Below are 116,364 nucleotides of genomic sequence, written 5' to 3'. Positions count from 1 at the left end.
TGTTGACATGAAATGACCACCCGACACCAATGATGTCGTCTGCTATGTGCGTCATGTCTTTCTCACGCTCTTCTGCCCTGCGGGGAATATCCTGCAGCGGCATATGAGTCAAAAGATATTCCGTAGCAGACGACAGGACCAATGGTGTCGTCTGCTATACTTCGGCTTCAACTCCCGATATCTCGGCGTCGTGCGAATGTTAAGACGCGGCAGAACTTCAGTCGGATCAGCAGTTTTTGTGTGTGTGTGTGTTTTTTTTTTTTAACTTTTCCTTCCACTAGAATATTCCGCGGGGATGTCCCTCGTTTGAATACACGGTTATAGTTAGGGTCTGAAGTTTTCAAGTTTTACCCGATTCTTCCCCGAATTTACTCCCCGAATCGCACATTTAGTGATTCGGGTAAAACCCGATTTCCACCCGATCCGGGGTCCTTTTGTCACGCACGCGGCGCGGAACCACGGCGCACGACTGCGGTAGTGAAAGAGAGGGAGGGATTACCGAAAGGTGACACCGCAGCCGTGAGGGCGAAACCAGGGCTGGGCACTATTATAATACTTTGTATTATAATAGTATTACTGTAATACATTTTTGTATTAGTATTACGTATTATAATACAGATTTTAAAAATGTATTTGTATTAGTATTATAATACGCAGAAACGCATATTACAAGTATTATAATACCCCAGTAATACTTCTCGGATTTTGATGTGTTCGTTCACCCCGAATGCGCTATCAGCATGGTGATAATCCGGTCAGGTGGGTCAGCACACCACACGTTTTTGGTCGTCATCTCTTTGAACACCTATTCTTTCGCGAATTAGTCAGTGTACACTCTCTGGTCATAAAACTCCCCAGGAAGAAAGGAACAATCGGAAGTGTTTCTAGCTCTGTGTCCAAGGTTAATGTACGCACCAGGACAGAGTTCTACTTCTGGTACAAGGGGAATCTTCGCCCCCCCCTCCCACGCTGGGAGGGGGGGGGGCAGCTCAGGAGGGACAGTTGCCCTCAACCCTGGCTAGGCTTAGAAGGGACATGTCTTAGACGTCTTGTGGCATATTCAATATGCCACAAGACGTTCTTTGCTTCGAACATACAGGAGAGCACTCGAAGCAGGGGCGGATCCAGACCCTCGGTTTGAGGAGGGGGGGCGGTGTCTTTGTCGGGCGCGTATTAGGGGAGGGGAGAGAGGGAAATCCAGTGTATAAACTGACTGTTTCCCCCCTCACAGGATCCACCACTGACTCAAAGATTGAATTTTTGAGAAAATGTGATTAAAGCCAAATAATCAGTAATGCATCTATTGTTTCATACAACAGGCACTGTAAATCGTGAAATCAATGTTGTGTACGCCCTGGGCTTTTCAAAAAGTTATGTATTCCTTTATTACCATAATGTATTATAATACAGTATTAGTATTATGTATTATAATACACATTTTCGAAAAGTATTTGTATTAGTATTATAATACGTGTTTTTGTGGAGTATTATGTATTAGTATTATAATACGAAAAAATAGTATTACTGCCCATCCCTGGGCGAAACGCATGGAACGCACTTTCCCCAGCGTCAAACCGTCGCGTTTACTCTGTGGCCTTGTACGCGCGGCGAAGGAACGCCCGCGGTCGACCACCCGAAACGCATGGGACGCGGACAGAGCGAGTGACGCGCGCCAATGTTGCCACTTTCGTCGACCACAAGCGTTCGCGCGCTAATATCAGTAGTCGACAGATTCCAGCGTAAAGTCGCTGGAATTGGGTTTTCTGAAGTCACACGCACGCCGAGCGCGCGCGCGTCGAGAAATCGTCGGGAAAAAGCCGCGGCACGCGTGGCTTCCACCGCTTGTGTCGCACCCGTACGGGATGGCTGTACCGCCCAGCGCCAAGCAACTTAGTAGCAACTGAGATATAGTTCTGAAAAAATTAATATAAATAAAATAAAAGAAGGAGTAAAGAGCCAAAGTAAGCAGAACTGCCGATGAATCGCCGCTCCTTTCTCCTACTTCGACGCGGAAACGAAAACGAAAGCGCTTCTCACGTGAAGACTTGTAACAGCGTCACGTTAAGAGAAGTAGTACTTTGGTAGTAGTGCAGGTTTGCAACACCATGTAGATTTGAATTACCATTCCACTCAATGCCGGCTTGAATAGACGAGTTCAGAAAATCCCAGAGTGCCTAGCGCCGCTTTGAACTGTGGCAGTTTACTAATACGAAAGAAACGGGTGGCCTCCTAACTGTTCCGATTTCTCCCCTACCGGTCCATTGTCCACGACGTGTCAAGGTCAGCGAAAGCGAAATGTGAAGGATTATTCTTCGTTTCCTCGCTCAGCAAGCGCCCAGGATGCAATGCGTGCGCAAAGAACACAGGGATTTTCTCAACTCGCCATAGACCTTTTAACACAGTCCTCATTTTGTCACAGACAGTGTTATTACCTAGTTTAAAAGCTGTTTTCTTTTTACATTTGTGATTTGTACTATAACAAGCCTGATAAACCCGATTTTTACCTGTATCATAATATATTACCAGAAATTTTACACCCGAATTGGATGCTGATGTTTTCCACCCGATTTTTACCCCCCGAATTTGGCAAAAAAAATATGTCCCGAAAACTTCAGACCCTGGTTATAGTGCCATGGATTAATTCAGATGGCATCCAGATTAAATTAAATAGCACCGGGATTATTTCAGATGGCACCCGGATTAAACTGAATGGCACTTAAAATGGACGGGGAAACCTGTAGAACAGGATTATCTCCGAGAAGGACCTTACCTGCCGGCTTTTCCGTCTTATTTTGGCGGGAAGGGGGGGGGGGGGGAGGGTCCTGGATACGGGTTGCGATAACGAAAACGCCAATCATGCTAGTCATTGTAATTCATGTAGTTGACATTCATACGTGTGGATTTCACAGCTTCCTTTCATATCGTTTTTGTTGCATACTCCAGATCCACTAAAATTCGCTATTTATGCAAGCGATAATGGTAGCGAGATTGAGCGAAAGAACGCGAGACAAAGTGCCAGGAGTAGAAATAGGCAAACGTGCAATTCAGCAGTAGACAATATCCTACTTTCTTATGTACAGCTCCCATCCTTTCTGTAAGAGACTCTACCCCACTGTGTAGCTCCCTTGTGTCAGAGCCGACCATTGTTACAGTGCAAGCACCTGCCACAGGAGGAATTAAGGGGCACTGGGACGACTTGCCACATTTCAACTGTTCATAAGAGTTGAGCTTGGTAGTGCACCTGACCAGTACAGCTCTCTGGTGCTCACTGCCATTAAGTCAGTTGGTTCTCTTTCGTTATTTTCGATGAACTTAAGAAACAAAAATATCTTAAGCCTCTTCTTATTTCTATGTTACATATATGTTATTTATTCCAAGTGATGTGGCAGTATAAAATAATCAATTATGCAATTTTTTTAGAGCATGCAAGAGAAAACACACAACACAAGCATTAGCAAGAAAAATTTCATTTACATTGGAACATTGTTCTTTTAAAGTAACAGTTTAAAAATTTCAACAGTTAAAACATACATAAATATAACAAATGTATGTACAAGCTCTTCCAGCAAGATAGTCCGAAAGTGGTCAGCTAAAAGGCGGCAAATGCTGTATAAAAAATATGCTACACTGTACCCTTACTCAACCTGAATATTCTTATATCTGTCTTCATTGAGAAAGTTGGGTTCCTGCAAATACCCTCATGATTATGTGGAATGTACGTCAAGATCTCCAACACAGAGTGAGATAGTTAGAATGAAACCTACATAGATTTCACTCTTTGTTCTAGCATATCTAACTGCTTGGCAATATCTTCTGGCAGATCTGTTCCAAGTTGTTCATCGAAGTACTTCCGAATATCTTGGCATTCCTGGAGCCAGAAATCTTTGTTGATGTTAAAAAGTTCCTTCATGTTCACTTCTTCAAGTCCTTGCAGATTTAGAGCACCGTGTGATGGAATTAGACCAACTGGAGATTCCTTAAAGAAAGAGAAAAATCATCAGACTGCTAGACTAATTTTGTACTATCGTGGAAGTGTCGAATGATTTGCAATGGTTTGGATGCGTGTCACCAAGGCTGTTAACCAAATACAAATATAGTTTTGACCATTTATAGTCATACTGTTAGGTGTGCCCAGACTCAGGCTTTTACATTATGGTGTTCATCCACAAGCCAGCCTGCCTCTACGCCATTTTGTCAGGCACTGGTGTATTTCTTCATCGGAGTGGCCCCCTGCTAGATATCAGGGAGAGATCGAATAAGGAACAGGTGACCGGCTATTCTCTCCATCTCCTAGTATGTGAGTACGCTTCTGTTTGTTGCTAGTGTGTAGCTGCAATAGAGAAATGCGACAACCCGGTGTTCCATAAAGTTTTGTCCCAAGCTGTACCTGAGTTGCTATTCTGCAGGAATGAGTATTTGCACCCCTGAAAGAACAGGGCCTTTTTGCGTCACGATAAACTCCATTATGGACAGGACGAAGACTAGCGCGAATTAAGGAAATCAATCTGTTATGTAGGGATAACCTGGGATAGGCATGTGGTGTATGCATAGAATAGATGGAAACAGTTAACAGCAGCTGGGCCCAAGGGGTCCAACAAACTTAGGAAGGACAGTGCGTGGCTATTGATTCCCACACATTGAACTGTAACTCCCATGAGACCTGCAGGATTTGCCATCACCGCCATTCCCATACGAGCATTAAAAAAAAAGCAGATGGCTCTTTTCTAGCACAAAGCATTTCTTTTCTACTGTAAAAATGGTGCATGTTACTTTGGCACAATCATTCGAGCAAGGATTTCTCCGCTTGATATACCACTGTGTGTCATTTTGGCATGGTTATAGTTGCGCTAGGTAATGTTAATACATGTTACTTCGAACTCAAGTATATCGCACCTGGCATTTTGGGAAGTTATTTCGGGTATGTGTTATTTTGGTCCACAACCAGAATTGCCAAACCTGTAAAATCTATGCATTGTAGTGTTCCATATAGGCTCCCCACACATTGTAGTCATAACCATTTGGGTAACCAGCCTGGCATAACCAAAACTTACACATTTTCCATGGAGAAGTTATCCTGAGGTATTGAGTGGAACAGAAAAGTTGCAAATATCGGCAGTGGTGGTAATGATGATGATGTCAGCTCATGCTACTTATCTTCAAACTGTCTTTTTAGTTATGTGCAACACCTAATGGTGCTACCTCACAGAACATTGTTATACAACTCTCTGACAGAGAGAGGACATTGTGTATTGCTTATAGCCATTTAGATTGAATGATTTCTGCAATTGAAGCCCAGTTCGCATCTCGGCAAAGAAATTCATTTGGGATTCCATCAGAACTAGAGCTTTCATGCCTATATTTACGTAATAACAGATCTTATCTGTAAGAGAATATCTAGAAAACAATTATAAAATGTAAACAAATCTAAATAAAAGAATAAAAGATCTCGATAAAATCATTCTACACATTCTATTTGAAAACGTATTAGCTGCAGCAGGTAAGGTGTTTCACCTAGCCTATGTACAAAAATTCGAGGTACGTCACAGCAATCTCATAAGTATAGGGGTAAGGTGCAAAATGATGTCACACTGATGTACTGCTCGCGACACGGTTTTCTGAAATTAGCGTCTCGCTGTTTATCCTACCCTAAATCTCCAGGTGTTATAAGACCATTCATTTTGAGTAATAAACATGTGCAGCATGTAGCCTACCTTCAAATACAATATTGACACAACATTTCGAAGGGCAACCAACAAAGCGCGGACTGCGGACACACTGATCGGTGATTTCAGACAACCGTGTCGCGAGCAGTACATCAGTAGGTGCCCATGTATCCTTTTGGGTTTCTGACAAATTTTATGATCAGTTGTCTACAGCAAAAGTGGTGACAGAGCAACCAAAAAGTTCCAAATTAATCTTTACATAATTCCAGATTTTGCACCTCCAGATAAAAAAAAAAAAAAAAAAAGAGAAAGCACATTGTGCACAGTTGCAGACCTCATTGAGGACCTCGTAAGGCTTCATTAAAAAAGAGCACCAACCTGTGCAGTGTTCGGCTCGCCATCAACACGTCGGCATATCCAGTCTATGACACGGCTGTTCTCACCAAAGCCTGGCCAGAGGAACTTTCCATTGGAGCCCTTGCGGAACCAGTTGACATGAAAGATCTTGGGCAGCTTAAGGCCTGGCTTACTGCCAAAGCTCAGCCAGTGCTTTTGGTACTGTGTGAAGTTGTAGCCAAAAAAGGGCCGCATTGCAAATGGATCGTGCATGATGACTTTCCCTGAGGTGAGAGAATGACAACATGAGTACTTCAAGGAATTTGGAAATGTCACTTGTATATATTAAAAGTAGGGATGGGCCAACCGAATCTGCGAATCCTAGGCGGGGATTTTAGACTCGGGAATCCGAATCCCAGTGTCCAAAATGGCGAATAGAATATTTTGTATCCACCGACCACGTTTGGCTGTTTCTTTCTAAAATTGGCGCCTCCGGAGTCCGCTGAAAGCCTGATGGGCCGGCGGGCCCCTGGGCGCGCCAAAATCACAGCATAAAGCTCAGACATTACAAGTTTAAAAATAACATGGTTTTGCTTTGATTGATTCTTGGTTTTATGGAAAGAATTCAGACTCAAGAGTTTATGTATTTCCTGTAGTCGATGAAAAACATGTTAAATAAATTACATTTAAGAAGTATATGGGTATGCGTTCTCCTGAAAGTGAACTATTATTTAATTTGTTTTTCATTACACAAAGATATCAAATTCTGCTTCAAAACACTTTTCAGTAGCACTTTTTTTTTTCAGTAGCACCAGGAAGGATTCGTAAGGTTCGAGATTCGGATTCGGAAAATCCTGGATTCGTCCCATCTCTGATTAAAAGCATCTTCTTACCCTTATGTTCAGCGGCAGCTGTAGCTTCCGATCGCATGGTTGATCCGAGAAACACCCCATGTTCCCAGTTGAAAGCTTCATACACTAATGGGACGCCTGAAAAGAGAAAAAAACAGGCATTGACTATGTTGCAGCAATAGTGGACCTACTGTTAGTGCTTCATGTCCTCCATTGATATAGTATGAGTATATGTACCTCAGTCCTGTGCTGATAATCAGGGTTGTTTTAGTTATAACAAGGTGAATTCAAGAGGGGGAAATGACTAATTTTTGCGAAGAAATGTTGAGCTGAAGTAGCTTACAAAATTATTGAAAATATGGTGGAAGAACGCAGCAAGGGACACGGACGACAAACATGGACAGTGTTTGTCGTCCTTGTCCCTTGTTGCGTTCTTCATGTTGCATGTTCAGTCCCAACCAATATGCTCTACACCTTCTTGCACTATTGAAAATATGGGTCAAGACACTGAGGTCAGAACTTGAAAGCATGAACACATTCTTAAAGTATTGAAATCTGAAGTGTACCTGCTGGTCTCCTGCCACCAAAAAGTATTGCTGATATGGGCACACCCTTAGGGTCTTCCCACGCTGCATCAATAATGGGGCACTGCCGAGCTGGTGTACAGAATCGCGAGTTGGGGTGTGCAGCAGGTTTTCCTGAATCCTTAGTCCAGTTTTCATCACCCAACCAGGACCTGATTTTTACACCTTGAGGGGGATGTTCCATGCCTTCCCACCAAAAGCCACCATCACTTGTTTCTGCTACATTGGTAAAGATGGTGTTTTCTTCAACGGTCTTCATGGCATTTGGGTTTGTTGCATACGATGTACCTGCAGGAGAGAAAAAAAGAGACATATATATATCATGCAACATCTCACACATCCCTTATTTTACCAAACTATCAATATAGTGCAACAATAAACAGTGCAAATGTATTAACAATCTGACCATCCCTTGCAAAAGTATTAGCCTATTTTTGTGGATGACTTAAAACCAAAGTTTATAGACAAAAAAGGTTTGCTATCCCAGCATTTCTTCATGCATAGCACCAATGTGGTGCAGATTCAAGTTTTTATGAGCCCGTTGAGTCGATATAGATATGCAGATACACATCTAGAAGACATGCATAGATCTCACTAAGGCTCTTAGCAGATATGGTAAATATTTCAAACCACTATCAATCCTGCACAATATGTAGCCTGCAGATATGTGTAAGTAGGAGCCAGTAGCAGGACCAGAATCTTTTCTTTTCGAGAGAAGGTGCCAAATGGGAATGAATCATTCTTTGTGAAACCAATGACAACAACAACTCAGAACAACAAAATAAGGTGACCATCCTCCTGTCCTCCGATTGTACCACTGATATTAGCAATTACAGTAATATTAATTGTTGCTATTCAAAGTAATAAAATAGGCAGGAGGAAGTACGCCGAGAGGGAAAACGGTTTGTGGCTTCTCTGTTATGCCTCAAATTAAAAGTACTTAGCAGGTCCAAAGCATTTTTCTTTCTTTTTTTTTTGTTTGTTAATAACACTGAACAGTATTTTAAACCATCCTTATATCACTTGGCATCACTCCTTGTGTGAGCTGCTCAGAGGAAGAGCATAGAAACTTGCCCAAGTTAAGGGTTTGACTATATGACTCATTCACATGGCCTTCTTGTATCTAAGTTTCCTGTGTGAAAACCTCACCTGGGGCAACTCCAAAAAAGCCATATTCTGGATTGATGGCCCGAAGAACTCCATCTTCATCAAACTTCATCCAGGCAATGTCATCGCCCACACATTCAGCTTTGTACCCTGGTAATGTCGGCGTAATCATGGCCAGGTTGGTTTTGCCACAAGCACTTGGAAACGCTGCAGCTATGTACTTCTTTTCGCCCTTAGGGTTGGTAATGCCCAATATCTAGACAAAAAAATGTTCGATGTGTTGCTTACTACTAGATAACAATCTTCAATACAAGAGTTACCTAAAATTACACTTATGACTATGCTGCATGTACAATTTCACCGAGATTCTTGTAAACAATTTTTGTTCATGACATGCAATATCTTACATTGCTGTTGTATCATATTTTAGCCACTCTGAAACTATTAATCACATTACAGTCCGATGACCTTGCAAGGTTGCACCCATTAAAGAATCATGCTTCCATGCATCTCGCCTTGCAACAGAGTAGTGTGACAGGGGATAACATATTTAGTTTAATGATTTTCAATGTAATTAGGCTTCAGGAAATGGTATCGGTTTACAGGCTATTGACAGAAACCGCAGCCTAGTATCAATGTAGGGAAAAGCGGGGCAAAGCGGAAAAATTCTTTCTCCGGCTTGTTGGTGGCATCATCATCACCCCATGCGGAATGTTCATCGAGCAGGACTAGGTGCGTGTGGACTAAATTTCATGTCGGTGCATGGAGGTGTTGGATAGTAAGTAAATAACATTTTTCACTGCTGTCACTAAAATTGTGCCAACTGAATCCACGAATCCTCGAATCTTAGGCAGGGATTAGAGATTCGGGAATCCGAATCCCAGTGCCCAAAATGGTGAATCTTTCGAATCCACCAACTACGTTTGCTTATTTCTTTTTCAAATTGGTGCCTCCGGAGTCCGCGAAAGCCTCGTTGACCGAGGGTTGTTTTCTTGTTTGTTTGTTTACATTGCTCTGGACTGAAAGAGTTCAGGCAGGAACTGTTACATTACAAGTGTAAGAGTAACATCGTTTTGCTCTTGATTGTTGCTTAGGTTTATGGAAATACTGTATAAGTAGTAATTTTTGCGAGGACCTATTTTTCGCAAAATTCCCGAACGCCCTTTTTTTCACGAATTTAAAGTCCCGCGAAATATTCGAACCAATGACAGAAAAATATGTGAACGAAATATGTAAGAAATTTGACCCAGAACGCTGAAGCAAATTATGTACACGGGGTTTCTTTCGCTATTACACTGCAATGCCTCGCAAAGAGTTCAGTTCGCCGTTGCAACTGTAGACAGTAGTCCCGCCTTCACGTACGAATCCGCACAGATGTAGGCGTCCAGTGATTCCAGTTCTTGTAAGTTGTAATCCTGGATCATCCAGCAAGCGTGTATGCACTCTGCCACGCGTATAGGCCTTTGTAAAAGTTGTCGCATCACTACCGAGTGCCAATCGCAACCACTCGATGCGATGACAAGAATGGCGGGAGACATGGCAATTTAGCAATGGCACAAGCCGAGTAGGGCCCCCTAATCGCAGCCCTTTCAGTCAGAAGTGCTCAAAAGGAAGACAAATTGAATGAGTTACCCAGTCGTGATACCTTTTATTAGCTTCTTCCAAGAAGTTCAAGGTGGATGGCCCCTAAGATACAGGGTGGACGCAGCGCGGTACCGCGAATAATTGCCTGATCCTGGCTTTTCACAAATTTGCGAATTATTGAGCCCGCGAATTTAACCACTTATACAGTAATTCAGTCTCGAGAATTTATGTATTTCTTGTAGTCGATGAACAACATGTTAAATAAATTACGTTTAAGAATAACTATATGGGTATATTTTCTCCTGAAAGTGAACTATTATTTAATTTGTTTTTCATTAAACAAAGGTATCATATTCTCCTTCAGAACACTTTTCAGTAGAAGTTTTTTTTTTTTTCCTGGCTTTTTCAACTCTTTTTAAAGAAAGGATTCAAAAGATACGAGATTCATAAGATTCGTGGATTCATAGAACCTTCCTTGGATTCGGATTCGATTTCAGAAAATTCTGGATTCGTCCCATCTCTACTCATAAGAATTCTTGAACGTTAGTATAACCACTTTGCCACACCTTCCACTACATTGCCATCAGATCACAACTCTGCCTCTCTGTCTCCACTCCTTGTATCGCTGTGCTGTGGGAGGGATAAGGGAAGAGTCCCGTGACACGTCTCCCCTACCCAAAATTCAGAGCTACACAAGACAAGCTTTCAGCATTAAGCTCTATTAAATGACCAATACACAATGTCAAGCTTGACTCACCAGCATGTGTTCAGCTAACCAGCCTTCCCTTCGTGCAAGAATAGAGCCTAATCGCAGAGCGAAGCATTTTTTCCCCAGGAGAGAATTGCCACCATAGCCACTACCAAAGGAGCAAATCTCATTGTTGTCAGGAATGTGTGAAATGATTGTCTTTTCAGGATTGCACGGCCAGCTGTTTATTGGAGGAGCTGAAAAAATTGAGAGATCATGTACGAGGGGCGTTCATTATTACTAATAAGACATTCAAATTACCAAAACATAAAAGAAAGCAAGAATGTAGAAGACCTTCCCAGGAATCAGATTTCATCTAGTGCATCACACTTTCTGATTTCCAAATCTACCACTCCTGCAAATACTTAGAGCCCACCAGCTATTTTGCCCATTACTGAAAAGCTTGAGGAGTGCCGAGGGGCCATTCCACATGAAGAAGCTGAGGAAGCTGAGCACGCTTTTATTGCAGCACACTTGTGATCACTGAACGCTCCCACATTTTTCAAAGGGAGAGGAGCTAATCCTGCTAGAAAACTTTCTTCCTTGCTTCTTTAGATGTTCATTCCCTTTCCTCTGGAAAAACTTCAGGGCGTGAATCATAAAACAAGCAAAGGTTGCCGTTAGACCGTGGGTTTATTGACAATTAAGTAAGTACATCGCACTGACTATCCATCATGAGGTTCGAGCTAGGTTTGATCAACATGGCTCATTCTACACGCAGTCATCTTCTCGATGCTCATATTGGTGGGTCTATCCGAACCCCTAACAGTTGCGCTGGCTATCAGTGGGCCCCTTTGGCACAGCTCAAGCTGGTAATTTTCAACAGCGGGAAAACATGGCTTGTGACTCTGAATTTGGGGCCATGTCAACATTTTAGTCAATAAAAAAGTTAATCCTCAAAATTATAACTGATTTACATCAACCTGGTAGCAGAAATAAGGTTTAGGGCATTCCGTGAAAAGAAGTCCTAGTCAAATGGGTGTGGCAAATAATGCAAAAAAAGAAAGAAAAGGGCCAAAATTTTTATGCTACATAACTTCCCTGTTCCTATGTATGAAGAAAGTGTCTGTCATTCTCCATCACCATATCTCCTTACTTTTCATTGGTAGCGGCTGCCCAACAGAGTGAAGGCACTTGATGAAATCCCCCTGCCCGAGTGCCTCGAGTACATCTTGCCCCATGCGCGTCATGATGCGCATGCTGGCCACCACATAGGGAGAGTCTGTCAGCTGTATGCCAATTTTGCTCAGAGGGGAGCCCAGCGGGCCCATGCTGAATGGAATCACATACATAGTACGACCTGGAAAACAATATCAGAATGAACAGCGGCCAGGAGTTCAAGAAAAGAGGAATAAGTGTGGGGTGTAATCTCGGAGCAGATCTCCTTTAGAATGTATCTCTCCACTTCTGGTATCACTCGTACTGAAGTGACAAAAAAGGGTAAATATGCAGGGCGTCCCAGAAAACGTGTAATTGAATTATAATAAGAAAACTGTGTTACCTGGAATCATGCGGTCAACGGCATTTGTTCTTACTAGCTTTTTGCCACCTCCTGATGTGTGAATATCATGTAATATAAATTTAATTATGTAAATTTTTGCAAACTGAATTCTGAAATTTGCCAAGTAAAGGTCGCTTTTTACCCCACCAATGTGAAGAGCGTGCCAAATTTACTCAAATTCATGATAATTGACAGGATTATTGAAGAGCTATCCCATCGGAAAATATAGCTGAACATCATGCTTTTCGGGGCACCCAGAGCATAGTGCGCGACAACTTTTTGAGCACAACCATTGTCAGTCCGACGAAAGGAGGTTGCAAACACAGCCCACAGCGGGATAACAAAGAGATAACACAGGCATGGCTTATCGTATCCAGCTTCCGCTGGGATCATGCCTTCCCTTTCCCAATTTAGGAACTGTCACTTTTTCAACTATCCCTCTGTGGGCTGGGCTTGCAACCTCCTTTCGTCTCACTTAATTGTGCTCAAAAAGTCATTGCTCGCTACGCTCGGGGTGCTTTGAAAAGCATGATCTTCAGCTATTTTTAGCGATGAGATAGCTTCTCAATATCCCTGTCAATTATCATGAATTTGGGTAAATTCGGCATGCTGTTCACATTGATAGGGTCAAAAATTGACCGTTACCTGGCAAATTTGTGAGTTCAGTTTGCAAAAATTTACATAGTAAAACCACGGCCCCTCGACCGCTCCTCACGAAGTGGAGAGAGCAATCGAGGGGCCGTGGTAAAACTTGTGTTACATGACATCCATATCAGGAAGTGGCGAAAACCTAGTAACAACAAATGCCATTGACCACATGATTCTAGGTGGTGTAGTTTTATATATATATATAATTCAATAAAACATTTATTGGGACATCCCGTATAATCATAGGAATTTTTAAAAGGGAAGGAACTGGGCAAAAATGCCAATCCAGTCCTTGAGAGGCATTGAGAGCTACATGAGTCTCATATATCTCTAAGGGAGAAATCCACTGCCTGGAGCTGGGTGCCTCACCATTCATACATCCTGGAAACCTCTTGTCAAATTCCTTTTGCAGGTCCTGAGGTGATATCCAGTTGCCTAGGGTGCCTGTGACACCTTCTTTTGGTGTGGGTACTGTGTCCTCCTTGCGTTCTGTACTTATGAAAGTGCGACTTTCCACTCTAGCAACATCTGCTGGATCTGTTCGTGCCAAATAACTGCATGGAAAGGTCATTTATACATGTAAGTCTGCTGATCATTGCTTGTTTGTGTTACAAGTGCTTACCAGTTGCGGTACTTCGGCAAACGTACGATGCTCCCGGACTTGAGCATAAGGTCAATTAAGTGCTTGTTCTCCGAGTCACTGCCATCGCAGATGTGTACAGAACTAGGCTGGCACAGTTTTACTTTGTTTTCCACATATGCACGTACATGCTGTGGCAACTGGTCAAACCCACGTTGATGACAAACAAAGGACGTACTCAATGCCCTCGTGAGCTTACACTGCTGTTGTTTCAGCTGACATTGGACACTCCTCAGGGTCCTAAAAAGAAATATTGCTTCACTGCAGTGCTAGACAACAACAAATATCCTAGGAAATCTCGTAATCTATTTTTATCACAGTATATCATGCAGTCCTACAACCCAAAATGCAAGAGGCCATTCATACTTTTATTCATACGGCAGCACCAGCCGCTGGCTATTTCGTGGATTCCAGTTTTTGCTAGTGATAATGTGTTGGTGACTGTCGCAACAGCTATGATTAAGTTCCAGTATTGTGTTCTGTTTATGTGTCTTCGCCCATCGCTCAGGCTTGCCTATCATGGAATCATAAAGATGCCCTTTTCATTTTCTTGGTGGAGGCACAAAACAGGTTTAACTGTGCACAGAATAAGTAAAACAATTATGTGGCTTAGTCTGTGTTACTTGGAGCCTCACTGATTCTTTAAAGCATCAAGTTACTATCTCAAGTAAAACGTACCTACTAATTTGCACACAAACTACACACATTCAGTGGGTTTATCCCAATGGTGATAAGTCAGCAAGCACCAAAACAGAATGTAAAGAACACAACAAACAATGCTGCCTATTACCACAGCATGACAGTGGTTCTGCAAGAAACGACTACTTGATGGTGGTTCCGGAAATGGTAGGGGGATATTTCTACCAAATGTCATCAAAGCACAGTTTTTACTATTTTCCTCAATATTGTCCCAATAGTGTCTCTATATTGAGAAATACCAGCTGGACAGCTGCAGCAACATATACTGAAATACAGATAAATATAAGCTCTACCTGTCTGTCCATCTTTCTCACCCTCGCATTTAAGGGCAGGAGAGAAAGTACATGCAATAATAAATTTGCAGTTAATCAGCCCGTATTTGCTCTGCTCCATTTACCCCGTTGTATTGCAAAATACATTCCTTACTATTTTGGTAATAGCTAAAAAATGCAAAATAAAAATGCTAAATAAAAAATAAAAAACAGAAACATGCACAATAAAAAATGCAAAATTGAAAAGAAAAGAAAGCAAGACATGGCGGCTCGCTCTTCTTCTCGCCCTTCTTTCGGGTAATTTTGCATTGCAACCATGCTGCCCTTATGAGCAGAAGCTTGGAAAAGGGTGAAAAGGCCGGTGTCGTTATATTTAAAGTCCGCGCGCCAAGGCTCGCGCAAGAGCTCGTGGCGAATCACGGGCATTTTTTTATTTTTTTTTAATTCCGTGTTAGCGCCGCGAAGCAACTGTGGCTATGAGCGGCGTACAGACGTGGACAGATGGAGAGAATGGGGGACAGGGGGGTTAGTATGCGTCCTGTGCCGACTTCAGGGGGAACTGTGCCGACATTCGCCTGGAAAGTCTTCGGAAAACCTCATACAGCACAGCCGGTGCCAGCAGAGCCGGTGTTCGAACCCGCGTCACCTCCCGGTCTCGGCGTGGAAAGTGATCATCCTGACCACTATGCCACGGGAGCTAGTACGGGCGAAGTGGGGATAACGACAAGTTGAAGACCGGGCTCCCAGGTACAGCTCGGGACAAAATTTTACGGAACACGGCACTGGCCTGTGTCTTCATCGGAGCGGACCGGCTATTCTATCCATCTATCAGTGTGCGTGCGCGTTCCTGACTCCTGTGTTCCGTAAGCTTTTGTCCGAAGCTGTACACTGCCTCCTCGCATTGCTTTTTCTCGGAAATCGGAACGCGGCTGGCAATATGCGCTCCTCGAGACGACGGTTTTCGCAACTTTTTTCGGGCTATTACCATTATAATAGTGAAACTACAAATTTATGTAACATAATGGGGTAAATCCGGCATGCGCTTTCTATATGTCAAAAAAAAAAGAAAAAAAAAGGAAGACGTGAGGTTGACTTGGCAATTTTCCTAGTTCAATTGAGAAAATTCAATTTCTCGCGAATCAAATTTGATAAAAGTGCTCAGAAGTCGTGGCAAAATCTCCCCCGAGATAAACAGCGTTGACCCCATAATGTTTAGACAAGTAGATTTTTTTAAATACGATTTTTCTTTATCACGTTGCGTGAAACATCCTGTATAAAAAAAGAAGAAAAAAAAGAAACCGAGTGGCCCGAAATATATCGGGTCAACATTATCAATTTTGAGGAGGCTTTTGTACCCCTTCTTTATTAAAATCTAATTCGAAGGAATTATATTTTTCATAGCGAACTTCGAAAATTTTGAAATTAAATTGTTACTAAATTACATATTAAATGAGATCGTTTCTTGCAACAGGAAGCACGTGCCGAATTTGCACCACCATATCATCACATGTGATCTTTATGGCAATGATAATAGCTACTAAAAGAATTTAGAAAAAAAAAAACACGTGAAATCCATCGCTTCTGGATGGACAATTACTCAGACGCATTCAGTTCTCCGTCAGACTACTTGAAAAAGTTACATGAGACATTGCATCTGTGCATTTCCTTCTAACAGACACTAAGATAACGACACCAACACGCTACCGTTATCTCTAACAGCAGCGTGAAGAAAAGTGAACAAGCGAGGACTTTCTCGCATTGCTGCTTCAAGTAGTCTGGTGTAGAGTGCTTCCACGCAATCTTGCATCATCAGACACAGGATTTTTTTTTTTTTTTCAGTTTTCTTCTTTCCCTCACACCAGAGGGCTTATTCTGGGGTCATAGAGAGCAAAAAGCGTTATGTTGCTCTAGGAAGGAAACTCTTAAAACTCAGTGCAATTCTCGCAATTAAACTGCGTTCAGATGAGTTTCAGCACGTGACAAAAGTTTCTTGCAGACAAGCATAGTTGAAACCCAAGTTCTTCGAATGAATTAATTCGAATAAATTTTCGAATAAGTGAATAAATGAAAACAAAGTCATTATTTTGCTCAGAAAATCCCAGGGCTGTTCCTTGTGCACTATGCGCATTTTCAAGCGTCGCACGCAACACTGGGCGGCTCACTGCCATCGGATTCACCCTGGTCATCGGTGGAACTGACAATGTTAATGATATCTTAATCGTTAATCGAGGCTCAGGTGCCATCATTCCGGTCAATGTTGACATACTTCAAAATTGTGGTGTCGGTCACAGCTGTCCAACTCCAGAGAACGCAGCTCTGCATGACCAATGAAGAAATGGCTAGGAAGCAAGCGAGCTGGTGAAGGTGATGCATAATGTAAAAACCCCGAGACTAGGGAACACGAAGGGACAGACACAACACGACTTCGTGTTGTGTCTGTCCCTTCGTGTTCCCTAGTCTCGGGGTTTTTACATTATGCTGCATGAACAGTTTTTATCACTCAGTGAAATAATTTGCAGTGCACTGGATGGTACAGTGCAATATGTGCGGCACATGGGTACAATCATGGGTGTACTGATAGGGGAGCATTGTCCTCTCCCTGGATCTTCGAGGTCACTTGTGGAAATTGTCCTATATGCTCACAGGTCGTCATGATTTATGCTCAGATATCATGTCAACCTTACCCGTAAGATCCGCTGCACATAAGAGGTTTCAATTTTTTTCTTATCTAGTGTCGATTGGTTGAACGCTTTGCTCCCTCCCCCTTGGAAAAAAGTCCTGGGAACGCCCATGGGTACAATGGAAAAGGGGGAAATTCCTCAAGGTTGTCGTCCCTCCTTGACAAAATGTATGTCGCAAATAATCTAACTCAACACGGGGTAAGCCAAGCGTGTGTTCTCATCGTCGGTGGAAATGGAATTCGGCCACAAGTAAGGCACCAGATGTTACCGGCAACCTTCCATACGACGGACTTGTACAGTGGGAAGCCTGTCTAATTGGAACACTACTAACGAGCCGAGGGGAAAAGAAAGGAGGACAATAGAGCCCTCCGTTGGTGTATAGCATCGCGGTTCACACCGCTTGTATGGCCTCGTGTTTGTGTCGTGCGACTTCACTCTTCAGCCTCAACGATTATTAGTGATACCGCACGTATGAACAGCGTTAAAAGTACACAGGTGAACCGTAGCTTTGTGGCAAGCTGCAGAATCGGAGGATCCTGAATCAAGCCCCGCTCTAAACACCGAAAAGATTTTTCGTGCATCGAGGGGCCCACGGACATGCACGAAGCGCACGCTGGAAACCGGTACTGCGAGGCCTAGAACGTATCCCACATAAAAAAAGCAATAGGTAACTATACTTCGGGACAAGTCAACTTCTGAAGGGCAACTCCGCCCGCAAACCTAAATATGTCTGTGATTGACACAGAGAGTCAATGCTCGCGTGCTTCAAGCTATTGCTTGTCACTGACTAGGGGCACGATCTTCAGGATCTGAATCAGTTTCCCCGTCTACCTGGCCAGTGGTTTATCCAGAATCCTAAGCACAGGAGGGGAGGGGGTGCAAAAAATTCGGGGGACGGTCGTTAGTACAGTTACATCATAACACAGTAACGTATCATTACTGATGTGTCTAAAGATGAAACAGCAAGTGCTCCCACCCCCATTTAGGGGGGTGTAGGAGGGAGGTCCGGATAGATCACTGTTACCTGGCGTCTGCTATGTTGTCGTATGCCCCACTCTCAATGTGCGGACTACATCCCAGGCAGGGATATACCTGTGTGACTGTAGCTTTTACGGTGTCTCATAGTATTCGTGAAACAAGGGGAAGGGTGCAGGCTAGCTGGTGTAGATCCGTGAAGACCGAGAGACACAGAGGCAGAAGACGACACAAGCAAGTACTTGCGTGTGTCGTCTTCTGTGTCCGTGTCTCTCGGTCTTCTTCATCTCACAGTATAGTTCAGATCTGGATCTCACAGTATGGTTCATCTTCTGCATATCCAATGCAAGCGGCTGCTTTCACGTCTGGTTCGGTATAAAAAAAGGCAAATCTTCCTCAGAATGCAACCAAGTACGGAACCGTCAGCCTACCAGGTCCGCGTCTCTTGACGAGTCGTGGACCCTGCCAGACGCTTTCGACTCGAAGCGCAGTAAGAACCGAACTCACCCCGCGCTGGAACAAACGCTTTGTCCAGCATGCGACCAAGGAGGTGTAGTGCCATTGGACCTGATGAAGACTTGCGCGGGCCCTGAAGACGCCATTATTTCTTATCCTCACGGAACAACTAAGGCCTGCTCACACATTGAAGTTCAGCACTCGCTCAATGGCGATGCATAACGTCCGGACGGTTTATATAACGCAACCCTCTCTCCCTCATCTTCCTGCTTTCAAAAACAAACGACGAGGATAATCTGAGAAGGTAGTCGTGTCGAAACCTGGTGAATTTTATCACTAATGACGTGATCATGCCACTCGAGTGGCGTGTTTATCGCTACCCTCTTCCTTGCATAACGCATGAAGGATCCAAAGTGTCGCACGACACCATATCTCCTGGTACTCAACACCTTGGTGTCCGGGAAAGGGTGTCACCTACGTGTGGTGGTGATGATTATTGGCATTTTTGTGTTTTGTGCCTATTAGCAAATTAGGCCATAATGCATCCATACGGTGTTAATGGTAACAAACAAAGCAGATAGATTAAAACGCAAACTGAGTGATACAGTAAAGGACAGTTGCGTAAGAACTCAAATCGCAAGGCAGTTACATAACAAATATATAAAAAAGTTTGAAATTCTACCAGAGGATAAAATGGGGTCATCACCTAGCAATACTGGTATATGATATTGGTGAAACTCGAATGATAATAATTCGTGGCTTTACGTCGGGAGACAACTGTGATCGAAACTCATGAAAGTGACGACGGCGATCGGGTTCATATGAGAGACAAGTGATGAGGATGTGTAGGACAGAGAGGCGCACCTTGCAGCGTGTACAAAATGAAAAAGAAAAAGGAGTACATCAATGTGGAGTAATTGCAGCCTCTAGTACCCTAGACTGCAATTACTCTCCATTTTAGTCCCCTAACCCCGAAATGTACTCCTCAGGACTGCAAATAGTCACTGAACTTCGCAAATGGTCTTCCGAATGCAATAGTCTACGTAAATATATGCTGTTCGCGAATTTGATGGAATAAGGATATATAACTTAGCAATTTTCCATCCGCGCAGAGGAAGAAATAGTTGGCGGTTCTTTTGGGCGAAATTGTGCCCTATGCATGTTGCAAGAATTTATATCACTCGACATACCATTGTTGGTTTAATGCGAAATATTTTCATTCGTGTACACGAATTATGCACCTAGAACTGTTAGAACAGAGCGTGAAATGCAGTCCCCACTCAGTGAGATTCATTTAGTCCAGTGCATTTATTCCTAAAGGGACTAATTTTTGTGGCAATGCATTTAGCCCCAAACGGAATAAAATTACCCCCCCCCCCCCTTAGAGTGTGGTTCCTCTGCGCGAAGTAAGAAACTATGTCAGATGCGTACGAGGCCCGTCCCGGTAAAACAAAAATTAAACATACAATAAGACTGTATCGCCTTCAAAGGTAAGTCCCATGTGGGACTGAACACACAGTGATTCCAGCGAAGATGCCGTTCTTGTCGCAGTTGACTTCCTTCTTCCATCTTCCGTTTTCAATGGTGCCAAACTGGTGCGCTTTGAGGTGCTTTTTTATTTTGGGTAAAAAAGTCGCATGACGCCAAGTCAGGGCTCTGGGGTAGGTAGGGAAGTTTTTCCGTGCCAAAAATTCTGTCACATCCAATGACGCGTGACTCGGCGCATTGTCGTTGTGGAGGACCAACGTAGTGGCAATGCCAGGGCACACTCCCAAAACCGTTCTTAAACGCACGAGGACCTGTAGATACCTCATCGGAAAGTAGCCTGGCATTTAAACGTCGTCCACGATCCAGAGCAGCTTTGACAACGGCCACATTTTCATCAGTTCTCGACTTTGAAGGAAGGCCGCATGGAACGCTGTTCATCTTCAACGACTTCCCTTCCACCTTTGAAGGCCTTGTGCCATCTGGAAACTTCGGTTGACGACAAAGCAGCTTCCCCATACGCTGTTTTCAACATTTCTAACGTTTCTGAAGGTTTTTTCAAAGTTTCACGCAGAAACGCTGCACTTTTCGTGTGTGACGAGGCTGAAAAACAAGAGTGCGCTTCTGTAACATAACGCACAGACCGTTCGGAAGGCTCGGGCTCAACTGAGGAGTATACTTTGAGGTCCCTCTCGTCTACCTCGACCCCCACTTTCCTCAAGCAGCTCTCCTTGTGAGGGTAAAAAAAAATTCTCATTTCCGTTTTCAGACAGACCTCATATGCCAAACCTGGGATACGGACCTTTCGGTACGGACATTTCGGTACACGGACCCCTCGGTACACTGACGTTTCGGTACACGGACGTTTCGGTACAAGGAAATTTCGGTACACGGCCATACCGCTGGAATATGGTCTTCGGCTTATTGGTTATGACAACGTGTTTTGTTCTCAATACAGATTTTTTTATTAAAAATGTATGAGCTACAGACGTTCTGTTTTCACTTCTAACATCTCTGGGACGGCAGATATTCTTTGCCAGCTATTGTCACCCAAACGGCATATCTGGGACTCTTATAGATTTTTAATTAAAAAACTTTGTATAAGGAAGGGCATTACAAGGTTTTGCACGTACGAAAACATCAGTTCGTTGTCCGTGCGTTGTTCACTGTAAATTAAAATTACCATGACCTTTCTTTCTTCTTTCTTTTTTTAACGGCTTTCAACGAAAATACGTTTGCTGAAACGTCCGGCAACCTCTTCATTTCCTTTTTTACGAACATAACATTTTTGACGACCTACATTAACAACGGGCATCTGGGATGTCTTCTGTAAAAGAGAGTAGGACAAAATAAGCCAGATAAAAATGCCCGCCTGCTATACCGGGGGCACTTTTTTCCGGGAACGTTTTCTCCGGGGTCATTCTTTCCTACGCCCTTCTGGTTGCCACCCGTAAGGCACTGCAGAAAGGCTAATTTGCGATCATTGCAGCATGCAGATACAGGCAATTTTAGGGGAACATCTATGTCACCGTCACCACATTTACTACCATTCTTGAGCCCTTATGTGTCCTGCAGAGGGAGACCCATCAAAAGGTCAAAACACGAAAGGCCAAAAGTTTAAACGGCCAACAGACGAAGGGCCGAAAAATCAAAACACCGACCTATCTGAAGGCCGAAGAGACATTGTTCAATTTTTTCGCACAAGATTTCAACATAATGTCCGTCCAAGCGCGTGTAAACTGTAAACATTCTTTTTGAACTAACCATATAAGGAAAATTTAACCTAACTTTAGCCTTGAATTTTGACTTTCGGTTTGTTCGGGGATTCGATTTTTCGGCCTTATGGCTGCCACTCCCTGCAGAAGCAATGCCTGGAAATTATACTTTTCGCGGCGATCATCTAAAGACATGTATCGTGCATGGGACGCTTCGAGTATTTCCCTTGGATGACATACTGAAACAACGCATTGCATGATTAATGCATAGTCTAGGTACTCGCAATTTTAGGTACTCGAAAAAAAAAAAAAAAAGAAACAGCCATCGTTTTATGACTAAGAAGCCGAAGACCACCTTCCAGCGGTGTGGCCGTGTACCGAAATGTCCATTTACCGAAAGGTCCGTGTACCGAAAGGTCCGTGTACCGAAAGGTCCTGTACCGAAATGTAACCGAACCTTCGTGTATGTGACTTTTAAATTTTCGCATAGGAGTCCCTATACTACTTTTCATCAGTCGTAGTTTATTCCTTGTTTCTGTATTCCAAAGGTCCACCATTTCTGATTGGTTGTCCTCCTCAGGGCCAATCTGAGGTCCCGAGTAGAAATACCAAAGGGTGTTGTATCCACGATCCACTTAACGTGGTTATATCCTTGAGGAGTGCGCAGTTGCAGCCGCGGTGTCTGCGAGTTTGTTGCCGGGTGTCCCCACATAGCTGGGTGCCCAGCAAAAGGGTAATCAAAGAGTTTTGTTTATTATTCTGTTCGTTGAGGATTGTGCCCTCAGCATAAGAAGATTCTTTGGTTTTCGTAAGTTACAGATAGCAGACAGTGGAGGGAATCAGTGTAAACGGCGAAGACTTTATGTGGTGTGTAGTATGTAATTAAGCGCCAAGATTACTCCCTTGATTCCAGCACTGAAGATCAATAGGATATTTGCTAAACGATGTACATGGCAAGCTTGAGAAAGTCGCCTGCTTCAGGGGCCGAAGAAACGGGCCATTGTCGATGAAGCGTATACCTTGGTAACAAACAAACTGAAGACAAGGGGCCGTCGCACAGATTCACACATACAGAAAACAGAACGGTAATGCTAACGGAAATTGTGAGCGTGTAACAGAAACGGACACGTACGCCGCCTTCCTCCATTACCAGAAACTGATCGACTGCGTGGTATTTAATTCGGGTAACTGCTATTACTGACGTGTGTTCTTTTCCTTTTTCTAAGGACCTCTATCCCCTGTAATGTATTCTTTGAATACCACGCCATACAAAAAGAAAGCATAACATGATATCTCGCTGTCCCAGTCTCCATCAATCTGACGCAAACAAGAGATGTCTCCATGAGCAGCACGAGGAGGAGCGTCAACGCAACGACCCTTTCCTTTGACCTTGGCATCACTGTTTTGGTCGTGTTTGTCTGTGGATGCGCCCCTGGAAGGAGGTCTCGTTGCGCACATGTAGAGTTGAGCAGCGTACAGGATGCAGATACCGCATCTGGAGATTTTCAATCGCGGAAGGTGCACTATTTCACCGAAGCCAAATTACTCGCGTGGTGTACGCGCACGCTTTTTGTACTAAAGCAGCGCTTAGGGCAGGAACTACGGAGCTGAAAAGGGTGTCCACTCGCAACCCCATCAGAGAAAACGCAAAGGAAACGAAATTCAAAAGGTCCTTCTGTCTGCACCCAGACTGAGGCTTTTGTTGTCCACATCTACGCCATGCTGTTCAAATGCTGGTATCAGAAACGGAAACCGAAATGCGGGAGTGAAGAAAATGGGAGCGAGAATACGTACAAGGGAGACACTGCGCATGAAACGCAAGACCCAATTGAGAAACGCAAGTGCGTCCTGAAAAGATATACTATCAGATTGTGCGTAGTTCCAATAAGGACATTGTGGCGATACTCCAGAAACGCCACGATGCTGTAAATACTGTAATGGGCGTACGATTCCCCCGGCGATAGGCTAGGTCCGCATTCAACTATTCTGCGACCCGATATCCTTTGCCCACCAAATAAAAAAAAAGCTTCCCTATAAAAAAAAAGAAAGAAAGAAAAAAGGATTAGCAATCAGACAAGGATTTTCAAGCACACTATTGCATTCAAGCTCCTGAACACCGACATATTCGTACGTGAAGAATACCACAAATTTGTCGAACGCGTTTCTCATTTTTTCAATACGTCATTCGGGAAGGCAGACTGTCCTGCCGCCCTCCATGATGAAGTCAATCATGCTGCCCGCGACTGGATCTGGCCACTGTCTCCAGTGTTCCAAGCCATCGGAAAGCGCTGAATTGCGCAGCACTGCACAGCAAGCTCGCAGAACGTCGTTCATAAAAGCACTGTTTGATTAACAGCCCATTGTACACACCAAGCTAAATTGCGTACATCTACGCTAGAACGATTACCCGTGCACAAGCTAAGGTGAAAAATACTGTCACAGCCAACACAGCAACATACGCCCGGACGTTCCCGTCAGCTGCATATGTGCATTACTAGATAAAATGCGAATCACATTCACACCCACAGCATGGATGTTCGAATGGATCAGAAATCTCACATTTGCAAGGCTGGAGTGAAAAGCAGAAAATCTTTACTGAGACGTCCATAGGAAATGGCTCCTCGTAGTACATTACATACGGAAGTGCGCAAACTTCTTTGGGACGACAGTAACATTGTCTGAGTTTGAGGGAAACGAAAACACGGGACAAGGAGGACACACAAGACTCACAAGAAGACTCACAAGAAGTTTGCGTACTTCCGTATGTAATGTACTACGAGGAACCGTTTCCGTTTTGATATTTTCTATATGTTGTGTTTCTTCCTTGTCTCGGGTTCCGTCCTTTTCGCAGCAATGTTACCGTAGTCAAGCCAACACCAGCTATAGCCTGCCTACTTCTGTTGTGTTTATTCTTTAGGACGTTCAATGAAACGGAAACAAGATTACTTTTATGAAAAACAACCTACTGATTAGCAATGCGTTGGCCGATGCAAAGAACCAAAAAGTAAGATAAATGACAGCCAGTTCTTCAGCAGAATTATCCGTGCGAATGACACGAGTATTGCAAACAAAGTTAACGAACCTAGACGAACTTTAGAAATAAGACTCACATAGCTGCTATCACTGGAATCTGGTTGAGCGATCAATCAGAAAATGAAATACGAACGCCACCCCCATCGCGCAAGATGAAGCGCAAAGTCCTCAATCCAGAAGTGGACCCAAGCAGCACAATGTACTGAAAGTCGGGTGCAATAGGGGTGGACGGGTAGGTGGAAGGCATTGAACAGACTCCTGAAACTAAAGTTCATTGATAAGGCACATACCGTCCACCCCTATTGCACTCGACTTTCAGTACATTGTGCTGCTTTGGGAGATGCGGCTGTTGTAAACGAGAGAACATCCGGGGAAAATGTTATGTGTTCTGATACACGATCATGCGTGTAAACTATACAGAGAGAGAGAGAATTCCAAAAATGTCAATTCTACTGTTGGCTGGCCCCTTTTGTTACTACTTTTTGCGCCTTCCTCCAGTGTGCGCAGTATAGGGCATTATTGAATCTCACGTTTAGATTTCTAAGTTTTTACAAAAAGAAACAAGCAAAAATTCTGCTACTCGTGAGAACCTAACCAAAACCCAATCAACCCCCCCCCCCCCTTCTCTTGGGATGACTGACCTAGCAATAGAGCGCCGATGAACCTTTGGTGAGGCTCACGAACTGGTGGGGCGAAGGGTAAAAGTAGGGCAACGGGGAGGTGGCAGAGGGAGGTCAGTATTGGTTGAAACTTGGCCTAACTGCTGGGTTCTAGGCTATCTTATCTAAGGCTATTCCCCAGGTTGTAAGAATTTTTGAGTCATGAAAGACGGTGACGATACATTTGTCCCGAGGAACGTGGAGATTTTGTCGTACTCCGTCTGCGACATTTATAGAGCTACCTCACTGGCCTTTCTTCGATCATACCCCCCACCCCCATATAGTTACTTCCCACACCGGCGCCTCCTCTGTCTCCTTCTTGTGACTGCCATCTTGTGATTGTGATTTCCATCTCTGAAAGTTACTTCCTAGCATAAATTTACGCGTATTTAGTCATGAAAGGGACCATTGGTTATGGCAAGGCAATGAATACCCAATGCGTTCCCAGAAGGCCTGAAGTTATTCCCCCCTTTTTTTTTCTTTTTTTTTGTACAGTAGTTGAGTCTATTTCCGGTAAAATTTTCGAATTGGGCAATATAAAGTAGCGATGTTTCTATTATATTGGTTTCTGGAAGCACTAGTAACAATGACAACTCATTCTATAGTGGAGCCCCATGCTTTGATCTCTATGGTATCGTCCCACCCATTAGCAACAAAGAAGAAAGACTTACTGCGCAGTTACTTTATCTGAAAGATATCGGGTATCTTGCATTCCTTCCTTCTGACGCACTGACACTGCCTGACACTGCCAAATAAACTGATAGTGCTGTGCAGATAGGAAAAATAGGTTGTTGCTTACGTCTGCATGAAAATATTTTCTCTTTTCCATTTCATAGTCTGTTTCTATGTCTCCATCACTGCAATCAGCCCGTTCATCTTGTCTTGAATGGGTTTTAGAATGAGCAGAGTTGACATTATTTTATCGGACTGTTCCTGGGCGCCCATACCTCTGCAGGCTATCCCCAACGTTTGTATGGTTGAGCAGAAGAGCATGTTACATTCCCGCACTCAGCACAACTCTTATCGACTGAGGTTATTGCGTATTTTGTTGCCTACTCGCATAAGTTCAAACAGAATCTCCACCAACTCGTATACCATAAAAGGATGTACAAAGGCATGATTGAAAAACAGGAGCACGCTTCACTTGGTAACATAATTTATAACAAGTTCAGTGCAGAGGACGAGACAGGAAGACGACATAGCACTAACTCTCTACAAAAACTATGCGTTTTTATTTAAATATGAATATCTCTGGGTATGCTGTCGTCACGAAAGTTTCTAACGACGATAAAGTCCAATTCCTAGGTACTCTTATTCACATTAAAAAGAAAATTCTTGGGAAATCAGTGCTGTGTCGTGTGGTCGTCCTTGTGTCTCGTCCTTCGTCTTATCTAAATCGTCCGTTGCACATAAATTTTACAGTTTTGATTACGAATTTGAACCAACAAGCCCAAGCCATCACTCTTGACTCTGGTAACAGCGTGGCGAACTCCACTGGTCATTGCACAAGGGTCGTTCAAGGTTGACCGATACTTTCGCTCGAGAAAAATCAGTGAGCAAATGTAAGCGAATAAAACTCTCGGAGGACAAACTGCAATACTTCTCGGGTCAGCGGCAGGTGCAGCACCGGCAGCTATCATGGCGGCGAGCAGTGTGTATGTAGCTGAGAACGCCAAACCAGCTGAGATTTTGCAAAGACTACAGGCACAGTATGGAGAACAAACGATGTCCAAGGAAAGAGAGTACGAATGATGCAGACAGTTTGGCGAAGGACGTACGGGATATGGTGGCGAATGAACCACATGGGACACGTTCGTCCGACTGCAGTCACGTCAGTGAACATCGCAGGCGTTGAGCGAGCCATCCTCGAGAACCGGCCAGTAACAGTTCGGGACATTGCAGTCCAGCGTAATATTAGTGTTGGCAGTGTGGAGACAATCATTCATGAGCACTTACTGTTCCGCAAAGTTTGTGCAAGATGGGTTCCCCGACACCTCACTTGTGACCAGAAGGGAGCGCGCATGGCAGTCTCTGAGCAGCTACTGAACGTGTTTCAGTCCGAGGGGGACCAATTTTTGCAATTAATCGTCACATGTGATGAAACGTGCATGCATCATTTCACCCCAGAGACAAAAAGCAGCAGCATGGAATGGCACTATAAGCCCCCCCCCCCCCGCCAAAGAAATGCAAAATGCAGCCATCCGCTGCATCCATGTGGACTTTTTCAAGGGGTCACGATTAATACCCAGTACTATTACACGCTGATAAAGGGTGGCGTGATAAAGCAATGGCCTGGGATGTTGTCCAGAAGGCTTCTTCGTGACAATGCCTGGCCTCACACAGCGAATTTGACAGTAGCAACTCTGGCCGAAATGCGCTGGGAGGTTTTGCACCATGCTCCTTACATCCCAGATTTAGCCCCAAGCGATTATCATTTGGAGGAAAGATGTTCCACACAGATGAAGCCCTCCAGAAAGATGTCCTGCAGTGGCTACGACAGCACCCCACTTCTTTACGCCAAAGGCATCAAAGACTTGCCGCAGCGATGGCAGCGGTGTCTAGATGCGCACGGTGAATACTTTAAAAAACTGACGTAGTTTGATGCTTTCCGAATTATCCATCGTATATTTAAAGAAATAAAAGTGTCGGTTAACCTTGAACGGCCCTTGTAGTACAGAAAATCTTCCACTGGCTTGAGTGTGCGTGTTACACTGGTCCTCAGCTCGTTCGCTCTTTGTTCGTTTCTACACTCAACCCACACCGGTAAACTACACTGTGCTGCACGAAAAAGGAGAGCGGAATTTGCCAAATATCTTTGGTGTCATTTCAACGGTAAGCACGTTCTCGAAAAGCATTTCCAAGTACGACCCGTAAAAAAAGCACATTTTCCCTCGATGCTCTCGCGTGCACTATACAGTGCGTGCATGTTGTAAATGTCACGACTGTTTTGAGTCAAGTTGTAGACGAACTCTGAAACATGAAAAGAGCCTGGAACACTTTCATGCGCTTATATCCGCTATGTATTTATTCTATAGACCATAGGTGACAAATGACAACTTTATTGGATTGTATTCGATCGTAGTTTCCACCTTTTTTATGTGAGCTCTTTTACGAGTTCTACGCTGTGCAAGTAGGTAAGCTGCCTCCCCGTTTTCCCTCTTCCGCCTGTTGCCCGTAGAGCAACCTCATTGGTCCCTCTCCCAAATAAGTGGGCAAAAATGTTGCCCGGGTGAAGCGCACGGGGTTTCTCCTGCGGGCCCATGCCGGCCAACGAATAACCCTTTATTGCTGCCTTGTGAGTGGACAGACACTCGGTCACGTGGTTTCCCTAAACTATTGTATACATTAGAAAGGGTGCAAACTCGAGAGCAAATCTCCAGAGACACCTTTTTCGGGCCAGACTCGAGGAAAGCACCACACAGACTTCCCTACTTGCACGAATGCGATATCGGGAAGAAAGCCCTCAGTTGCATAGTGTCAGACTGATCACCTGAGCATCAAGAGGCATAACGATACGCCTGACCATATTTGAAAATTGAGCGTGACGGACATGTCATGGGACCATACGTGCGAAATCACACTCCAATAGCATGATGAAAGCAATTCCCAGTAAATCCCATCATGTCCAATAGCACAGTTTGAGCAACGGTGTAAGATAAGAGGTGATGACACCCCGCCAGCGGAGCGTCCAGATAATGTTCGCTTTCCAGGCCCCCTCGCCTGATCGCCACCTCTCGGCGCGCAGTAGGACTGACAGGACCGCCAAAGGTTACATATGCCTTTCCCGGCGTTGCAAGCGAATGTCTTCTGCTCTTGGCCTCGGCAGCTATGCGCACCGTGCAGCTATGCAGCTGTGCGCATGTGCGGCAGCTTGCGCACCGTCAGATGGCGATCAGGCAAGGAGGCCTGGAAAGCGAACATTATCTCTTTCCATAACTTAAAAACCCGAGACTAGGGGACAAAAAACGACAAACACAGACAAGGTCTCAACAAGGTCTTTTTGTCCCCTAGTCTCGGGTTTTTAAGTTATGAATCTATACCACCAGCTCGCTTGCTACCTCTCTATCCTCTCATTATCTGGACACCGCCTTCGTATGGCGAGACAAGAGAGTGCCGTGGTTTGAGCACAACGAATCCCCAGCCGGAAGGAGATGCTACCCGACGGAAATGCGCCTAGCAACGTCCAGCGAATCTCCCGGGCACAATCAAGGTCGGCCTTCGTCTGGGAGCGCTCTTATCTCTGAAGGGCGGAGATAAGGGCCATAGATTTTGGCTCGTTGCTGCTATCGGGCACTCCTTTCGAAACGCCCTGTCGTGGCGCGAAGTGAGTTACGTCATATGCTTGGTGATGCCCTTACTGCGATCATGACGACGTTCACATCGTGAGCCAAAGCATGCAGTGACGTCACTGGCATTGAAGAATGACGTGTCCCGTGTCTCTCGGTTATTCGTTCCTTCATCATCATGCACCAGTTAGTCTGCGCCCTATCTCTTTTATCGACGCGTGAAGAGCCTGGAAGCCCCCGGATTCTTAGCATTCTTTCTCAACCAGAATGATAATCAGCTGTTGGTTGAATATTGTATACTGAATATTGTTGCCGTGGCACCTGCGCACTGCAGTCATGTAAGGAAAAAGAAAGAAAGAAGGAATCCAGTCCTTGACGCATTGTGGATTATTTTGAAGGAGCGCGCTCCCGGTGTTCAGAAAGTAAAGTAGCGTGTAAAGTAAAGTAAAGTGGCGCACGAACAATGTGCAATGACAAGATGGCAAATGTACATAAATATAAATCCATTTGAACCCGCCGGAATACAATTTTACATTCCTAAACTCATGCTGATCAACTTTATATCAGATCAGATGTGCTGGTTCTTGTGGTGGGGATCAGTTTGGTGCAAAAAGGCCGTAGTTCTAATCTCTTCAGATTGGAAACGATACTCTTGTCAATAGTTTCTAGAAGACTGCTTTAGCTCTTTCTGTAGACTGACCCTCACGGAAGATAACCGGGTAATCTGAAAAGACCCGCACGTCCGGGAACATCAGATACTCCAGATTTCCCCTCTTTCGGAAGTTTCAGAGCCACAAAATCACTTTGCTGTTATGCGGATGGTTTAGACAAAACGCGCCATTCTCTGATGTGTTAGGGCTGGCTCTTTTGATTTGCTTTTCAGCCATTGAGCTCGAGGTCACAACCATTCCTTCAAGTTGAAGTAGATTGTCATCGATATTGTGGAAAGCTTAGAATACCGGCAGAACATTTCAAGAGAACTTACAGTATGTATGTTATGTACCCCAGAGATGCCCATGAAGCAAAGTCCTTACCGTGCTTCAATCGTAAGAACTGCTACAGAGGCGGTGTAGCACGATTCACCCGCTCTCATGTCGCCTGCGCTAATTCCGAAAAAAAAAAAAAAGAAGAAGAAGAAACCGAATAGGGTAGCTGAAAGTAGTAAGCAGGTCCTAACCTATCCCCAGTGCGGCTATTTCTTCGCGCCTGCATCAGCTCCAACCTAAATCCAACCTAACCTAAAAAAAAAAGGGTGGAAGGAAGGGGGTTCACCTTCCAAATGGTCATTCTCCTGTCATAATTCACTGTCATAATTCTACTGTCACTCCACTAAGGCGGGGGAAACAGGATGGGTAAATTGGGAGCGGTGAAAATGAACCAGTTGTCTTCTGCCGAGGGAATCGCCACGAGCGAATTGAAATCGAGAGAAACCGCGCACCACTCCACAAGGGCTATGCACATTATTCAGATGTCTCTTTTTTGCAGCTGTTCCAGATGGCAGCTTTCGCGGGACACTGATCCGTCCGATGTGGTTCCCTGACGAGATAACTATGATCATGAGCGAGGGTGGTATTATGGGGAGAGTGCTCAAAAGAAGTAGAAAAGACGGTGAATGAACTGTGTTTTTTTTTGTTTTTTTTTTTCTGCCGTGTTAGCACCGCGAAGCAACGGTGGCTATGAGCGGCGTACAGATGTGGACAGGTGGAGAGGGGACAGCAGGAAGGGGTGGGGGACAAGGGGGGTTGGCACGCGTCCTGGGCAGACTTCTGGGGGAACTGTGCCGACATTCGTCTGGAAAGTCTTCGGAAGACCTCAGTGATAGGCAAGCCTGAGCGGCCTATAGAGTTTATGATGGAGTTTATCCACCAGCTAGCCTGCATCTACGCCATTCTATCGAAAACCTCAGACAGCACAGTCGGTGGTAGCAGTAGCGTAGCCAGAAAAAATATTTCGGGAGGGGTTCTATGGGAACCTTACATGGGGGAGGAGGATTTCACCCTCGTTTCCCTTTCCCAAAAGCGCAAACTCTCTACCAAAGGTACGGTTTCTGGGAGGGTTTGAACCCTCCAGACCCCCTACCCTGGCTACGCCACTGGGTGGTAGGATTTCTCCGTCTATGAACCGCACTCTACTTGTAAATAGCTCGGTCACGCGAATATCTGCGAGTCCAACTGGAAAAACGTCCAACTTCCGTAGGTGGTCAAGTGTTCCATTACGTCCAAACTGCGTGATTCTAGAGAAGTAGGAATGTTTTGTTTCTGGGTCAGGCAATATAATAGCATGAACATTAAGTGATAATGTTGGTGGCATATTTATGCAAGTTGAAAATGTGCAAGATTTATGCTTGAAATAAACGACATTGTTTTGTGTAATTCCATCAATTGTTAAAAATGCTAGGATGTACACACAACACCCTGATTTGCAGAATTAGTTGTGTCAACAGTGGTCTACTGAACTGCGAACAAATGCAGGTACATGACAATGGTATTATCAAGTTAATTGGTATGCATATTTTCTCAGCAGTATTCGTCAAAGGTCCGTAAAATCAAGTACATACTTAGGTACACTTCTAACTAATGCTAGTTCCTTCAAACCAGGTACTGGGTACCTTATTAGTGGGGCTAATCATACCCTCAACTATACTAAGCAAAATTTCATTCTGTGCTCCCTTACAGCCTGCATGACTTAACATTAGTTGATCAGCTACAAAGTGCACAATGTTGAGGCACTCATTCAATTGTGTCCACATTGTAAACATACTAGAAAGATTATTATTGTGGCTATTATGAAGGGTGGAAAAATGAGTGCATCCCTCAGTCACAAAAGTTAGGCTTTGCACAGACATCCCGAAACTGTGTGCACATAAGCAAACAAGTGTCAGTGATGTCTACTGCATATTTCCCTCGAGATATTTGTGAATAAAAGTGATTTGAAAAGCATCCTCTAGCTCAATACGAAAATGGTTCCCAGCAGCCTTGAACCAGCTGCAGTAACGTCACTTTGGCAATAGTTAGTAGAGACTTTAACCACTGTTCATCTTTCAAAGGACATCCATTTGGGTCCATGCTGTCGTGTAGGAATGCAGTGCTTCTTTTCCTCGAAAATTTGAAGTGCAATTTTGCCAACTTGTATATCGATGGGCCCCACTTTTGACTTAGACAGATCACTTCACTACTCCTTAATAATACCTCGTGCTATTTATGTTTGAAAACACATTTCTTCCTTGGCAGTTCCAAGAAAATGTTGGTTGACTTCATGCCTCAACAATGAAAATCATGAAATAAAAACTCATAAGGACTGAGAGAACCATCACTGGCAGAACTGAATGTGATACAAGCAGTACAGTATCCAAAATCAGCAATCATATTGCTATGCATTTCTGTGTTGTATTGGCACTTAATAGGTTCCAAGACCAATACGTGAATTTGAAGGCATCGTCACGAGTCAGGTGAAGAGTTCCAGTATTTTTTTACCATGTTTTCACAACGGTGCTTAGGCTGAGCATTTTTTTTTGCCAATAGCATACCTGGAAACTAGATGTGCCCTTCCCCACTGGCATTGTGAGTTATACTTCATTTTCAGTTTAGCTATACACACACACTAGTCTTTGTAGTCTATACTGACATTTCTTATTCACGACCTTCACTCTTAGGCATTAAAATGACCAGAAGAATTCTTTAAAGGACATTCATACAAGTAAAGTGTGCTGGGGAACATGTTTGGATTCCCAAAGGAGTGAAATACGTAGGTTCTTGCAACTTTGGATCCCTTGGGATGTGCTTTGTAGGCAAGTCATTGTTGCCTAGCCTCCTTCTACTGCTACATTGTTGATTGTTATTCACTGAGAACTGCTGTCATTGCCAGCCTTTTTCTTTTGCGAGTGACACATCAACGCACATGCCTTATACAAATTATTCATTCACTCAGACACTGGCGATAGTGACAAAAATTGTGCGCGCACATGTGGAGAAATGCGGCACAATGTGGGTCTCTTGCCCAATTTCCGACCAGTCATGCGTAAGTTACAAAAAAAAAAAAGAAGTCACTACAGTTACGGTTAGCCTGCAAAAATAGCAACTGAGTAACTAGTAAAAAATTAACTCTAAAGAGATTTTGTTTTAGCACGTATACTGTCTGATCATAGTTATACTGTGTTATAAACACAGGGAGTATTTGGGCTGGTTGGTACATGTTTCAATTAAAAAGAATTAAAAAACCCCAGTGCTGGGTAGGACAAGGACAGAGAATAAAAGTGCCGGTCCTTGTCAGTTTTATTCTCTGTCCTTGTCCTACCCGGCACTGGAGGTTTTTAATTCTTTTTAATAAACAGAGGATTTCCGATCGGCCAGTCTAAGGCCATCCTGGCTGTGTATGAGATGACAAAATTCATGGAATGCCTGAAAGACGAAAGTCACTGAAAAGGTTAGCCAACTGTAGGACTCGAACCCACATTCTGGATTACCGGTAATCCAGAAGATGTGGGTTCGAGTCCTACAGCTGGCTAATGTTTTCAGGGACTTCCTTCTTTCATTGTTCTTAGGCACTTGAGGCTTTCTGTGTTGTTGTCCCTTATTCTGTGTTCCAGCCTCAGAACATCAATTGCCATCATGGAATGCCTGGTTGGGAAAAAAGGCAGGGTGTTTGAATCGTCGACAAAATGATGCTAGAGATCTGATGTGTGAAAAATATTGCAACACCCGAGTAACTTAGTTACATTTTGCAGTTACTTTAGCCAAAAGCGGTAACTAGTAACAGCTACAAATTACTTTTATAGAAAAGTAACTAGTTACAGTTACAAGTTTTTTGTAACTTGGTCACTACCCAAGACTGTTTCCGACATTTAGTCATCCCTTTGCAGTAACTTTCCTTATCTATTTGTGCTCTGTACATTTTATGATGCTACTTAGCAAATGTCCCTTTGTGGTTTTACCACTGGCTTGAATGTCTGCCTCAGAGGATAGTCACCTCTAACTCACATGGAAACACAGGGTCACTGCATAATGTACAGAATATGCAATGACTCTAGGAAACAGACCATAGCCATCCAGCACTGGTAATAATGCGAGCGATACAAAGTGGGGATTGATTGGATACTTGTCATGACAGCTTTTTAAGTAAAAGTATTTTCTCATATATGTCTGAGCAATACAATGTAGTGCAAGTGCATGACAGAGGATGGGCACTTAGTCATTAATCTAATTGGTGTTATGAATTGCACTGACAATTGCCAACATTGCACTGACAATCCTTTGCACTTGCAGTACATCATGTGGGACCTTTATGAAGGGGAGAAGCAGACAGTTATTGCCTGGATGGCACTAAATAGCTTGAGATAAGAGAAATGAGATGTCAATGAGACAATAACCTTCATCTAACTGCACCATGCTGGACTTACAGCATGAACTTACGACACTGTGCTATTGTCGATTTAGCTATTCCTCCGCTTTAAGAAATTTATCGCACAAATAACATAGTACGTGTACTGTAAGCTGAGTTCCGACCGACCCAAAGACACTAAGGATGGCAGGGTGGCTCCTAACAGGGTCAAACTCAGCAGTCAGTTATCTTGTGACATGGTACAAACTGATAAGACGAATGTGCCCCACAAACCTGTAAAGACCATGCGCTACAGTCATTTTAAAGAACCTCCTAGGGCATAATGCAACCATTGCGGCAGCACATATCATTAGAAGTAGCCTTGTCAGACAAAACCTCCAATTTTTGTTTGGCATATTATTAGTACTGTAAGCGCTAGAGATCAGTGCTGTGTCTTGTGCTGTCTTTTTAAGTGTTGCCCTGCACTGGAGTTTTTAGCGATTTTAATTGCTTACAACATTGTCTGATACCAACCACAAATTTCCTGATCAATGGAACGACCTAAATCAAAATTGCTTCATATACACGGTGAATAAATGTGTGCCACGCATGTTTTCTCTTCTACATGCATTGTGGTATGGAGACATAGAAGTCCAAAGTAGATCGTGCGGATATTTGTGAACATGCGATGGATAACATATTACAATGGTAGGGTCAACGCGTAGCACACTAGACAGCCTTATAATTGATGCACTGCCACCCGGAAGGCCATCCACATTCCAGAACCCCCCTCCCCGTCTGACCATCACACAAATCGTCATGCGATAAAATGAACCCGCTTATGTAACGTTCAAGGTCATCACCACGAAGACGATGATCGGGAGACGAAGTGACATCTAAACCATTAGTGCTTCGAGACAATGTGTTCTGTCGTTTTTGTGCAACGTGGACATGACAGATAGCACAACTGAAAAACAGGTGTTCGTCTGCTAGAGGAATTTGAGGTCTTCCCATCCGTTCAGATGACACCAACGCGAGCTGACGACTCCTACGGTAGGATGCGAAGGATTCGTGAAACCGACTTACCGTGGTAGTAACGTGATGATTTTCATGGCTACCGTGTGTCCAACGTCAACCCCTTGACCAGTCACGTGCGAAGTGCCGGTTACTGATACTATGTGCGAGTCGCATAGAAAGGGGCGGGCTTCGCACAAAAGCACCTAGCGGTAGGGATCGCGCTTGGCTTTTTCCACCCTTCCTTCCACTGCTTCCACTACGTCTTTCCGTTTGCCTTGCGATAAGCTGCTACAGCCGGTTCACAACTGGCTAGAAGCTGGTATGGGCGTTTTGTATTTCGCTTCTTGCATCGACACCTTGCATACGAATACATCTCCACATCTCGTCACGCATTTGCGAGGTTAGAGCCTTAGAGGTTGGCGGCATGGGCATGGAGGTTCACGGCAGCCGCACGGAAGGACATGCGGTGGACGCACAAGGGGCATGAGTGAAGAAAATTCGGAGTGGGCAAACGTTTCGATGCCTTTTTACACTATGCTTCGTTATCAAGCATTTTTTGACACTGGTAATGCCATTTGCTTTTTATTCTGTGCGTCCCATTGCTACCAACACAGATAATGTGAAATAAATTCCTGTTGTGTAAGCTTCTACATATGGCCACATACTCTTTTTAACCTAAAAAGATGTTTTAATGTGAGATGCCCGTGCGGCCAAACAGTTCCACGCTCTACTGCTCCACTCGTGCTAGAGACATTTTCCCAGCACTCCCGCCCTTGCCGAATACCTGCCAAACATCCTGAAAAGTCAACAGATACGGGTTTCAGCCCTCAGTGCGGAATTCCAACACCTCCAAAATGAAACTGCCGCGGAAATACCTGTCGTGGTCAATCTCACAATTATCACAGAATTGCCACAGACAATGGGATCGTAGCTTGCTTTGTGGCCCCTTAATGTACAGCCACTACATGCTAAAGAGCACCTGAACCAGGGGCGGATCTAGAGGGGGGGGCACGATGTCCTGACCCCTCCTCAATTTCTGTCGTCACATAGTGTTTAATTGACCTAGATCGTCTATCTACCATGCTGGCCAAGGCTGGACCCCGCACACAGCCTTGCAAGCAAAACCTTACAAGTATGAGTTACTGTTGCCTTATTTTATTGTGTTCCTTTTCTTCGTATTAGGTGAAGGTGTGGCATCCACAAGTCATCAGGGTTGTAAGTGTAGCTTGACTACATGCTTTAGAGCCCCCGACAAATCTTTCAGAGTTAATATGTACACCAACCTTGTTTTAGGCAATAAAATGTGCTCCAGCACTACAACTTAAAAAAAACCAAAAAAACAGCAAGGTTTTTGTTTTTGAATTCTTCCAAATTCCATCGTGAGATCAGATTCACTTAAACTGTGTGATTATCTGATGCTATTGAGTAGGGTGGTCGGCTACAAAAGGTTGGGAGGAAGACTAGTGCGACACAGGAATGATGGCACACGACTCGAAGCAGTAGCAGTCAATAGTCCGGAGGAAGCCTGGAATATAATGATGAAGTGCAAGCAGTCCAGAAATCTGGAGAAAGTGATGGCGACAATGTTCTGTTGTTCGTAGCCTCCAGCCTACCCGAGGATCTCATCATTCTGGCGTGGAGCTGTGCACATTCCCACAGCCTCGATGCACATAGCGCGCTGACACATGCACACACCCTGTTTCTTGATGCCCAACTCAACTTTTGTGCATCTGAAAACAAGATGATGTCATACAATGTGGTAGATATGCAATTTTATCCAACAGTTGAATAGAGCTGACACTTTGAAGGACCATCTGACAACGTGAACAACCTATTTTTCGTATATAGAGTGAGAGTGCTGTTGCAAACTGCCGGATTCCTCAACACCCTGGACCATAGTAGAGGCAGACAGATTCCAAGGGGACAGGTTCAACGGAGAAAGTGTATTTCAGGATTCTGTCCAAAAGGGATCTAAGTCAGCGGGCCAATGTGTCTGCTTAAGTAGCTACAGAGCCTGGGAGCAAAGTCGCAGTCTTGGGGTGGTTCTTGCGAAGTGGCCGCTCTTCCTTTTTATGAGGTGAAAATAGGCAGCTCAGTTTGACAATCATGGCTTCCTGATGCATGGCGAGTTGGCCAAAATGATGAGTTGTTACAAGCAAATTCAAGGATGCCCCATGGGTAGCCCAATGTCCGTGACCATTGCTAGTTTGGTGACAGAATATGTGGAAGATAAGGCTGTGATGGAGGTAGGGATGGTAGTGAGTATTTATCTGTGTGGATGACACATTTGTGATTAGGTGGGATTACACTAGCACTATTTCTGACATTCTTAACAATACTCATCATAGTGTGAAGGCTCGCTGCCGACATGTGGGTTCACGCTGAGAGAAAGTACATGGAACACAAAAGTAGACAAAACACATTTAATCTGTAGGTGCTGATAAGGTAGCTCTGGTGATGTCCATTGTCTGTGCTTGGCAATCTGAGCTGATCGGGGTCTCACTTAGTTCTGGCTGTGTCGTCCTTTGTGCGTCGCTCTCCAGCTGCAGTGCCACCCTCTTGCACAGGACCTCCGCTCTCACCAGTTCCTGAGCTGTGGCTCCACTGCCCCAGTTCCCTCTCAAGGCACATTGTGCAAATGCGGGCAGGTTCCACAAAGATAAGAATTCGGGCAACATAGGAAATAGAGCCATAAAACATTTGTGCCACACATTGCCGCTGCTTGTAACTTTTTGGACCCTCACACCAGCATTCAATGCACTTGTGAAGAAAAGTCTCAAAGGAGGATTTCATTTTCTGGTCAAGAAAGACTCATATGGTGCCATAACAATGTCAGTCTATAAAAACACGTGTGGCACTGGTCAGGTATTGCAATATTGCGGGACATTTTTTACAGCCCAAATGAGCATTAAATATCCCTTATGGTCCAGACACTTCAGTAAGAGATATAGGAACATTAAACGATAGCCTGTGAAAAAGATAGTACCCCATTGCTTGGAGGATACCTATCGCCGAATGCAGGACACATTGAAGAAACCTGCATAATGCTCCTACATAAAAAAGTTAAGGGGTCGACTTTGTTACCGACATTTGGCACCTTCCAATCGCATCATACGCAGAATACATTCACGTACGTTCACAGCTCTGTGATGAGGCATTTGACACACAGGCAGGCATTGACAAGAGAGTGTTCACCGGAGACAAAGCATGCTGTAGAGACTCAATTTATCTGGAGAAGAAAGGAGGGGTGGGTGGTACAGACTAGGAAGAAGACAGGAAGACGTTCAACAAGATGACTAGGGCTAGAGGAAGTTAGGAGGTGTTTCGGGGTCTATCAGACGTACACTAGCTCCGCTGGATGTAAAAATGTCTTTCAAACTTCAGGTTACACTATGGCACTTATGTCACCATAAAGATAAAAGCAGATTTAGGTCATTCCATGCCAAACCTCCCAGAGGTGACACTCGACCCTCGTTGATTTTGTTGTAAAAATTCATACGAATTTATTACTTGGAGAAGACCTCTAAAACAAAGGTGTTAGCTGCCATCACAAAATAGTTGTTCCTAAGTGTCCGTTTAAAGTTACGGGGGTTAGTCGCGGAGAGCCAGGCTTCAAAAATTCTTTTCTCTGCTATAAAAAAATATACTTTTTTAAAACTTGCTCCTTGTGCTCCTGGCTTGTGCTCCTTGTGCTCCCAAAGAATTGGGCATGATACTTTCTTCCAGCTTTCACTGTGCTGCTTTCTGCGTTCCACCATTTTTGTTATTTACGGTTAAAGTTGCCGTATTTTCATCAGAGTCGTATCTTCGCGTGTTTTTTTTCTCCCATCATTTTGTTTAGCCTCTCAACGAAACTTTTTTGGCCTGTAGTACTCATTCGCATCTCAACGTTCAAAAAATAGTTTTGTCTCTTTACTTATAGCGATGTAGCCCAGAAAAAAATGCGAAACTTTGCTTCTCTAAGCATTTTTCGCACTGCCTTCAGGACACACATGGTGAGTAGCCAGAATATTTGCGACCATAAGATAGGAAGACGAACACTTCTTCCTTACCGCGGCATGAAACCAGTTGCGGTATCTCCATAATTTTAGCAGCGACATGCGTAGACCGCAGGGGTGGTCAGTGGCTAACCCCGTAACTTTAAACAGACACTTAGGGACAACTATTTTGCAATGGCAGCTAAAACCTTTGTTTTAGTGGTTTTCTCCAAGTAATAAATTCGTAGGAATTTTTATGACAAAATCGGCGAGGGTCGAGCGTGACCTCTGGGACGTTTGGCATGGAATGACCCATTTAGTTAATTACGATGCAGTAATCTATAAAGCATCTTGTCTGGTCTGCCCTGCAATATACATACAGTGAAACCAGCAGAACAAAAACAAGAATGACAGATCACAGAAGAGACATTAGAAAAACTGCAGAGAAAAACAGAACTTTGTGAATGCCATACTAATATAAGCCTCAGCATAGGCGCACACAAAACAGTACTGTGCATAGGTGTTATGCAGTACATATAGTGCTTCCTTGTACATGTAAGAACAGCTTTTTGCCACAGGCTGTCTCAAAAATATTAAACCTCTCCCTACCAGCTAGTTTTGAGGAAACATCACTTCTGTCCATGGTTGTAAGAGTTTCAAAATTCTTGCCTTTTCATACTCTTATTGTAGACCTTTCTTTAAGATAACTAACACATTTTCAAATGTGCACAGAGTATTCCAGGAGCAGACAAATCTTGTGCATCAAGTAAGGCAACACTTAGTATATAATAAGAAAAATGTACAACATACACGTTTATTTACTGCGTGATCGTGTTTAAAAATACATGTGGCTTTCTGTAATTCTGTCTGGCGCACCCACACGGTAGAAAATATTCCACCTCGAAAGTTCTCCCCATTAGGAGCTCACGAAAATCACAGACATGCTCAGAGTAAAACACTGACTGTGTCCTTTGATGCAGCTCACAGTGGTAATCGTATCTGCTAGTCAACCCTGGCCCTGCGGCTTCGTGAGCGTGGAGTTGCTTGGACGTCCGTAGCACCATTGTTGGCTATCAGCAACTCCCGAACAAACTTGAAACGGGACAGGAACAGTTTCCATACAATGTACCATCCTGAAATAAGCATCACCACACAGTTTTATGAATGTCAAGAAATATTTTGGAATGATATAACACTGAATGCAATTAACAGCCACACACAAACAGATGACACGTGATAAAAATGCACTTTAATCGAGTACTTGTGGGAAATGTTGGGAACTTGTTAGTGTCCCTAGGACTGGGTTTTGGTACTTGTTTTCAAATGGTAAATATTCAGATATCTTCAAATCTTTCAAATTCACATTGCCTCTTTTCTGTAGGTTCTATCGTCCCTATAGCTTCATGGAATGCCACAGTATTACTTCTTAAAGAATGCCATCCTGTATGCATCTTATGCGATAGCATTTATGAGCGAACTCTCCAAGTTTTCGTGAGACAGGGTATGAAGCAGCATAATCCCTACACTCATTGGCTGCTGGGAGATCACATGTTCAAGATCAGCTACAAAACCGCTGAGAGAGAGGGTGCACTTTCAGATGTCACACCGTGGTTGCAACCATGCCACAGTAAAAAAAAATGGTGCAGCGAGCCAGTATAATCATATAGGGCCCTTAACGTGCAGAGCCTCAATGCACATATTTATCGCCATAGCGACTGACCCGGAACACAACATGGCCATGATTGTCATGGGAGACTTCAATACCCCAGAACAACTGGTTCGCGGACTTTATGAAGGAAGTCTTTGATTTGCATCTAGCCAGTGATGCTAAAATTCCCACGTGTACGGAAAGTGTTATAGATTGTATCTTCGTCAAGGGCATAGACAAGCTACTGGTTGCCAAGCATGTCAGCTACTTCAGTCTCCACAGGCCTCTGCTGTCCATCGTCAGAGAATGCCTGCGATGAGCCTATAAATGCAATCGTCTGCACAGCAATTTCTGCCTTAATATTTTTTAAAGTATATTGTAGGTGACATGTTGTACATAACATCTTGGTGCAGCTTTCCTGTAAAAAATTCAGAATACAACCTGTCAATATTGGTTGGGTATGCAAAATTGGAACTCTCCCATATTAGTTAGTGTTGCCCTATTGCATGCTGATTCATGTTCTGTATTTTCATTTGGCAACTTTGTATTTTGGTCCAGAGCTGCTGACTGCTTTCTGACAGTCTGTTGAATCTTCGTGGATTCTATATAAATGAGAGAACTGATGTTCTGAGGCTGGAACAACGTAGAAGGGACAATCACATACAAGGCCTCAAGATGCCTAAGAAATTAACGATGAAAGATGAAAGTCACTGAAAAGGTTAGCCAGCTGTAGGACTCGAACCCACATCTTCTGGATTGCCGGTCCAGGGCTCTACCAACTGAGCCAAGCTAACATGCCTTCTCAGCGACTTCCAGGGTGCGTCATCTGAAGGGACAAACCAGTCACTCTCTCTCGCTCATCCTCCTTCATTGTATATAAATTTCTTCTTCATTCTATATAAACGCATGGATTCCTGAAGCAAAAGCACTCCCTGCTTAGTTACATTTTACGCAGTACTCTGATACATTTGCAGTTCATTTCCCCTATATTGTCAGGAGGCTCGCTATGAAACTATGGTTTACTGTGTATGATATTCAAGGTGCTGTCCTCTAAAATGCAAAGCCATATGTCTTGGGGATCATGAGTGATACTCAGGGTATTCCGACAGTAGTAGTTGGTGGCAAATTGTAAATATAGTCACTTACCCAGAACCACAGCACTCTGCTTATCAGTAATTTAATCTACATATCTAAGCTATAATCAAATCTAATTTGCTTAACTTCCTTGCTAACTAACTTCCCCTGCTTGAAGTGGAAAACATTGGGTTTCAAGTTCCTACTTGGCTAGGCAAGCGGGAAAGAAATGTAAAGATATTTTACTGTGGTATGTCCTGACACACTCAGAGTGCACACAGTTTCATTCTCTGTCTTTGATAATGCAACAGTATGAACCACCTCAACCCAACAAAAATGATCACTAATGAAAAAAGAGAGAGAGAGAAAGGGCTGCATAGCCTACAAAGCTGTGACGGGAGCTACAACAGCCCAGACACTATTCAACCCACATTCATCCCAGACACTACGAGACGTAGCGAAGTTTTTCAGTTCTTTACGGCTGTTCGGAGCACATGAGTCTTAAAAAATAGGAAGTAGTGTACAGCTGAGTTATAATCTGAAGGGACTGCCTTATAATCCTTTAGTATCTCATGGCAACTGTGACTAAACCTCACAAAAAATCGTTCGTCTTCCCTACAAGCAAACCACTTCCAACCAAACTTACCTACTCCTACAAGTACAAGAAGAAGTAGAAGCGATATCACAAGGGATAACATTCCTAGAAGGATATCTAACATCACGAAAGTAAAATTTCCGCTAACAAGTATTTGGCACGGATGGGGCCATGCTTGTGCCGTTAGCCAGGCCAGGCTCGTAAGTCAAACATATAGCCAAAGCCAATGGCGGGCTCCGTCCGTTAGGGCATAGCCTCCTATATTTGAGAATGCCTGAAAGATGAAAGTCACTGAAAAGGTTAGCCAGCTGTAGGGATCGAACCCACATCTTCTGGATTGCCGGTCCAGGACATCAGTTTATCTCCTGAGAATGCCTGTTCAACGGCGCCGAGATCAAAGAGCACCGCCCGTCCAATCCGTTTAGGTTCAGGTTCAGGTTCGCCTAATCCCTTTTACAACAGGGCAGACATCCATAAAAAGAGTCACAGGCGAGTCTCCAAGCTCTCATAAGAGGAGCGAGGAATTTGAGTCAATGCTGGTGGGTTCGTCTTGCGGAGGCGCCACTTGATGGCTCTGGCTTCGGATGGCCGTCCGCTGTGTTTGGCCGGTTTCGGTTTCGAGACGGTGTCTGCCGGCTGTCTCGTGGAGCGCCCTTGATTTTATTTTGGAGGCCTTTTCCCACTTGAGGAGGACTTTCTTCGTGTCGTTGATCTGGGGTTGGGAGCTGGGTGATGCCTCGAAGCCCAACATGATGGCGATAGGGACTGGTGTCTTGGGCACTCCGTCTTCGCGTAGGGCCGGGCAAGTTTGCAGGATGTGCTGTATGTCCTCTTCTTCTCCGGTGTTACATAGGGTACATGCTGGGTTTGCGTTTCCAAAGAGTTCGCAGAGTCGCTTTTGTGTTGGGAGGGAGCCTGTACGGGCTTGAAACAAGAGGCCACTTGCTTTTCCGGCGCCCACCGCAAGGGGCGCTGCCTCCCTAGGATACTGCGCTGCGATTGCCATGCTTTTCTATGAGCGATGTTGCATCGCGAAACTAATTCTATGTGGCATATTTTCGACATTTTAATACTACAACACGAACTAGGGCTTACGATAATTAGTTGAGAAGTTGATATTAGAAAAAAAATAAGCGCTAGGTTATTTTCGAGGGTGTTTAGTGATGAAAGGCGCAAACGTCGGAGCCGCAAAAAATATCCATTTTCCGGCAGTAAGACGTTTCACGTCGAATTGTAGCTGACGTTATGAAGCAGGGGAGATTATGTGAAAATGTTGTATTGTGACTAGGGAGTGAAAAGGGCTGATGACGACAGATTTTAGTATGGATGCCCCGAGATCTGAGCGAGCTTATGCACAGATCATCATAGAGCAGCGGTGTAGCTTATATACGCACAGGATGTGCGACGCAAAAATGACAGTAAAAATATAAGCAAACAAAATACAGACAAATTATTTATTCGGTTATATATATTCGGGTTATACTCCGCCCCGCTTGTTATCGCATTTCTTCATAGTTTTAGTGCCTTCGGTGAGAGGGGCTTGGAGGCGAAAAAGTTTGCCATGTCATTCTTGTCAGTTACTCCGAGAGCAAAATTTGCGAACAGTGTGCGGAAAAACTTGGTAAGCAACGCTTCCAGAAGCTGTCGGTTATGTCAAGGAACAGAGCATTTTAATACTTCCCGCTCATTTAATATATTTCAGTATGCTCCAGGTTTTCAGGTTCCTCCTCTTTGCTAGCATCACTTGAATGTAGATTTTCAAGCAATGTATTTGTTTTCCAATATATTACCTTCCTCGTAATGCTTTCTATGCCGGAAGCATTTAAAATAAAAATGAATAAATAATCTCATGGTGGTGGAAAGCAAAAAGTACAAGAATACAATAAAGCCGTTTGCAATGCTGCCAATGCATGCTCACGTATGTGTGCTTTATGTGTGCCTCGTGGCCGGGAACGCATAGCCGCGAAAGCTTGGCCACGAACAGGTGCGCTATCGTTCGTATCGCACATCCTCTGGCAGAGAAGCGCATTTGCATGTTGAAGCCGTTGAAGTACTTGCGTTGAAAGAAGTACTTGCTTTAAGAGATTTAAAATGATTTAGCCAAATAGTCCCGGGGGATGAGCAACCGCGGTATTTTGATCACCCGCTTCTCCTTTTTCTTTCTTTTTTTTTGTCCGGCGCACAATAAGTGCACCTTGACGTAGCGGAAGATCCTGGTACAAGAGGGCACGACAGCAAGCAGCCTGCTTCTTTGTAACGATCAGCTTTATTATGTTTCTTGAAAGAAAGAAAGAAAGAAATCAAAGCGCGGAGTTAACACCATTTCGTAATTCCTGAAGTAGTTCGTTACAATAATGGGTACACATGTACGCATGCAACAGCAGCTGTCAAACCTGTAGGCCACGTACTTGCGCATACAGTTCAAAGCAAGACGCAACTGCAATTTTACATAATGTGATGAAAAATACACATATGACCGACAGCTTTGGGTTCTCCACTTTTCAATGAGGTTTTTTGCGCAGCTCAGAATCAATATCCCGAGCAGTCGAATTTCTTAAAAAAATACCTGATTTAATATTAATAGATTTCCCAATCATCCATCCCAGTATAGTGGCAGTCGTCAACGCATATTACTACTAATTGCGCGAGCGCTCCATAGCATTTGCATTGAGGAGAACCCTAGGATGCGAGCGCCCCAAGCGGCGCGGTGCAGAGGAGGATAGGGGAGGAGGTTGAACGGGCGCTTCGAGGCGAATGAGCAGGCCTCTTTCCGTTTACAAACAAAAGACGCCATTGTTGTGTGGGCAACCACACGAACGCGACTCCTGATTGCCGTATGTAATTGCAGATTGATTCAGGTGTTGTCGAATGGTAATTTCTAGCAAACTGTGTCACGTTATTCTCATTGTCCCTGACTCTCTGTTAATTTGTTTTGCCCACACCGGCCTTGTGACGTCACCCGCGGAAACTGGTACATCATCGGGAGACTCCACTGATCTCTATATATAAAGGCTGGATCGCGCATGAGAGAGGGGCTCGTGGGGGAGAGGCGTGCCTTCGGGCCGCCATGTTGGTGGGCCCTAAAGTGCTGTGTGTGCCCATAGAAAACAATGGGAGGCAACAGAGATTGTGAGTATTTATTGCGCTGCTAGCATTGATCGTTGTTTGTCATCACACAATTTTGTAAGGTGCCAGTATACTGATGTATCCTAACAGTGTTTCACAGGTGTCCTGCCGTTCGATTCTTAATTACATTATGTTTTGCATTCCGAAACTAGACCGTCACTGCAGTGCAGCGCTGGGGATTGTACTACAGCACGTTTCCCAGCCAATATTTCAATAAGAAACGACGTGAGATTAACAACAACCATGTATATAATATCCCGTACTGCGTTCTGGACAAAAATTGTTCCATAAAGAACGGCCCGGGAAAAGATATACTCGCATGGCAGAAAGAGATCGTTCTGTAGAGTCACAGCCGTTGTTTTAGCCGTGTATGCGTTTAGTATGATTTATGTCAAGCATCGCCTTAGAAAGAGTCTTTTAGTAAACGACAGCGGTGCTTTGCCTCGCAAATATGGACACACCGAAGCAGCCCAAATAATTACTTCACGCAATATTAGATCACACTCGTTAGGACAGTTAATCAGGTAGTGATGTAAGCTTAATCAATTAAGTTACTTAGAAAGTGGTAACACCTCCTCGAGACACAGGACTTATCTCTTTTTGAAGTACAGCCCTTCTATGTTTGTTTGCTTCTTCCTTTATTTGTTCTGATTATTTGCAGGCGCGGTTGTGCCAAACTGAATGTCCTTCTCCAGCACTCACATGCTTTTGTTGAATACAACTGCAGTGTGAGAAAAGCTGCTTGGGGACGGGGTCCTGCTATCCAGTGCTGACTTTGTCATGCTTGTTATGTGGAGCATGTTCCAAAAAATGCAGCTCCACGTATGGTCTTCAAATTGCAACAGGACTATTTGGAGCTTGAAACAGTTGTGACTTTGTCATTTTGGCCCTCGTGTACCCAGTGTGTGAAACGCAAACAAAGAAGTCTAACACGATATGCTTTTGTAATGAAGGTCACTGATGATGAGTAAAGAGAATATACGAGTTCTAGTTTATTCAATATTTTATATCATTCATTATATTCCGCACCAACAAGCTAACTATTAATAATAAAAAAGCTGAATTCATTCTCTTCCATAGCCCTCAGAGGAAACTACCGCTGCTGCCAACTTTAACGCTAAATGGTAGCTCTCTTTTACCTACTGGCAAGGTAACGTTCCTGGGAGTAATGTTAGATACCCATTTAAAGTTCACAGCACACATCTCAAACATATGTCAGCGTGCGGCTTACGGCCTTCATGCGTTATCCAAGGTCAAATATTTTTTTCCACTCCATACACTTGTGTCATTATATTACGCTTTCATACATTCCCACCTCTCTTACTGCATCACATCATGGGGATCCACATATATCTCTCATCTCATACACTTGTGTCATTATATTACGCTTTCATACATTCCCACCTCTCTTACTGCATCACATCATGGGGATCCACATATATCTCTCATCTCTAAACCGCTTACAAAGAAGAGCTATTCGCATCATTACATTCACTCCCGCAGTATGCAGCAGTCGCCACCTCTTCATATCACTGCGTATTTTGCCACTCATGCAGCTGTTTCATTTCTGCGTTCTACTGCTTCTGTACAAGCATTTGTCAGGTGTCTTCAACAATCAGTGTCTTGCAGTAGTCGTTCCATCTAGATCACCTTGTAATTTTCTCCTGCCACGCACAACAACCAACTACGGGAAGCAAACATTCACCTTCGTTGCTGCCAAACTATGGAACGCCTTGCCCGATAACCTAAAGTCAGTACGTTCGTTCCAACGTTTTCGGATCATCTTACGGAACCATTTCATGAATTAGTTACTCATATTCATACACATTCTTTTCATGCACGCTTTTTCAACTATTTGTCTTCTTTCACCCATGGGCTTTTTCGCCTACGCTGTTCACCTTCATAAACGTCACATTTTTGCTCAATCTCAGTTGTTTTTATTTCTTATATTTATTTAATTTGTTTGTTCTTTTATTTTTGTGCGTATTGTGCTTTGTCCCATACTGTGACAGTACATCGTTATATTGGATACCTTGTTCTGATGTTGTCGCCACATACATGATATTCAGATTGTTTCCGGGAGGCCCCACCTCTAGCTATGCTACGGGGCCCCCACTGTGTACTATGTATTGCAAATACTACTAACAAAATTGAAATGGAATTGAAATTATTCAATATTTTATGTCAAGTTTATACAACATCGAGTTTATTCAAGTTCAAGATTTATTTCTTGCACTTATGCGTTTCAGGATACAATGAACGTGCAGGGAGGTCGCAAAAGACTACATTTATTGTTTTGTGACCTTGCTACAATGGCAATATATATTTTAGGAATGACAATGGTCTGGTACGCTCTCTAAATTTGTAGCACTCAATTTTAGGTTGGAATGAGCAATGCATAGCAATTTCCCTCCTGATATTTTCTCATATATGCTGAATTTTAAATTTAGTGTGATCGAATATGTGATAATATAATAATAATATATAAGAATATAATATGTGATAAATGAATGTGATCAGCAGTAGATGTAAACAACATGAGTAGCCAGAGAAGTGCATTTTCAATAAATAATTTTCTTCTTATAGCGTATATGTACATGCCTATTAACTGAAACAATTATCACAGTTCCCTGACAAGTTTTAATTTCTGAGAGTGTACTGTAGAGGCTCTACAACAGTTCATACAAGGTATTATATACTGTGAATGCCTTTAAAAATCCCATGTGACACATATGCCTTTACTTTCTGGAGGTGCTGTGGTAGTCAAAGTTTGTGGGCATTACGCAGGTTCTGCACCCATTTCTTGAGTATGTCGAGGCAACCGTGAAGTAACCTGCATTGATGATGATTATTCCAATTTTTATGGTGCATCGACAACAAAGGAAATAATACATCAGAACATTGGTTTGGGTGTAACCAGTTAAAAATGAATATGTTGTTTAATAAATGCATTGGACAAATGTTAAAACATCAGTTTAAAACATGGTTTACAATCCCTGTATCTTCTAAAAATTCAAAAGATTAAAAACTATTCCAAAAAGAATATGGGGAACCCTTCTAAAAAGAATTATAATCTCTAATTATTATATTGCTGGGTGAAGGAGCCTAAAGTGTAAGGTGTGTTTCTGATGTGAACATGCAAGAAAATATGCAAAACTGAGAGAGGCTAACCACAGTGCGTGCACTGAGGTTGTTCCTTCCTGTAAAGTAGAAACCAGTGGATGAGGAACGTGATACTTACCTGTACACCCAGCCGTATCACACTGCACAGATTATTCACTGGGTAGCCCTCATGACGAAACCTGTATTGAGAAACCACTTTTGCCTTAAAAACTGCTACAAATAGCGCGACACGCTACAAATTATTACTATCGTAACAAGCTGACGATACAGCTCAGACACAAAGGCGTTATTCAAGTCGCGCCACACCACCGTTACGTAGGATTCTTTGTCACAAATCAAACCAAGGCACAAAACAATACCAATACATGAAAAAAGGTGACAATCTTGGTCTCATTATGACGTAATACCGAACTTGTGCGCGAAGGTAATTCAAAGAAATGAATGTGGCACTTGCTTCCGCAGAGAACACGGTTTACCATGCTAGCAATGCATGCAAAAAAGCGCTCGAGTGCTCGCACATATATTAATGACAACACTACCTGTGTAGTGTAACGTGTTCTTTCAAGCATATTATGCACTCAAACTGTATTTGCCGCCGGGTATAATGCAAGTGTGCTCGATTGAACGTCGGAAGAGCGATCAAGCAACCTGCATCCAGTGCTCGTTTTGGGCAAAAAAACACTTCATAATGGGCAACTAAATATACAGAATGGACGCCTATTTATTCCTCGATGAAGAGTGACTCACCTGTATAAATTTAGGCCCTGTAACCTTGCCAGTACGGTTGGTACGACCGTAATTGCAAGAAGTTGCCATGATCGCTGCGGCGACTGTTGTGGGTACAGTAAGATGGCGGCCGGTTTCTTCACGCTCGCGCTCCCTATCCGCGATCCAGCCTTTTACAATCGAGATCAGTGGGAGACTCTTTTCGGCTGTAGTTCGAGTCACACAGGCTCCGCCTCATGGCGTCCGTCATATATAGGTTCAGGTTCAGGTTGTGCTTCGTCCCCTTTGAAGCGGGACAGTTTCCTAAGGAAACACAAGCACACAGAAAATAAAGAGTCACTGGTGAGCACTTAGAAGTCTCAAGGCGTTCGTTGTCTGGCTGTCCCAGTTTGCCAGGTGGCGCTTCGACGCTTCCAGTCTAGAGGTGTGCGCCGCCGCCGCCGATGTTGAAAAATCGGCGCGGCTGCGTAATGTGCCCATTTTGATCCACTTTCTATAAACGAATATCTCCCATACCTAATATTTTGTTTGTTTTTCTTTCATCTTAGGTTCCAGGCTTCATTTGTGGTGTTTTTAGCAGTGACAATTTCATTTCCTAATATGCTGTTTATGCTTTAGAGTTTCTTTTCATAGTCTACCCTGGAGGCACACAACTCCATCGTATCGCTTCGTAGCTTCGTATCGCTTGCTCCATCCTTCGTACTATGGCATTGACTATGGTCGCTATGGTAATCGTACACACATTGATCCGCTTTTCCACGATTCGTATGCAGTTCACACAACGCTATTCTACCGCTACTTCTGTTTGTGCGACGCGCAGTTGTCAGATAAACTGCTGCAGCGCAGCGCCTATTCCATAATGGCACACCGGAAAAATAGTCATTTCTCAGCACAGGTCCCTGTGAAGCCGGCCCTGGTCACGCAATGCCCCTTAGCAACATGTCACCAACCAACATTATTTGAACCACCACCACCTGACAGTGTTGTGTACGGAAAGGTGATATCAGCCTGTTCTAAACGGACAGAAGTTGATGGCTTTGCAGTGACTTTTCCAGACCCCTTCCTACACGCCAGGGCTTGGTTGTGGTTTAAAGTGACATTATTTCTCAGACTATAAGGCGGGACATCCAGAGCGCGTTGAGGCACATGTTGAGTGGCGGGTCCTGTCACTCAATAGACTATACTTTTCACTTTTACATACTACCTAGCATTCACAGAAGTTCTTTTCACTACAATGTATTTGCTTCAGTGTTTCTTCACACCTGCAGATACGAAGGGGAACTCCTGCCCAAAATTATTCGTTGGACTTGCACTTCCATTTCACAACGATCATTGATGTTGTGATGAATGATGGCTCACCTTTATTCTAAGACCAAGGCATCTCCATGGGCAAAACGTGCGCAGATGGACTTCGACAAAGTTTTCACTATCAAAATGGTTCATTTCCATTGGCTGAATCTACCAAAGACGTGAGCATCGATGGAAGCCGGAAGGCAGTGTTGAGGGACAGTGAGGCCTCCGGTCACCGTAGTTTTTGGTGAGCACTTCAATGCAAACAATTGAATTCCACACTTCCTTTTGTTGCATGAACTACAACAGAACTCTCAAACCTGTTTTTGTACCTCTTGCAAAGGGTTGGGTCAGTAACAGCCAAAATATAAAACACTGAAGCTTTCCTTCAATGAGTAAAAGCTTCCATTCAGTAGACTGCATTTCGTCAGGTACCTACCTACCTGACGAAATGCAGTCCACTGAATGAAAGCTTGTAACCATTAAAAGCCCTATCGAAATTGCTTGGTCCCTGGCCTAAACCAGCCCAGCAACGCTCTGCGCTCAAAGCTGTTCTGGACACCATCGGACTTTGATCGTTATGGTGAAGGGGCTCGTTATTTTATTCCCAGCATCCCCACCAGCAATGGGGGTAGAGTATCGCCTGTGGCAATGACCCTCCCCACTCTCCAAAGTCAAATATAAAGATGTTGCTTCAGTGTTTTATATTTTTGTTGTTACTGTTGAATGTTATGTCAACATTCTATTGTCAACAAAGAAGATGAGTCACTGACGCTCGCATGACAGACATTGCGTTCATTCTAGCTCCTTTGAACGGAATAAACACCATCGTCATCCCTCTGTCCTCTCTCATCTTCAACAGTTACCTCTTGCAACAAAGATCCTACCCCAAATGCACTTTCACAGGTCATTGACAGGATTTCAGTACTGACAGTTTTTGCAAAAAGTTTCCAAAGTGTTCCACCTCTACAAGCCGAGACATTTTAACATGCTTGACACAATGCAGATTTTTTTTTTTTTTAGGACATGAACATCAGATTTTCTAAACCATTTGAAAGAATCAAAACTGCTGTTTTTTTCATACTTTGTGGATTTGGCAAGCAGACATCCTCCACATGAAAAATGATTTGCTACACTTCTATTCCACAGAGGAACATGGGGTATTTGAAATCTAAATAAACCACTTGCACATTCTTGCATATCAAATTAGACAAGAAAGTTACTCAATGTGTTGCAAGTTCTCCAATTCACAACCATGTTTTTATAACAACTGCCAATCCGTATTTGCTTACTGGATTGACAATGCACTCTCACCTTTGGTAGTACATTTGGGAAAGGGAAATGTAACTTCACATGCAGAGGAGGATTTCACCAAACTCTAGAAATATTTTTCTGGCTACATTACTGGCATTCAACACACAGAACACTAAGTGAAGAGAGACAAAGCACCTGAAATTTAATGTACAGAAAGATGAAAATCACACACATTTAATACACAACCAGTCGATTATACATTAGATAGCATCAGCACATACAAAATGAACTACTTAATACACAGAAATCTCACGCAATAATCAGATAGCATCAGCATGTACAAAATACACATCACTGAAACACTCCCAATGAACTATTCAATATCAGAAAGAAATCCTTGCACATTATTTAACCATAACATAGTGCATGTGAAGGCACACACAGCGTCGAGGGTGTAATTTAAAAATTGCTTTTCAAATAACCAGGCGGATCCAACCTGACCATTTGAAATAACCGAACCGAATAATGGCTTCACTGCAGCAAAGTCCACCCGGCAAATGACATTCAACCACGGCAGTTTAGTAGAGTTAAAAACAGACCAACATTTGCGTACGTACGCTCATGCACATACACGCACATGCTACACACACAGACACGTGCCTGTTGCAATACCATACCAGAATCTTTGCGACTGATTGATTGAATAAATTTGTACTGGCTAAAAGTAACGATTCATTTGTTTCCTCGACTTTAATTTGGTGGGGGTCCTGGTTTGGTATGTACAACGTGCGCACGTGACATGCACACACATTCAAAACATCCACGCAACATGCAAAATGGTCGACTGTCATTTGCACGGTGCGAGCCATGTCGCAGTGAAGCTTAAAGGGAACGCAAAAGATGCGTCATGGACGTTTAGAGCAGGATTACGTCCAAGGCATGCGGTTGCCGCCATTGGGGGGATGAAAGTGCGTCCTGAGCCGACTTTATGGGAACTGCACCCACATTCGTCTCTGTCTGCGAGGAAAACCCAGGAAAACCAGCAGAAGGTGCAGCCGGTACAGAGCAATGCCCCATACCTCCCAGCTCCGCTGGTCAAGTTTGTTCATGATACAAAACAATTGCATACTTGTCACACACACTATAAACCTAAACCACACAACAATATAACAATATGTTGTCCATAGTGTGCTAAGCAGTTGCAGCGTTACGTCCTGTGGGATGACATGTAGCTGTTGACTGAAGGTGCTTGAAGCACAAAGACAATATCCACGAGTACATGTTCACTTGAGGTTGACACTTCGATGTTGTACCGTTGATGGAGTCCGGTAGTCCCCGCGCTCCTGGCTCTTCGGAAAGACCTGCACTGGTAACAAAAAGTAGTCAATGTAGGTGTGGTTGCTTATGAGGTGCTTAAATGGACCACCACAGGGCCCAGAAATGTGTGATAATTCAACGTGACTATTTGCCGAAAATTATTTGCTTCAACCTCGCATCACATTAGAATTCCACTCAGTGCAATACCGCAATAAACTACCGTGTACCGAACAAGTACCGCGCAGGCATTTTGAATGACAGTGCATCCTTACAGGGTGCCGGTAAGCAGGCTTCCGCTGTTGACACCTGTGACACGCGGCAGAGCTCCCTCCGCGTATCGTTTGGTTTGAGGGGTACCGGCAGCGTCGAGCCGCACCGTGACCAGCGCAAACAGGGAAGAAAAAAAAAAACAAGTGTTTTCGAAAACCAGCCTCTTCGATGTGAAGCAGCCGGGGGCATTCACTTCATGTTGCTTGACAATTTTTGAAACTTCAGTGATTTATTTTGTGGAGGTCGAATCTTTTGTACTCAGTCACAAGTATGAAATGAATCGGTGGGCAATTAGAGTTATTCGAAATTTCCAACATGAAATTAACATCTGATGCTAATCAAATGCTATTCACAACCTAGTTTCAGTATTCAAAATTTTCGAATATTTTTCCAATAGTTCTGAAGCGAGATATCGCTATAGCAATTCTGCAAGTCGGCTTCGTCTTATTACACCCAAGCGTTAGGTGAAGCCCACTTCACATTACCGCCCTTGTTCTTTTGGTGTGCGGCTCCATTCTGCAAGTCGGCTTGATCTCATTACTCGAGCGTAACGTGAAGCCCGCATTACACTGTTAACGATTTTCTGGCATGAGGTACAACACTGTACTCTTGACACTGCAGGTTCCAGTAAATGTACTCCCAACTTTCGGAGTTATGTTCAGCAGGAGATGGAAATATGTGCAAGTTTCTAAAAGCACAGTAATGATAGAAATGAGGAGATTCACACAAAGCAGGCCGCATGGAACATGACTCTCTCAACGTAGTTCATCCCACTAATGCACTTCTCTTACAGTATGTTATGCTGGATGTTTGGAGCAGAACAGCACTTACTACTCTACTAGGCTCTACTATGTATCTGTGACAACTGCGAATAAAAACGAGCCTTTTATAGCAGGAGAACATCAAACAGGCGTTATCAGTTTTTGAGTTTTCCTCAGACACTTTAAGGCAGTTGCCGGGACCGATCCCTGTGAAGTCTGCCCAGGACACACCACGTGAGCCTATAGTTATAAAGGCATCACTCACGTCTCACTGTCTCCTTTGGCTGCACTCCCACAGATACACTTCGATTTGCCCCCGTGGGAAGTCCGAGCTAGTCGCCCCTGTGTCCAAAGCTTCCAAAGGCCAGTTAAGCGAAGCAGGGAAGATGCTAGATGTGCTTGATATGGCTCCAGTTGTATTTGCTTCTGAAATAGAAAAAGGTCAGAAACAGCGAAACAAAGCATTTTAAAATGCCTGGCCTTTAAGAATGCTCATTAATCTATGAACTGTGAAGTGGCAGCCATAAAATTATCCTCAATGGTCAGTTCAGTCCGTTCATTCCCAGTGTCCAGTTCGTTCTGTCAGTGCCCTTTGCTTTTCAGGCTCGAGAAAATGATGCCCATTTCATCTACACACCAGCTATCTCGCCTTGTTTTATGTTGGTCGACATTCATTGTTGTTCACCATTGTTCATCACCAAGTGATTAATTCTGGTGGAAATTATGCAGAGCGGTCTGTCCTGCCTCAATAAGCCTCCCATTTCTGTGTCCTTGCCACAATACTGCTCTTGATGGGCAACTAATTGCATGAGAGTTCAACCTATCCTAAAGATGCAGCAATCATTTTCTTCCATGGAGCATTTTCTTCCAGAAGCCTCAGAGGCGTTTCAGTATAGAATCTTGGCTGCCTTCTAATCTTACGAAAGAAAAGAAAAAATATCACCACATCTGTTGATGATAGAGAACCAACGGCTGCACTCCATAGTCAGGTATCTTCCGAGATCATGGGCTGCTGGAACCACCACTCTGGAAAATGAAAAAGAAAAACCAAAAAGGAACACCACACCCATATCTAGCCTACTTAACATTATATATTACAAAAATGATTTTTTTAAAAAGTCAGTTTCTTCTTCCTCTGGTCCAAAGTTCTTGCTGTTGTTGAATATATCTCAATGAGTAAAAGCTCCGACTTGTTGATATTATGAGGCAGAAGTGCTATCGTGAGCATCATATCTCGTTTGTTCCCTTGGTCTCTTGCTTCTTCTAGCTACTCTGATCTCAATAAACAGTTCCTCCGATCTCTGTGTGTCCTTGTCACAATATTGCTCTTGATGGGCAACTAATTGCATGAGGGTTCAACCTATCCTAAAGGTGCAGCAATCATTTTCTTCCATGGAGCATTTTCTTCCAGAAGCCTCAGAGGCGTTTCAGTATAGAATCTTGGCTGCCTTCTAATCTTACGAAAGAAAAGAAAAGGAAAAATATCACCACATCTGTTCATGATAGAGAACCAACGGCTGCACTCCATAGTCAGGTATCTTCCGAGATCATGGGCTGCTGGAACCACCACTCTGGAAAACGAAAAAGAAAAACCAAAAAGGAACACCACACCCATATCTAACCTACTTATCATTATCAATTATAATTTTTTTTTAAAGCAAGTTTCTTCTGGTCCCAAATACTTCCTGTGGTTGAATATATCTCTCAAATAAAATCTCTGAATTGTTGCCATTGTGAGGCACAAGATGTGCTATCATCATTATCTCGTTCGTCCATTGCTCTCGCTTCTAGCTCTAGAGCCTGAATAAACAGTTCCTCCAATTCCTGTGTCCTTGACACATTATTCTCGACGGGCAACCAATTGCATGGGAGACAGTTCCAGCGAAACATAGCGGATAAATTAAAACATAATATGGGGAAATATATGGTGAGAACCTGAAAAATACAAGCAGAACGATTAGTGTACCACATCGAAACAATGTGGAAATGCTGAAAAGGAGGAAGAGGTTAGTACAGCAGCCGCAAATTAATCCAGCCAAGCTATAGCGATAAGCCGACTCGCACGCGCGCCGTCAATCCTTCGCCGAGGACGATTCGATATATATAGTTGCAAAAAAAATTATATACATTATATATATATTATTATATATATATTATTAATTATATTATATTATTATATATATATTATTAATTATATTATATTATATATATATTATTAATTATATTATATTATTATATATATATTATTAATTATATTATATTATATATATATTATATTATATATTGAATCCCGCCCAGCAATACATAAGACGAGTAAAGAGACACAGACACACTTTTTTTTCCAAACATCACACATTAAAACACACTTCAATTTTTATTTCTATTCAATCGCTATGTTCGCACTGAAAGAGAACGTACGCGAGCTAAGCCTAACACGGGCGGGCATCTATGCCGAGCAGTCCAACTCCACCGCCTAACACACACACATGTTTGGAGAGGATCTAGGCTCGACCGCATACGAAGATACAGTTAAACATAAATGAGATATATGTGTGCATATGTGTGTGGCGATCAGCAGCTATACGGAGGGATCATCCACGGCCAGAGACTCGTCCCGAAGGTACGAACCCAAGACACGAGCACAGCAGATGTGCTCACTCGCGCTGGTGTGGACTCTCTCACCGATAACCACTAATCGAGACCGAGCTAGCGGGTTCCAGCGGCGGGAGGTCCGTGCTTCCATCCAGCGCCGCCACGTCCGCGGCGAAATGTCCCACGGCGGTACAACTTACTGTTGCGTTTCCCAGTGGCCGATTGGCCAGTGTTCCTCGAAGGATATAGTGTACGAGTGGAATCGTGTTTATATTAATTAATTACATTACTAATTGTCACACTACGAAGTCAAAGCAACACTTCGCAAATTTTTTTTGCTATAGTATAAACTAATAATTTCCACTCATAACCATCTCCTTCCATTGTCTCGCTTTTCCTGTCATTCCCCTATCATTTATGACACCTACACACGCAACACACTCAGAAAAACCCAGGGACGAAATCTTACTCACTATAACGACAACCATCTTTACTCCCTACGTACTCCCGAACAGAAGACACCTCAGGACCGCCACCGCCACGGCTGTCATTAATACAATCATAAAAGCTAACCGGTCGCAGTGCGCACCCGTCCGCTTTCCCGTCTACCTAAGTAATCCATACCCTGCCCTAAACGGCTGCCAGAAATATGCGCCCGTCCCAGTGTTTCGCGCCTACACCTACCCAGACCAGCGGACAGGCCGGTATAACGGTGGCGACCCTTCCATTCCCACGTATTCCCCATGGTAGTCGTAGCCTAGTGTCCGACATACTTACCGACGAGAGACGACCGCGAAGGTGCCTCTGTCGGGGTACCACGCGGTGCGAGCTATCGTAGCTATATTTAGGGGTCCACAACATCATTACACAAGCACTATATGAATTCGCGTACATGACACTCGTAATTCCCAAAGTATATATATGTGTGACTCCCCTCACTGTCGCCGCGAGCCGTGCCCTTCTTCGTCTTTGCAGACAAACTAATGGTAAAGCTAAAAGCTGCACCTAACCTTATTATATACGGCTGTATGTATATCTTCGTGGACAGCCTCTCACCCAACCCGTATACCCCAGAGACCAGTGCGTCATTTTCAGACTTATCATAGCTGAGCGAGACAGAGCTGACCATGTGATGAGCCTCGCACATGGCCATGAACGTTTTTTTAATTTATGATAAAAACGAGTAATCGGTAAATATTACATTTTATGCTAGTATTACTGGTATAGAAATAGACCCAGAAATGAGTTTCACTTATGGCGTATTTATTTAGGTGTGAGTGAATCCAGAAAGAACGCCATGTGCCAGGCTCACGTTTTCATCACTGTACCCCAGGTGCTCCTATTCTAATCCTCATACAACTTAACGCGATAGAGTATGGTATTCTTACAGCTAAACCTCACTAGCCTATCTGACATTGCTCAGTGGTGCTGTTCGAGATTCAAAAGCAGAAGGTTCCGACACAGGCTAACGACCAGAATGGGAGGACATTACGTGGAGAAAGATAGGGATATCCCGATAAGAGAGAACCGAAGTCAAACCAAAGAACGCAGAAGGTCGGAGGACGTTTCTTATCAGCGGACGCGCCACGCAACTGGTAACCAATAACCAACCTGAACATGCATTGCACAAGATTCGACCACTGATAATGGACCCTTGATACGCACAACTTTAGGGAACGTCCAGCTTATGAGGGAATGTCCAACTCATTCATGGACGACCACATGCGATGCGCAAACCTAACCACAAAGACGGACAGAGGACACAGTGTCGGAACCGATACCAAATATCAATATCGTGAAGGGATTTAATCCAACGGAAAACATCCGAGCTAAGCCTAGCACATGCCCAAATGAACGACATCCACTGAAATGGATCATATTCTAGTGGCGGAGAACCTCTTTACAGCAACCACTGAGACAATATCCTGTACCTATGCCTTTCGCGACATACACAGTGCACTACAGATACCGCACTGCAATTCGTTACCTGTCGATCCTAGCTGAGCTTGCACCTAACCAGCTACGGCTGCACGCGATATCCTGACACTACTCGTGTCCTATATACACTTCAACTGCTGTGGCATTAACAGTTAAATTGTAACGATATACAGCTCTTCGTGGCTTGTCTCCTTTCAGCTCTCCTCCAGGCTTTTCCGATCGAGTCCTTCCGCTCCTCCATCCGCTGGCTGCTCTCTTCCAGTCGCGTGCCCGACCTATCATTAACTATTGCACGCAGCAGTTGGGCTACGTTAATTTTAATATATTGGTTATCTATATAAGCGCTAGTGACGAGCAGGAAGTTTCTTCATCCCTGGATTCCGGCAGTGCAGCACACTATAGGACTATGTCTAGGCTAAGAGAGTAAGCTAATACCCTTGCACACTAAGCCTGAGCTATGCTGCGGAGAGAACTACTCTAAACACTACGTTCTATAAAAAGGAAGGACAGAGCAAGAGGAATCACTACTGTGCATTTCAGGGAAGATACTGGTTTTTATCTGGATTTTTGAGATTTTATGAAATTGCGTGGGAAGATACGAGACAGTAAAAATGAGAAATCAGACGCATGTCCAGTGATCCATTTAATTTAAAAAATCATCGTATTCGTATACGGAATGTCTTAAAATATTTATATATAATCACCAGATTACATTATCTGATTTTAATTACTTATGTTAAACGGAGGAAAGCTCCTAAAATGCACAGTAAGCACAGAACACCGTATATAGCTACAAAATCCCTGAAGCTAAAAGCTAATGAATAGCACCTGAGGCACAGCGAGCGAAGAACCCTGCTCGGAACACAACATCCGCTCCAAGAAGAGGCCTTCACTATCCCGATCACACAGCAATCCTGACCAGCGAAGAACACAGAGCCCAATGCACACATTACATATAATTCTTGAGGTTAAAAAAAATACAATTTTGCGAACAAGGAGACCAGGCGCACTGAACAATCTCGCACCAGACCGAAGCTGTATCCCAACCCGCGCGCACAGAATCCCCAAGTTCCCCACAAGGGCCACGGCTTTCCCCCTTTCCCTCATAAAGACTCCTGTAACTTCGCACAAAAGACATACTAAAAGCTGACATACACTCTATCGTGGGTACGAGATAGTCAGAAACGCCTGTCGGACTCTGCGTCTCCACTAATGCCACAGCTAAGAGTAAGAAAAGGGTATTTTACCCATCACATACCGATCTTCTATGCGTTGCTCGAGGCGCCACAAAAACCACACACATCTTCACCTACCCTACGTTACACTTTCATCACGGTATCAACGTTAAATCTATAGAAGTCTTCTGCATGTTCTGATGGCAAGTTGTGCTAAAAAAAAAAAAAAAAAGTAGGTAGTTATGTGCCTAAAATCTAGGCACTGCCCTGAAAAGAGAAAGAATGTTACACCATTGGAAAACAATACATGTAGACAATGCGAGAGCCTCCACCTCCATTTTTGGATCAAGTGTGAGGCGAAATGGAAAAAAAAAAAAGCCCGCCAAAAGTAATTTCAGAATTCGAGCTACAAATTTGGTTGAAATTTCCATTCTAATATGACACAAATATAAATGAATAATAAATGAAATAAATTACAAATAAAACAGCAGCTAACATTAAAAAGAAAAAAGAAAAACTCACGGTAAACTCAGATCGACCCCATACTGTACAAAGCAGACGAACACCAAATGTGCGTCCAATCATGGGCGCTCGTCATCAGAACCTCACCATCCAACCAGGAGGAAGCCCGCGAAAAGCATTTGGTCACGCGATAAATCGACGCCATGACAGTACAAACGCATTTGTCCGAATTAAAAAAAAAAAAACGAGAACAAAATGCATAGTAACAACTACAAACGACCAGTGGCACCAGGAATTCGAACCGAAAGAGATTAACTCCACCGAATTACAACAGCGAGCACCGTCGCAAAGAGGTGCCGGACATTGAGCACCAGGTCGTCTGCCATGGAACGCGTTCACATAAAGTTAGTCAGGACAACTGGAAATACGCGAAGACGGAAACGGCCAGCAGCACTCCCAAAACTTACACCTCATGACGACGTTAAAATTAGTTTAAGACCAAACAATAAAAAGTAATTCGTACCGTGGTTGCTGATAAGTGATAACGCACCCGATGATGCTGTTAACGTCCTCACGTAACAGCGACCAGAGGCAAACTGAAGGGAGATAACGGGCGCCTTGGGGATCCAAACACTAGCGCCCCTTGCGGAAAGGTAAATTTTTCGGTTAAAAAAACGTAAACTAACAAACTAATATTGTCCGTACCACCAACAATGTACAACTAATAAACAAAGAAGAAAAACTATAACGTTGCAATAATGATCCATTCAGTATTTACGAAGTCGTCTGCTAAAACTACTGGAGTGATTGACATCGCCGCCAAAAAAATAATAAAGAAAAAATATGGCCGAAATTTGATTTCACTGCCACCCCAATTGAAAACAAATATTTGGCTGGCTAGAACGCTGAGTGGTTAACGAGGGCTGTTCCACTTGACGCCCCGAACATTATATAAAGTTGAAATGACACAATTTATCTGAAATAAGACGATATAATAGTCGCGGAAGCGATAAAAAGCAATAACCCTAACGCGATCAGGCGACGGGTCGCATGGTGTTAAGTTCGTCGGCACGATTTCACTTGAAAGTTTTTGGACAAGAAGAGATGTTCAAAGTTGCCCTGGATTATCAAGCTAATCAGATCAAAATATGTTCGATCTTTATCCGATTATTCTAGCGTTTACTATCCACATTTCTTGCCTAGCGCCTGCCGTATCTGCGTCGAAGTAGAGATGGGAGTAAATTGAAATCCACTGTCCATGTTCTCGACATGTCTCAAAGGCAATCGAAAAGATGCTTCGAATGTCCCTCAATAGTCTATCGCATGCTATATGTCACAAAAAACTTCGAAGGATGGCAAAAGCGATTCAGGTTTTAGTATCTCAGCACAGTGCGGCTCGCTTAGCAGGCAGACGATGTTGTCGATCGAAAGCATGAAAACAGTTCGAACGCTGTGTATAGCGTTGTCGTAAGCAAAGGATCGCCTCAATTAAGCAGTTTCACGTGAATGTACGTTCAATTATAGGTGGCATGCACGCAGAGTCTGCGTAGCATACGAACCTCCAAAAACATCACTCGCTGCTATGAGTAAAGGACATTTGGATTCTCAGCTTCTGAAACAACCGGACGATTTATAAATTTAAGGAGTGAGAGGTACACATATGAGTCGGGCTCCATCTGGGGAACACAGAGAAATACATGCAGCCTCACAACAAGCATAGCCAGTTGAAATTACGATGAAATAACGATGAATCAACCAATACGATTAGTTTAATTACTATGTTCACGGATATCAACCACATTATACTCACCTGAAGTTCTTGAGATGTGGACTCTCGCGTCGTTATGTGTGGCAGAGTTGAGTCCTTTGATGAATTTCAAATACGTACAGGAGACGAACTTTGGTATGACCAAGACACACATTTATTCGAAAACATATCATGCGAAATATGGGGTAGCAAGAAAGGCAACGTAATATTTCTACCAGCGAACTGCTTGCCGAGCTGTTGAACTTTAATGCTAAATTCTACAACACATCTGACAAGCTCATCACACCGTAATCGGGCAATAAGTATACAAATCGACCTGCAAGAGTCATATCTCGCTACCATAAGCGTACTGGAGTAGCCGGCCCAATGTAGAGTTGGGCCAACATCTCCATATTTTTCTCTTTTATACCAACCAACCAACCAACCAGCATCACATGTGTACTCCAACCAGGGTAGAGATTTGTAGGGATAACCATCTCAACTTCAGCCCCTTACTGCTAAACAACAACTTTATTTTGAGAGCAGAGAAGGTACCTCTCCAATCCAATTTAAGTGATACATCTACACAACCGAACGTTGCACTCTGGCTCATTAGGTTACATCATTCACTGTACACATGAAGTGTTACTCCTCCAGGACCTAGGTAACCGCAGTAACACTGCAAATGAAGCCTTCCAATGTCGAGCGCGACCAACCTTGCAGAGGGAATGTTATCCATAAGACGCACACACTGCAGCAACCACTGTCGATCAGCTGTTCAAGACGACACACACGCCTTCAGCAAGATATCGTCCACCATTCGGCACCGATGAACTAGACGGTGACATGAACTAGACGTATTACATGATGCACATTGCACACTTCTTCAAGAACAACATGAGAAGCAAAGGGTACGAAAGAATCAAAGGCGAACGAAAGTGGAAACATCAGCCATGTGCGATGCGAAATTGCGTTCTTCGAACAAAGAGATCACGTGAACAAGGAATATAGGGGAATTTCGGATTTTTGAGCACGGTATAGGGAAATCTAAGAGAGAGGGTGTATACTTGCCCGCGGGCCCACGCGATAGATGGAGTGACTTACGCGTAACAGAGGAGATTTGTTTGTTTTCTGACACCGAAAGGGCTTTGAGGGAGAAGACGGAAGGTTTGCGTTGATTTCGTTTTCGTGCCGAATGCGCTAGGTACATACATGAGGGCGAATGAGGGTGTGTTCCCACCCAAATTCGGGCACGATGAAATAAAACTGCGCAATAACTGACCATGAGCTAATTAAGTATGCTTTTGCACATATCGCTTGGCGGTTCCAAATTAGGACCGGCGATCCAGCGGTGCTCAATGGTACCAGGGACTTTAGCAGTACCTTCATCTCAGCTAGAGTGTTGGAATTCGTCAGGTGTGTGTGACTCCAGATGATGATGGTGGTGGCAGATTTAAAAGAAGGGGGGGGGGGGGCGTATCTGCTGCATGTTTGGGCATTTGGGGCTTTTCTGACAGGTATATGTACCAGGTGTTTCAGTTAAATCCTCGGGTTAAATAATTCGCGAACGGGTGCACCAATCGACGAACTTTGTTTTTTACAAGTATCTGTCTGATATCACCTACAAGCTGCGCACAGTGTGAATGAGTGGGAGGCGCTCATTATTTAAATAAAAATTCAAATGAGTTTCATGAAAAAACATAACTTCTAAAGTAGGGCGCTGTCGGCATTAAAATGGGTACTACCCTTTTTGGGACTTTCAGTGGACACCTTTTAGAGGAAAATCAGCCACCGAAGCGGGTCATTTGTTGCTGTAATTAATTGGTTTCGGTTTACATATTTTGTCGCGGCTGGTCGCGGTGAAGCGCAAAAGGACGCTCTTCCACTCCCTTATCCACCAACAAATTACGTCCTTTTGCGCTTCACCGCGATCAGCCGCGACAAAATATGTAAACCGAAATCAATTAATTACAGCAATAAATGACCCGCTTCGGTGGCTGATTTTCCTCTAAAAGGTGTCCACTGAAAGTCCCAAAAGGGGTAGTACCCATTTTAATGCCGACAGCGCCCTACTTTAGAAGTTATGTTTTTTCATGAAACTCATTTGAATTTTTATTTCAATAATGAGCGCCTCCCACTCATTCACACGGTGCGCAGCTTGTATAGGTGGTATCGGACAGATACTTGTAAAAACGAAAGTTCGTCGATTGGTGCACCCGTTCGCGAATTATTTTAAATGAAACTTTTAACTCCCCTTTAACCGGGGATTTAACTGAAATACGCGGTATAGGGGTAGGGGAGGTTGTAAGGTTTTCGGAAAAAATCCCTGGCTGTGACTTATCGGGGTTTGGCTTTTACGGGCAGGCGTTTTGGCCCTTTTCGTCATGTATTTTGGGGAAGCTTTGTAAAATCTTTACGGGGAAGGGGTTGCTAGAAAAATCCCCGAAGAATACATTACTCCTCCCTCAACGAGGTTTCTTTCTTTTTTTCTTTTTTTTTTTCAGCTGATCACTTCAAGCTTTTCAGCAGCCCGTCATTTCGAACCTCGAAGTATAGCAGCAGTACAGTGTATTAGTTTTTGTGTGTGTGTCACTTGCTCGTCTGTTTCCATCAAGGATTTAAAAAATCAGTTTTTTTTGTTTTGATGAATAAAAATGAGGTCGATAGATCGTGCACTTACTGCAGTACCTTAGTACCTTTATACCTTACACACTATATAGTACCGACTACCGAACGTGCCATCGCCTCTCTCAAGATTTTTTTTTTACGTATTTTTTCAACTGCGGATTTTTATGTTAACGATTATGATTTTCGATTGTGATTTTAGGTTTTTTTCTAGGGTGTGGTTTTGTACTAAGGATTTGGGGATCCGTCGCTGTTAACGTTCCGTTATTTCTCCCTTTCCTGTTTCCTCCTTGTCCTTGGAGAACGGCACGGTACGTTCGTGTTGACACGACGGGAAGCCATGCATTTCTTCCTTTAATTGAAATAGGTTTCGACGCTTTGTTCCAAGTTATGCGAGATAAACTGTATGATACAATAGCTGTGTTCAAAACCCAGTGCTCGTGCGTGTGTTTGTGCACGTGCGTGGTTGCGTGTTTGTCTGTGCACGCGCGTGTGTGTGTGCACGTGTGTGTGTGCGTGTGTGAGAGAGAGAGGCGTAAATGGGACGGATTTTCAAAACATTTCCAACAACCTTCCACACTGCTGTAAAATATTCCTGTCATGCGTGACAGCATGCTTGCAGTGAAGTTCTTTTTTCTAGAGTGTGTTCTGAGCACATTCTCTCATGTCGATCCACGTACCAACCAAAGTGGTCCTAATATGTAGACCATTTCAGATTCTAAAAACAGAACCCAGTGATTTATCGACAACCCCACTACACCCCCCAAATGTTCAGTGACACCCCCTAACTTTTTCAGCTATGTACCTCCTACAGGGGGTGCCCTTGAGATTTCAGCTTTAGACACATGTCGGTAATGATATGTTAAGGTGTAATGACGTAACTATAATAATGACCCCCCCCCCCCTAATTTTTTCTAACACCCCTCCGTGCTTGGGATTCTGGATAAACCACTGACAGAACCTCACCGCATATACCACACTCTACACCAACCTCTGATTTGAGGAGAGATTTTTCCTCAACTGCCACTTTTTAATTGAGGAGAGCACAGGGATTACGCTTTTTTTTGTGTGTGTGTGTGTGTGTGTCAATTAACAAAAAGTCTGTAACTGTCACAAAAAAGGCGTACGCCTTTCATCATCCAATAGGATGTCTGTAGCGGCAGATGTATCACCTATATCGTGCCTCGGCGAGCAGCTGCAGCAGCGAAAGGTGGGGCGTATCGACCCAGAGGGTCGACCCTGTCGGAGAGTTATGTTTACAAAGTGCGGCGCGGCTCCTTCGCTGCTCCCCCACGGAGCAGACATGTTTGAGGATAAAGGCGAGAATTTTTATTGGTCGAAAGCCAGCCAATTGCAGCGCTGCAGGCGGGTAGAGCGGAAAGGGAGTTCCTCAGCCTCTTTTATTGATGGCTTTTTTTCACTGCTTCTGACTTGTTCCTCCCTGACGACGACTTTTTATTCAGGGGCCGCGATATGGTTTTTGTTGTTTTGTTGTTGTTGGGTTTTGTTGTTTTGTTATACACTTTCATCTTTCATGGTTTTTGTGTTTGTTCAAAGAAAGCATGTCAGTGCCGGTGTATCTTATTCTGGCTATATAGATATAGTCAAGCACTGAAAGAAATTTATAATAATGTACGGGGGAAATCAAGATGAAGTACGGAGTGTGCGATGAAGATAAAACGAATAAAAAGTGTGTTTGGGAGCCTTGGAGGAATGGGATCACCCGTTCCATTCCAATTCCATTCCGAGAAGTGAAGATTTATGATAATTCAATTCCTTTCAGTTCCTCGGAATGAAAAGGTATGGTCAATTCCCACTCCTGGAATGGCTTGGCAACCCCATTCCATTCCTTTAATTCCACCAATAAAAGAATTAGGACCGGTAAGCGTACTAGCTAGCCCAGCAGTGCTGTAGAGGAGAATACACAGCGCGGAAAAAGCACAAAGACAAGGTTGTATTTCGCCCTCCTCCTCCTCCTCTTCATTGGCATAATCATTACATGAGTTTTCCACTAAAGCAACTGGTGCAAGTGATGTGGGGTTGCGGGCCTCACACTAGTGAAGCCAAAATCTCCATTTTATTTTTTCTTAAAACCAAACCATCGCCCCTGACCGTGTGGCACCCACCCACACCATTCCATTCCAATTCCATTCCGCCTGCGAAAAAATACCCTAATTCCATTTCCATTCCATTCCCAGGACAGTTTCCGCCATTCCATTGCAATTCCATTCCGGGCTCTGATAAATCTGGAATGATTCCGGAATCATTCCAACCCCGGAGTGGCAACTCCGCAACCCTGCATGGAGGACGCTAAAATTGTACGTAAAACTTGGCACTTGATCCGGTGCCGCGTAGAACATATCGTGAGGGGAAAAAAAAAAAAAAAAAGAAAGAAGAGAAATAAACGGAAATGCCACGCTCAGGCGGACAACATCTCGACTATATCGCAGTGCGGGATTGCGAGTCCTGGGCCGACTTCACAGGCCGCCCGCATTATAGAACCTGGTTGTATATGACGACATGTGTGACGGTACGTTGAAGTTGAGTGCAGGGCTCGCTGTAGTTTCATAGCAGAAGAAACTTTCTTACTGTATTTATTTTCCCGCTTTTTCACAATTTCGAGGCATACCACACGTTGTTGGAGTTATACTTCCGGTATGCTTCACAGAATGATTTTAAGCGCGTCACACATGGCACGACAGCTCTGGATAGTGGTGGAATTATGTATTTGCGATCTAGAGGGGAAACCAGCATAGCGAAGTGTGTCGAATAGTGGGTTTATTGTGGCGCCCCCGCAGTCGTGTGCGGAATGAAAAAAGTAAAACATGACAGCATCAGCTACGTGATTTTTTACGTCAACTGAAAAGCGACGATCCTGCATGGAAACATTTGTCCCAAAGCGTATTCCAAAAACCACGTGCAAAAACGAAACTCTTATATGCCCGATCTAGAGGGGAAAACAACATGGCGAAATGTGTCGAATAGTGGGTTTATTGTGGCGCCCCCGCAGTCGTGTATACGGAATGAAGAAAGTAAAACATGACAGCATCAGCTACGTGATTTTTTACGTCAACTGAAACGCGACAATTCTGCATGGAAACATTTGTCCTAAAGCGTCTTCCAAAAACCACGTGCAAAAACGAAACTATTATATGTCCGATCTAGAGGGGAAAACAATATGGCGAAATGTGTCGAATAGTGGGTTTATTGTGGTGCCCCCGCAGTCGTGTACGGAATGAAGAAAGTAAAACATGACAGCATCAGCTACGTGATTTTTTACGTCAACTGAAACGCGACAATCCTGCATAGAAACATTTGTCGAAACGCGTCTTAAAAAAAAACACGTGCAAAAACGAAACTCTTATATGTCCGATCTAGAGGGGAAAACAACATGGCGAAATGTGTCGAATAGTGGGTTTACTGTGGCGCCCCCGCAGTTGTGTACGGAATGAAGAAAGTAAAACATGAGAGCATCAGCTACGTTACTTTTTACGTCAACACTCTAGGAAAACTTGTCATTCAATTCTTGCAGGTTGTTTGCTGGTCATCCACAAACACCATAGCACTGGGCATTATCCATATACTGGGTGTTTTGTTTTTTATTCGTCACAGAATTTTTGTTTAAAAAATAGTGGGACGAAATACATGCCGCTTTTGAGTTGGTCATGCGAATATTATCTCGAAGAAAGTATGTAACTATAAGATCATTAATTACCTCTGCTGTGTGCCAGACATGCGGTTTAAAAGACGATAGTCTCGGCACCCATCCCAATGGTACATTCCACACGGAGAGGCCCACATTCGGGGCCTCTCACGGAGGCGCCCATAACATCGGGTCAGAGTGCAACTCCGCTGTCGGGATGGTCTCTCACCTCGCTTGGCAGTCGGTTTCCTTCGAGCATCGGAGCCACTCGCTCGTACTCGACATGTAGCCTTATTGATCAGTATTAAATGTGTTATGTTGCTATAGCTCACTCGGATACGGTTCAACTGGCGACGAGGATGGGATACTGGTGACGCAGCGGCAGTACACGACGACACGTCAGTCACCGCACGTCTGAAAACATCTCATCCGACGACACTGCATTTCCCTTTGTTCTCCGGAGCGAGGAAGCAAGATGGCTACTTTCGGAACCGCCCCAGCCTTCGACGCAGACGTGGAACCATGGAGCCACTACGTTGAAAGGTTAGAACAGTACTTCGTCGGAAACAAGATTACAGACGGGAATCAGCGCACCGGTATTTTTCTCTCGGTTGTGGGACCGAAAACCTACGGGCTACTTCGGAGTCTCCTGGCCCCGGCCAAGCCGAGCACAAAGACCTTCGTGGAACTAGTAGCAACACTCAGCAGTCACTTCGCCCCGAAGCCGTCTGAAATTGTGGAACGTTTCCGTTTCAACTCTCGTGTCCAGCACGAGAACGAAACTGTATCTACATTTATCGCTGAATTGAGAAAACTATCTGAGTTCTGCGAATTCGTAACCCACTCGGATACACTTCAAAGAAATTTAAGTGCATACGTTGCGGAAGAAGCGATCACGGAGCACCAGCATGCCCATTTAAGACTACTGAGTGCCACCGCTGTAAAAAGAAGGGACACCTTGCAAAGATGTGCTTGTCAGACTCACAACAACCAAGACCACAAGCACATGGTCGGACGAATGCTATTTCAACAGAAGGGGCGACCTCAGAGGCAAGCCTTAGCCTGCATGGAATCCATAGTGTCGATACCCAGGCAACGCCGCGTCCGTGGATAATCACCACTAGTTGGATGGGCATCCCGGTCGACATGGAAGTTGACACAGGTTCGTCTGTTACGTTGATAACTGCTAGCACGTACAGGAAACATCAAGCCTCCTGGCCAACGTTATTGCCATGCCAACGCAAGTTATCATGCTACATGGGTCAGCTACCAGTGCTAGGCGTTCTGAAAATGGAAGTCACTTACGGACACCGGACGGCAACAGCTTCGCTTTACGTCGTTGACCGTGAGGGCCCAAGCCTATGTGGTCGTGATGTAATTGCAGCGCTGGATCTGCTTACCGTCAACGTGAATGCTGTTAACAGCGAAGGCAAGGTGACCAATCTGAAGCAGGAATTCAAATCCTTGTTTGAGCCACGCATCGGTCTCATGGTAGGTCCACCTGCTCATCTACATTTGAAGCAAGGCATAACGCCCAAGTTCTGCAAAGCAAGATCTCTTCCGTATGTAATGCGCGACAAAGTGTCTGCGGAACTTGATCGGCTGTGCGAAGCGGGAGTGCTCACACCGGTGACCCATTCCGAATGGGCGACACCTATCGTGCCCGTCATGAAGAAAGATGGCACAGTAAGAATATGCAGCGATTTCAAGGTTACGCTGAACGAAGTCTGTGATGTTGAACAAACTGAGGACGGACTCGCAAATTCAGAAGCAGTATGTTCTATCCAAATCTTGGAGGAGGGGCCACTGTCAGCAAAGCAGCTAGCCGACTTGACAAGTCAAGATGCTACCTTGTCAGCACTCAGGGATGCCATACAGCGGGGATGGCCACATCAGCTGCAAGACAAGGCATTGCAACCGTATTGGTCTCGAAGAGATGAGCTCTCGACGGACCACGGTCTGATAATGTGGGGAAGGAGGATAATCATCCCAGCAAAAGCACGCCATGCGATGCTACTGGAACTCCACTCTACACACTCTGGAATGGCAACAATGAAAGCAGTAGCAAGATCACTATTCTGGTGGCCCGGAATAGATGGCGACATCGAAAGCACGGCACGGCACTGTTTGGAATGTCAACAGGCACAGCCAATGCCACCAGCAAAAGAACCTCTGTCCTGGCCATCGACAACTATAAGATGGTCACGCGTGCATATTGATTATGCCGGGCCAATCGATGAAATGATGCTACTCATCGTAGTGGACAGCTTCTCACGTTGGATTGAAGCAATTACGGTTAAGAATGCTTCGTCTGAGCAAACGGTGAAGGAACTTCGCAGTGTATTCGCACGTTTTGGAATTCCACACTGCGTAGTGTCAGACAATGGCACGCCATTCACAGGAAAAGCATTCCAGGATTTTGTGAAAGCTAATCGGATACGACATATTCGTACAGCCCCATACCACCCGCAGTCAAACGGACTAGCAGAGAGGGCGGTACGCACGGTGAAGGATGCGTTGAAGAAAATGAAGACTGGGGATTTGCGCACAAATGTGGACCGCTGGTTGCATTCATACCGTCGATCACCAAACACTGTGTCCGGTAAATCGCCCTCGGAAATGCTACTTGGGTACAACATCAGGTCAAGATTGGACCTCATCAGCGTCCAAGAACTGCACAAAGAAGCTATCTCAAAACCTGACCGGGCACGACCAAGCCCAGACAAAGAATCAAGTTCGGAAACAGGTGTGCTTCGGCCAGGGACGCACGTGTTCGCTCGAAATTACGGGCGAGGACAAAAATGGATTCCGGGAGTGGTACAGAACCAAAAAGGATCCCGGATGGCTGTTGTGAAAACGGCGGTCGGAGACATGACGCATCACGCCTACCAACTGCGCCGACGACCTGCGTCGCGGATCGCCACAGAAGATGACACCTGGATGTCTGACGTGGAACTTCACAACCCAAGCCTCCTGACTCCAGTTCGTCCACCTAGAAGATCAGGACGATGCAGGAGGTCACCACTACGCTACGGACAACCGGTGACATACTAAAGGGGGAGGAGTGCTGTGTGCCAGACATGCGGTTTAAAAGACGATAGTCTCGGCACCCATCCCAATGGTACATTCCACACGGAGAGGCCCACATTCGGGGCGCCCATAACATCGGGTCAGAGTGCAACTCCGCTGTCGGGATGGACTCTCACCTCGCTTGGCAGTCGGTTTCCTTCGAGCATCGGAGTCACTCGCTCGTACTCGACATGTAGCCTTATTGATCAGTATTAAATGTGTTATGTTGCTGTAACCCACTCGGATACACTTCAACCTCAAATTCATTAATTCTTTAATTAAGGGATTTCGCGTAAAAACGGGATAGCAGAACGGAAGATACTCATCGTTGAAAGCCATTCCATGTTTAAGAAATTCTTAAACGCGCACATGTGTTGAAATATCCGACGCTGAATGTCGCTATGCAAATGAGCCGAAACAAGAAGTACGCCATTTCCGAGCGCAGAAATGACGCGACTTTCGCCGTATCTGGGTTGGAAAGCGGTCTATCTGACCAACAGATTAGCGCCTACACCAATCAGCTCGATCGCTCCAAAGCACTTGGTCCTCTCACGTGGATTGCCCGTCGCTCTTTCTGCGCTCGAAAAGTGCGTAGCAAATAGTGCATTTTGTGTGTGCCGGCGAAAAGCACACAGTCAGAGAGGGGGTTTTCAATCGCGGAATTTATTTTGGTACCCTCAGGGCATAAGCTTTACAGAGGGGAGTGGGACAAGAAACTAAAAAAGAAACGACAGGCACATACAAGGCAATTTCAATCATAACATAAAAATGCAAAAAAAGAAAAAGAAAAAGAAAACACGCAGACAAGGTGGCCTAGCAAAACTAATCACTGGCAGAGTAATGAATTGCTACTGATTTCTCGAAGAGTGTAATGTCAGTTATTGATGTTAATGATGATGGCAGTTGGTTCCACTGAAGCGATGTTCTAGGTATGAAGGACTCAGAAAACGTTGTAGTTGCACAGCGATGAATACCCACTTTCTGGCTATTATCGACGCTACGCGATATGTAATGAGGTGGGAGAATGAGCGATTCCTTCAACGAAGGGTTGTGGTGATAGATTTTATGAAAGAGGTTCAGGCGACTCAATTTACGGCGCACAGACAGAGGTGGGATATGGAGGCTACTTTTCATTGATGATACACTAGCGGTGCGATTGTAATTGCCGAGAATGAAACGTGCTGATCGATTCTGAACAGCTTCAATGGCGTGAACGAGCGATTCTTGATAAGGGTCCCAGATAGCTGCCCCATATTCGAGTTTTGGTCTAATGAGTGTTTTGTACAGTGTTAACTTTAGATGAAGAGGTACTAGATAAAAATTACGTTTGATGTAACCCAGATTGCGATTGGCACTACTGATAATGTGTTCAATATGCGTGCGCCAAGATAAGTCCGATGTGATATGAACGCCTAGATATTTATATGATGAAACGTGTTCAAGTATGGTGTTGTTGATGCTGTACTCTGAATAGTTTGAGGTTTTGCGGCGAACTCTAAGGTGTTTGCATTTATTAATATTGAGCTCCATACGCCATGTGTTACACCAATCAAGGACGTGGTCTAAATCAGATTGGAGAATGCTGGCGTCGTCACTCTTCGTAATTTCACGATATAGCACGCAGTCATCAGCGAACAGTTTTATGTTTGAACGAAGGCTGTTGGGTAAATCGTTAATGTATATGAGAAAAAGAAGTGGGCCCAACACCGAACCCTGGGGAACACCAGAACGGACTGGGATTAGATTGGAATCGTAATTGTTAGCCGTTACATATTGGAACCGATCGCTCAAGAAAGACCGAATCCACTCCAGAACCTGGGGATTAATATTGAGGGGTTGAGCTTATGAAGCAGTAACTGGTGCGAAACCTTGTCGAAGGCGCGTTTAAAATCAAGGAAAATACAATCTATAACTGAGGACCGATCTAACGCTATGTGGAGATCGTGAGTAAAACAAGCAAGTTGCGTCTCACAGGAAAATGATTTGCGAAACCCGTGTTCGGAATCGCTGAAAAAAGCATTCTCTTCTAGGTGACGCACTAAATGAGAGTAGATGATATGCTCAAGTACTTTACACGGCACGGATGTTAATGAAATAGGTCTGTAATTATTGGGGGATTGTTTATCGCCTGATTTGTGTATTGGGATGATCTTACCCAACTTCCAGTCAATGGGAACTTGTCCTTCAAGCAATGATTGTTGAAATATTTTAGAGAGAAAAATTGATGAGTAGACAATAGTGCTTTTCAGAAGTTTTGGAGTAATCAAATCACTGCCCGCACTGGATGACAATGGTAATGAATCGATGATCTTGCCAATTCCCACGTCATCGACAATGATGGGGTCCATGGGCGGTATGTTTCGCATACTGAGTGGAGGGCATTGTATGTTACAAACTGAGCTGAAGGAGTTAGAAAAAGCCATGTTCAAAATGCCTGCGCACCTCTGGTCAGACTGTAGGTTGCCAGCTGAATCAAGCAAGGAAATCTGCAACTTATTCTTAGGGTTTACCGTGTTCCAAAACTTCCTGGGAGATTCGGCTAGCATGGAGGGTAACTGATTTGAAAAAAAATTGGACTTCGCATTTTTAAGAGCAGCACTATAAGCGTTCAGAGAAGCGGTATATTGCTCCCACTTCTGGGGAGATGACGTTCTTCTGGCTTGACGATAAAGCCGCTTCTTCTTGTTTTTTAGTCGTTTTAAAGTGCGGTTGTACCATGGTGATTCATTTCGTATGCGGATGACGCTTACAGGAATGTGCTTATCCATAAGTTGCGTTAATTTCGTCTTGAACATCAACCAGTTCGACTCAACCGAGCGATCATCAAAGCCATCTATGAAGCAATCAAGGAAGTTACACAGTTCATCATTGATAGCTGCGAGATTGGCTTTCTTATAGTTGCGAATGAGTTTCGTGCGTGTACTATGGGTATGTAAGTGAGTTTGTACAAAGAAATGCAGTAATGAGTGATCACTTAAACCATCGGAATGTACTACAGGTGATGCGAGGTCAGGAGTTGTGGTAAGGACTAAATCAAGAATGTTCAAAGTGGTAGCAGTAACGCGAGTCGGGTTCACAACAATTTGGTTAAAATGGAAATCATCACACAGGCGAACAAAAGCGCAAGCATCACTGGATGATGGGACGCCAGGTGGCTCAACATTCCATAAGATACCTGGATAATTGAAATCACCAAGAAGAAACACTGGTACAGACGGAAATCGCGTCGTGACAATATTTAGTGCGTCATGTAGATTGTCAACAAAGTTATTATCAGACGATGGTGGACGATAACACACGCCGACAATGATTTTGTTATGATGTGAACCAACTGAGACCCAAAGCATCTGCAGCGTGGTAGGGACATTAACAACAGCAGATAATAAAGACTCTGATACAGCGATCAGTACTCCGCCACCAACCCTTAATCCTCTGTCGGCTCTATACACCGCAAACACTTTCTCACAATTAAACAGCTCACAATTTGATATTTTGGTTGAGAGCCATGTTTCAGTAAGGACAACTACGTCGGCCTCAGTGGTGTCGATGAATGAGCTGAGTTCATCACGTTTGTTTATTAAGCTTCTAATGTTTGTATATACAATAGATAGGCGCGTGCCGTGACACCTTTCAGTGCCCCTGGGGATTTCCTATCGACTCGATCGAAGCTGACGTGAACTGGAGGTAGAAGGCTCTGTTGCCTGGGTTGAAGCATGGCTTTCTGTACTTCGCGCAGTTGAGATATTGGACCTCTCAAGCACACTTGAACCATTCTGAATGTACGTATGAATTTCAGAAATGGTGTCACTGACCGGGTCATAACAAAAACATTTCATATTGGTATACAACTTATTGTATTTCAGCTTAAAAGGGGCATTGCACGATTTGCCATATTCGATTAACTTCTTCCGAGCAAGTCTGGTATCGGTACTAAAGTCTTCGGACACAGCAATCTTTAAATCCCTCAAATTATGCCTAGCTTGATAAATAGTGTCACGCGTTTTGAATGACGCCAACTTCGCAATAATATTCGAATTGCGGGGCTTTATAATGCGCGCGAAGCATGGCAGACTCAACCCACTCGTTCTGGACAAGTTTATACTGTAAAACCCTTTAATTTCGCGAGACCTTAACTTTCGCGAATTTTGCGAATCGAGAAAATTCGAGGAACTCGTGGAGTGCGCGAAATTTAGTTGTTGCGAATATATCCCTACTCGATTCGCGAAAATTTAGGGCTGCGAAATTAAATGATTTTACAGTATTTATTCATGATAACTACGGCCTCTGCAAAAATACTGTTCAATGACGTGGTGGGTGCGCCTTGCTAACGTTCGCATATTTATATGGCTTCCGAAAAAGAGCCACTGGATCAATGGACAGAGCTTTCACGCGTCGCCGTCCTGTGAACATTCGATCAGCACTCGCTATAACTGTTACGTGTAGTTGCCATTAAAGGCATGGCTCGTCGTTCTGATTATCTAGCTATGTTGTTTTCTCCAGCGCTTAACGCGCACTTAACGCGCCCAGTCGAAGTTCTTGGGCGACGACCTTCTTGAAGTGCTTTACTTTTCCTAATGTTCCTTTGTGTGTTCGGTTTTCTTTCATAATACTATCCAGTGCTGACGCACTTGTTTGGTGCAAGGTACAGTAAATACTGCCACCGTCGCGTTGACTATGATGGAGAAAATACCCCCGCTCTGAGGTATTCGTGCGTCCCCGTTGGGGCTCCCGCCGATATGACAGCATCGGCGTGACGCCGCTGACGCCGCCGCCGAGCCTTCAACGTGCTCTACGCCGCCGCCGAAAAATATGCCCACGGCGTCGCGTGCTCCAGACGGAAGCAGCCAAGCAGCTCTGCTCAATTCCGCTGACGCTAGTGTGCCGCAAAAGAGCAAAAGACAGAGCCATAGGGCTATGGCCTATGGCTACGCAGCCATAACCAGCCATAGCCACATAGCACATATTCGTTCGTTTGCGTGTTGATTTGTGCTTGTGCTCTGGTTGCTTTAGGCGCGATGGCTCTGGAAAGTGTTTTAAAAGTAAATATTCATGCTGGGTTTGGCAAAGCTGACCTAGATCAAGACGATTTGGTAAACTTTAAAGATGTGATCAGCACGAACTTTCGCCACCACTCTCAGTTGGCCATGCCGCCGTTCCCTGACGTGAGAAAACTGCTTCATCATCCTCTCCCGTTTTGTCTTGTTCTCACGACAGCACAACGTCATATAGAATATTGCCTTACTTTTCTTTAGCCGAGTCAGACCCTAAAGTCTTTCGAAGATGACGGTGTGAAGGGAATCAAGATTCGTTTTGACAAAGGCACGACAACACTCGGCTTTATATTCAAGCATGGTGTGGTCATAGCCGCTGACTCGCGAGCTACCGCTGGTAGCTACATTGGTAGGTATCAAGAGCATGTTTGAGCGGAACATGGCACATAGTATTGTTCCTTGCATTTTGCACACAGGTTCTCAGACTATAAAGAAAATTATCGAGATAAACAACTACCTCTTGGGAACCATGGCTGGTGGTGCAGCTGATTGTGTCTACTGGGAGAGAGTCCTTGCAGAAAGATGCAGGTAAACGATGATTTTAGATTAATGGCTGCACGAAACACTAGACAATGTCTACAGTGAATTGCCTCTGCCGAATGGTGTGTTACTGCTCAGGAAAAACGTAGTGTCCCTTACGTTTTTAAGTGGAACCTAGTTCACACCGCATTACTTTGGTAAATGCACCCAGTAGATGCTTCAACAGCCTACAAACCAAGAGGCTCTAAGTATAACATGATATGCAACATCATGGCCTTTGCATCCGCTAGTGCTGTGAGGCAGATTATCTGGAGTGGTACAGAGTTTTTAGAAATCTTACAAGTAAGTGTAGGTAACTTTCCCACTCCTGTCCGGCTTTTTTTAACCACTTCCTTATATCGGTCTTTTATGTTCTTAGACGTTGGCGGTTTTGTGTTTGTGCGACAGCCTCGGCCTGATTGATTTCCGTCATTTCTGATCTTAAAGGACATAGTCGTACTGTTGGGTATTTGCATGATGCACATATTATGATGTTGAACATAAAAGTAGAATGCAGGCAACGTGGGAGTTTGAGGGAAAAGAGACGGTCTCCCTCAAACTCAAGGAAATGTGCCACATTAACCAATGTAATGACTCTGCTTCTAATGTTTGAATACATGGACCTCAATTGTCATTGGTTTTCTAAAGTATGTGATACCTTCTAAGGCCAGCATGTGCAAGAAACAAGGGCATGATTGAGTTGTGTCATGAAGGTTAAAAGAATGCCTGAAACTTCAACATTGCAGGTTGATAATGTCCTACAAAAAGCAGCTTCAGGAACAATCTGTAAATACCATTAGCACATAAAGTGACCTTACTGTCCTTGTGCTCTGTGAAATTGAGCCGTTTCTGTTCAAGGCAGGGCACATCATTGCGGAATATGTTAAAGGGGCATTGAACTGATATAAAGGCTGATTCACGTTACTGCATTTACGGCTGCATACAGCGTCTCATGTGTACCTTCGTTCCGACCCCAAGAATGTTCCGTTGTAATGATTCGCTGTCAGCGGACATAACACACAAGCGTAAATGCAGCAGTGTGAATCAGCCTTAAGAGCAACAATGTGTTAGTATACTGCTTAAAAGTGTTAAAATACCCTAGTGCTGGGTAAAAACATTTAAAAAGGCAAGGACGAGAAAGAAGACTCAACACAAGCACTGAACTTCAACCAAGTGAAAGATTTCTTTATTGGACCTGTTTTTATGCATGTACTTTGTTGGTGACAGATGTCCCGGGACACTCCCCCGTTGTCTAACCTGTTTTTCCTATTCTAGAAATTTCTTTATACAATCCAGAAAACTGGGGTATTTTAACGCTTTTAATATGTACCAACCAGCTCAATTCATTACCCTTACTCAGTAAACTGCTGCTACGTGTATGACACTCTGCATATAATATGTGTGATGTCTCACTTTTTATTTGCAATGTCCTCATTTAGAATATATGAACTGAGGAACCGAGAGAGGATTTCTGTTGCTGCTGCATCCAAGTTGCTAGCTAACATTCTGTACAACTACAAAGGAATGGGTCTGTCATTGGTAAGTAAATACATAGATACTGATTTAATTTTTGTTTGGATTCTTCCACTCATGAATTGCACTTTTTCCATACTTTTAGACCATGATCGGTTCTTGTGGATGTACTTATACGTGGTCCATACAAATAATTATCCTGTTCAATTCCTGGTAACATACATGCTGTGAATCAGTTGGAGACAGAAGCTGATACAACAAAGTTGCTTGAAATGTTAACAGCCATGTGTCTGATGAACACGCATCTGCTTAAGGGACGTGTAACACATGCGTAGCTGGCTTACTGTGAACTGCTGTACAGTGGAGGCAAACATGAGCGTACATAAATGGACATACATAGAGTAGGTCGTGCATAACCATAGTTTTTCTTTTTTTTCTTGTCTTCCTGTATTTAGAGTTTGAGGTCTCAAGGGTTAACCTGCATCTTCTTTGAATTTATGCCTCGAATTTCAGGCTAAACCTGATTACTTTGTTACGACGCCTATGTAATTGGTGACTTTGCAGGAGAACAAAGCAACATGTGGTGTGACATTGGAAAAAGAGTGTAACTAACAAATTGGTAGAGCAAAGCTACAGTAACAGTTAATGTTTTATTGTGATAAGACCATGTGTTTTAGAGTTAAACCTAGTAAGCCCTGTATTTATCCATCGATGTGCATCATAGCCACTTAGGGTAAAACCCGAAAATCTCCAAAAGTGAATTTGCAAAGTCAGCCACCAATACAGGAGAACACTAAGCACTGCGCAATCAGCACAGCCACTAGTCATCCCACTGTTTGTCTGAAATGTGAGATGCACACTTTATTTGTTTTCCACCCGATATATACCCATATAGCCCGATTTTACCCATTTTGCAGCTCCTGAAATAAAACCCGATTTTTGAAAAATGCATGGCACTGTGCCACATCAACAACAATTGTTGTGCCAAAATATTGGTGTAGCATGCTGCACATTCATATCCTTGAAGTATTGTACTCTTTCCTACAGCATAATGCTTAGTTGAATCTCATTTGCCGATTTTGAAAATGCCAGTGATACACTGTGGGTCTCTGTACAAAAAGAAGTGCTATAATTGCATCAGAATAGGGAACTGCGAAATCTCTGGTGATTTTTGAACGGCAGTGCAGCTGAATCATTATGTATAGTATTCTTATACCAGATGTTTACAATGGGTTCCTCTTGGGCAGTAAAGATTGCTTGCATGGCATGAGCAGTTGGTTCTTATGGAGAATTAGTGTAATTCCTAATCTAATACCAGTTCTGTAATGTTTTCAGGGTGTCATGATCACAGGGTGGGACAAACGTGTAAGTGTGACATTTTTGCTGGCTCCTACTGACCGTTACTAAAAACTTTCGACATCAATCTATTGTGCTTTTGCAAACGTAGCTTGAAGGCATTGATACATATTTCAATACAATCAGGGTCCTGGTCTTTACTATGTGGACAACGAGGGCAATCGACTCTCAGGAAACATGTTCTCTGCTGGATCAGGCTCCACTTTTGCGTACGGTGTATTGGACAGCGGATACAGCTATGACATGGCTGAGGATCAAGCGTATGATTTAGCACGCAGGGCTATTTATCATGCCACTTTCCGTGATTCTTCCAGTGGAGGCATTGTTCGAGGTATACATGTGCTTTGTTTTGTTTCAGATGTGTAACATACTTTGCAAAGTGTGCATCAATGTAGCATTGCGTGGAGCTTTACTGCTCTAATAGCTGGCAGATGATACCCATTTTTAAGACACTGCAAGAATATCGGTTCTATTTGAAAAGTGTTCAGTGAAGGGCAAGCACAATCGATTCCTGTTTTGAGATTGTATTGTCTAGATAAATGTAATGTATTGCTATCATGGGAGATTTGTCCAAGCTCATAAAGTAAGAAACTGTATTTAGTAGGAGCATATTATGGATGTTCCAGTGGACTTCTCATAATGCTATGTTAACAACAGTAAAACTGGGAATCTGTAGTTTAGTTGCACAGAGATGGATTGGTGAAATTTTTAATGGCAGGTTGTTTTCCAACTTCGTTTAATTCGGAAGTCTACATGAGCATAAAGTGAGGTGTGGCCTCGCAAGGTCAGCATGCTGCTCAGACAGTGAGGTGATGTCGTAGTTAACACACGAAATGTCTAAGCTGGTCGCAAATTGAACATCAGGAGATTATCAGGTCCTTTCTGCCTGGCTAGTCGAGGACAGGAAGGAAATGAAATGGACAGCCTGAATCCAGCCGTGAGGATGCCCAGGAATTGATGCTGATCCTAGGCAAGGCTACCTTTGGATTAACATGCCATTGCTGCCTTCTGCCATGCATGCTGCCCACGCTCACTTTGCACATTTTGTCAGACTGTGCCATGTTTTGATACAGCGCATTCTACAGATAAGAAGTTAATCCTAAAAGAGCATGTGTCTGTCTGTCCATCCTTCTGTCTACGGCAGTATCAGGTGATATTTGTCGCTCTCTTCGCTTCCCCTTTCGGAGCAGGGGGCGAGAGGTTTGCATGATGCACTTGTTTCAGTGTCTTGCTGGCATTCTTGGCGGTCTTCTTCAGCCAAATGCCACAAATTTCAAAGACTGAAAGCCTATGGCTGCATGCGGCTGCTTGTGCCACTGAAGGCGGGTGGCTGAAACTGCTGTTGTGATTGAGGAGACTCCTAAGGATCACATCATGTTCGAGTAGTGATCAGGCCTTGTATGGCCTAGACAGGTTTTGTAGTGCCTGGTGTCTTAATCAGCGAAGTGTCGGTGATGTAGGGAGAAATGAAAATATTCGGGGGTGACACTGTGCTGCATGTATACACAAAGCCGACTTACTTGAAAGCACGAGGCAATAATAAACCTGAACCTCTATTTAGCGGCTGCAGTTAACCGACTGATTTAACAGTTGCGTGACCTTGGTGGGTTTACTCTAAGATTACACTGTCTTTCTCCTTGTAATACTGTGCCTTCTGACGATTCTAAGGCAAATGCCATGTGCAGAACATAAGTTTGCTTCTTTAACCAAGCCTCTTGTCTAAGCCACTGTGGTTCAAATTACAAGTGTTGTCTGTTCAAATATTTGCGAGACACTCATGTAGATAAACCACTAAAAATTATGGGACCATCTCATAGAATTGTTTTGAGGCCTATGTGCTCATTATTGATTCTTTGCTCTTCTCTTCAGTGTACCATGTAACCGAAGATGGCTGGAAACACATCTCTGATGATGACTGCAAGGACCTCCATGAGAAATTTGAGAAAGAAAAATTGCAGTGAGATTGGTCTTTATGTACTGAACATTTGTTTGCTGACATGAACAATAAAGTGTTTGGAGACATCATGTTCAGCATCTCTCTGAGGCAGCACTCAAACCTGTAGCCATAAGGAACAGGAGCCAGAGAGTTCACGGCAAACTGTTTATTCTGTATTCTCACACTCCAAACCAGAATCCTCAGGCCTGTTGCTCTGATGCCAATGTCAGTGCTTACAGTAGAAAATGTGCAGCCTACATTGTCACCTGTTATGGAATCTATTTTGCACCCTGCTGTGGATGTGCATAGATTTTGTTGCCTTTTCTGCACCTGTTTTGATAGTATTTGTACTCCTGCAACTCTACTTAATTCTCAGTCCAAAATGGGGAGTATCCACGTGGAACCGACAAACACGCTCTAGTATTGGTAATACTTTTCTATGAGATCCTCCATGATAGTGAAATATTGAACCATAGCAAAGTTCAAAGGAATTTTCATACTCAAGGTATTTCAATACAGACTCACATGGCGTAGCAATATCCATTCTCAGAACACTGCGATATATTCATACACTGGTACACACACCCGTTGCTTTGCCTCATTGCAACATGCGTTTCTTCTTGCCTGCTTAGTATCCCCACAAGCAGGATTGATCACAGAGAACAAGACTGAGTCAAAAGATTGGTTCCTGAAAGCATGTTGGAGTCTTGGGATACACTTGGATTGCATTTTGTCAGCTGTGGTACGGTGATCAGTGCTCGTGTGTCCTTATTTGGTGACACCTTTGTGTGCTGCCTAACTTCTACAAACACTCATGTGGCAAGCTCTCCAAACCATTGTGATGCATTTTGTGTACTACGACACAGAGAGCTTAGGTGAAGATGGGGCGGGAGAGTTTCCACTCTCTTCTTAACCAAATACTAATGCAATGCTAACCTGCTGGTGACCACATGCATTATCAGTTTGTCCAATGAGACCTATTGCATTTCTTAGTAAACTCGAATCCAGGAATCCTCACTTCATTGGAGGTGAATGAGGAAACTGGCTAATAAAATGTTCAGAACATTTTCAACTGTTCAATGGGACATGTTCTCTTTCAACCATTAGATATTGACTGAGACAACTCATTCATTTCTACAAAATGAATAATTCAAATTTTAAAGGTAAAATACACTTTTGGTACTTAAATTATTCCAGATGTCACTGGAAAATCGGAACCTTTGCCAGCAAAATCTGAGCCTTTTGCTCATGAACTGCTGCAGTTGACAGCAACACAGTGCCACATTATAGCTTCCTACAAGCAGCTTTACCTGTTGAGCTGCTAGGGTGAAGTCTACGTAGTCCAGCACTCTCACAGAATGAGTACTGTGGAAATCAACATCTCAAGGATGACAGAGACTGTTTTAAAGCATATGTCTGATACATCCCAATGGTGAGCCCTTGGTGGTAGGTGTATGTGAGCTTTACTGGATAATGATCAAGGTTTGTGCAAGGAGAGTAATGAGCAAGGCAACCACATTAGGAACCATGCCTGCATAGCTGTTTGTGTTGAGGACTCTGGCTTTTAATGAGGTGATCCATGACACTTGTCAAGTGTTGAAGCATGCAAACGCAGTCACACTCCTCATGGAAGTGTGCTCGTTTTTATTCTCGCTAGAGTGTGCAAAACCCGCTGTCAAATGTGGAAACATCATTTTTGGGTGGTTCGGTAACCAATAAAAAAAAGTTTGAAAAAGTACGCTGTGGAAAAATATGCGATCAGTGATATTTATCGGCAGGGAACTTTTGCCACATCCAAGGAATTTTGTCAAATTTTAATTGAAATAAATTTTATATCCGGAATAGAACTTCAAACTTTGCGAAGTCAACGGAATGCTGTTTTTTGCAAGAAACAGAAAGCGCACGTTGGATTTATCCCATTCCATTACTAAATACATCTCCTACTACAATGTGATAGCTGAAAATAGTCCTTAACGCCGCTTGTGTGCACGGCACTGCCAATGCTACGAAGGACGGCACTGAGGAGTTTCATCAATGTTCGTGCAAGAGCCCAGTTCTTCGTCAACTTAATGCAAGAAGTGGCAGAAGAAAATGGTGACCCTCCTCTTCCTGTTCTTTTTCATCATTGTTTCAGATAACTGTGAACCTTGCTGCCATTATTGGTAGAAGCATAAAAAAATCTGGTCAGGGGCAGGTCCATGTCCTCCTTGCATCACTTCTTCACGTATAGCCGAGGCTGGCTAGCAATTTGCACGTCTTGAAACTATGGTTTTGCAACTTTTTTTTCAGCTATTACCATTGTAGTAGGGAATGTATTTTGTAATGCAGGGAGTAAATCTGACACACACTTTCTGTTTCTGGTGAAAAAAGTTGCATTGATTTTGCAAATTTAGGCATTCAATTAAAATTCGATGAAACGTGTTGTAGGACGTGACAAGAGTTCCCTGCTGATAAATGTCAGTCTTATACTTTTTCAATTAAATATTGTTAGCTGGTTACTGAGACACCCTGTATAATATGTCACACTGTTATATGAATCCAAATGTCAAAAAGTTCATACTGTTCTGCAAATTTGAAAATTTTCAAAATTGACAAGTCAACAAACAGATAAAAAATAATTTTCTTTTCAAATGCCTAAACTATTCTGAAGGACCATAAACACCCAGTAATATTGCTGGCAGCAGGCAGGGCCACATGATGAGCATGCGCCTTGGGCACTGCACCACCCTAACATCTGTCCTGGTGCTAGTTGATAAAGGGCAAGGGTGGGAGTGCCACCAGCCAGAAGGACATCGTATGAGTGTTGCAACAATTTGCTATCAGTTAGCAGAGGCAAAAAACAAAGGCTAAGTAATAATACAACGCATGTATCCATATGTTTGTAATGTATCATTGCTTGGTCCATGTTCTCGCATTCTTTCACAATGGCAGGGAGTGGCATTTGCGTGGGACAACTGGGCATGGCTAATTGCACGAGTGCACAGCAGGGGTGCGGGTGCCGCACAGGCCTTATATTTCTGCAGCCAGAATGTGAAATTTGCTCACATTTTAAAAGAGTAGTCCGCTTAAGGCTGGCAGATCTCTAAATTTTTACCAATCAGTTTCAATGACATCCAACAAATTGTAAAGGAAAGAAAAGCAGGGGCAGATGGTAAGACGCAACTGAAAAATAACTGCTTTCAATGCATTTGTTAGAAACAAAACCGAGGGTGATTCAGGTCGAAAGGTTTCCTTCTTGTATTATCACATCATGCCTTTGCTAATATTGTCAATGTAGAGAGAAAGCAGGAGGAAAGGTTGTAAAAATTACAGAGATAGTGCAGCATAACACATCTACGTTAGGGTGAGGAAGTGCAATGACTTGACACACATCGCACAACTACTTGAACTTCCAATGTTTTTTTGAAGTCCGGATACTGCTCACTTGCAATAACAATTGACATATCTATGGTCCAAGCTACACTTTCAGCAGCCAATCTGTACTTTTTAAAACATTTTAACCATTTAAAACATTGAAGATAAAATATTTTACACCAGGATCTTCTGAAATACTTACAAATACTACAAAATTATAAACAAAAGTATTGCAGAGACAGCGATATTTCTCTACGTTGAGAGAGTGGGCTTGTTGCACGAAAATAATGAGCACAAAAAGGCAGAGCAGGACTCCACGCTGCACATCAGCAACACCTTGTAACACATCATATTAGAATTAGAGAAAACTGCACTTGGCTGCCACCACCATGATGTGGCAGCTACTTCTGTGAGCACAATGGCGGGAAACATGCTGGACGAGATTTACTCTTCACGTTCATCATCACTGTCTACGTCACCGTCGTTTGGGACATCTGAGGTGAGGTGGATGTTGTTGAGAAGGTCTCGCATAGCATCAAGGAGGGATGTGACGCTTCGGCGCAGGTCACTTGCATCTACAGCACGTGCTGCAGCTCCCTCAGCTCCCCTGGGATGCTCTGCTGCAGGGTCGTTTACTTGGATTCCCACTGCATCTGCTGGCTGCATTTGTGGGGGGAACTTTTTGTTAAATGTGGGTTACAACTGAACAATAGAAAGGGTGGTGGAGAGGTATACCATGTATGCATGCATAACATTCGAACGGTTGCACAACAGGGCGATTTCATTTCAATTCAGTCAGGGCCCTAACCTCTGGGTCTTCAATTTCCGTAGTTATTTTTTATGAGATAGCCACATCTTCAGCATAAACATTGGCATTGGTCCAGCTGTCCGGGACAGTAGGGTTCGCAAGATATAAAATAAAGCTGAAAGATGTAAGATAACGTTCTCTGGCTGCTTGAAGATGCTCACATGTCAAATAAAGACTGTAGAGAGCCGGAACGCCAGATTGTCAGCTACGCATTTTTTCCCCACTTTGAAGCGCTGTATTTCTTCTTCCGTAACTCAGATCACCCCAACCTTTCTGCGACGTAATTACTGGGTCATAGGCTATGACTGCGCGTGATATCTTTTTCCAGCGGCTGCTAACACATTTTCCAAAAAGGCCGCAAAAGCGCTTCCCGTAGGCTTTTGTGCATGTTTTGTAGCCTTACCTGGGCCTACCACTTCTGCAGCAACCCAATGAGATGCACATCAACTGAAAGCTCGTTGTATGCTCTCCCACTGTTCCGGAAAGCCGGACCAATGCCAATGTTCATGCCGAAGATGTGTGTCTATACACTATTTTATTTTTTGTGGCACAGCAACAGTATCGTTTTCCACTGACACAAAAAGGCACTGTTTTCCCTTGTCTGACCAAAATATCCCCAAGAGCAAAGTGCTGTTTAATAGTGCACAGCAAGGCAGAACACACAATCCCAAAGATTCTGGGACATACACCCTATGTTGGCTTTACTGAGCCAGTGTGATCTCAGCTTCCCATAGGCAAAATAAACTTGACACAATCTTGTGACAATAAGTTGCAATACCATAGTTTACTTATAGGGAAACTTTTATTGGTGTAAGGAACTCACCACATTAACTATATCCGCCCCAAAAACTGCACCAATGCATAGATACACCGGTGGATTTCATAAACTTTCATAAACAATGACACTGGTTTGTGTGGGCCTTCAGTCACATTGCAAAACACATCCAACAACCTATAATTTTTACCCGAACTTGATCAAACTTCTGGGAAGTGGATTTATCAAAATCAGCGAGAAAGCAACCAGACTACTTCACAAGTAAATAAATAAAACTTTTTTTTCCCATTTCTAACCAAGAGTGATGTTGGCAGGGTAACTTATAGTTTTCACCTAAGACTGTTCAAGTTTCAATGATTTGTATGTGGGTATGTCTAAGATTAGAATAATAGTGAACAACTGGAATAATTCAATATGGCACAAGTAATGGCATTGGGAACTGCAAAAAATTCCAATTGTGCATATACAAATAAGAGAAAAACAAACCTTAAACAGTATTCTGTTGTTGATATGCACCTGAATTACTATGACTAGTGGCGTTCTATGGTGAACCACAAAAGAGTATACATTGTTCAATATAAGCTACCCACATGAGCAACCGGTCACCAAGAATACTTTTAGCAAGGAAATCGAGAACAATGCATTCTTGCAACATATGCAAATTGAATAGCACAGTAATCATTCTGGCAGTCAATTCACAAGACATGACAGACACCAGAGCTGGTTTGCAGGAACACATACCAAGTTGAAACTGGGCAGTAGAGAACGAAAAAATGCACCGACGACTCCATGATCCCCTGACTGCTGACTCCTGAAAGGTTTATTCACAATTAGATGAAGGTGTAATGAAGATGACAACCTAAGAAAAAAAAGCACATGCATGAAAACAGTGCAACAAAATGTGGAATGTATAAGCGTTTGCCATAAACACACACAAAGAACATGTTGAGTGAATTTTTGGTTCCTCAAATATCAACACTAAGTGAAGATGAATTTCAGCTACTCTCTCACCATAGGAGGGTGGGGGTGGGGGGAGAAAACATACATACTTTGAGTGAGTAATCTCTGTGTAAAAGTTTCATATGTCAATAGGGCATGGCATGGTATGAGGCCCAAACAGATTACAGTGACCCCGATTACTGGGGCACTGTTTTTGCCATGTTAATCTACCTCACTCTGCCCATGAGCAGCTCGCAGGCTAAGGACATATAAAGCACCATGTATTTTGTGATTACCTTTTTATACCGTGCAGTTTGCAGCTGTCAATGAAAATTTTGGGACAGGTGGCCATGGCATCAATGCTTTTTTGTTATTTATGCTTACCTAAGGTACCTCCTTTATCCTACATTTGCATTTATATTTTACCTATTTGGTGGCAAGGCAATGACTACTTTTTACCAAAGGGTCTATGTCTCAACCACTACTGATTTTCTTTCGTCGTTATTAGGAATAGCATATATTTCATTTTTTTATGGCACATATAAAGTCTAGTATAAAATTAGATGCAATTATAATATGCAGATAATGTTGAGTAAAGCTGAATGTAAAAAAAATTATCATGCATATCGTGCACGATATTATGCATACTATAAAACTGAAAAGCTTAAAAAAATCAGAAGCCATTTTTGCCGTCCATGCAGCCTAGTTGTCCTAGCTGACAGACAAATTGTGCATAACTTGAGCTTGAAGAACAATACTGCAGTATTTCGTTATGTGTATCCATGGATGTACAGGGTGTTACCCTATAAAAGTCTACCCGTGCCGCCATGCCGTACTCGCCAATTAATCAATGCAGGTGGCACATTGTGCGGTCTTCATATAAAGCTCATAAGGACGTTTAATCTTGGTAAGTTTCGAAGTGATTGAGTGCCGCAGCACGAAGTTATAACTCAAAACGTGCAATTCCCGTAGTCAAAACAATAAAGATGGCGGCGTTGAGAAAAGCAGTTGACATGCTGCTTCCCAGATTGCGACGTGTCGCATATCCTGCCAGCCAGATGGAACTGCAGTTTTCATTTCGCTTTCGTGTAACTGTCGTATTTTGCTCATAAGTAAGCAACGTGAGGAACGAAAATGCCGACGTACCCAGCAGACGACACCCAAAAGGGATGTCGTCTGCTTACTGAAGGGCAGTGAAATAACATAACGTGGGGACGTCTCTGCCTGGATGGACGGATGGATGGATTGCCAGAGCGACACCTCGCCGTCTGGGGAACTGTGTCACAACTGCGATTCACAACACCGCCATCTTGGCTGTTTTGACTATGGGAACCTCACGTTTTGGGCTATAACTTTGCGTTACGGTGCTCAATCACTTTGATATTTACCATGATGAAATGTCCTTATGAGTTTTATACGTAGGCAGCACATCGTACCACCTGCATTGAGTAATTGGTGAGCACGGCATGCCAGCGCGGGTAGACTTTTATAGGGTAACACCCTGTATATGCTTGTTTCCATGGTGTGCTAATGTACACCAGCCCACTTATAATCATTTCCTAAATTCATCATATATACAGTCGAAATTCGTTAATATGACCACGGCCGTTCCCGCGGATTTTGGTCATAAAGCGAATCCTCATATTAACGAACACCACGTGTTACAAGTTGTACCATACCTTAACATAAGCTTCGAAAAGTAGAAAATTACGCAAGTTGGTAGCAGAATACCAATAATGAGACTGTTTCTCATGTTCGTTATGTTCACATTCCTCACGTTCCAATAATATTTCTTTGCGCTTCTTCTCAGACATGGTCGATGAATGCTGTATGACTGCAGCAGGTCACTATGACCATATGACCAAGGACATAGCGGGCCCGCGTTTTAGCCGTTATAGGCCAGGGAACCACCAGTTCAGTGACAAACGGTCATAGTAACGAGGGTAAAGTAGACGTTTTCGACCCTACTTGTGCGGAAAACACCAGTCGTTGTCATATAAACGAACAAGAATTGCATGCGGAGGCCATTGGGAGGGAACGGTTCCCAAGAAAAAGGGCCATAAAGCGGGGATATCGTATTAATGAGGCTCGACTGTATTACTGTGCAGCTTCAGCTTCACTTTCCCACTTATACCTTGAAGGCCTTGTGTAGGACACAATAGCATCTGCAGGAGGTAGAGGATCAAACCCAAAGATAGGTGCATTTGCTAGGTCCTGAAACAAACAACACATTATGCAACCTATGCAAACCAAATTAGAAAGTACTATTTCCTTTTCATTTTCTGTTCAGTTCCGTATCAAAAGTACTTGCTCTCATACAATTAACATGACGTACATGGCTATGTGGCTACTGCACTAGCTGTGATTATGTGTTAATATAAAATAGAAAAGTTCTGTGAATTTGTCAGAATTAATTTTGTACGGTATATTACAAAATAAAATAGAAGTTGAGGGAGTGTCATGGGATTTTGATGGTACAATTACATAATCAATTCTGTCTTGGTACAATTCTGCATGCCAAGATAGCATATATAAAACAAAATCCACTTCTCTGTCACATATCTGAAGACTAATAATCTCCTGAGCACACAGCATATCACCAAGAAAGAGGACCATACACATCTGTATTTTTGAAGTTGTGTTCCTGCACGGAAGCAAGTTTGTTATGCAGATACCAGACAGACTGAGGCCCTGTGTGCTCATCCTTGGAATTCACTGATGTGAGGCCCCATATGGGATGAAGTAACAAGCACTTCCTGGTGCTTCACAGAGAAAACAAAGGACGTGCAGTATTTAACTGAGAAGTTACTTTAATGTCCCGTTGGGTTTGTTACAACACTCATGCTATGACAGAGAACGTCTCCGTTCGAGACGCTCGAACCGACCGACTCCAAGCTGCCGGCGCAAAGTCCAGTCAGAGTTCAAAGACAGGAAACGGCGATCCTCACGTTTCGTCCGTCTCACATTGCCTTGCTTGGGCTGGCAGCCGAGACCAATACACAACAATCCCTTCTCACCTTAGTGAGGAATGGGGCATCCGTAAAAGAATGTTGGATACCGCTCTCTGCTTGATCGGCGTAGCGGTGGCGGTGCATCTTCAAGTGTATTTGTCGACGCTCCCAGAGAACCCGCATGTGAAGGGGGCAGCGGTAGGAAGTCGTCCACCGAATCTGTTTGACGAGGTCCAACTTCGCTCGTTTGACGGCGGCGTATGTGATTCACGTGTACGCGGTGTTCTAATCCATCGCTGCGTCACACTCTGTAGATACAGCTGCCCTCTGTTGCCGTAATCGTCGTGGAACACCATTTGTCTGCCCCTCTGTAACTTCGTACGATCACCGCGTCACCTCTGCTAAACCTTCGCGCCGCCATAGGCAACTTTAGGTCCTGTTGTCTGTCCTTAGCAGGTCGCAGCAGGTCAAGTCGAACTCGAAGGCGGCGCCCGAACATGATCTCCGCTGGTGTCTTTCCGGTTGTGGCACTCGGGGTGGACCGCAAGGAAAATAGCAGCCTTGACAGTCTACATTCCCAGTCACTCCCTTGCAGTCTTGAAAGACCAGACTTGACGGTCTGTACCATGCGTTCTGCGGAGCCGTTAACATGCTCTCTCGATATGACCTTTTTTCTGGCAAAAGTTGCACGTGACATTGTGGAACCTGCAAGTCTCCCTGTCATGGTTTTCCCCGCAGCTGATGCACTTTCTTTGAGTCATTCCACTTTGCCTGGACTTGTATGTGGCTTCTTGGCAGGTGTTCTTGCCGCCCGCATAAAGATCAAGAAGCAACATTCACTCAGGAAGGACGACCAGCAGTCCACTTCTGAGCTACACAACGTCTTCGACAGCGCATCCAAAACCGAAGAGGTTTACAATATGTTTCATTTGGAAGCGCCAGTCCACTTCTCACGGACTGAACCTTTTCGAGTCGAGGTCAAACTCGACGGCAATCCTGTAACAATGGAAGTCGACTCGGGTTCCAACCCATCAATTATAAACGAAACTCTGTACAAGCGACTGTGGCCACACAGCCCGTCTCTCACGCCAGAGGATGTTGTCCTTCGTACGTGGTCTCATGACCAGCTTCGGGTGCTTGGTCCCCGAAGTGTGCAAGTCCAATACCGCGACAAAACGGCCAAAAGGCCTCTGCTCGTCGTACAAGGTTCAGGACCTTGTCTCCTTGGCAGATCTTGGTTTGACGACTTGGGAATCGGAATGCAAGGCATTAACTCGTTTCCCGCCCGCATAAAGAACGTTTTCGTCAGATGCCCATAGCTCTGAAATGTTACGTGATGCTGCTTCTGCTGCCAATGCAAGGTCCATCGCTGACTTGAGCGTCAGGTGAGGCTCGGCAAATAGCCGTTTCTGTACCGTTTGATCCTGGATGCCACAAACCAGTCGGTCTCTGAGCATATTATCCAGATCCTGGAAGTTGCAAAACTCGCTGAGACACCATATTTCAGCGATGTAGTAAAGGACGCCATTCTCGGCAAGGTACTCAACTGGACAGAGAAGGGATGGCCTGAGTCAGCAGTAAAGGACCAATCATTTCAACCGTTTCAAGTTCGGAGGAACGAGCTGTCACTCATGAAAGGTTGCATCCTGTGGGGGAACAGAGTAGTTATACCACCGACACTGCAGGCAAGCGTTATGAGTACGCTTCACGCAGGGCATGCCGGAATAGTGAGAACGAAGGTTTTAGCAAGGAGTTACGTGTGGTGGCCAGGTATTGACAGCGATATTGAAAACACGGTCAGCAGTTGCCGGTCCTGCCAGATGACGCGCAACATCCCATCCTCGTCGCCACTTTTAATGCCCGGTTGGGTTTGTTACAACACTCATGCTATGACAGAGAACGTCTCCATTCGAGACGCTCGAACCGACTGACTCCAAGCCGCCAGTAAGTGCCGGCGCAAAGTCCAGTCAGAGTTCAAAGACAGGAAACGGCGATCCTCACGTTTCTTCCGTCTCACATTGCCTTGCTTGGGCTGGCAGTCCAGACCAATACACAACAGTTAGGCTGATATTCGGGCCGCTAAGGATTTCAATACAAATATTGTATTTTAGGGCAGTATCCTAGAACATACAATGATGACATCATCACCCAGCTACATCTCTTCAGGCTTTTGCTTAAGCTTGTCAGCATTAATGTGGTGCTTGTTGCTTCCTAGGAAGTCGCCAATAGTACATTTCGATGAATGGCCGGATCTGGCAAACACTGGCAAGAAGAATACCACCATAATCATGTGTACCTAAGAATAAATGTGTATTCCAATTCACAATCTTGCAGCTCTTTATTGTTTAAATGTGGGATGGCAGTACATGGCACTCATTGCTACAAGCAGAGCTGGCATGCATGCAGCCAACTTATCATTTTTGTGGTACTTGGTGGCACACAAAAAGCGTCCACTTCACGACTGCATAGCTACCACTGCCCAACCCCTAAAGCTGCAACTAAATCCAACCTTTTTTTATAGTAATGGTTTCAGGCAATTTCAGCTGCTGAATGCAGAAGTAGAACAACTACTACACATATCAATATTACTTATTCCGCTTTTCACAATTTTCAGTGTGAAGAAAATAAGCCTCTGTGCTCGTGACCTCTTTCCAGTCGAGACAGTGCCAGTTACATAGTGATATTGAACAATATTTCTCGATTTTATCAATATGCCTATGAATATCAAGCAAGGTGAAGAATGATTTTTTTGTAATAAAAGGGCACTTTACCCCCTTAGCTCAAATGACTGTGCAGTCACTAGTGGCATTTAATTGCAATTTAACCGTATATATAACATACACAATGTCTCTTGACAAAACAGTGAAGTTTTGTAGAAATTCCATAAAAACAACCCACATCCCCACATTCAGTTCCTGTTCCCGGTTTCACCATACCACCACCATACAGTTTCACCATTGGAACTATACCCTGGTATGGTCCCAAAGGGACAGCAGTATTGTACAAACAAAAGTGGTAAATAGTAAAAATATGTGACAGGGAAGAGCCATTTTTCATAAATTATCTTGGCATGCAATAGACTGGCACTATTAGATAATTAGGCAGCAGACTGTGTCACATACCCTTTAGCCAGTGCGGTAGGTAGAGTTTCACAATGCCAAAAATAAAAAGGTGTTGCAAATACCTGTGGTATAGTGACATTTGCTTCCTTGATATTAGAAAGAAGAATATGACGGGCAATATTTCTTGGTAGACCTTGATACAGCTTCTTCCTCCTAAGTACAAAACAACAGAGTCAACAAGTGGGCTTGTGGTATGTGTGGAGTGAAAACTTGGTGTGAATATGTTTATTCATAACTTTGAAGTAGTACCCACTTCTCTTGATAGCTTTTAACTGCAGAGTCATTGTTGCTGATCCTTTTGATGGTCTCCTTTACGTTACGTTCCAACCAGCTGATCACTTCTGGTTCTTTCCAAAGAACATAGTTGCGGCCCACGTACAGTGATACTAATTGCTTCAGTGCAGTAGGTTGCCTGTTGGTAAAACCAGATAAGAAATGTGTAGGTCAGTGTATCAATTTGTGTATTCAGGCTCATTAACAGATATTAATCTCATTCACTTAATGACGAAGCAGACTTACTCAGACTGTGCCACAGCTCCAAAGTAGGTATGCTTAATAACTTCAGAATCTGCTTGAATACCACACTTATCCAATAGGGGCATCAGAGCACCAGGAAACATGAGGAGAGCCTCTTGAAGCTATTAGTAGCAGGTACAGAAAGTGCATCACAACTGAGCCAGGCAACTATTATAATACTCATTACTCATAATAAACAGTACGAGTAATGAAACGACATCACATATAATAGGAAGGTTCAGAAAATCGTAAGCGCCCTCGACTCCGCTGTCAGACAATCAAAGCACACCCCGCTGAGTCGCAGGCTGATACGTTTTACTGGCCAACGGTTCCCTAAGCATGAAACAGAGTCCTTTTCCAAATCCGTCTTGTGAAACTGTGAAGTATGGTGACACGACAATGCTCGCTTAATGGTGGATGATGATTAATTCCTCATTTCTGAACTACTAGATAGACAAAAGAGATAAAGGGATGACACAGCAGTTAAACAAAACAGTTAAGCAGACGGAATGTCATAATGACCCATTCAATTCCTTTAATCGCTCATAGGTCCTGCCACGTTGGCATAGCTGGAATCGTACCATAAGGAGGCGTCCATTTCACTAAAACTCCTCGAAGGGCATTCTGTATACCATTCGTAAGAGGTATAGAGAGTCGGAGTCCGGGAACACTTATGATTCTCTAAACCTCTATATTATCCTGGCAGGTTCTACGACAAGTAAATGTGGAAGCGAATTTAATGCTAACGAAAAGTAAAAAGTATACTACAAGTAGTATACAGGGTGTTTTTTAAATTTGTTACAGAATTTTTTTTTTAAAAAACCTAGCAGAGCAAAATAGATGACATTTTTGCAGTTGAGTTATACAGCCAGGCGAACATTCTCTGGAAGAAAGTATGTAACTACAAGATCATTAATTACATAAAATTAATAAATTAGGAGATTCTGCGTACAAGCAAGTTAACAGAACAGGAGGTATTTCTCGTTGAAAGCTCTTCCATGTTTAAAAAAACCTCAAACGCACACGTGTGTTGAAATATCCATCGCTGAATTTCCCTATGCAAATGAGTCAAGAACAAGAACTACGCACTTTTCGAGCTCAGAAATGAAGCGACCTTTGCGTTATCTGGATCGAAGAGCGGTCTATCTGGTCAACAGATTAGCTCCTCTGCCAATCAGCTCCATCGCTCCAAAGCACGTGGCCCTCTCACGTGGATTGCCTGTTGCTCTTTCTGCACTCGAAAAGTGTGTAGTTCATGTTTCGGCTCATTTGCATAGAGAAATTCGGGGATGGATATTTAAACACACGTGCATGTTTAAAGGTTTTTTAAACATAGACTGGCTTTCAACGAGGAATATCTCCCATTCTGTTCACTCCCTTTTGTGCAAAATCTGCTAATTAAAGAGTTAATTAATTTTAGGTAATTAGTGATCTTGTAGTTACATACTTCCTTCCACAGAATGTTCGCCTAGCCATATAACTCAACTGCAAAAACGGCATCTATTTTGCTCTGCTAGATTTTTAATAAAAATTCTGTAATGAATTAAAAAAAAAAAAAAACACCCTGTATACTATGAATGGCTGTATGAGATACTTTATTATCCTGCTTGGCAACAAAATAGAATAGTACAGTCAACCCGCGTTTATCCGGACGGCTCCGTTTCCTGTGAAAATGTCCGGATAGCGGGGGAACCGGATAAGTGAAACACGAAAATCCACAGTGATCCTAAAAGGACATCTTTATTGACCATTACACAGAAAACTATCCATTGTCATCTGTTTCATTCTAATACACGCATTCAGTTGTTGCAAACCTTTGCTAATGGCATTAACTTGCGAAATATTGTTCTGTTGCTCGAAGAATACTAGCACTGTTCTCAGTGCCGCCCGCGCATATTCTGCCGTCACAGCTGGTACATCCCCGCTTTCATCATCAGATTCTTCTTGAACACTATCCAAAGAGATGACACTGACGATGTCGTCATCTGTGATTGCAGCATAGGGGTCCTCATTGCGGACCTTCTCAGTCTGAAATGACCAGACTGCTCAGTGGATTACTTTTGTGTAACGTGCAAAGTCGGAAAGGGAGAAAATTCTTCCTAGCAACACCCTCTTTGTGTCAGTTAAAAGGAGGCCACAACCAGGGTCCTCGACCTCGCTTGACTAGGTGTGGGCCAAGTGTCGTTCCTGGAGAATGACAGGATAACTGAAGCCGATTGTTGGGTATTAGTCACTTCTCTTCCCTGGAATTCTCGTCCGAGTCCGGAAGCTGAAGTCTGGATAAACGATGGCGAAATACATGGGAGAAATCCGTCCCCATGCTTTTTTGTGTCCGGATAGATAAATGAAGTCCGGAAAAACGCGGGTCGACTGTAGTATAGTACCACTTCCAGAATACCAGACTTGAACTCACTAGTGTAGAGAATTGTGGCTTGCTGGAGAATTTTAGCTGTAGTACCAAGGAAACTCTAACAGTACCAATTCTAAGGTCTCTACATTTTTACCACAATACAGAAGAAAATGTTACTGGCAAAATAGGCAGATATTCACATACAAGCCTGTCAGCTTCAGCCATTGTGGTAACAGTAGAGCTTCCAGCCTGCGTCATGTGGAACATGGCCAGTGGCACAGAGAAGGCAAAGTTCGGCAGATGAGACAGGTTGCGAGCAGCGTCCCATTCCTGGTACATGCGCACCAGGTATTCATACTGCTCTGCTCGCACAGCGTAGTAGTCCAACATGAGCGTCACGCATAAAGGATCCCCTTCAGGGTCCAGGCTAAAGAGTCCAAGCAATTGAACATGTTTCACAACATACAATCAACTAGCAGCTGTTATTACAGAGGCACTCTTGCATTTTATGACTTACAGAACATTCTAGTGTTCAATGTAGATGAAGGAACATTTTGAATTTCATGAACATCCCTGGGATTACGCTTAATACCTTAATGATTCTTTGCCCTAACTTTGGATCGTTTGCAAACTGACGCAGTATGTGCACTACCATCATGCTGATGCAGAACGTGGTTGGTAGAAGGCACAACATGTCAAGTTTTGCTTGAGAAATAAATTAATGTAGTGCTTTGAGAGCTTTGAGCTAATGAGTGCTTTGAGTGCCACAAAAAGGGTTATCTCAGGTGAGGGCATAAGCATTATTTCCTGAGCACTTCAGGTTGTACAGTGACAAGGAAACAGGCCTCTCTGTCGCAGAGGAAGACAATTATACTTTAAATAAAAAGTAATCAAAAACCCAATAATTCTATTTCAAAATTCAATACCAAGTTTCTGAAACTGGGTGTGAAGAAATCTTTCAGGCCAAACACATCTGTCATTTTGTGCACTGAAGATAGACAACTAATTCATACAGACTTATAAGCCATGACAGTTGGAAATGCGTTCTCTTCTAGATACTGCAATTATTTAAATAGTACTTACAAGTGTCAGCCTTGGTAATGACTAATGAGCAAAATTATTATATGCAAGTTACTCTACATTCATGCATTGTTATTCTGGAAAGGACAATATTCCCTGAAAAATTGAGACCGTAATTATGAATAAGTGGCTTTTGCAGTATTACCCTAAAAGGAGTTTGCAGAATTCTAGTGCTGTTCTTGAGCATCCCCTTTGGCCAACAAAGCTCAAGTGCTTGAATAAAGCCAAGAACAAAGACCTGGAAAATAAACATTATCAACTACAAAGAATGAAACGGGATGACAGTGAAGGGGGTGAAGCAGCCAGAAAAAATGTTAAGTTAGTACCTGTTTTCATTCCTCCGGTAGTCCAGGCGGCAATTACCTTGTGTCACATTGAATAATGCATGAAAACAACTCTCGAGACAATACAGTGCACGTTCTGAAAGACAAAGCAAACAATTGACATAAGAAAATGGAACGCGTTCCAATGACACTTAATAGGTACTGCGATTATGAGCACAAAGCTAAATAAGCTTACTACCTGGTGTTACACATGCATGCTGTGTCACTGCGAAAATGCTAATAAGGTTTCATATTCTGGGGAAGATCCGTTGTTGGACAATCCACTTTGAGTACATCTTACACTACAATACTCAAGATGATGCACATCATATTGGTTTATATTTACTTGAAACATGATAGACAAACACAATAGAAGCAGACACAGACTGACAAGGGAGGGCACGGACATCATTCTGCTCCTTTGGATACCACACAAAATGGCCAACTGGCTAACTTTTAATTTACTATCTTTATTTACATACCCATGTGCTGAAATTTTGCAGTGTTCATATTTAATTTGCATTCTATTTTATGTGATATGGCAAATTGTTTACAATATCTAGTATACTTTGGGTTTGAAAGTGGTTGAAGTGTTTGATGCAAAGGTACTTGCCTAAAAACATTATAGTCTCTGACTTTGCTTTGTACTAAAAATTCCCTATTTGTTCAAGCCTGCAAAAGAGTATTCAACATACACGTACCAATTAATTCAGCTGCCATCTGAAAATCCTCTCCCATTTTGCAAATATCGCTGAACTGGATCAATGCATCCACATGGTAAGGATGCAAGTTCAGCAAAGCCTGTGAAAGTTAAAAGAAATGGGAACATTGTTGACAAGCTGGTGCATTCTGTAGTTGAGCAAATCATGATGCCCCTTTTCAGTATAACAGAACATAGTGCAGGGACCTGGTGTGTCCCCCTCCACATGCAACATATTCCATCAAATGTGTCACAAAATTTTATGAAGATATCGACGTGCCTGAAAATGATACAGTTAATGTACGTATTTGTCTTAACTAGAAAATCGTAATTCGCCTCTCCCTGTTTCCTTCTCGCTGTTGTTTAGGATAACTGTGGTGTTGTAACCTTGCTGCCATCATCGTTGCATGTCTCGAAACGATAGTTTTTGCTTTTCCCCCAGCTATTACCATTCTATTGTCGAACCTCAATATAACGAAACTCACGGTAAACACGATTTCTTTCGTTGTACTGAATATTACATCGTATCAATCCTAACAAAATATGGCAGCCAGTTGCTGTAGGGACTACAAATTATTTCGTTGTATAGCATTTCGTTATTTCGAGGTTTCACTGTAGCAGGGAATGTACTTTGTAATGGAATGCAGTAATTCTGACATGCACTTGCTGTTTCCATCAAATAAACGATATGCTGTCTCTGCAAATTTCGAAGTTCAATTCAAGAAATTAAATTCCTTTCAATTGAAATTTGATAAAATTACTCGTAGCTCATGGCAAAAGTTCCTTACAGATAAATGTTGTTGATCACATACTTTCTGTAGCAAGCTTTTCTTATCAAAATTTTTTGATATAGTTACTGAAATATCCACATATCAGCTGCTGGTATCCTTGAAATAAAAAAATAAAAATCGAGATAAAAACCACACTTACCACTATTGTGTCTGGGTTGAAAGTTTCCACTGCATCCAGGAATTGGAACTGTACGGCTTGATATGTTTTGCTGTGTTCAAATGTGAAGAAGTAGGTATCCCCTTTTGTTTCTAACAAGTTCATGCTTATACCTGTAAACATTTTGTGTGTCAGACTGTACTGGAGCCGAGACTACACAGGGTAGCATACAATTACACATGACATATGCTGTATACAGGGTGTCCCAGAAAACGTGTCATTGAATTATAATAAAACAACTACACCACCTAGAATCATGTGGTCAACGGCATTTGTTCTTACTACGTTTTTGCCACCTTCGGATGTGAATGTCGTGTAATGTAAGCTTAATTATGTAAATTTTTGTGAACTGAGTCGGAAATTTGCCAAGTATAGCCACTTTTTTACCACACCAATGTGAAGAGCGTGTCTAATTTACTCATTAATGATAATTGACTAGGATATTCAGGAGCTATCCCACCGGAAAAAATAGCTGAAAATCATGTTCTACGGAGCTCCCAGAGGATAGCGCACGACAAATTTTTCAGCACAATCGTTGTAAGTCCGACGAAAGGAGGTTGGAAACCCAGCGCACACCGGCATTGCAGAAAGAGATAACACAGGCATGGCTTATCGCGTCCAGCTTTCGCTGGGATCATGCTTTCCCTCTCCGAATTTCAGGAACTGTCACTTTTTCTACTATCACTCTGTGGGCTTGGTTTGGAAACTCTTTTCGTCGGACTGACAGTGATTGCGCTCAAAAAGTTGTGGCGCGTTATAGTCCGGTGCTCCGAAAACCATGATGTTCGGCTATTTTTTCCCGATGGGATAGCTCGTGAATATCACTGTCAATTATGATGAATTTGAGTGAATTCGGCGCGCTCTTCATATTGGTGGGGTAAAAAAGTGACCTTTACTTGGCCAATTTCCAAGTTCAGTTCGCAAATATCTACATAAATAAACTTACAATACATGACATTCACATCGGGAGGTGGCAAAAACCTAGAAGAACAAATGCCGTTAACCGCATGATTCTAGGTGGCGTAGTTATTTATTATAACTCAATGACACGTTTTCTGGGACATCCTGTATGCTTTATGCACATATAAGACAACTTTCTTACTGAGCTTTAGTCTCATGATTGGATAACAATAGGACATGTAACTGTAATGTGTACTCTTTACTGTACCCTTCTTGCTTGTGATCATGCCTGGTTTTCAAAACATACATAGTAAAAAAAAGAAAAAGAAGTTTCTTGCAGTATAATCAGTGTCTCAGTATGAATGCAGTTCTCACCAGGCTTGCCTATATGCGACCAGTTCTTTCCAGGAACCAGAAGAGTTGACCTCCCATGGGCCCGGCTTCTGCCACGTTTTTTTCTATTGGAACATAGAAGACACCTTAACGCTGACACTACTGTGTACTTACAAACCTCATTCAGCAGCAAAGAGAATGTCAAAACTTTGTGTGGTGGTGCTTCATCATGTCAGAAACTGGAAAACTATGTCACAAAAGTTTTTTGTTTCCCCACGCAGCTGAATAACAGAGTTACGCTAATGTGAAAAAAATTATGTAAAAAATAATGTTAAAATTTAATGAATATTAAAAATTAAAAATCCATTACGTGATGCGCCACTGTTTTTATTCGATTGAACCCCCCACTTTCCTGAAACCTTCAAATAGAAAGCCCTGCATAACTTTCATGATTACATTTCACATGGCTATGCCCTTTGCATTGTGACATCTCAAGTCATATGTTCACTGCTTCTCGGTCTAAAAGCTTCAATTCTGCAACTCTTGACAAGATAACTGAAGAGTATTAGGAGCTTCAATTTTAGTAGATAGATTTCTGGAAATGTGTTGCACCATGTGACTATCAGATTTGAGGAGAATGGAGGAAAATAGCTTGGCCATGTTTACTACAAACGTTTCAGGCAGTCCAGATATCGCAGGATAACTGCGGTATATGCAGGACAGTAAATTCACTACATGTGGTATAGACACATAATGAATTCACTAGCCATGTGGCCATGCCCAGGAAAAAGTTCACCGCATGCAGTGCTTCACTAAATACAATATCACAATAATTGGTCTCTAAAGTATTTCAATTACTTCATATATGTGCAAATATAATACTTTCCTAATACTACTTTGAATAATAATACTTTCCAAATTCACTCAATATTTACCAGAAACATGTTTTTAAGCAATCAGTAAGTGCAAGGTAATAGTGGTTTCAAGATCTGTGTGGTTAATCAACTCGGTGATTTTATTAGAGAATTGCTAAAACTATTTGCAGAGGCTCAGAAAATCTTCTTAGAGCTTCTTTCATGTGCCACCACTGTATGTTGATGAGCATTACTGTAAAATATTTGCAAAATGTGTTTGTGTTTACAGACGACTACTCACATCTGTTCTGCTTGAACAACCTTTGAGCCAAAGATGCGTTTCATTTCATTTTCTGCATTTAAATTTCGTGGATCCACATTGAGGAGGCTCTTCTGGGCATGTGACAACGATCCTGCTGTCAAAGCAAAAGAGGAAGCAGCAGGCAGGCATTCAGGTTCTCCCAGGATCTTGTTTACCTCTTGTACAGAAGCAGTCACTTCATCTTCCTGCACCATGTGTAGTGCATAATATTTTGAACTGCACACACACAGGAAGACCAAAACTAACAGCTACCATGTAGATATTCTAATGTTTTCTTTGTATCGGGGTCCACCAAGGCTTTGTTATGTGCTTAAGAGAGAGGAATGCGCCTGAGAGACATTGCATGTGACGAAAAATAGAGGGATATTTCACCTCAACATGTACATGGGAAAAATAATAGATTTTCCCTGTAGGTTTGTCCTGTCAGTAAACCTACAAAATGGAAGAGTCTTACTTCACAGACTCAGGGACGTGTTGCAAAAATACCTTTTAGACAAGAATTTAAACTTAACAGCACATTTTTCATGTATCCAGTTCAATGAATTGCAATGAAAATTAGCATATTTTTGCTAACAATAGTTTGCTGGTTTGCTTAACTTCCCATGAGAAGGAATCATCAATGAGAGGTGCACATGTAGCTTCATTTCTTTGGGTATGACAAGTAGTATCACCCTTTTTTACCACTTTTGCCTCTGTCTAACAAAAAGTGTGCCTGATATGTTCGAGACTATCCAGAATAGCCATTTGATCCATTCAAGTGGGGAGCACAGAATATATAAAATCTGATCCACTGCATGCAGCAAGGGAAAGTATTAATGTAACGGTTGCTTACACCGGGGTCCAGGCAGTCCTGGCTATGCTGGCTCTGTAGCTGCTTCTTCTTTTTCTTTTTCTTCTTCCTCCTCTTGAGACTGTCAGTGCTATGCGTGGAATCCTGTTTCTCCAGTTTTCCACGAGTACCATCTCCAGTCGCTTCTATGGCCCCAGCTGCCTGTCCCTCAGGTTTGTCTGCTGCAGCAGTAACGCCACAGGAATAACAAGGTTCATTTTCTCTATCGTCATCCTCCTTGGCCTCAGTGTCCGACAGAGAATGATCCAACATCACAGTCAACTGCAAAGGATCACCGGCATCAGATCGCACAATTTTTATGGAACCATTGTTTAGTGGGCATTATTTCACCTTCCTTAGTGTCTAGCAATTAATAAATTAGATTCTTTACTCAAATACAGCACTATTCCATTTTACTATTTTCAGGTAAGAGTCCTGGATGCCCTCTGATTGCCCTAAGAACACCTTTCAGAGAAGGTTCACAGCGTCCTTAAAAGGAAGAACAAAGCAACTAATTATCATAAATGCAGAAGCAAGGCAATAACACACAAAGGAAGTGCTTTCTAATATTTACCCACTGAACATACACAGAGCCAAATTGTACGCTCCCCCCTGATGTACGTGTGAACTTGATGAATTATCTCAGCTTCAAAAATATATATCACACAGCCAATGTCTCACAACCTAGGTAGACACATTAACACTAGGCTGAAAGAACATGGCAATGCACTGAAGAACAACAATATGCACCCTTGAAAACTCATGTTCTGTGTAGTAGGTGTGAAGTACTTTTTCGTGTAACCTTTGGCCTTGATAGCCATTGTGATGGAAGAGTGAGGGAGGTCACTGAAGCTGTTCACACGAGAATGGTCCCACCTGTGTGAGCACAAGATTCCTAGGTTCTGATAATAGTGATAGAATATTTTTTAAGCTGAGATAATATAATAGGTCAAGTTCGCATGTTGGTCAGGAGGTAAGGTTTGGGTGAGAAGGATACAGCTATGTTCAGTGAAAATATGTATGTTTTTCTTTGATTAGTACTAGTTAGTTGCTATGAGGCGCTTGTCTTGTGCTGTACTGTGCTCTTGTCGCGTTTCTGCATGTGCGCCATGTCCTAATCAAGTTCCAACCACTTTAGGCCAACTTTGCTCTCTTATGGAATGCAGCACTCTTTAACAGACCTATATGAGCTCAACCATATCAAGATTAAACGAAGAGATGGGCCAATTTCATAGTCAGGTCCGTTCACAGGAATTCACAAGTTGAAAGGCAGGTGATAGACTCCTGGCAACCCAAGAAGTACACTCACACAAGAAGTGACGTTAATCGTTATTTGTCGTCGCGCGTCACTAAGTATGTTCAATTATCAATGAACAAGCACACAGCTGTCCAGTGACAAGACTGCGCTCCTTTATGTACATCATCAGGGAGACGCTAAAAACTCCTGGGCAGTGCAAGATGTTTTAAGTCTGATTCTGATTACGTGTTAGCGCCGCGAAGCAACTGCGGCAATGAGCGGCAAACAGACGTGGACAGATGGAGAGAGGACAGCAGGAAGGAGTGGGGGGGACAGTGGGGTTAGTATGCATGCTGGGCAGACTTCAGGGGGAACTGTGCTGACATTCATCTGGAAAGTCTTGGGAAAACCCAGGGAAAACCTCCGACAGCACAGCCAATGGTAGGATTTGAACCCACCACCTCCCAGTCTTCAGCACGACCTTGGCTACCACCACCGAGCGGATGCCTTAGCCCACTCAGCCATGCCGCTGGTAGTGTTTTAAGTTGAAAGACTGTTTTGCCACTGTTTTTCTGCAGCTGCAGGTTATGGATGCTGTGGCTAAAATCGTCACCATCAACAAAATAAAAAAAAAACTGGGCCTACATTCCAGACAACCTTTGCGGGCTCATAGGTAATATACAGGAATGGAACAGTGTGACTGACACCTCAGTGCCACACAAATTAAGCACAGCCTTAATGAAGTAGTGGATCGTATGGTTTGACCTGCGTGCGAGAAATGCGAACAATAAACGTTTGAGCGCAGCTCCAACACCACATAGGACTCTTACGGACCTAGTAAAACGAACAGAATCAACCCTTGATCTAAATCTTTGGTCGTCGCTACAACACTACAAAAAGCGTTTACATGTGCTTTCTTTCTTTTTCTTTTTTGTAGGCATCTTTCTGTCGTGTGTAGTCGCGCGCGATTTATATACATTGAAACAAAACAGAAAGACGTACTTTTAATGGGAGACTGCTTGAGTCGCGGTGTACAAAAGAAGCCTCCCACATACCCTTTGGGACATTAATGGGGCTTGAATGGAAATGTGCCCACCGTGCAAACAACACCGTGATTGTATTCACATACATTTGCGATGGAGTAGACATTTCTTACCAATTCAAATCGATTTGCAGCCAGCTGTTTGTTTTTACGTGCCTCAGCGGAGGGAATAGCTGGCGCCTCATCTTCCGTCTCTGACTGCCCATCTAATTTCTCCAGATCATTAGACCCTTGAAGCCTCTTAAGAACCCTGTTCGACATCTTCACCAGATAACATTAGGCTAAAATGTACATTCAGTAGCGTTTGGCTACGAGCACAGCAATAACTTCCACATCTCGCATTGGCATATCAACGAAACCAAACTGAGAAGCTCTGTCGGCGCCACGGCGCTGTTAGCGCAAAATCAGCCAACATCAGCCATGCCTTCGCATTACCAAAGCGACTCCTTTGGCTTGTTATTTTATCAGCATGCTTGATGAAAATGCTCTTGGCTTAATACACGCTGTGCAGTAACGCACATGTTAAATATATCAAAGTTTCATTGATTCTACTTTGTGATTCTGTGATGCACCAGACGGCGCTTGAGCTGACAACCGCAAAAATGTCGTCTCCTTTGGAAGATTTGGAGAGCAACTTGGAGCTATTCATAGAAAATGTTAGGCAACTCGGAATTATAGTGAGTGATTTTCAGCCACAAGGTCAGACTACATTAAACCAAAAAATGTAAGTTCAGAAGCTGTTCTCAATCGCAATGCCTCGGTCAACAACACGATCCCATCCGAAGTGGACTGTCAACTATTGTCCACTACGTTACGCCGTATGCTCATGCTAGATTTCCATTTGCAGAAATCAGATGGTGACACTAATGCAGGAAGTAGACAAAAGCAAAAACAAGGTACAAGACATACAAGTACCATTGGAAGTTTTCGAGTAGGTACACTCCACTTCGTAATGTTGAGTACCAGCCCGAACTGTGTTTTTCTTCGCTTTTTTTCTCGTTAACCAGCTACATAGATCAAGGAAGAAACCCATTATTGTTTACAAAAGACTGCATGGAAAAAGCGCTAGCGAAAAATGAACAAGTTAAAGGAAAAATAGAGGCGTACAGGGTATGTATTGCTTTTGCTTTCACAAATGTTTTCATGTAGATTATATTTGTTATAGCTCAGCATAAAAGGAATATGAAGTGTGGTGAATGTTGCTAATTTTTGCTTTTGTGCTCTTAGAGGTTCAAAGCATTGCTCTTGCTGGAACTGAGTAAGGTGTTCCCCACAGAAATGGCAAAGTACAGAGCCATCAGAGGAGATGAACGACCAGCAACGTAACACGCCTAAACTTTGAGACTGTATATACTTTTCCAGCTGTTAAATAAATCATCAGTAAATAATCAAAAAAAGGAGAACATTGGTCAGAGCTCTTTTTGGAATGATACTTTATTATGGGTAAAGTCCAGGCACACCACCACACACTGTGGCTATGAAATCACTGAAGGTTTCGTGAACCTATAAGTCTGCTTTGAATGCATGTGTTGGGCAACTACCTCCAGTGGCAACTATCCATGGACCTTTTGCTTAGCAGATACCTTTAACTAGCCTAGTTCAGCATTTATTTCGATAAAATAACAAAACTAAGCTCAAATAGACAGGCGTTTGAAGTGAAAATGTAATATAATTAGCTAATGTGAACCCCATGAGGGGTCGCTCGGATTTCTGTCTTGGGATGCCAGCTTGTGGTAACCTGTACAGTACTGGCCAAAATGATGCGTAGACCCCCCTGATAGGATTCCTCCCGGTAAGTTTGAAGGTGCATTGCCAGTTGCACAATTTTACGTGAGATGCCCTAAATTTGAAAGTATCTTCCTTGTGTTTTTGATAAGTCTGAAAAGCTCACTGGGCACAACTTCACTTCTACATTAAACAGCAGTTGGATGGTATAAGGTGATCTATGAATAAAATTTTAACTTTTACTGGCACTGGATCTAAACTTTCACTAAATTCTACCTGCCAATGGAAGAACGTACACCAACAACACACTGTGCGGTGTTCTAAACTCTGTCTAGTTTGCACACCACAATTCGGAATGATGGGCACCAGTGCACTGGTTCTTTTGTCCTCTGTGCTTCAAGTGAAGTTCTTGGAGAACTGCTTTGCAGCATCCTTCACACATCATGGGATTGTAATGAAGAGGTCAGTCCCATTCAAGGCAGGTGTCGGTTGTCATCAGGAAGCTGTTGGTCTAGGACGCAGGATTAGTCGTCCACTCTGTTCAAAGGTTGTCATTGTGGCACAGTTAGCAAGTGCAATAAAAGTACTCACAGTTTGAGACAATATAAGAGTTCCAGGTACTATGGTATATATAATCTGGTGTTAATCGTATTGAGAGTTGAGCATGGGTAAGTAAATTCGTACCCACAGACGTGCCCACCCTCACCCGTGGCGTGATGCGTGTACACCCACACTACCCACGGACACTATGTGGGCTAACTCCTTTTGTACTGGAACAGTTGTTAATGCGCAACTTTGTGTTGTCCTCATGAATATTTTCTACAATGTGTAACAGAGCTCCCATACAGTTTGCCAATCAGTTATGCTAATGTTGCCAACCGATAATACATATATATTATACAACTTATGCGTTAGCGTCGCAAGGCAACTGTGGCTATAAGCGGTGTACAGATGTGGACAGATGGAGAGAGCACAGCAGGAAGGAGTGGGGGATGGTGGTGGTGGTGGTGTGTGTGTGTGTGTGGGGGGGGGTTAGTGTGTATCCTTGCAGACTTCAAAGGGAACTGTGCCGAGGTTCGTCTGGAAAGTCTGCCGGAAAGCCCAAGGAAAACCTCAGCACAACACAGCACTGCCGGGTTTTGAACCCGCGTCACCTCCCAGTCTTGGCATGGAAGGCAGTCACTGTAACCACTACCCCATGCGAGCTGGTCTACCGATAACAAAAGGATGTGAAGCAAAAATTTTATAATTTATTTTTATTAATGACATATTCTTGTAGGCCACATCCCTTTAATCCTACACTGTCCACTTGCCAAAGGCCTTATTTGGGCAGGCTGTATAGTAATGCACCCTCCTCCACACCTATCCTACATTTTGTCTCAGACACACTGACACACACATATGAAACAAGCAGTGTCTGGTGAACATGACAGAAAGTAACAAAGATGCCACCTGCCTTGCATGTGCAACTGCAAGCCAAAATGTAGGAGAGGGTGTGAAAGTGAAGGGTCTAGCAATGCTGCAGTACACTTACTTCAGCTCTTTGCCAAGTTTGACCACCACAAGGTTGCACAACGTGCAAAAATGACCGTAAAATAAAGTTTATCAATTTACACCCTGTACCAAAAATGTCCACTAAGAGAATGGAATTAAATGCCAAGTACTCACATCATCGCAGGACATGTTAAAATCTTGAAGTACATTACGGACCCGTGAGACAATACTGGATATGTTAGTTAAGCTATGCTTATCGTGAGTGACATCAGAGAAATACAAACACTTCATCTTACACTGGGACACATGTGCAGAGGGATGCGAGATGGGCACCTTCAAAACGTGGGGGCCGCAGGGGCCTCAGAAGTTCATGAGGTTGGGTAATAGAGCGAGAGTTGAGAGGGACTTTCACTGTAGGAATTCAAAAACAATTTTTGCAGTTCACTGCTTTCTCTTAGAATTTTGCTGTGTTTTGAAGTGGAGCTTTCAAGTACAGAACCAGTTATGCAGCAGCATGATTACCAATCATACATGCTTAGCTTAAAATGAAGAGCACATATGTGAATTCTATGCCTAAATTCCTTCCTAGCTATTTTGGAATATTTAGACAGTGAGTCTAGAAAAAAGAAAAGGCGGAGAGGTCGCATTATGGTCATCTTGCCCCAGGTGAAAGTTGGCCCCCGGACGACTCTACACATGTGTATATCTTGAATGTACTTCTCCCCTCAACCTTAATAATAACACCGGAAAAAAATCGTACTTATTTCTGAGCGCGATAACAGCCACCCTGGGGGAATGTTAAGTGAACAAAATCCATGGGTTAAACTAACACAATAGTTTTGTTCAATTAAGATTTCCTTGTGGCCCCAGGTGTTGCTGTAATCGTGCTCGGGAACGAGACCATATTTTTTCCAGTGTTATTATTAAGGTTGATGTGAGCTATACATGTGAACAAGGTATATACAAATACATGAACTGGCACACACATATACATACAGAGTGTTTCACGAAGAATGAGCCAAAGTTAAAAAAAAAAAGGTTCAATGCACACCAAAAAGACGGACTGCATAGTGTTACCAGTGGTGTGAGGGGGCTTTTTGTTTTATAATTAAGTGAAATCAATTAGTCAGTTTGTAATTATAAGGATTAGAGCCAAAATGTCTATGAGAAAGTTGTAGTGGGCGATACAATGACACGAAACCCATTGATTGCAACTTCGTACCTCTAACGGATCCTTTTCAACTTTCGGGTTTGCAAAAAACCGATGCGGGATCTGTCGCAGATGCACGAGGAGTCAATGTCAAGCCAAAATGTGAAAATGTCAATGAGAACTGCGACTAGTCTTCGTTCGTACTTAAAGTATGTAATATATTACGGCATGTACTAAAATGATGTTAAATGTTCTGTACGGCTTGTTATGTACCTACCTCTAAGGTTGCACAGTGTGTCCTTATTGCTTATGACAAGATTGTAAAATGTACACAATTTGAATTTCTGACAAAAGAGTAAAGATGATTATTAGTGCAACAAGGAAAGGATACATTGAGGGTGTAACAACTCTCTTATGAATTCCCATAAGAAACAGAATCACCAGTATGATGCTACTAATGGTGAAGAACATGTGGTTCATCAGTGACTGGAGAAATGTAGCCTGCAAGGAAGATGTACATTAGGGGATTTTGCAAAGGAAAAAAAAAAAAGTAAAATGAGGAAAATATAAATGCATATCTCAAACCACAGTCCATATCTACACACTCTACTTGTTCCAAGATGCACTATACGGGGGATTAGCTCTTACGTGAGACCTTTTAACAAGGGTTACAAGCTGATTTTAGTGGAATTCACATAATAGAAACCACATGAGTCAGAAGCACAGGAAGTACAACCTGCTTTGGCATCAGTGACTTATCTGGGCCATTAAGGGGCTTATCTTATCAACAGCTCTGCACAGACAGCTCCATAGCATAGCTCTCTGATGTGGAGTGGGGGTAATCTATACTGCGCTCACAACACATTTGGTTTCGGTATCGGCTGAATTAAACTGCAAACTCAGCAAAAAATTGCAATCTCAAAGTATGTGCTTGTTCCTATATATATATATATATATAAGTTGAAATAAATGAATGCGGTTGACCACGAAAAATAAAGGTATTCAATAAAGATCAGAAGTGGAGACGGTGCTTCTACAGGATAAGGAATAAAAGGGGGACTTTATTAAAAACTAAGAGGGGGTATTCGACGTTTCGACAGCAGCGCTGTCTTCAACAGGAATGGGATACTATGGTGACGCAAGACAATTGCAAAGAATGAGAGGGGAATATGTACAAGGAGAGAGGGCAGCACACGTGCTTTGTCAAACAAAGGTAAAGGGGTACAATGAATCATAGGCAGTCAAGTTCTTCGCCGGAGGGCAATGATTTCCTGGGGTGACCAACCGGGGAGTCTGAAAGAGATACAAAAGAGTGTATGTATTCTGAGAGAATTAGGAATTTAGGTTGCGAACTGTTGAGAGGACGTCCTCTCAACAGTTCGCAACCTAAATTCCTAATTCTCTCAGAATACATACACTCTTTTGTATCTCTTTCAGACTCCCCGGTTGGTCACCCCAGGAAATCATTGCCCTCCGGCGAAGAACTTGACTGCCTATGATTCATTGTACCCCTTTACCTTTGTTTGACAAAGCACGTGTGCTGCCCTCTCTCCTTGTACATATTCCCCTCTCATTCTTTGCAATTGTCTTGCGTCACCATAGTATCCCATTCCTGTTGAAGACAGCGCTGCTGTCGAAACGTCGAATACCCCCTCTTAGTTTTTAATAAAGTCCCCCTTTTATTCCTTATCCTGTAGAAGCACCGTCTCCACTTCTGATCTTTATTGAATACCTATATATATATATATATATAGTTGAAATAAATGGGAGACAGAAGACGAAAGTAGGGGAAGTAACAAAAAAGGGGTTTATTAAAACTTAAAAATCATAAAAGTTAGGGAGGATGTCTACGTTACGGCGGAAGCTCCGCCTTTTTCGGGACAAAAGAGCTAAATGTCATTTTTAGCTCTTTTGTCCCGAAGAAGGCGGAGCTTCCGCCATAACGTAGACATCCTCCCAAACTTTTATGATTTTTAAGTTTTAATAAACCCCTTTTTTGTTACTTCCCCTACTTTCGTCTTCTGTCTCCCATTTATTTCAACTATAATTACGTAGTCGTCCGATCCAACTTTTCAAGATATATATATATATATATATAAAAGGGATGGCTTTAAATAATGCCTGCCTCTAACTCTCCAAATCTAAAATGTGCCCCAAAATCACTAAAAGATGATTAATAAATTTTAGCTAATTAGTTATCTGGTAATTACATACTCTGCTGCACAGAATGTCCTCCTGAACTTACAACCCACTTGCAAAAACGTCATCTTTTATACTCTCATAGCTTTCTATAGAGTCTGTAACAAATAAAAAAGACACCCATACATAATTTGGGATAATAGTGAAGATGTTCCCGAAGTAAAATAAAAATTAGGAAATGAAAGAATGATCTTCCAGCACCATGGGTTAGAGACAATAAGGTTTGCAGAAACGCATCACACTCAATATTTCAACCTTCTGCCTGGGAGCTTTACAGAAATTCACCTTTGATGTAACTGGGTCCATGAGCCATTGCCAAGCACCAATTGCTGTACAAACAGAGCTTAGAAAGAGAATAACTGCAAAAAAGAACAACGCAGTGTTCCTCATTTCTGCATTGCCCCAAGAATACTCACAAATGTGAAGGAATGTAAAGAACTAACCTCTCCAACGTTTGGTTTGTGGATTCAGGTACCCAATTACTTCAGTGAGCCTTCTTTCGAAAGCCTTCAGATCTGTGAAGGCAAGTGTGTATGGCAGATTTACTGTTTGTTCAGCAAAAATATGACTATCCATGCAGCTGCAGCATCACAGCCCGTATTCGGGGGCTGCAGAGGCTCGACCCAACTGGGGGGAAAGCGATGAAGGCAGTTGAATGGGGCTCGACTGGCTGAGCTACCCTTAATGTCACCAAGTTCCACATTATATTTGCATGATTCACATAGATGGGTCCATATGGTAGGAGACACCTCATTACAGTAGTCCACATATTAAAATGGTATCAAACTTCGACATAGCCTGCATGGTTCGTAATCTCTGCACACATATAGATAAAGTTCTGTAGCACCCTGGTTGAATACGTTCGACTAAGAGAAATTATATTATTTCTTTTTCTTAAATGCAAAGACTGTGATAACAATGACGGAGTCAGAAACAGCATTAATATTCAAAGCACTTTTACATCTTGAACACAACGTAAGGCTGCTTCACCGTGGTATCAAGGTTCATGCTTGCCATTGTGTACTGGACACACTCTTGCACAGCACACAGATCTAGGTCTGTGTGGTCCGGATGTCCTGTCTCCATCTTAATTTGTGTTGTTGCCATGTGTTTCAATCGATATTAGCCAGCAAGCTGTCCTATGTCGCAAGCTCCCTCTGGAAGATCCTGGCTTACACACTGTGAACTTTTACTCTGTGTGGCACAGGCACTGCTTGCATGTCATGAGTATCGTAAAAGATGCATAAAAGTGTCATGACTTGTGAACGAGTATACAAGCGCCTTTCTCTGCATAAGATACTGGTTTGCTAAAAGAAAATAAAGAAAAAAAAGAAAAAAATCAGCATTGCAGTAACACATATCTGCTCTCACATTAAATGTATTTTATGACTCTCATGTACTTAAAAGCCCAGCAACTTGTTGATGAAATAACGGGCGCAGGTGCCGTAGTTGAACAGTACGTGGAGTAAACCACTTCAAACTACTACATCGTGCTGAGCTCCGTTTCCTTCATGGAAGTGTCTAGAGGTTCGTCGGATGGACACGATTGTTTATACATCGGGGTCCGTCGGCTCAACATTATGTCGTGTTAGATCAAGTTAGTTTAGTTTAGGTTAGGTTAGTGTTAGGTTAGTTTATTCTAGTGAGGTTAGTGCAAGTTAGCTTCGTGCAGCTCAAGGTTAGGTTAGGTTAGGTTAGGAAACAGTCTAGTTCCTCATACCACGGACGATCCGACGGACCCCGCTGCGTAAAGAATGGGGTCCGTCGGTCCGACGGAACCGATTGTTTATACATCGGAGTCCGTCGGGGCACTCAGCTTTCAACATTATCTCGTGTTAGATCAAGTTATTTTAGGTTAGGTTAGTTTATTCTAGTTAGGTTAGTGCAAGTTAGCTTCGTACAGCTCTAGGTTAGGTTGGTTAGGTTAGGAAACAGGATCTAGTTCCTCATACCACGGACCATCCGACGAACCCCGCTGCATAAAGAATCGGGTCCGTCCGACGGACCTCTAGACACAGCATTCATTCATCGCAGTTTGCCTCCCGGCCCATTATCGCTGTCATCCGAAACATGTCGTAAACTATGCTATTGTGTACCATTTTGAATCAGTGACCTGGCGGTCAGGTTCTAACGTGTCAAGGAGGAGTCATAAGTACGGTTATTATCGCACATTTTGAAAACTTACCCTCGCAAGCTGTTTGTTCGAGGGACATGGCTCTGAAAGCAGGGTGCCTATGCTACGCCACACACACGCAACTGACACCAAAGCAGATCCCAAGTAAGCAACGCAAATTTAAAAAAAATCAAGAACCGAATAATGTCTACAAACGAGCAAGGTAAAAAATGAAACGCTGGCACTAGTTGTGGCACCTTCAACCGTAAAGCCGTCAAGAAACGCGAAACTAGCGAAACGTCAAGGAGGCAAAGGCAAAGCCAGCAAAGCAAAGCCAAAGCCTTGGATGGATGGATGGTTTGGCAGTTTGGCCCCCCTGGCGGGCCTCTTTGTAACGAGGGTCCAGCGTTTAGAGGTGTGCGTCGTCTGCGTCGTGAGCATTTTTTCCGGCGGCGGCGTAGAGCATGTTGAAGGACCGGCGGCGGCGGCGGCGCCACGCCGATCCTGCTTATCGGCGTGGACGGTGGACCCCGTGGGCTGTATGTGTACTCGGACGGGGACACACGGGCGCACGGACGCCTCAGGGCGGGGTCATTTTCTCTGATTTTCTCCATCATAGATACCGAGACGATAACAGTATTTATTGCACCTTGCGCCAAAAAAGTACAGGGTTCGTTAAGATAAACTTCGGGGTTTGTAAGATAAAACGAATTAGAACAGTGTCGGAAAGCCAAAGTAGATGTTAGAAGACGTATTATGCCTCAAAATTTTATGTCGACAATGCCGCTTGGTCCGTTTCTCTGTGGATAAATCGTGAAAATAAAAAAAATCGCCGCTGCCTAAACGGCTATGCCTGTGTTTCAGCTTCTTTCCGTCAGATGGCGAAACGGTCGAACGCGGCGTTGCAAGATGAAAGTCACTGAAAACGTTAGCCAGCTGTAGGGATCGAACCCACATCTTCTGGATCAGTGCCGTGTATGCCAAAGGGAGTCTGGCCATTAGGAGGAGCCTAAAAATGGGGCTCGACCTGTCAATCAAATTGAGCGTTTTTCATTGGCTGCTGTTTTCTATGAGGGCCGCCATGACACCAGAATTTTCCCGAAAATGGTGGCGTAGCTTGGAACGGCGAAGCGAGGATTTCATGACAATTTTTTTTCACAAATTACGTCAATTTTATTCCGTAAGTGTACATTCTGTTGCGATTATCTTGCAAATCACCTTTAAATTACGCTCCAGTGTCGATGTTTACCTGAAAATAATATGTTTCGTCGTCCTTGTTTGGCCTAGTAACGACAGT

At 43.3% G+C, this 116,364-nt stretch overlaps 6 protein-coding genes, 3 long non-coding RNA genes and 1 other non-coding gene across 13 annotated transcripts; 3 read left to right on the top strand and 7 right to left on the bottom strand.

Moving 5' to 3' along the window:
* Nucleotides 1-3,451: 3,451 nt before the first annotated feature.
* LOC135377797 (phosphoenolpyruvate carboxykinase, cytosolic [GTP]-like) lies at nt 3,452-36,456 on the bottom strand. Of its 2 annotated transcripts, none has more exons than XM_064610469.1 (10): nt 36,326-36,456; nt 13,645-13,902; nt 13,392-13,576; nt 11,970-12,173; nt 10,883-11,070; nt 8,584-8,797; nt 7,417-7,722; nt 6,893-6,988; nt 6,042-6,283; nt 3,452-3,976 (listed from the first exon to the last, which is right to left on the bottom strand). In XM_064610469.1, the coding sequence occupies exons 1-10, from the start codon at nt 36,349-36,351 to the stop codon at nt 3,761-3,763; spliced, it is 1,935 nt and encodes a 644-aa protein (XP_064466539.1). In that variant the 5' UTR covers nt 36,352-36,456; the 3' UTR covers nt 3,452-3,760. The 2 variants fall into 2 exon arrangements, with proteins under 2 accessions (XP_064466539.1, XP_064466538.1); XM_064610468.1 differs by lacking the exon at nt 36,326-36,456 and adding an exon at nt 18,797-18,966.
* A 4,561-nt stretch (nt 36,457-41,017) lies between these two features.
* On the bottom strand, nt 41,018-44,486 carry LOC135397897 (uncharacterized). Of its 2 annotated transcripts, XR_010423865.1 has the most exons (3): nt 43,878-43,892; nt 43,602-43,824; nt 41,018-41,366 (listed from the first exon to the last, which is right to left on the bottom strand). It is a non-coding gene; the product is annotated as an uncharacterized LOC135397897 (long non-coding RNA). The 2 variants fall into 2 exon arrangements; XR_010423859.1 differs by having other exon boundaries at nt 43,602-44,486.
* Trnaa-ggc (transfer RNA alanine (anticodon GGC)) lies at nt 42,603-42,675 on the bottom strand. The gene has a single exon. It is a non-coding gene; the product is annotated as a tRNA-Ala (tRNA).
* A 4,361-nt stretch (nt 44,487-48,847) lies between the features above and the next one.
* On the bottom strand, nt 48,848-50,752 carry LOC135397892 (uncharacterized). Its single transcript, XR_010423843.1, has 3 exons — nt 50,547-50,752; nt 49,918-49,978; nt 48,848-49,509 (listed from the first exon to the last, which is right to left on the bottom strand). It is a non-coding gene; the product is annotated as an uncharacterized LOC135397892 (long non-coding RNA).
* A 1,843-nt stretch (nt 50,753-52,595) lies between these two features.
* On the bottom strand, nt 52,596-62,195 carry LOC135377795 (uncharacterized). Of its 2 annotated transcripts, none has more exons than XR_010418196.1 (3): nt 62,108-62,195; nt 55,683-61,389; nt 52,596-54,435 (listed from the first exon to the last, which is right to left on the bottom strand). It is a non-coding gene; the product is annotated as an uncharacterized LOC135377795 (long non-coding RNA). The 2 variants fall into 2 exon arrangements; XR_010418197.1 differs by having other exon boundaries at nt 55,683-61,335; nt 62,108-62,144.
* Nucleotides 62,196-70,856: 8,661 nt separating this feature from the next.
* On the top strand, nt 70,857-72,653 carry LOC135381654 (uncharacterized protein K02A2.6-like). The gene has a single exon (XM_064612562.1). The coding sequence runs from the start codon at nt 70,857-70,859 to the stop codon at nt 72,651-72,653; it is 1,797 nt and encodes a 598-aa protein (XP_064468632.1).
* A 4,945-nt stretch (nt 72,654-77,598) lies between these two features.
* Nucleotides 77,599-83,092, top strand: LOC135377792 (proteasome subunit beta type-5-like). The gene is made up of 7 exons (XM_064610465.1): nt 77,599-77,830; nt 77,921-78,068; nt 78,136-78,247; nt 79,678-79,777; nt 81,047-81,076; nt 81,194-81,398; nt 82,937-83,092. The coding sequence occupies exons 1-7, from the start codon at nt 77,684-77,686 to the stop codon at nt 83,026-83,028; spliced, it is 834 nt and encodes a 277-aa protein (XP_064466535.1). The 5' UTR covers nt 77,599-77,683; the 3' UTR covers nt 83,029-83,092.
* A 62-nt stretch (nt 83,093-83,154) lies between these two features.
* On the bottom strand, nt 83,155-106,788 carry LOC135377791 (ribosome quality control complex subunit TCF25-like). Its single transcript, XM_064610464.1, has 15 exons — nt 106,501-106,788; nt 104,111-104,389; nt 103,258-103,463; nt 102,145-102,227; nt 100,852-100,982; nt 99,923-100,022; nt 99,225-99,318; nt 99,044-99,136; nt 98,023-98,245; nt 95,472-95,590; nt 95,206-95,364; nt 95,015-95,105; nt 91,014-91,093; nt 88,682-88,751; nt 83,155-87,017 (listed from the first exon to the last, which is right to left on the bottom strand). Exons 1-15 carry the CDS (start codon nt 106,645-106,647, stop codon nt 86,802-86,804), a joined length of 2,091 nt encoding a protein of 696 aa, XP_064466534.1. The 5' UTR covers nt 106,648-106,788; the 3' UTR covers nt 83,155-86,801.
* A 162-nt stretch (nt 106,789-106,950) lies between these two features.
* On the top strand, nt 106,951-107,800 carry LOC135377793 (mediator of RNA polymerase II transcription subunit 10-like). Its single transcript, XM_064610466.1, has 4 exons — nt 106,951-107,110; nt 107,234-107,317; nt 107,394-107,496; nt 107,614-107,800. The coding sequence occupies exons 1-4, from the start codon at nt 106,953-106,955 to the stop codon at nt 107,710-107,712; spliced, it is 444 nt and encodes a 147-aa protein (XP_064466536.1). The 5' UTR covers nt 106,951-106,952; the 3' UTR covers nt 107,713-107,800.
* A 2-nt stretch (nt 107,801-107,802) lies between these two features.
* LOC135377794 (nuclear envelope phosphatase-regulatory subunit 1-like) lies at nt 107,803-115,463 on the bottom strand. Its single transcript, XM_064610467.1, has 6 exons — nt 115,140-115,463; nt 113,398-113,469; nt 113,240-113,313; nt 111,147-111,256; nt 109,780-109,834; nt 107,803-108,648 (listed from the first exon to the last, which is right to left on the bottom strand). Exons 1-6 carry the CDS (start codon nt 115,165-115,167, stop codon nt 108,607-108,609), a joined length of 381 nt encoding a protein of 126 aa, XP_064466537.1. The 5' UTR covers nt 115,168-115,463; the 3' UTR covers nt 107,803-108,606.
* Nucleotides 115,464-116,364: the final 901 nt, after the last annotated feature.

Source organism: Ornithodoros turicata, chromosome 1 (assembly GCF_037126465.1).
Source record: "Ornithodoros turicata isolate Travis chromosome 1, ASM3712646v1, whole genome shotgun sequence".
NCBI classification, from domain to species: Eukaryota; Metazoa; Arthropoda; class Arachnida; order Ixodida; family Argasidae; genus Ornithodoros; species Ornithodoros turicata.
This window is presented reverse-complemented; position numbering and strand designations above follow the sequence as displayed.

What these genes read in the sequence shown, in the direction of transcription:
- LOC135377797 (XM_064610468.1), bottom strand. Translation starts at nt 18,891, where the DNA reads ATGGCGTCTTCAGGGCCCGCGCAAGTCTTCATCAGGTCCAATGGCACT. An exon ending in GGTTAGCTGAACACATGCTG is followed by an intron (nt 8,798 to 10,882) that starts GTGAGTCAAGCT and finishes TTTTTTGTCTAG; the next exon opens with ATATTGGGCATTACCAACCC. An exon ending in TGGTGGCAGGAGACCAGCAG is followed by an intron (nt 6,989 to 7,416) that starts GTACACTTCAGA and finishes TTCTCTTTTCAG; the next exon opens with GCGTCCCATTAGTGTATGAA.
- LOC135381654 (XM_064612562.1), top strand. Translation starts at nt 70,857, where the DNA reads ATGGGTCAGCTACCAGTGCTAGGCGTTCTGAAAATGGAAGTCACTTAC.
- LOC135377792 (XM_064610465.1), top strand. Translation starts at nt 77,684, where the DNA reads ATGGCTCTGGAAAGTGTTTTAAAAGTAAATATTCATGCTGGGTTTGGC. An exon ending in CCATGCCGCCGTTCCCTGAC is followed by an intron (nt 77,831 to 77,920) that starts GTGAGAAAACTG and finishes ACTTTTCTTTAG; the next exon opens with CCGAGTCAGACCCTAAAGTC. An exon ending in TCACAGGGTGGGACAAACGT is followed by an intron (nt 81,077 to 81,193) that starts GTAAGTGTGACA and finishes CAATACAATCAG; the next exon opens with GGTCCTGGTCTTTACTATGT.
- LOC135377791 (XM_064610464.1), bottom strand. Translation starts at nt 106,647, where the DNA reads ATGTCGAACAGGGTTCTTAAGAGGCTTCAAGGGTCTAATGATCTGGAG. An exon ending in AGGACTGCCTGGACCCCGGT is followed by an intron (nt 103,464 to 104,110) that starts GTAAGCAACCGT and finishes CACATGGTGCAG; the next exon opens with GAAGATGAAGTGACTGCTTC. An exon ending in GATGGCAGCTGAATTAATTG is followed by an intron (nt 99,319 to 99,922) that starts GTACGTGTATGT and finishes TTTGTCTTTCAG; the next exon opens with AACGTGCACTGTATTGTCTC.
- LOC135377793 (XM_064610466.1), top strand. Translation starts at nt 106,953, where the DNA reads ATGCACCAGACGGCGCTTGAGCTGACAACCGCAAAAATGTCGTCTCCT. An exon ending in ACTACATTAAACCAAAAAAT is followed by an intron (nt 107,111 to 107,233) that starts GTAAGTTCAGAA and finishes TTCCATTTGCAG; the next exon opens with AAATCAGATGGTGACACTAA. An exon ending in GAAAAATAGAGGCGTACAGG is followed by an intron (nt 107,497 to 107,613) that starts GTATGTATTGCT and finishes TTGTGCTCTTAG; the next exon opens with AGGTTCAAAGCATTGCTCTT.
- LOC135377794 (XM_064610467.1), bottom strand. Translation starts at nt 115,167, where the DNA reads ATGTCCCTCGAACAAACAGCTTGCGAGG. An exon ending in TGGACCCAGTTACATCAAAG is followed by an intron (nt 111,257 to 113,239) that starts GTGAATTTCTGT and finishes TCTTCCTTGCAG; the next exon opens with GCTACATTTCTCCAGTCACT. An exon ending in TTAACATGTCCTGCGATGAT is followed by an intron (nt 108,649 to 109,779) that starts GTGAGTACTTGG and finishes ACCTTTGAACAG; the next exon opens with AGTGGACGACTAATCCTGCG.